This window comes from Cyclopterus lumpus, chromosome 19, assembly GCF_009769545.1.
Source record: "Cyclopterus lumpus isolate fCycLum1 chromosome 19, fCycLum1.pri, whole genome shotgun sequence".
Lineage (NCBI taxonomy): Eukaryota > Metazoa > Chordata > Actinopteri > Perciformes > Cyclopteridae > Cyclopterus > Cyclopterus lumpus.
Genome location: NC_046984.1, coordinates 4,663,792 through 4,766,639, shown reverse-complemented (window position 1 = coordinate 4,766,639; position 102,848 = coordinate 4,663,792). Strand labels below are relative to the sequence as shown.

At 42.0% G+C, this 102,848-nt stretch overlaps 3 protein-coding genes across 5 annotated transcripts; 1 reads left to right on the top strand and 2 right to left on the bottom strand.

Moving 5' to 3' along the window:
- Positions 1–14,843: 14,843 nt before the first annotated feature.
- On the bottom strand, positions 14,844–18,881 carry LOC117748777 (somatostatin receptor type 2). Its single transcript, XM_034558842.1, has one exon. It carries the CDS (start codon positions 18,396–18,398, stop codon positions 17,379–17,381), a length of 1,020 nt encoding a protein of 339 aa, XP_034414733.1. The 5' UTR covers positions 18,399–18,881; the 3' UTR covers positions 14,844–17,378.
- A 4,139-nt stretch (positions 18,882–23,020) lies between these two features.
- Positions 23,021–98,488, top strand: LOC117748903 (zinc transporter ZIP11-like). Of its 2 annotated transcripts, none has more exons than XM_034559033.1 (10): positions 23,021–23,084; positions 24,415–24,533; positions 25,324–25,362; positions 40,295–40,453; positions 67,555–67,696; positions 89,208–89,375; positions 96,465–96,534; positions 97,023–97,121; positions 97,239–97,397; positions 97,537–98,488. In XM_034559033.1, exons 2-10 carry the CDS (start codon positions 24,426–24,428, stop codon positions 97,613–97,615), a joined length of 1,023 nt encoding a protein of 340 aa, XP_034414924.1. In that variant the 5' UTR covers positions 23,021–23,084; positions 24,415–24,425; the 3' UTR covers positions 97,616–98,488. The 2 variants fall into 2 exon arrangements, with proteins under 2 accessions (XP_034414924.1, XP_034414925.1); XM_034559034.1 differs by having other exon boundaries at positions 23,041–23,084; positions 67,555–67,675.
- Positions 98,489–98,763: 275 nt separating this feature from the next.
- On the bottom strand, positions 98,764–101,207 carry LOC117748904 (ankyrin repeat and SOCS box protein 12-like). Of its 2 annotated transcripts, none has more exons than XM_034559036.1 (3): positions 101,132–101,207; positions 99,587–100,354; positions 98,764–99,062 (listed from the first exon to the last, which is right to left on the bottom strand). In XM_034559036.1, the coding sequence occupies exons 2-3, from the start codon at positions 100,347–100,349 to the stop codon at positions 98,902–98,904; spliced, it is 924 nt and encodes a 307-aa protein (XP_034414927.1). In that variant the 5' UTR covers positions 100,350–100,354; positions 101,132–101,207; the 3' UTR covers positions 98,764–98,901. The 2 variants fall into 2 exon arrangements, with proteins under 2 accessions (XP_034414927.1, XP_034414926.1); XM_034559035.1 differs by having other exon boundaries at positions 99,587–100,357; positions 101,132–101,175.
- Between the last annotated feature and the right edge of the window lie 1,641 nt (positions 101,208–102,848).

The following is a 102,848-nucleotide window of genomic DNA, read 5'->3' as shown; positions in this document are numbered from 1 at the left end:
TACCTGAACTTTCACCACGGCTCATGGATCAACGAAAGATGTCGTTTCAGAGGCAGTTTGAGATCGCTGTATTCTTGCAGAGTAAATGCAGAGAGATTTAACAAACACAAAGAGGAAGCCACACAGAATGACACCCAGGCCTTCAGAGTCAGCGGTGGCACGTTCCCGTCAGCCAAAAGCGATTACACACTGGGACCTAAAAGATGGAGCCGACTCAACGGCTCCTTTATTCCTGTCTTTATAGAGGAGGAGTAATGAAGCAAGTGCAGATGGAGGGTATCTTCCACGACCTTTCCATGAGAAAATGTCCTGCCACTCTCAACATAGCAGCACAGAAGTGCTTCTATTATTACGACCAGCTGTTGCCCTATCAAAAGATGAATGGCTCTACTATGTACTAAATGAGGGGTAAACAAGGCTTCGTGGCATCGTCAGTCACTCTTTGCAGAAATCCCCATCTTTGTAAACCAGTGGGAAGTCAGCAGGGTTCAGATGTGTGTTCGCCGGGTGGGAGTTTGAGGTCAACGAGCTCTCTGGGCGAGTTCGTTGCGTTGTGTGTCACTGAGGACTCCATCTGACCCGCGAGCGGTTTGAGTCATTTTAAAATGATCAGCGAGGCCGGAGTGGTTAAAGGAGCATTTTAGCACGATCAAAGGGGTTGGTTTGACATTGTGCTGTTTCTGGTCAGCTCCGGCCGGTTGCTGCAGTCTCCTGCTCTTGACAGCAACACGATCACTTTCAACATTAATTTCATACGTTTCTAAGAGTGAAACTCATTTTTGCAATGCCTAAACCAGCTTCACGTCACACAAATGAAGCCAATTAGTCCGTTTGCTGTACACGGTATCAGCAAAGCAGAACTCAAGTCAACAGAATGTCATGTTACTACATCGCTCTGGACGTCATCAGTCAACAGCTCTCTTGCCCCTCAACTCTGACACCAGTCTAAGTCAACAAGAAACCTAGTTTGAAGGGTAAAGGTCCACTAAAGATAAGGCTTAAAGGATCAAAAACCGGCTTATATTATTATTCGTACTCCTTCCCTGCGCAGAGCGAGCGATACATAACCACAGACATGCTTCCATTGTAACTACAGACAACACGGACCGGACTTCTCTTTCTCTCGACTTGGTGATCAAGTGCTTGATTTGTGAACTTTGGACCCGGGAGGTCCGGCAAATCCGTTTGAACAGGTCCAGGACAGCCAGTGGCGGGAGGACTGCGGCTGTCAATGTCGTGCCGCCGACGTATCGCTTCTGCCGTGTGGACAGGGTGTTACTGGAAGGAGTGAAACCGCTAGAGAAAAGTGTCAAGCCATATTTGCCCCCCCCCCCCTTCCGCAGCCCAACGCCTGTGATGCCGCCATGTGTTATTCTTTAGCCGTCTTCACCGCCGGCTTCCACATGTCATGGCCGCTGGCGCCACTGAGCACACAAACACCATCTCCAAAGGGTGACTGATGCGATGCCGTTGCAAGACGCGGAACCTTGGCGTCGTGCTTGTTGTGAAAGTATTCACGGTGACATGATTTATCTCCTGTTTATCACCTTGACTGCTGGTGACGGCATGAACATGAAGTGGATCACGCGGCGTGGACAAATGGCTGGTCCTCAAGGTCATGGAGCTTTGAATATTTCTTTAAATATATTTCTTACTGAGTTCCCCCCCCCACACCCACACCTGTAACAGCCACACCACCACCAATTAAGAACTTTCTGGACATTGTTTTCTGCCTCGCATGAAAGTTGACATAATTCCATTTTAGGGCACACTAGGTAGAGACAGGCCAGGCCTCTGACACGATGGGCCCCCGGGGCAACGACATGTAAAAGACAACAACTGTGGCATCTGTAGTTGTTTTTTAATCTCCATAATCAGATATCCTCATGTGATTTATTCGGTTTTCCGTTTGTATTATGGTGTATATATTGTATTGACCAATCACGTTTGAGCGGGCTTTGGGTGGGCGCAGGTAAACCTTCCATGTGGAGCGCAAAGGTAGGTGGAAGGAATTAGTTTTTGATTCTTTTATTCATCCCCATTCATAAGAACGGAGACAATCTAATCGTAGACAACTTCGATCTTGTGTCTCAAGTTGCTATTCGTTAACAATGGCCGGTGCACGGAAGAGGACGTCTTGGCCTGGATATCGTTATCAGGATATTTGTTTTTAGGATTTTAATTCACTTCGAACTTGCCGACCACTGATAACTTTGTCAATGAAAACTTTGACTAAAAGTTTAAAATAATTTCCTGTTTTTACAACAAAAAGCAGACTAAATCTACAGCAGGCTCGTATTCGTATTTGGAGACCATATTAATTATTTTGGCTCTATATATCACCACGATGATTTGAAATTAAACGATGTGCATGTGCTTTCAGTGCAGACATTATGCTTTAATTTAAGAGGCATTGACATCAACTAATACCCACATTTTACAAAAACTGTTATACATTTTCATCAATAGACTAAAACTAATCAAAATTAGGTGCCACAATACATTGCCAACATGTGTGCATATTTATGTTCATCTTTATAGTCTCATCATATAGTATTTTGCATTATTAATTCTGGATGATGGTGCTCATACAGATCGTACTTAAATGCTTACAATGATTATTCTAGTTCTATTTGTACAACGCCTGCATTTATTGTGTGTGTGTGTGTGTGTATACGTGTGTGTGTGTCTGTGTGTGTGTGTGTCTGTGTCTGTGTGTGTGTGTGTGTGTGTGTGTGTTAAATTTAAAAGTGAATGTCATGTCACAATGCAAGCTTTAAAAAATATTTGCAATAAGTGCATATTCAGCTATATTGTCCAAGTCCCACTTAAAAAAAGAAGAAAAAATAGGTAAAATGTCACTGAAAACAACAAAGCAGAGAGACTCTTGACTAGACGTTCAGACACTGGAATTACTGGCAGAAAAATAGCTGAATTCTTCAATTTTTTATTTTGCGCAATGCTGCTCAGACAGTATTTTGCTAGTTATTTTTCTTTTCTCTAGCATTGGTGTGTCTGGAAATGTGTTTTTTCAGCCCGTGGCGGCTGATTGAAAGTGACTCTACTGTCTTGTTTTCAGTTCCACCCGAAACGCAGAAGAGCCTTGATCAAGCTCAGTGACCACAGGGACTTCAGAGAGGAGGGCCGGTCAATCCACTGCGGACAGACGGGGGTCGGGTTTGATCATGGCTTTGGAAGCAGGAGCAGCTGTCTTCACTGTTATAATAATGAAACAATAACAATAGAGCACATTGGTAATATTCATTAAATCATCTGCAATAAAAAAAAATCCTGATATTAAATCTGTCTCCAGCTTAATCTGTGTCCATCATGGTGAGACACCAGTGAGATGACACATGATGAGCTGGTAGAGTAATACAACATTTAAAAAAACAACTTCATTATATAGCAAAAAAACTATTTACATATCAATTGGCAGTGGGCCAGCTGCCGGAATCCAACCAATCTGCACTCCATAGGCAAAATTGTGAGCTTACATAAGAAATCTCCACTCACCCAGACAACATATTATGATACCATAACCACTGAAAAATGTTTTGGGCTCAAACCTCCGAGGCTGAGGATGTGAATCATCCTGAGAGGACATCTTCCCGTCTTATCCCTTTGGTCATAATTGCGGGCTGAAGGTGTCAGCTGACGCATGTTTGCGATGGTATGGTTAAATGCTCAGTGTATTGATGTGAAGCATCACTTAGCTAAATAATAGGCATATGCCACGGCTCTGGCGGAGCACTTTAATGACCCCAAACCAGAATCCATAGAAGGTTGTCACGAAGCACAATAGTACTCTGTGTTATTGGCTGTGAATAGAAGATCAATAGAAGGCTTGTTGGAGCTTTTAAATCATGTACGACTTCATGTTAATAACGGTGACAATCTGTGAGAACGTTAGTCATATTCTGCCAGTGGGTGTTATGGTAATGTGCTTTTATTTTCTTCTTTATTTCAATTAATTCTCAGCAAGGCAGTGCATCAATGTGGCATTGTAGACTAAGGGGCCCAGTGGCAAGACAAACAATGTCCTCCTCCTCTGTCATCAATATGACCGGAACCGTTATGGGGCCGTGGCTCATACTGCTTTCAGCTTGCGTCATGTTGTTGTATTCTCATTTTGCAGATGTGACAACATTCAAATTGATACGTTGACTTTACACATGAGATATTTCTTTTCTAATGGACTCGAGTCTGGTTCAACAAAATGAACTGCATTACCAAGTGGGCACCATGCAACGCTCACCTCGTCCTCAGTTGCCTTTCAGTGTCAAGCAACGTTACATTGACCTTGAAGTAATATGTACCAAAAGAGAACCTCAACAGAGACAGAAGATGACACAACAGAGCTCCAAAAGTTACTTACGTTACTAAATGCAGGACGGGAGCAGCAAGCTAATGCTAGCGCCACTCCTGGCTGGTTATTTTGCGTTTGATGAAATAATGAGAAAAAGATTGGGCCGTACAAATTCAATTCAATTCAATTCAGTTTATTTTGTATAGCCCAAAATCACAAATTACAAATTTGCCTCAGAGGGCTTTACAATGTGTACACATACGACATCTCTGTCCCAGGACCTCACATCGGATCAGGAAAAACTCCCCAAAAATAACCTTTGACAGGGAAAAAAGGGAAGAAACCTTCAGGAGAGCAACAGAGGAGGATCCCTCTGCCCGGATGGACAGATGCAATAGATGTCATGTGTACAGAATGAACAGCATTTACAAAGTTACATAAACACATTACATGAAAATGACAATGAACTACTTCACACACAAAGAAAACACGCAAGAAAAAAAGATGATGGAAAGGCTTTTTTGATCACACCACAAGGCAAATTGATTGCTTTGTCGGGCTTTATAGTTGCCTTCAGCTATATCCATTTTCTATTGGTCTTCAATGTGTAGCGCACACGAAAAAAGAACATATGTACTAAGATGTTATACAGAGACCTGTTCTGTGCAGCTCAGCTGGGTCTCAAACCAGAGTGTTCACTTCTTCTTTTTCTTATTAAGTTATTAATGTTCTTCATTAAGTTGTACAGCCACAATGCAAGAGTAATGCAAGACTGAGCAACACAAATAATGAGGACGGCCCCATTATACTTTATTTGGTACTCATGAATGTATTCATGTGTAATTTCAATTTGTATGTGCATACCTGCAGTACCAACGCAGAAGAAAGTAAGACAAAGAGACTCAGTGTGTCCATACTTGCGTCGGTAAATTATTCAACAGTAACGCACCGATGTTGGGAAAACATTTTCTATGCTACTCATGAAGATAGAAGTAAGCAACAAAACATCTAAACTGGAACTTCTTTCCAGTGTAAACTTCAGCTTATTTAAAACCAGAGGCGCTAGCTTCCCAAAACGTTCAACCCCAGAGTTTGTGTAGTAGTCAGGAGATAGCTCAGGTCAGAGCTGACAATTGGGTGATTGAAAGTTTTCAATGCCGATAGGGAATGACTCTTCATAGATGTTGAGATCTTTCACCACTTGAACGTCTCCCCCAAATCTGGTTATCTTTTGCAGATGACTCTTCGTCATGAATCTAATGACTTTAGACTTGACGAAATCTAAAAATGTGACTTGTAACTTTTTTAAATAATTTGAAGGATGTCGAATGACCTTAAAGCACAAGTTTAAGACTTTGACTTGACTTGAGACTTGTGGGTGTTGACTTGAGACTTGTTGGTCTCGACTAGGGACTTGCCTTTAGACTTATTGGAACTGACTTAGGAATTAACTTGGGACTTGCCGGTCTTGAGTTAAATTGTTGGTTTTAACTTGGAACTTGATAGACTTGACTTGTGCCTGATTTGAACCACACAATTGAAATATGACGTTATTGCTAACCAGGGCACCCTCTAATTGTGGCTTTAGTTGACCTTTTCCAGAAGGATCCACATGATAATACGTGTAATACCTCCGGAGGGTTCTAGGAACGTGACATGACGTGTCTTTTGTTCAGCAAGAGATAAAGAGGATAAAAGATGAAGAAAAGAGAACAGTAACTAATAGAGCAAGAGTTAAAAAAAAAGATGGTTTGTAAGACAGACCTTCACCTGTAAACTTATTAGGACAACTAAATTAATGAGAGATAATTTAATTAAATAAATTCACACTATTAAGTGCACTATTAGACGTCAAATCCAACCCAAACATGGCAGTGTCTTTGCGGTAATTCTTTAACAGTTCAATCAATAGCTGAGATCTTTCCCATGCCCTCTAAAAGCACCCAGCAAATATGTAGATGTTGAAATGATGTTGAAATGTTGGCCCGAACCAAAGTGCACTTCACTTGCAGATACCGTGCCACGAACAAAGCTGAGACTATCGATGCCTTCGAGGCCTGGAAAGAGGCGATCAGAAAAGATTTAGAATAATCTGGATTTTATTGATCTTGTATGTTGTGTTTAGCTGGTCAGAACATTCAATTCAATTCAATTTCAATTCAGTTTATTTTGTATAGCCCAATATCACAAATTACAAATTTGCCTCAGAGGGCTTTACAATCTGTACACATACGACATCCCTGTCCCAGGACCTCACATCATATCAGGAAAAACTCCCCAAAAATAACCTTTCACAGGGAAAAAAGGGAAGAAACCTTCAGGAGAGCAACATGACACTTTGATGCTTACACTGTGAGGATCAATAATTTACGCCGCGGGGGCTGACATGTAATTTATATCACCTTTCAGATCTACTCAGTCAGGTTGAAAGAAAATGAGACGGTCCTTGTAATAATTGTTTTTGCGTCTCAGCGTGCCCGGCCTGGAGGAAACGCCATCGAGTCAAGACAAAGTTAAAAACACACTTTCAAGCTGGTAGTCCTGTTGTAAGGGAGATACTGCCGTCCAGTCGAGTCCAGCCAAGCCAGCACACACGTTTGGGAAAGACCTACAAGGAAAATGGCGTTTAGCGAGCCAACATCCAGTGTTTAGTAGCTTTGTTTGGGAGGGAAGAAATCTCTCCTTTCACAGGAAGTGATGAGATGTGTTTCCAGCTAGCTTTGACTAAACAGCCACTCTGAGATCAAATATCATGAACAGAAAGACCCCCAGGAAGCGTAGTGCATAAACAACACGGAGTGACAACAACAGAGAGAAGAGAGATACAATACAATGGAGGATCTAACCACTATATTTACCATGTTTTCTGCACAGGGTCTGCAACGTTTTCAGGGTGCAGCAGCAGGTCATCTGCAGCAAGAATAAATGGGTTTTCTGCAGCTGTTTCTGTATTTAGCAAGAACTGAAGAGCCTATGGAGTCAAGTTAGACAACACTCGTACCGTATCACCGTGAGAGTCAGCCCATTGTCGAATCCCCATAGCGGCTAAAAACAGCTCATTGACGAACCTCCTTTCGTCCCGTGTACTGCCCTTTGCCAATCTCCGGTGGGAATCTAGATTGTGTTGTTTATTTCCTGAGAAGCACGTTAATTGAGATGGATGGTTTAAGATGCAGAATGAAGTGGAAATATATGTTTTTAGATTATGAAAAAACGAATACAAAAACATTCACATAGAGTCCTTGGGCAAGGCACTTAGCCGGTCTCATCTGTATTGAGTGCTGTGACAGAAACGCAACGCGTTTCAATTAACAACCAAATCTCCTCCACCCGAATGACCTTGTTGAAACATAATATTTCTTTTCATACGTATCTCTATGCTGCAATAATAGCATTGCCTGGGTCCCATTTTCAATTTGATATCAAAGAATATTTCTGCAGCTGGAAGTTCAGAAATGACTCACTTTGCCACCCAGTGTGAACATAACCTGTTAGAAGGAACACTGTTTGTTAATTCTTTGTAAAACTGACCCAAATATTAGTTTTTGCCACGATGTGTCTGTCGTATTATGAACATGTTAAAAGCACAGGGCAGACCAGCATCCTACTCGTATGCACAAAATAATCTTGTTTGTGGCTCTGCATATATAAGATGTACTTGTGTGCGAAATGTATTAATATTGTACGCGCAAATTGTTTTGAACATATGCAATTCAAATCTACGGGATTGCTTTTAGATAGTAATCAGTTCCTTAAGATGAGGATGCAGTATGGCTTGGAGAAGGGATACTTGAAATAAAATGTGCCCTTCATTACAAACTTCAAACACAAATCCTGTACTTCAGCATTAAGGTTGATCAACTAACTAAGTTTTACATTTCTCTGATCATTTCTCTCTTCATGATCTACCATCATCTTTGTTCTCTTTGATACTCATCTTAGACAAGGTTATATATTTATATATATATATATATATATATATATATATATATATATATATATATATATATATATATACATGTATATGTGTTGCAAATGTCTAATTTAATGAACATTGTATTACTTATTCCTGATTTTAAATATACATAGCTAATGGTAACTTTTAGCTTTTATGTTTAAAAAACAATTAATGAAAAGAAAAAGCAACCCAAAAAAACGGGCAGCAAATGTGCATATAAGCTTAGATTTCTTTTCTTCTTTCAAACAGTACATATTTGTAACGGTTCTCGGGGCAGAGCAGAGACTCAAGAGCAGAGATAGAAACTGGAGACGAGGTGAGGAGGCAAGGTCTTTTACTAAGCACAAAGGTCATACACAGGGGGCCCGCCCATAAAGGAAAACGAGTCCGACAGGGAGCAGGCAAAAAATCAAGAAAACGAGAGTGAAGCAGAGTCATAAACCATATAAGATAACACGGGATAATACTGCTGAAAGAGATTAAATACACAAGGGAGAACAAAGACAATCTGGCACCGGAAAGCAGAGCAGTATAAATGTGTGGGGTTGGCAGAGGGAAAAAGCAGGGGCAGGTGATTGAACGCAGGTGTAGGGAAATACTAATCAGGAGACACTCAGGAGACACACATGGGACTAACAGGATGTTACAATATTAAAGCACCCGTTACAATGTTTTCAGCCCGTTTTATTGCCGTCATCACTGCGATTATAAGGCTTCAGATGGGGCAAACAGGTGCTTAACGTTAACGAATTTAAACAACACTATTCGGTTAGGTTGAGAAAAAGATTAATATTTTGGGTAAGTTGTAAGTTGAGCACATCAAAATAAATCAACGTGTTGTCATATATTCTGTCAACTGAACAATTTTAAAGGGGTGATCCAGCTTACCAATAGATGACAACAGCCTCCTGAGCCATGCCACCTAGCATCTATGATTCTGATGACAACAGATAACAGCTATTTAATGGGTTGATAATATTCGAAGCGGAGCATTACCGGAAACATAAAGAAATCATGTCAAAAACACAACTCATATGTATCACATGTCAGGTCATTCGAAAGGCATAATTATTTTATCTTCTGTTGTATGTTCTTCCATTTACCAAATCTTGAGCCTCAGAAGCAGCAGATGACCATTAATATTAATCATTCACTGAGTCGCCTTCTATTGCATTTGTCCTGCAGATAATACTATTATTAATAAATCATTGAATTTAATCAACGTGTTGTCATATATTACGTCAGCTGAACAATGTTAAACATTTCTGGGGTGATCCAGCTAACCAATAGATGATAACGGCCTACTGAGCCATACCACCTTACATCTATCATTCAGATGACAACAGATAACAGCCATTTAGTGGTCTGATCAAATTCGAAACGGAGCAATAACTGAAAAAAATTAAGTCAAAAACACAAGTCTATATGTATCACGTCAGGTAATTAAAAGGCATAGTTTTTGAAGAAAAGTGGTATGCTCTTCCCTTTACCGAATCTGAGCCTGAGCCAGAAACAGCCTCTGCAGATGACCATCAATATTCACTGAGTCGCCTCCAATTGCATTAGTACTGCAGATAATATTATTAGTACTAAATAAATGATCTACATCAGTGAATCATGAACATGGATTATAATACAAGACTTCGGTGTTTCTCAGCAGACTACTTACCAGATGCACAAAGCTTCCTTCATCCTAATACAGTTTCTCGGAAAAAGTGAAAGGTTATGTCGCTTCGTAAGTACAAAATAAACTGAACGTCCTCGCTAACGAATTGCTTGTATAGGTCATCTGTGCAATAAGATTATTACAAACTAGATTAATGTTTATTATTGGGCAGTGACTTATAGTGGTCATAGTAATTATGACGGGAACAAAGGAAGAAGTCAGGTGGCGTAGTTTAAAGAGCAACAAAGTTGTGGAGGGAGACGGTCGAGTGGAGCGATGGGTCAAAAAAGATACAGGACTTTGAGCTGGGAGTGTGTATCCCCTGTGTGAAGGCAAAGGTCAAATGTTGACTTACGTAACATATTTAACTTACATCAGGTACATAACATTTAACTTACGTACATAACCCTAACCCTGAGAGCACAACAAATAAGTTATGGAACAAACACACTTATTTAAACACAAACCATCATCTGTTCCTGAACCTAACCAACTAGTTGTGTTGCCTAGACCTAACCAAGTAGTTGTGTTGCCTAGACCTAACCAAGTAGTTGTGTTGCCTAGACCTAACCACGTAGTTGTGTTGCCTAGACCTAACCAAGTAGTTGTGTTGCCTAGACCTAACCAAGTAGTTGTGTTGCCTAGACCTAACCAAGTAGTTGTGTTGCCTAGACCTAACCAAGTAGTTGTGTTGCCTAGACCTAACCACGTAGTTGTGTTGCCTAGACCTAACCAAGTAGTTGTGTTGCCTAGACCTAACCACATAGTTGTGTTGCCTAGACCTAACCAAGTAGTTGTGTTGCCTAGACCTAACCAGGTAGTTGTGTTGCCTAGACCTAACCACGTAGTTGTGTTGCCTAGACCTAACCACATAGTTGTGTTGCCTAGACCTAACCAAGTAGTTGTGTTGCCTAGACCTAACCACATAGTTGTGTTGCCTAGACCTAACCAAGTAGTTGTGTTGCCTCAACCTAACCAAGTAGCTGTGTTGCCTCAACCTAACCAAGTAGCTGTGTTGCCTAGACCTAACCAAGTAGTTGTGTTGCCTAGACCTAACCAAGTAGTTGTGTTGCCTAGACCTAACCAAATAGTTGTGTTGCTTAGACCTAACCAGGTAGTTGTGTTTCCTATACCTAACCAAATAGTTGTGTTGCCTAGACCTAACCAGGTAGTTGTGTTGCCTAGACCTAACCAAGTAGTTGTGTTACCTAGACCTAACCAAATAGTTGTGTTGCCTAGACCTAACCAGGTAGTTGTGTTGCCTAGACCTAACCAAATAGTTGTGTTGCCTAGACCTAACCAAATAGTTGTGTTGCCAAGACCTAACCAAGTAGTTGTGTTGCCTAGACTTAACCAAATAGTTGTGTTGCCTAGACCTAACCAAATAGTTGTGTTGCCAAGACCTAACCAAATAGTTGTGTTGCCTAGACCTAACCAAATAGTTGTGTTGCCTAGACCTAACCAAGTAGCTGTGTTGCCTCAACCTAACCAAGTAGTTGTGTTGCCTAGACCTAACCAAATAATTGTGTTGCCTATACCTAACCAAGTAGTTGTGTTGCCTCAACCTAACTTAGTAGCTGTGTTGCCTAGACCTAACCAAGTAGTTGTGTTGCCTAGACCTAACCAAGTAGTTGTGTTGCCTAGACCTAACCAAATAGTTGTGGTGCCTAGACCTAACCAATTAGTTGTGTTGCCTAGACCTAACCAAATAGTTGTGTTGCCTAGACCTAACCAGGTAGTTGTGTTGCCTAAATCTAACCAAATAGTTGTGTTGCCTAAACCTAACCAACTAGTTGTGTTGCCTAGTACTAACCAAGTAGTTGTGTTGCCTAGACCTAACCAACTAGTTGTGTTGCCTAGACCTAACCAAGTAGTTGTGTTGCCTAGACCTAACCAGGTAGTTGTGTTGCCTAGACCTAACCAAGTAGTTGTGTTGCCTAGACCTAACCAAGTAGTTGTGTTGCCTAGACCTAACCAAATAGTTGTGTTGCCTAGACCTAACCAAGTAGTTCTGTTGCCTAGACCTAACTAAGTAGTTGTGTTGCCTAGACCTAACCAGCCGGTGTGTTGCCTAAACCTAACTAAGTAGTTGTGTTGCCTAAACCTAACTAAGTAGTTGTGTTGCCTAGACCTAACTAAGTAGTTGTGTTGCCTAAACCTAACTAAGTAGTTGTGTTGCCTAGACCTAACCAGCCGGTGTGTTGCCTAGACCTAACTAAGTAGTTGTGTTGCCTAGACCTAACCAGCCGGTGTGTTGCCTAAACCTAACTAAGTAGTTTTCCTCAACCTAACTAAGTAGCGTTGTTGCCTAAACCTTACCCAGAAGTGTTGTTAAATTCACAAAGTTAACCATGTGTTGGAAACTGTAACTGTTTCATAATGTGTGCCTGTTGATGGTCCTCTCTAAAGGTCATGTATGTGGTTTTGGATGTCATTGGTAAACAGCCAAAGGCATAGTAAACTGTTCCTGAACTTCAACCATAAACTGTTGTTTAGGTATGAGGATGTGTTGCATAAAACCAACCTGTTTGTGTAGGCTTCATGTGCTAGGCAAAACTTTGACAGGAGATTAAACCCTTTCCTCTGGGCAAATGTCAAAGTCATTAAAACATTTGCAAAACACTTTGAACTTAGTTTATATTTCACATGTGTGTGCCTTCCAAGAACCCAGCAAATTGATAGCAATTTGTGTCTGTTTCTGTTTGCTGTATGTCCCCTGCAATACAACCCTGGCTCAGCACTGTCTTGTTCTTTTTCATAAACATGTCAATGTTGGCAAATGTTCAGCCCTGTTGCACAATTAGCACAAAATGGGCCTTGAGAATTAAAGAGATACATCCATTGTTGAACAATGAGATGAGGGAATGACAGGAATGGAGGAGGAGGAAGAGAAACCAACAAAAAGAGATACAGGAAAAATAAAGGAAGAAATGCCTGAAAGCGAGTGGACTATGTAAATGTACTAATTGACCTTTATTGATCTGTTCCTCTAATCATGTCGTGGACACACACACACACACACACACACACACACACACACACACACGCACACTCTCTCTCAGGGGTCCCATCAATATTCCTAGCTGAGACACCTCTCAAGCAGTTTGCATCTGGTCTTAGTCACGTAGAGGATGAAGGTAGGATCAGTCAGACGTACAAACACCATTGGAAATAACTGCTGTCTGCCAGTGCATTAATTAAGACCAACACACACATGAAGGAAACACACACAAACACACACACTTTCAGACCATTTCATTAGTGTGACCTTTTGGACTGTGGCGTAACACTACATTGTAAATCTTGTATCGTTCAGCTCAATCGATCTGACGATCCACCACGTGTTGTGGTTCTGGCTGGCATTTCCTGCTTGAGTCACCACCGCTGGTTGTTTTTATGGTAATGAAAAGCTTTTGTATCGTCTTATGTCAGCCATGCAAACAGCTTGCGATAGTTACATAGCCACACCGGATGCCCAAGTGTATTACCCTGCTACAATACAATGATTAATGAATGCTATTATACATTTTATCAGCTATACATCCAGTTTGTTCAAACTCCCGGGACTCCCCCCAGATTTCATTGCTTTTTCAAATATAAAAAAAGATCTCTGTACTTACTTGATGTTGAGTATTTACTGAGCACCAATAGTGCTCTGCAGTATGCCCAACTAATCAGCATTACGTTAAATATTGAATCAATATTCACTGTCAATCAATTGCTTACCATCTTGCATGAGTCCAGAGTTGTAACTAAACCTTGACTGAGAGAACAGATAACCATTGCCTTGTTTTAAAACTATGTGTGCCTACGAGGAGTCCCATCAAACCCCATACATTGTCTGGACTGGTCCCCACACATTTTGCTGCATGGAAAATGTGACTTTCATTTTTTAATATATGATCGCAGTTATCTTTTAGGTTTATAAGCACACTTTCTCTGGCCCTATGTGGACTTGGTCCCTCTTCCTATTACGTCACCTGACTTACGAAGCAACTGATATTGCTGCGGACGTGCGTACATTGGAGTTGCTTGAAAGTCAGCTGCGTCTCATACGGGCACTAAATGGTTAAAGCTTTGTGCATCGCTATCAGACACCAACGGTTGTGTGAAGGATCGCTACACTAAATGAGCCATCAATAAGCCCACTCAAATCAGTCCTCATTGCTTTAAATTAACCTTGCTATATTCTAAAGCAATGGATTTAGATGAGAAGATTAATAACCATCTCTTATCTCCTTCAAATATAACTCAACAGCGAGCTGCCGGCTAGCTCAGCTTAGCATTGAGACTGGAAACAGAAGGAAACAACTAGCCTACTAGCACCTCTGAACCTCATTGGTTCTTAATGTTTAGCAGCCAAAAAACGTTCAACATACCGATGACCAAGTCTGATGTAGGTCCACGAAGACGTATAGACTACAGGACATCGTTTTTTATTTATTAATCTGAAAAACTTCCGCTTTTCCTCCTAATGTGTCACGAGGTTTATAATTTAAAAAACTGGTCAGTTGAAAAATGAAACCTTGTTCTTTGCTATTGAAAAAAAAAAAAACTCCTTATTGGAAAACATCAAGACCAAGACTCATAGACAGAAAGCCAGCACCTAGTGGCCGTCACAAAGACTGCGACTTTTTGTTTGGGTTAAAAATTCTGTTTTGGTGCAGCCAATGGAATTATGAGCGTGTACGGTCCCCATGACCTAGAATCTCCCCTTCCTGAACTCTACCACCTCACCCCCACCTCCACCTACCTCAATGTTCCCAGAAAAATAGCATGACCAACAACTCAATGACACCCTATGATAAACCTGAACACCACTCAGTCAAGCACAGCCTTTTTGAGGCGGCAGCTACCAGCTGGAAAAAGATAGAAAAGCACACAAACCAATTGGGATTTATTTTAGGGCACTTTTCACTTTATTTCATGCTTAACAAAGAGGTCAGATTTAAATCCAGATTCTAGTTTCTCAGGCAAATTAGAACATGTACATGGTTACAGTGATTTCATATGCATATTCTTTATAAAAGAAGAGTCACAAATAGTAGTGAAATAATCACTTAAAACCAGAGTGTTGGTCGTTTGTTGGCAAATATCAGCAAACATTTAGATTCTAAGATGTTGTGAACCCCCGTAAGAATATTGAAATGTGAGAGGGCACTATAAGTAACTAATGAGTCCCTATGATGTCATGTCAAAACTATTTTAATATGATACATACTTTAGCCATGCAATAAAAAAAACATTTGTGTGTTTTTGGGCTTTTGGGCTGACCCTGAGCTTGGTTTCCCCCTCACTGTCCGTCAAATTCTTCCACGAGCGTCTTTAAACTTGCAGGAGATGTGGCAGGGGTTTATTAGCTCTTTAAAAAAAAAAAGAAAAACAAGCCCGGAAGACACGAGTGGGTCTCAGCAAGCGGGCTTGACATTTACAGTCTTTCCAGTTCACAGAATGCCCACCGGGGAGAGTATGCAAGCAGACGTTTGCTTTTTCGTCCCGTACAGAAGGAAGAATGCCCGTCATTTAACAACATGCTTCTTTTTATTGATTTTTTTTTATTGAGCTTCCATAAAGTGGTGGGAGACAAAAACACAACAATGTGAATATATTCAGTGAAAGTAAAAGTCCTATATTTCCCTCTGCAATGTAGTGGAATGGAACACAACAGATCACAAAATAGAAATACTTAAGTGAATTACTTCATAGTTGTAATAAAGTGTCGTACTCGACTGGCTGCTATGACTCAATAGTGACATAGTTGTCATAGTGTTCATTTTTCCATCTTTTCATAACATTTCCCATCATCTGCACAAGTAAACCGAGTTTCATCACTTTGTAACGGCAATATGGCAACAGAAACGAATAAAAGACAAGCAAGTTTATTTACAATCAATACGGTAATAGCATCTGAGAAACGCTCATATATATATATATACGTATATGTGGTGACTATATGATCAATATAAGTGAAGTCCCAGTCCCGTGTCCTGATCACCAGCCTCATTAAAACTCAGGATTTACAAAGTTTGTGTTTCGTGTTCAGACGTGGTGTGAATGGATTACAGTGAGTCGTTAAAATGAGGCATGCTTATCTTTTGTACACTAACACATTTATTATGTTTGTCAACAAACCACAGACACATCATTTTCTCATTTATGCATATTTACATCGCTGAAAATTAACAGCCAATGTGTGTTTCTACAAATGCACTTTTAACAAGTGTGTTTGTGTATTATTCTGTTTACTCTTCCTTTGCATCTGTGTGCAAAAGAACGTGTTTCTGTTTATGTAACTCCTGCTGTTGATCGGCTGAAAATGCTGCGATTGGATATATTTTGGGTCTGTTGACTCCTGGTTTGTATGCGTTTTTGATCGCTGTCAGTTAAATCACCCGTGATGCATGCTGATTGGAGAAATGAGTGTTAAAGCTGTACATGATAAACCATAACCTACCGGATGCCATGCCTCTGCGTGACTTTATGAAAGCATTGGGTTTCGTCCCAATTCATTTTCATCAAGCTGCTTTTTTAGATTTCTAAACTGGGGACATTTTTTCGGTTGTTTTTTAAGCTAACAGTAATGGAATGAAAAAGAAAATGTGTTGCTGAATATGTTCACCTGTCCGTGTCCTTAAAAGTATCTTTTGGGAATCCTCAGGCTTAAGCAGAACACCGCAGTACGCCTGTAGCACACGAGGTTCTCAACATGCGCGCATGTAGGTGCACAAACACGGCCACCCAGGCAGGCACGCACACACACACACACACACACACATACACACACACACATCTGATCTGATAGTCTCCCACAACAGGACGTAATCCAGCTGTGGGAGTCGAGGAGCTGTCTGTGTGTCTTCGTGCCGGTGTTTGGCCACAGGCATGTGACCCGCATTATTCTGTTTACACTCCACCTGTCCACACTTCATCCCTCTCGTGCCTCATTTCACTCGTCCTGTTGAGATGCAGCGGAGCAGAGTTACTAAATTCGTAGGCGGGCTCCTACTCTGTCGAGACAGAGGATTTGTGTTCCGGGAAGTCAAACTGAATTATGCTCTTTGCATTTTCTTTCTTCCTGTCCTTCTACTTTGACTAATGTGTGGTAAGAACTCGGAGAAATGAGAAAGTATGAAAGCGACGGGAGAAGAGGGTGAACTTCAAGATTCACAGAGATGATCAACACAGGTGCGTCGATCATCTCTCGACCGACACCCGACCATAGACTCAAATTCAGCAAATCGAATCGCCCAGGGCAAGAAAATATATACAATTGATACATTCCAAGTAAAGTGTAAATATTAAAAAGAAACCCCCGAAAAAAACGAAATGATCACTTATCTCCAAAACATTAAATAAGTAACCATGTTTAAAGAAGGTGGAATGCATCATGCAGTGCATCGTGACAAGATATTGAGAGAAACGCCGAGTCAGTTTTTCATCGTCTTTTACGCCAGAATGGTCACGTCCCGCACACCTGTGTCATTCAAGTCGTACCGTTCAGTGTTGCACTGCATGCTGGGAGAGGACTTGGCGGCAGGGCAGAGGAGTGTGCGGAAGTGCCTCCTGAAGGTGTCGGAGAGGCAGGCGTAGAGGATGGGGTTAGCGCAGCTCCACGAGTACGACAGCAGCACCACAAACTCAAAAGCTCGAGCGAAGGACAGGACCATGCCGGTTTGATACAGGGAGCAGAAGTTGAAGGTGTAAAACGGCAGCCAGCACACCCCGAACACCACCACCACTGCGACCACCATATTGGTGAGCTGCCGCTCCAGCCGGTGGCTCTCCGGGTTGACCGGCGGCGCTCGGAGCCGCCGGGCCCTCAGGGTGAGCAGCAGCGCCGCGTAAGAGGCCGTCATGACCGTGAACGGCAGAGCGAAGCCCATGACGAAGGTGTAAGACAGGATGCCGAGCCACCAGGCGTCCGAGACCAGGTCCGGTATGCACAGGCCTCGTTCGGCCGAGAAGTGGAGCGCCATGGGGAGGATGGTCAGGAGCGAGAGCAGCCACAGCAATGCCGAGACGATCTTGGCCCAGCGCGGCGTTCTCCAGCGGGCGAAGCGCAGCGGGTCGGCCAGCGCCATGTAGCGATCGATGCTCATCGCCGTCAGACAGAAGATGCTGGTGAACTGGTTGATGCCGTCCAGCACCATGACGACTTTGCACACGGTGTCGCCGAACATCCAGTGGTTCTGGAAGTTTTGGCTCGCGATGAAGGGAAGACCAACCATGAAGAGTCCGTCGGCCACGGCCAGGTTGAAAATGTACACGGTCGTGGAGGATGACATTTTGTCCAATTTCAAAATGGCGACGATGACGAGGGAGTTCCCAGCTAGTCCCAGGATACAAACCACCAAGTAGAGGATGGCCATGGTGATGCCATAGCCGTCTATATTGTCCTCGAAGAAATAATGCTCATCCACATATGTCTGGTTGTAGTCTATATCTGATAGAGATGATGCGTCCATTGTGACTCAGCGCATCCAATCATTAATCAAAAAAAAAGGAGAGAATAAAAAGTCAAAATTACAGTCAGAGGAGTGGCAGCTCAGAGGGACAACATCTCTGCTTCTGTTCAAATTCCTCTGCGAGCAGCTCAAGAGTCACCTCTCGACTCCCCGCTGTGGGAGAGAGGAGTAAACCACACAAACGGAAATCTGACAAATCAAACAGCGTTTTCAGGTTCAAGGGCAGCCGGGCTTCCCCCCCATTCAGTCAATTGTTCCCTCTTTTTACCTCTAAAACAAAAAAAGGAAAAAAAAAGAAAAAGTTGATTCCTTTTGTGGTGGGGCAGTCGGCACGCTTCTCTCTTATCCACATGTGCACACTCACACATGCGCATGCACACACACACACACACACACGCACACACTCTCTCTCTCTCTCTCTCTCTCGCTTAAACGCCCTCTGTGATGCACAGCAGTGTGGAAATGAGCAGGACGGCCACTCGCTTGCCTGACCACTCTTTCTCCCTGGGAGCCCTTTTATATGTCTTCCCCCCACAGTGTGCGAGGAGTGTGTCGCCCCCCACCTCCCCACCCCTCCCACCCACACACACTCACTTACTCACACACCCTACGACCTCCCCCCTCACCCCCTGTTCATCAGTCTCCAGAGATAAACTCCAGCTTGGCTCACGCCCCTCCTCAGCACTCCCCCAGTTCCTCTGCTGTAATGCTGTTTCCAAGGTAAACCCTGGCCCCATCTGCTGCAATACTTTTGTTTTCATTACTTTTTTCCCCGTTCTTCTCTCCCCTCTGCTTCTGTTTACTTCACCCCACCTCCCCACCATCCATTTTGTCTCACCACAGTTCACTGGGGGTTCATACAACTAAACCTAAACACACACACACACACACACAGATAATAACACTATCTCGTTGCTCGGGCCACCCACCTTTACAACCCAGACTGAGCAACCTGTTTTTTCAGGGCTTTAGTATTTTGACATTTGACATTTGTTCTTTTGCCTCCTCGACTCCTTCCGTCCTCCTCCAGCCCTTCCACCTTGTTTTTCTCACTCCACCAAAGGAAGGAGGTGAAGGAGGAAAGGCAAAAGGTGAAAAGGAGACGAGACAGCGGAAAGAGACGGGTAGATTGTAAAGAGCGGGGTGGGGTTGGCAAGATTAAAGACTCTGGATGAGCGATGACCCCTGTCCTGTTGCCGCTCTGACACGCATAGCTGGAATAACCCAGGCACCCCCCCCCCAGAAAACCTCCAGTGTGTTCCGCCAGCCACCATCAAAAACTATTCCTTTCTTCCCATCACATCTACCCCTATGCAGTGATTGTATCTCATTTCAAAGACCATATCAGAGCGCTCGCTCATCTGGTGGCACAGTTTCCCTCAGAGATATCTCAAGACATACCTTCACTCCGGCTTTTGACTGGTTCCAATTAACTGGAAAAAATGCCTTTGTAGCCTAAACTCCTGATTAGGTTGCGGCTTAACTTTCCCCCGGAGACTAACACTTCACGCGGCGAGGCCCACCTCCCCGGCCAAACCCCGGCTATCGTAAAAACATCACTGGAATCACTGTTTCATGGTGCTAAATTCGGAGCTGTTTGACAGCTTCGTATTTCACGGGCACTATTTCACTGTGTTGACATGCTGTCATCAATAGCCGAGTGCTGCAGAGCTGTCTACAGCAAAAGCACGAGCCATGTTAATCTTTCATGTTGACAGAATCGAGGATACTTCACAATTTATCAGAAAAGAAGCTTTTAAGGAGTACTCTGTTCAAAGACTCCCCTTTCTCTTCTTCCCCTCACAAGGTTTTTACTTCCACTGTTCCAACGCGTGAACACCGGAAACCACATTTTATTTAAGAAGGAGATGCTTACTCTTGTCTTGCAGAGGCCATCTACATCCATGCTAGCAGCTCAGTGTACAGTAGGTACTCTGGTGCATTGAGCTATATGTTAACATCAGCATGCTGACATGCTGACATGATGGCGTGCAGCAGGAATAATGCTTACCATGTTCATGGTCTTAGTTTTGCGTGTTAGCGTGCACACAAAGTAATGCTGAAGCTATTTACTGTATGAATAATATAATAACCCGAGGATGGTGCTAGATTACAAATCTGGAAATCTAATACTTATTAGCGAGAGATGTCATTCAAAGTAAAACATATCCACCTCATCGTGGTGCAAGGTGGGCTCACCAAAGTCATTAGGATACATCCTCTCGACACCATAGATGTCAATCAGAATTTTGTGCAAATCCATCCGTAAAAGAGGATAACTCAGGATTCATCCTTGAGGGACCATGCACATCTGTAGCAAATTTCACTGTAATCCATCCCATTCCTGTCAGGACATTTCACCCAAAAACAAATGCCAGCCACATGAAAAGTTGGGGGATCAAGAAAGTCTGTAAGATTCACCCTCTGGGGACCATGAATGTCTGTAAAAATGATGCGCAAGTCTATCAAATAGGTGTCAAGCATTTTCACCGAATAATAATTTTGACCTGCTGGTGTTTTCTCAAGTAAAAGTCACAGAATCGACAAAGTCATTGGGATTTATCCTCAAGGGACCTTGGATATTTGTCAAAATGATTAAATCTGAACCGCTAATGTCAAACATACTACAGGTTACGTCAAGGGACCATCGACGTCTACAGTGCTCATCCTTTGAGGACCATCGGTACCCAATTTCATGGCAATCCATCCAATAGCTTTTGAGATATTTCACTCTTGACCAAAGTGGTTGAGCTAACAGGCGGACATTTCCATCTAAGTCTTAAAAGTCGCTAATGAAACACAGAGACCATCTGCAGCTTACATGCAATCATTTAATTCCAGAAAAATATAAATCAGACAGAAACATTGCGTATTTGGAAGTGAAAGGAAGCCACTAAAGGAATCTGGAAACTCCACATGTCTTATTGTCTTGTTTATTGTTTCTGGGTATCAGCTTGTTTTCATCTTTTTGTTTCCCAGCAGCAGTGCCTATAAACCCAGAGTACTAGTGAGTAATACAAATTGGGATTCCTGCAATTGCGACAGAGAAATGTCAAATGTCAAACGTCAAGTAACAACTGCACTGTAACATCTTTGTTCCATCAAAAGTAGAAAAACTGTCATGGCATAATCTAAACGCATTAGTTAATGGATTTATTGTATCCAAGGTGGCATATTAATTTGTTCCCTAATGGTTGGTGTTATCAGAAAGTATTTTTAAGACATCTAATGGAAAACATATACTTACAAAGGTATAAACACCGTAGAAATAAAGTTGTGGCACAAATCTTTTCTTTGGCGGTGTATTGCTGCTATTATGATGCAAAAAAATCAAGAAAAGCAGCGTGATGTCATGTTTGAATATTTCCAATGCAGGAGTTTTGATATCGTATTAACATAAATCAGCGGGGATCTAACACATCAGACAGTAAACTTCAGTCAGTTTCTCGGAAGAGTAATTGCTTCCTTCTTGAGTCCTCATTATGCACATCTGTTTAATAATCCTGCAACCACAGGAATCCATCGAAGAAAAGGCAGAAAGACCAGCTCTAAAAATGTAATACAAATAAATAAATGATCAGTCAACTTGCTTCCGGACAAAATAGATAAAAAGATACAATATCTTCTAACCTGCCTTAATTAATTGGCTGCTGTACTAGAAATACTCACAATAAAGTATTGGATGTCTTTGAATTGGTGGTTATGATGAAAATAGCCTTTTTAATTCATATAGCCAGTCAGTGTTACAGCATTATTGCTGCAGTGCTTTCCAGGAAACGTTAAGGTTCTGATTATGGAACGCATTTTGAAATATCGGAAACAGGAAGCTGAGTGCTTGAATCAGTTACTGATGATCGGTCCGCGAGTCAAAGGTCAACATGCCTAGGAATTACCACTGAACGGTAAATGAGAGCAGCAATCCCGGAAACTTCCACTGGGAAGAGGAAATTCCCCAGCACAATCTGTTTCTTGTCAGCCAGCAGAAAGTCCACACCTACACCACACGTATGCACCACACGTGCATGCGCCACACGTGCATGCACAACACACCCACATGCACCGCACGCGCATGCACCACACATTTATATTCCATACTGTGGGTGAGTTTTATCTACAATACTGATCACGTGGAATCTTAATTTGTAAAGCTTTTGGATGGATGTAGTGGATTAAATAGAACAATGTTTCACTCTGAATTGTGGCAGCAAATGAAGACTCCATATAATACATGACAATACATTTGTATTTAAGCACAGTGATTCCACTACTGTCCAAACCAGGCATACACATGCACCACTCTCCCCAGAGACCTGTACATTATAATATGACACTGCTTTTTGCATTATGATGAGTTGGTTTTCAACAACTCTGATATGTTTAATATCTATATATATATATATATTTAATCTCTCATAAGACAGTGAAATGTTCTCGCCTCATGTTTCTTAAATGTAAAAATAAAATAAAAATAGAACTGAACGTACTCAGTTTCAAACTTCTCTGTGGCGTTTTCACATAATATTTAAATGATTTAATAAGGTCGCTCTCACGACAGTTGCTTCTGCTTCTTCTGTCAAAGTGATTGACCAATAGGCTGCGAGGAGAGGCGGGGCTGTGCCTGTCATAGACACGTGTTCTGGGAAGTAGGAAGTAAATACAGAGGAGGCGAGGTGCCACTGGAAAGAAGTGAGTAGACCTAAAACAAATGCCAAAAAGGACCCATAACGTAAAACATAGGTCAAAAATAAACGTTGCCGAATTAATGCGCGTAGTCTAATAAAACCTGTAGCGTTTGAGTGAAATGTAACAGCGTTACTTTATAGTAGCACGCGAGCAGGCATTTAAAGTTAGCCGGTCGGCTCTCATTGCCATGCAGACGTGATATACTGTGTCCGTGTGTGTGACTCCGTTACCCGAAGACGCCACATTAAAGCCGTTTATGCAACACTATACTTTGGCAGCAATAAAACAACAACAACAACAACAACAACAACAACAACAACAGCACACATACACGTATACTGCACGCGCACCAAAAAAACAACAACCCACATGTAACTTCTCATTCAAACGTTCATGCGGCATTTCTGAGATTGCATATCAATAAGTCATATGTACCGTATGGAGTTGTTAGTCGTCAATACATTTAATATAAAAGCAGCTCTCTTTGCTGCCGTGTGGTTACATGTTAGAGCTCGTGAACATGTCATTTGATGATTAAATGAAAGCTTGATGACTACTTTGCTGAATTAATGTGTGTAGTGTAATAAAACCACAAATAGCGTTTGAGTGACATGCAACAGCCATTGTTACACTATGTCTTAATATTTTAATAGTACCCAGTAGTAGTCAGTTGTGAGCACGGCGGGCGCTCTGTCTACATTAATGTAACCACTGAATTGATCATTCATAGTTGGACAATAATAATATCGATTTGGTGTTTTGCTGTATAACTGACACTCCTAGTGTTCACAGCACCCCCACCGTATGTTGCATTTATTAATCATCAGCAGATTTTAGGGTGCACAGGGTCATCTTCAATGGTCAACAGGTTGGGTGTGCAGATGCCAAATGAACTTCCAGGATACTAAGAGTCCTGATCAAGCAGGATTTGACTCTCTCGTCCGTTGAGTGTGTGTGCGCTGAAACAACAAACAGCGGGCAGGCACACATTTAATGATGAGTCAGCCGAAGCACGTTCAGCCCTTCTATGGGGATCCATTGTTTGTTTGTTCTCTTTGTCATTCTTGTCCACACTTCAGCCGTTGAAGGTGTACACTTCCTAAAAGTTGTGTTTCTTTGTGATTGGTGCCTCCCGAGACGGGGGACAATATTGACTCGACTCTCGTAGGAGGAGGCTAATATAGAGGCTGGGCAGTTACTGGAGGATTTCAATACAGATATTGTTGCCAACCTCCAGCCCTCAAAGTCTTTCCTGGAAAAAAAGATAAGGGCGAGTTGTTGTCTTCCAACGGAACGTGGGATTAGTTTGACTTCACGTGTGTTGCATGTCCAGGTTCTGGCACCATGCTGGAAGGCTACAGCCCTGTGACCCAGGCCCTGCTGGGTACTCTGTTCACCTGGGGCCTGACCGCCGCCGGAGCAGCCCTGGTCTTTGTCTTCTCCAGCCGACAGGTATCGTATGAACCAAGGACACGCAGACACGCAGAGCTCGAGTAAATACTTTACACATCGTTTCAGTTGGCCACTGTCTTTGAAAGAGTTCAATGAGAAGATGCCCCTCCCACATCCGTACAGAAAGTTTGTAGCTGGAGCCAGCGGCCGGTTAGCTGAGCTCAGCATAAAAGACTGGAGACGGCATGCGTTTTTTTTAAAGACAAAATGTTTCCAAATGTTCAAAGTCATTTAGCTGCTGTTGCCACAAGCTAAGGACTTCCAATATAACTACTAACATCCCATGAAAGCCCTCTATTGTTTTTGCTCGTAGATTGTGTGTGTTTTTTACAAATATCGTGGCCTCTCGAGACATGTAGCATTTTTGTCGGTTAAATGGACCTGTACTTGTAAAGCGCTTTTCTAGTCTTCCGATCACTCAAAGCGCTTTAACACTACATGACATCATTCACCCATTCACACACTGATGGGAGGGGCTAAGGTTCCACCTGCACATTAGCAGTAACTAACATTCACACACTTTCATACACATTCACACACAATCCATGAATAGGGGACAGCTAACGGGAGCAATTTTGGGGTTAAGTGTCTTGCCTAAGGACACATTGACATGGGCTAGCGGAGCCGGGGATCGAACCGTCGATCCTCTGATTGAAGGACGACCCTGCTCATCACTCAGTCACAGTCGCCCCACAGTCAGTTTAGTAAACAGTAAGAGGTCAACTGAAGGGTTTGAGGGTATTGGTTTGAGTGACTCGCACAATCTCTCTTCTTGTCTGCCCTTTTGCAGAAGCGCATCTTGGATGGAAGTCTAGGCTTTGCAGCTGGGGTGAGTTAGAGACACACACACACACACACACACACACACAAACACACACACACACACACACACACACACACACACACACACACACAGTGCAAGTGGGAAGATGCCGGGATGTGATGGTTTTTTTGAACGTTTTCACTGTGGCAGGCAGATAATTAATAAGTGTTTAGGATAATTATTACCCCGAAGGAATTCCTGGCCTTATCATGTGTAAAGAGGTATTATGCGGCAATAAAAAAAATATACAGCCCCCTAAAGCTCACTATCTGACTCACGCAATTACAATTCTCGATTTCCTGAGGGAGAAGCAGTTCAAGGGAGATATTTATCAAGTGTCTCAGTGCAGAGAATCGGGAGCATATCTGAACGGCACTGAGCGCGGCAAAGTCTCAGTGATGCCTTTAACAATAATACAATTACTTTATAAGCTTTCCAAGCCAAAGCTGTCTTGTACTATAGATCTGCTGGGATTCAGGAAGGCTGCGTAGCTGATTTTAACGTATTACAGGTTCTAAAAAGAGGGAAATGATAGGAAAAACACATTTCTCGGACCCAGAGAGATGAATGGTTCATTCTACGGTAACGCAAACACAGCAATTCTTCATTTATGGTGACTATGCACAAATGTAAAAAAACATAGTTATGGATATTATATTCAAGTTCTGCTCATAGAGTCCATGCAATGCTACACACTGGCCCTTTAATTCACTGTTCTAGTATTAAAAAAAAAGGTGTACGGTACCGTGCTTGATCAAACTGGTCCAAAGATCCTGAAGAAGTGTAATGTCTACTTAGTTTGCAATATACCCGCCATCATTTCCCTACACCATATATCAAGATAAAGCTTTCTTCGAGCTGGCCACTTTGAACATTCATTTCCATGGAGACAGCCGTCATATACCCATATATAATTGTTTTAGGTTGTAATCCTGTTGAAGCTTTAATTGCGATTCCTTATAGGTGCTGTAATATTGTTGATAATTACAGGCCTAGCCACATCAGTGAGGTGATGAGACCAAAACCAAATGAGGAGAGATTCCTTGAGCAAGAGAGTGGCCGAAAACTATCAATCTAACCTTAATCAGTCACAGTTATCTGTACGTCAATCTAAACAGCTTTTCAATTACCTCCCGGGCTGCGCTGATGCTCTTATGCGGTCCAGTGGAATAAGATAAGGCAGAATGGAGCTGGGGGGGATTTCTTTCAAACATTCGCTGAATGTCTCTCCAACTTTGTGAGTAGCATATCTTTCTGAACTATGCTTTTAAAGAATTTAGCCACTCAACAGGAACAGTGTGAAATATATATACCGGTATGCATATATATATTTATATATGTATATATTTGCTTTACTGTGTACCTGGGAGAAAGAAAAAGCTGTTGCAGGATATATGGATGGAGAGAGACTTAAGTGCTGCTGCAGCTGAAGGGAGACAACTTACGCAATCTTGTGCTTTTTGAATGCGGGCGGTAAACGGCGGTCCTCCCCACTCATTAATATTGTGCCCCTGAGATGTGGCTGTGACAAGATTGCTGCTCCATTTTGACTTTTATATTTGATAAATTCAACTATTCAGCTCTATCGGGTCTGAGGGGGAAACATTTCCGAAGGAAATGGATCGGCTCTCCCTTCATGCCATGTTCAAAGAAGAATGTCCTGTGAGGCCTTGGGATTGCTTTTGGTTGCAGACGGAGACTGAAAGAAGGTCAGACAGATAGTAAAGAGACAGTTTAAAAAGGGCAGATAGTGATTTTTTTCTTTCTTTGTGCCAAGCATCTTTATTATTCGCACGCAATGCCACTGACGATCAGACAAGCTCCGTTAGCTCCGGCTATGCATGGTAGCCCCCATCAGTTCAATCAGGAGACTAATATTTAGAGTTTAACAATAATTTATTACAATTGCATATTGAAATAGTGCAAAGTCTTTGGCGATTGGACTCCATCCTGAATTAGGACCAGCAAGGGGTAGAGATGCTGATATCTGCCAAGGCAGAATCCCCCCATGGAGTCCAGACACTGGTGGTGGTGAAGAAGAAGAGTTGCTGGAGGAGGGTCGCATCGGTTTGAGCTGAAACGACAACTGACAGCAGCGGAGAGGAGAACATATTTAAAAGATTGCCAGCGACTCTGTGATTGGCTTATAGAGCTACGCTGCCTCCGATCGGTCCAGTCATTATGCACGGCCCCAATCAGCTGATGGAGTAATCGCTGCAAGACTAAGACTGCTTATGAAAGAACCAGAGTGTAAAGAGTGTCTTCCTGAACTTTTGCTTGAGCTACGTTTGTTTGAATGGGCGAAGGGCATGTAGTGTTAAAGCGCCTTGAGTTGGCTGAAGATGAGAAAGGCGCTATACGAGATTGAGTCTTTTTACCATTCACCATTTCGCAAACTTCAGAGTGACGATGAGCAAGAAACCGGCAGAAAATTCATTCAATTGAAGGAAGGCTCCTAAATACGACGCTGTCCTACGGGAGCTGCTCTATTTCGTTGAATTTTTCTCCGTACACTATATTGTACAAAAAACACACACACGGCTCAGTTCAAAGATAGCAAACACAATAAAAGCCTTGAAACATATATGCTGCCTCACCGTTTACCAGCGGGAACTTAAATTCACTCATGTTGCATCCGCAACACTTATATTATTATATTAGCTCTGCTGCCGGTATGAATTGCAGCTAAGTACAATGAAAACGGTTATAACTTACTAGGTCCGTACAGCACGCAAATTCATCCATTTGATTTTGGTTACCAATCATCTCCATATTGATTTAAGCTCCATGGATTTACTGATTCTTTTGACTCGGCGTCAGACCTCTGCTTTATTTCAAATCTGGATTTGCTCATTTCCTACATTCTTTTTGGCTAAGCTCTGATAAGCACTTATCTTATATTAAATCCTTATTGGTGCAACCCAATCTAACGTGACACAAATGAATGTTGTGTCGGCGTGCATGCGTATGGGGCTTGGTGGGTGTCTCATGACCTGCATGTGTCATTCTTTTTGCATGTCATGTAATTTTGATGCATCCTGTTCCCCATGCTTTGCATCTGCCGCCACACAAACTCACACCCCCTCCAAAATCCAACGCACGCACGCACGCACGCACGCACGCACGCACACACACACACACACACCTACACACACAAGCATGCCATACGGTCTTTGTCACGGCAGAAAATCCGGTCATTCTTTCCCAGAACCCAGCATCTCTCAGCTGCAATGGTTGGCAAGGAATATATGACAATTTCATTATTTCTATACATCGCTTTGTATCTTTTCTTCCTGTCCTTTCAAGTCCCAAAGCTCATGTTTGCATGTTTTAGGTAATGGCACTCTTTATTCTTGGAAAGACGTGTTACAGGAAAGCAATTACAGCTAATGACGTTAATGTGCGACATTTAAGCCCAGTCTTCTGATTTAGTTTAGTTTAGTTTTTAGTTTAGTTAGTTGTTTTTCGAGTCAAGGCTCAGTTGATATAATGCAACAGTAATTACTGTAACAGGGACGGTTTATGAATGCACGAATTACAATAATTTACAAATAATTGTCCTTGTCTGATACTAATATCAGCCAATAGTAATGTTGAATTACTGTGGGTGTTTTCTGTACTGGTGATTGTGAGAAATAGCAATGCAGCTTATTTGATATATTTAGAGATTTGTGAAATGGACCAGAAACCCCCCCCCAGAAAAGTAAAATGTAAGAAATGTAAGTTCCAAAAGATCTTGGAGTAATACGTGGATCTCAACTTGAGGACAGGAGTTCTGTCTGTCTCCAGGATACACACACTATAACTTCACCCAGAAAACCTCTGGACAGAAAGAGTTCTTATAATTCATGTTTAATATGCATCAAGGCCATATAATGGTGATGAGACCGGTGTGTTTATTTCCCCTCAAAGCTCTTATACCACACATATTCAATCATCTCCGTGCCACACGATAAAACAAAAGAGCCGTTTCTTTGTTATTGTCATGAGCAGCTACATTAATAAATGCATTGGTCCCCGCGTACAGTAGATGAAAACTCTATATTATATCATGGAGTGGTCACGAGTCAGCGGAAGACTAAGTGCTCGGTTCATTCACTCAAATAAAAGTAGCAATACCACAGTGTTGATATACTCTGTTACATGTCCTGCATTCAAAAATGTACTCAATTAAAAATAATTTGCATCATAATGTACTTTAAGTTTCAAAAGTGAAAGTATACTCCTCATACAAAATAGTCCATACATTGATTGAACAATGCCACTGTCAATGTACCACTAAAAAGCTCCGATTATTATTATAAGTGTCTTACAACACTATGCCTACGGAGAAAGGTTTTAGTTTTTTATTACCTCATCTTTGATCCGGGTCAGTTATTTGTTGACATGTGACTTTTAGTGATAGTTGGGGAGAGGAGTGCCAGCGTTGGCAGAGCTTGTTGTGTTGGCAGCGAGCATGAATAGTGTTATCTAAAAGATTTTTAAAGTCATGGCTGAATATTTAGCTGATGTTGAGAAGGTGGATGTGACTTCTGGAACAAGACCAGGCTAAACAAGAAAGAGGTTTTATTCCTCTATCGGGCCCTTTCAATAATGATGTCAGACACTTACAATGGCAATATTAGTCTGTCTGTGCAAAAACAACTGGTCATACAGTTGGTATATACATGGTTGTCAAAATTGGTAAACTAAAGAGTTTGGTGTTAGAGGAAACAGCTACCCCACCCCACCTCAGCAAACTCTACTCCTCTGCTTGCATTAGGCGGAGCTTATATAGACAAGCTTCACCCCTGGCACCTCCCCCCCAAAAAATAAAAAAAATAAAAACTTCTTAACAGTTCTACAGTAAAGTACTCCACCTTTTTATTTACAAGAACAAGAGCTAAGAAGAAATGCAAAGTGCACACTAAAGAGTCAAAACAAATGACAACTGAGCAAACAATAATAACAAACAATAAAAGAATATATGCAAGTTTGCTTTCAATTAAATTGATATATTGTAAAATATGTGACACGTATTAAATAATCAAAATAGAATATGCAAAAAAAACCATTTACATTCAATTCCCTAGCATCACACTTCAAGGGTTACAGTGCAATCCTTCTGGCCTTCCTCGCTGAAAAATGTCATCAACCACATCATCGTCTGAAATATGACCACCGACCTCCTGGTTGACTGCTGAGGCGTTCTTGAGCCATGGTTGACCTCGTTTTAATTTAGGAAAAACTCCTCTTGGCTGAAGCTACTATTACTGGTAGCGTTGCACTGATCCACAGAGCAATGCACACGCTGGGATATGTTAATGTGAGCTGCTTTGGATGTGTGAAAGGGTTGTCATCCTCTTTGATGGCCACTAAGGTACATCTTCTAACTCCTGGGCCAGCTTATTTAGTTATTAAGCATGTTGGTGTATTTTAGACATTTGCGAAATCTAGCTTCCGTACAAAGTAGTCAATTCTGAACCATTTAAAATAGTTTTGGTCACCGTTAGTCACTTAGACATAACAATGTGGGAACATAGGGTCCATGTTGAAAAATACCAAAGATACCTATTAACTTTAACTAGGAACATTGATGTGTGGAAAAATGGATGAGGACTCTGAATATGGAAGCCAATCCAAGGTAAGTTAAAAAAGTCATTAAAAAAAAAGACGTTAACAGAAGATGTTCTTCTGTTTACTATTAAACGCAAATCATGTTATTCTCTGGCTCCACCTGGTTAATGGGTGATGTTGAGATTTTGACAAATGCAAGTCATGTGCTGAAACAAAACACATGGCATGTGCAATGCACAAATGCTCACAATCCAGTGTGAAGGATAGGCCAATAAACAGCATTTTATGCAATTATACCATTTGTTTTTTTGTCTGAGGGTGTTCAGCTGCACGGAGGTTGAACACGAGCGTGAAGAATCTGTAACCAGGTCCGGGCACTCGTCCATATGGGGATTAGTTCTATTGCCATGAAGGTGCCAGACGAGTGTTGTGTGTCATGAGCATCCTGAGGGGTAAACAGTATCTGTCAGGATTACTTTGTAAGAGTGGGGCATGTCTGTTATAAAGACATGCACACAGAATATACAAATATTTGAGTGCATTTGGAATGGAATGACGAATAGGGACTTTCTTCCCTTTTAGTTATTTTTGGTTTGAAAAGCAGTCTGAAGCCTTGGTGTGATCAGTCCCAAAGGTTCCCTCAAGAAGGACTGGAATGAATTGAGTCTAACAAGAGCTTATTTATTCATCAAGATGCTGCTCATCCTCGCCGGGTACAGGTCGAGACATTTTTTTTTTCCATGGCGCCCGTCGACCTCTCCATCACAAGTGTCTCTCACTGCATCGAAGTGATCCAATCCCCCATTCAGATGTGAGTGGCCAAGAGGACGTAGAAGTATATATATATATATATATATATATATATATATATATATATATATATATATATATATATATATATCCTTATAGGATATACTTGGCAAGTGTGATTGTGTGAAACTTTAGGAACGTGACTGGGCAATGCTTGGAACATGAAGCATAACTCCTGTGGGGAATTGCAGCCATCCTGCAGCATGTTGCCGTGTCACTCTGTTGGTGAGGCATGTCTCAACCACTATTGGATGGATTGCCTTGAAATTGGATACCGATTTTAACGATTCCCTCAGGATGAATTGTAATTATCTATTACCATCATGAGGTCAACAATTACATTTTTCGTTTGGTTTGTGATCAAATACTGACATTCCCATCCGCCTCAGGTGAATTGTGTGTTTAGTGCTAATTAGCAGATGTTAGCATGCTAACACGCTCAATTTAAATTACTACAAGGAACTTTTAACTGGTTATAAAAGTTTTTCAATTAAATATGGAAGCCTCTATTTGACCTACATGAGCAAACCAGACTATCAGTGTGAATGTTTCTTTGTAGTTATTCTTTAAAAGAAAAGAAAAAGTAGCTTCCATGTATGTGCATCTTCTCAGTTTATATTTCCTTTGTAATGTGTTTCTCAGCACTCTCATTTCCGTCTGTTTTATTTGGTAACACTCAAGGGCCATTGGATTAGTTTGTAACATCACTTGTCTCCGACAAAATTGCGTTACCTTACAACTAAATTAAATTCTCAATTAGTATTCAGTGAAGCTGCTCAGCCGGATGCTTGAAATACAAATGCAAGTACTTTTTGTGACCTTTTCGGGGTTTGACATTTTGCAATGCCCATTGGGAATTCTAACGATGGAAACACAAAACATGCACTGTGTTTTCTCACTGGGGGCAAGTAAGGGCATATCACTACTATTTTGGAATGAGAGAGGCAGATGAAGCCTTGTTCTCCATGATAAAAAAAAAAGAAGAAATTAGCAGAATTTTATTCAAAATATTGTAATTCTCCCAGTGTTTGATTGACATTGGCTGCTTCAATTCTGTCTAGCCATGCTACTGTGCTTGGTAGAAAACCACTGTCTGTTGGAATACTGGATGTCTTATTGGCTGCTCATTGCTTAGTACCATACTGTATATAAGTAGTGGACGTAGTCAACGTGATGTCACCCATTGTTTTGTGAACTGCCTTTTTTGAAGCCTTGAGTTTGGCGTTGTATCCGTTGCCGTCTTGCCCCCGCCCTAAAGCATACTCCGCTTCATGGTTTATTTGACCCTAAATTGGACGAGAACTACGCACTGAACATCCTACTGTTTTGACGAAGACTTGAAACTAACAATTGAGACCATAAACACATGTTTACAATGTTTACTGAGGGAATACATCAAGAAAAAGGTAAGGTAATTGTCTCAGACTTACATACAATCTGACTTATTTTTGCAACCAGAGGAGTCGCCCTCTTATGGCAAGTAGAAAGGTCTGACCCAGAAAGATAGTCTTTATACAGTCAGAATTATTGATTATCCCCCCTCCCCCTCTTGCTCCTTCCACCAACCGTCCTGCAGACATGTTCTGTCTGCTTGACAGATATTGTTTGGCCCTGAAAGGTGACGGAGATAGAGACAACTAGACAATAATAAGATTGGTTATTGTCCCTCTTCGCTGCTGCCGTTGAGACAAGGTCACGTTGAGCTGAACAGAGTTGCACAGTTACATTTAGAAGAACACTATGATACATTTCCACCACACTCTGCATTGTTTGTAATATAGGTTTTAACTGTAGTGAAGGCCGAGTCTTGATGTGTTTTTCCAGCATTATTTGCACTGTTGTACTACGATGACATATGTAAACGAGCTGCAGTGCATTACATTTGCATAATCTGTAAATGAATATACGATTTTCAGATCATGTTGTAATTTTCTTTTTCTGCTGCTTAACTTTAAAAAGAATAAACGTGTTATCGCGAGAGGAAGGGGAAATTACACGTGCCATCAGCTAACCAACAACTCTGTAGAGAATACTAAAACGAAGAGCAGTATCAATACAGGCAGATTTACTTTATTATTAAAAGTAGGTTTGGCAATTCTCCCAGTATTTATTTTTCTACTCCCTGCCCCCGCCTACTTACACACTTCAAAGACGACACAGCATAGATTACCGGTTGCCTGCCCTGTAGCTGCGCCCCGCAAAGACAGTCTGTTCCCAATTGACTGGTAAAATATATTGTTATGGAATATCTCATTATTTATTTGAATTTGACCCTATGTCTATGACATCATCTAAAAGTGATATAGAAGTTTTTAATTAGATTTTTTTCACCTCAAAAATCTAATTAAAAACATATTTAATTTGAAAATGGGCTCAGATTGTGATCTTAAAATCGAAAGTCAAATGGAATCGTGGATTTGAAGAATCATGAGCATCAACACGGGATGGGATAGCTGGGACGTTGCACTCAGTTCTCCCTATATAATGCTTTGGTTAACCATGCTGCCTTCGTAGCAATATATTTACAAATGGCCAATATTTCATATGAAGCTATTGGATGTTTTATATTACTGGTACAGCTAAAACAAATAATGTGCCAGAAACAAAATGTATCGAGGAAAATGGCCGACACTTTGCAACCCTAATCATAACCAGCAACGTGGAACTTGTCCATGACGACTGAGGGAGACACGACAGAGAAACAAAAAAATGTAGGACCGCTGATGACCGTAAATGAAACGATGGTTGAGTTGCCGCAGGAGACGGATCGAGTGAAAGCGAGTGACAGTCGGACGCAGGAACCAGAGAATGAGATCTATTAAGCTTGGAAGAAAGAGATTAAGTGGGAGAGATTGGACAGCTTCGAACCTTATTAGTTCTCGAGATAGACAGCGGCAAGATGAATGGTAGGGAAGAGATGTCGGGAAGGAAGATGTATTGATCGGAGAGGGAAAGTTAATGGAGGCATCTTCTTCTCACTGAGAGATTTTTTGCATTAACCACGGGGAGAGGGGGGAGGGGGGGGACAGGCCATTCAAAAAAAAAGATGCTCAGAAATTGACACATGTCGAGTGGAAAATCCAGGCAATTTAGTCTAATCTCTATCTGGAAAGCGTGTGAGGTATGGACAGAGAAACGGTATAGTCAGTGTGACGAAAACGTGCACAATATAGGCTTGTCTTGCTCCCCGTAATGAAGCCTCACCAGCCAAGTACTTCGGTGGGCCAGTCAACGCTCATCTTTCGTGCGGGGCACCGATCGAGTTGTTTTAATGCCCGCCTTTATCTTCATCAAAAACGATCTTCATCCATCTCATCTCTCAATTTGCCGCGAGGCTGCGATTAGCCGATCGAGCCACTAAAGTAACCTAAAAGTACTGAAGCATTCAAAAGGCAATGCATCTCCCTGAGGAAACACAGCGACGGCGGCAGAACTCATCAGCACCATTCTCAAGCTCATTTTCAATTTTTGCCATAAGTAAGGGATTTCATTTACTTAATTTACAGTTTGAGACTGTTGGTCCAAGATAAGAATGAAATACATGCTAAACAAATAGACCAGAGCTTAATAGACTAAAGAAGAACATGCAGCATTTGGTGTGATTTATTAGGCTTTTTAGATGCTCTATATAATCTGCAAGTTTGGCACATTTTCTGTAAAAAAGTAGTTAATTTTCTCATTTCAAAAGATACTAGCAAGCTTGTAGGCTATATGGTAGGTCTTCAAGAGAACTTGAATATTACGCACCGAAAATATACTTTGTTTATTACATCAATTTTAATGGCGGGTACTATACACAGGTTTCCAACAGTTATATAGTATGAATTATCCAAGAACAGGGACAATGTCCATCACATACTATACTTATGAAGCTATTAAATGATTCACTGCCAGCTTCTCATATTGATGTCCATTGCTCTCACTGAACCTCCGAACTCATTGATCGCAGGATTGATTACACTGCGACGGTTGCCCTCCAGCGTTGTACGATCAGAGCACCCATGACGAGAGTCCTTAATGATGAAAGCTTATTGAGATTCTGTCGAGAGCAGTTTGATGGAGCTACAACTTTGTCTTCCTGTCTATCTTGGACGAGGATAGTAATAATTACAAAAAAAAGGAGCACTTGTTATTTCAGGAATATATTGGACAAATTATTCATGAACAATAGAGAGTATTTGGCCACGCTTTAAATATTTTAGTTTTGACCAAAAATAGAGGACCTGTTGCACCACCAACAGTTGTGTGGCAAAAACTAAAAAGTTCAAGGTTATTCCACCATAACTTTTGTCTCATTCCCATCATGGGTTTTTGCAAAAGAACAGTTCGACACAAATCCTGTGTTTTGCTGTGTGTGCTGTCTTAGATATAATCTGTGGCTTGAGCTATCCATGCAAATGCCCACCAACACATTTGCCAAAGCTCAATAGACTCAACAGACTCAACAGACGCAGTTATTGTCTTTGACAACAAGGTCAGATGTTGAAATGAAGTAGACGTAGCAACACGGAAGAAAACAAAGCTTGTTTTCCGATGTATAGCTTTTGCACAAGCCTTTCCTTCCTTAGCTAAGCATGCTAAGGCGTGCACTGGGGCACGATGCGCCGTATCGCCAACTAAAACTATCAGCAAAAGGCTCTGAGTGAGATAGCAAAGCAGTCATCGGGTGCTGGCACTGAGGATCTTGTAGTGACACTACAGCTTGTGAAATGGACCTGGGGTTTCGGTCGTGGCAGATGCAAATGAGAGAGGAACAAAAGAACAAAAGTAATTTACTAATAGTGGAAGGTAAAAAGAGGAAGAAAGAATATTGGTATTAGATTCACAGGAAAAGTAGTGCGATTAAAACAAATTTACTTTTGCACTATTCGGGTGTATTTTTATTTGATATTCTTAATTCTTGCACTGTGTTGATTGTTGTTATTGTCTATTGTTGCACCACCCGCCATGACAAATTCCTTGCATGTGAAAACATACTTGGCAATAAAAGGTTCTGATTCTGATTAAGTTCTGATTTATTCATTGACCTTGACATCCTCAGATTGATAGATCTGATATCCGCATCGATATCCATCCTTACAAAATTGTCTTTTTTGGTAAACAGCCGGAGGAGGCTGTGTTCACAGGAAGCTGGCCTCAGACAAATGAGATTCTTTGTCTCTCGTTGCCCTCTTGTAACACAGATCAGCATCATTGATATGAGTGTTGCTTTGTGGGGTTAAGGGAAGTCATGTTGTTACAGCATTTCTGGGTATTGAAGTTTCATATTTCAAACTGTCTTCCAATTAGAGCTGGCAGCATGGGGAATTGCCTGCTGCCACCTTGGACACTACCTGTTTATTAGAGACACACATATTTGTGTGATGAAACATATTGTTATTCCATTCTTTTTGTCCTTGGAGCAAAACGAAAAGCCAAATGCCTGACAAGAAAGACTCAGTCTTTTATTGATTTCCTTCGCTGTTTGGTTTTTTACTGACATGAACCAGTTACACAAAAGCAAAACCAATTGACTCTTATTATTTGCAACCACCATTTTCTTGAAAAACGATTAATTAGATTTCTTTGTCTAGGGCAGGGTTTTCATTCAGATGGGGAATGTTCTATTACTATTGTACCAGTAGCTTACAATCATCGTGTTTTGAGGCAAATTGTAGTCAGTGAGTCATAACCACAAGAACAAATGTTTAAATGTGTTTATTTTCCAAAACACCTATTTACAACAATTATTTGACACCATCAAAATCGACCTACATTGTTTTTGTGCATGGACTACTAAAATTCAATTATAACACAGCATAACTGAAAGCCTCCTCATATTAATTTCTTCAGTTAGTTTTTTTCCGCAGCTTAAACTAGCTAAAGAAAATGTTTAAATTAATGAGCTTTCATGGTGATGTGAGGCAGATTTTTATTTTGAACCTTCAGAAAGAACCACGTTGTTTCCCCCTGTTCCCAGTCATTACGCTAAGTACAGACATTAGAGTGGCATTGATCTTTTAACGCAAGAAGGAACATGTGTGTTATTACTTCAAAGTGAACACACCAATGTTTTTATTAATGATGATTTTGGGATTGAATTGGTTAATCAATTCGTTAAAGAGACCAAACACATGTATTCCCAAACAGAGCACGCATACAATGTTATGTTCATGCATTTCCATGTTGTGCATCTTTGAGGCCTGGCAGCTGCATCAGCAGTGTGTCAAGCTGCTCACCGTATGTGCGTTTTGGAATGTTTGCTAATTAACATGGAGACAGCTCCTCACCTTGAATCAATTGACAATGAAACTACATTGTGTTCTCCGGATTGCAGCGTCGCACCCTTGATTGGTAGACAATAGAACATGAAGCCGCTATTGACGATTAAAACCCCCCCCAATAATCCTTTCAAGAGTGTTCTTTTCCGTGTTTATGGGTTATGTGGCTAGGCATGAGAAAAGTCTCTCACAAGTCTGCTTGTTAGTTCAAAGGCATGTGCGCACAGCTCCAGAGTTACACCAATTTGGTTGTATATGTGACGACACTGGACATTTAATAACACAAGATAACATAGCATAACTCTTACCAAAATAATATGTAAATGTAGATTGTTCTAAACCTTGCCATGAACATTTTCACGATCGTAGTTTTGTGAGCATCTTGGCTTGGCGTGACCATTTTTACGTTGTTTTCTTCTTCTACTATTGTTTTAAATAAAATAAAAAATGGAAGTCCGCAACTGTACGCGGTACAATAAGCAAAGTGCAGACGCTCTGCTAGTGTCGCGTTGAACATGATGTCCCGATTCTTTTATGTGGCCTTGCGTCCCATGCAGTGGAAGTGAGGCATAAGTAAAGTGGAAAAGTAAAAGATGGAAGCTTCTACTAAGCATAAAAAGGCCTCATCATAACTAGGCCTTCTTTATTATATAAAACATTTTTCTTCAATTATTTTATCTATTTCAATTTGCTAGGATATGTATGTATGTATGTATGTATGTATGGTTACTTACAGGGGTGGGCCATACCATAAAGTTTATAAACATTTTTATTGGGTTAAAAACATTATGTTGATATATTCTCCCAGGCCACTTTATTTGGTACATGAACGCGACATCTCAGTACTGCCTCAATGGAATCTTTTCAAGCCTGGTCACTGTGATCTCACGCAACGTGTTTTTGGTAATAACTCAAGAATTCCTATGCTAATTCCGACAATTTCAAATACATTTCTAGTATTGACGAGTGACGACATTTTTAACAGATTTCTACGTAAACTGCAACTTGTCGCAAGGTAGTAATTCTAGTAGATCATTAAATGAAAGTAAAAGGAAAGAGTCGCTGTGGGAAATTAATAAGAAACTCCGTTTGGGAACGTCAAGACAGGTCATACTGAAGATTAAAAAAAAAAACAGGATGGGGTCGTTCTGTCCTCTGCAATTATGGCGTCAACATGAATAAGACTGGAATGCAACTCTTGGGTTTTCCATAATTTACAAGCCTTGCTCGCAGAGCCAAACCAAAATGCGTGCCCAATCAAACTTTGCCCTTTTTGTACTCTCTCTGACTGACAAAGCAGACTAGAATTGATGCTAGCCGTACATTTCCTTTGAATGCTGGAGCCGCCTGCCGTCTAATGATATGCCCCAATTACTTTTGATTGGCAGGGCTGTGTTTTGCTTTTCCACTGCTGATACCGGTCAGGAGGCGGCTATGAGAGGAGCTGTAAGATTGGCATGTATTTGTGATCAACAACAGAAGCTGCACATACTTTGTGTTTGTACATAAAGCTTGAAAAGACAAACTAGTGTGTTCAGACATACAGGACCCCGCCCCCTCTCTAATTGGACTTTGACAGCTGACAGACACAAATAACAGCTGTCAGGGTTAGTAGCATGTTATTATTTCCTGAAAAAAATGATTGCTTCATGCCGCTTGAAAGAGTTCCAGCATGAAGTGTTACTGCACGTCGAAAGATATAACCCACAATCGGACGTGATTTAAATAATGCCTTATAGCGGTGTTTTATTAATAGTCACAAGGTAGAGCTATTGGTGCCATGCTTCAATATGTCATGAACATATTCATGGAGAAGCAGTGTACCAAGTTTTATCTTATTAAAGACAACAGAAATGTAATGAATCATGTTCTATTGTAACTGAAGCCCCCCCCCCCCGTTTGTACAACATTTCCAAATTTGATTGTTTTGTCCCATTAAGTGTATGTAAACTTGGTCGTGACACTCATGAACATGGACAATAGATTAGAATGGCCTACTAAATGATTAAACACTGTAACTGGTTTGAGGATTGTTTTTAACTAAATTATGTAAGGAGCCATCCCAAAATATGTTCTCATAATGAATAATGAATGCTAAAAAAATTTTATTTAAGTTATTTACTTTTAATGGGTTGATTTCAGTATCACATTCATTCAAACTATCTGTACAAGACAGGCATACATTTAGTTTATACCCAAGAGAAAATTCTAAATAGATGAAACATGGACATAAATCGCTTATACACTTAAGAATCTTGTTTACAATCAACATTTTTTATTTACCCTCTTCTCCTTCTCCTCGCATCTCTCAGGTGATGCTTGCTGCTTCCTATTGGTCATTGCTGGCACCGGCGATCGGCATGGCGGAGGATTCTGGGAAGTACGGCTCGTTCGCTTTCGTGCCTGTGGCGGTGGGATTCACACTCGGGGCGGCCTTTGTTTACTTCGCTGACCTGGCCATGCCCCTGCTGGTAGGAACAAAGTCTATTTTGTATGGAAAACGGTGTTTGCGTCCTGTTCTCTTTGCATCTATGCCCCTTTTACATCGACAACACTTTTATTTTGACTCAATTGATAGTTTTATTTGATCTTTTTGAAGGTGAGGTTAAAATAAAAATTCACTTCTGATGTAAATTCAATAACTATTTTTATTTTATGACGAACAGATTCACATACAGATAGTAGCTTCTTTAACGGCAAGTCTATACAAAGTGTGCATGTGCTATGTTATGCAAATATCCAGTGATGTTTGGGCGGTTGCAGCTGTGTGAGCTTTCCTGTTCTTGTCAGTTGTAATGAAATGGTCCAACTGGTCCATTTGAGGTGTTCTTAACTGGTGAGTGCTGACACAATAAAGGTATGTTTGCCACAAAAAAAAGATCATAATGAAAACTGTAGACCAACAAAAGAGGCACAGATCCACTGCAAGATTGGATTTTTTTTTACAGGTAGTCATCAAGATATAATCCAGTCATCTCCCGCCTCTCCTCTCAACTCGACAGGGGTTAATTGGGCGGCTGACCTCCGTGGCCTAAAACCACCCAAGCAGTTCAGTAACAGCACCCTATTGGTAGCCTGAGGCCGACGGGATGCCCTGAAAAGAGATCCGTATCAGTACTGATGGACATTCTAGAAGCACTCAGGCTTTCCGGACAATTATGTAAAATGGGTTTCATTACTCAAGCCTCAAAGCCTTCAGTAGGAGCACATGCTGGTCAAAAGGATTTATAGCAGGCAAGCTATTTATGCGCATTAGCAGGGTGAATTAGTACTTAGAAGCCATTGGTATATACCAAGAAAAAAGGGCATAATTGACCAAAGGAGAATATTAACTCACTGCAGTGAAATGAAGATGTTGAAGCCAGTGTCTGATATAGTGTCGCAATATGTATATACAGTCCTTTTGTTGTTCCAAGTTATACTCACCAAACTGTTTCAGCCTGATGAACATCGACTGTCAGTGGGTAGGTAATGGCATCCTTTTAAGACACCTCAAACGCCTTTTCCTCTCCATTTTAGGCAGTCAGTTGAACAATTACCCAATGAAATGAATACAGCTGCCGTCATACAAGAACTTGATGGATGACAGGCAGTCTGAACCTCTCCGGAAATTGGCAAACCACGTTATCAGAGTTTGTCAACAGAATAGTCATTTTGCATTAACTGTACTTTAGGTTCTGGTCACATATTAGAACATACTTAAGAAAGATTCTGATTCTGAATTCAAACAAGTGCTTTTTCCTCCTATGTGAAGAAAGCTAGACCGTATGGGGATGTGACTTGTCCCCAAGTGGAAATTGGTGACCACCACAAGTTGTCCAAACGACATACCCAACAGCCGAAGAGGCGTTGCGCTCCCTCGTATGTTCATCTAACCTGATGAAAAATGTTAAAAAAAAAAGAAAATAGCAATGTGGTTTGATTTTTTTTTTTTTGTATTTTCAACTATCCCACGTTCTTGGCGCATGTCTCGAAGCTTCCGTATCATGCGTAACATATGTGGCATCAGCCTACAACAGTTATAAACTGTCCGAAACTAAAGTTAGACAAGGGTATATCTCTCCCTCCAATCTCTGCCCTTGGATCCCAAATGTCATGATGTACTTTACTAGTGCTTTCCCATAGGATTTCGTGAGGCCGTGATTAGTCGACCTCTGACACTCTGTACGCACCTCTGTACGTAAATGTTGCATTGTCTCAAATGCATCAATCTGGTGCACTTTGACAGAAAAATGAAGGGGCTAGATCTATAAAGATGTTCATGCTCGAGTAAGAAAAGCAATTATAAAGCCACTGGTTGTATGGATAGGAATGATGATGATGGGAGCAAGGGGCCCCCGTCCTTTTCCGCTGGGAGAGAGACGGGGCGCAGCGCGCACAAAGTCTACGGCCCGAATGTTCGGCAGCGAAGTCCCAGTGATGGGTGCTGTAAAGCTCGTGGCCAAAGCTGCCAGCCACCTTCACCCCGGACCCTTCAAACCAAACCGAAAGAGCCGGTCACCAGCCAGCGCTGGAGGGAGGACCCGCGAGGGGCTCCTCACATGCGGCGCGACCATCCCTGACCTGCCGAGTTGTATCCCCAGGCTAGACTGCGGGTCAATTCTAGACCGGCCGCTACGGTCCAGGTAATTAATAGGAAATACTGTTAAACCTTACTTTGCCGTGACTTGATGCTGTTTTTGGCACTTTTTTAGCACCCTAGACTCCCAGCAGTGTTGTACATATACACACAAAGAAGTACAGGGTCTCTGCAGTTCTGCACCAGGTGTGAAAGTGCTTTTCGGTCTTGAGCTCACTGACTCTTTTTTTTTTTCCAGTGTCATTTTTACATCAATCATCCACTTTCATCTCTGCTTCATTCCCTTATCTTGTCGCTGTTCCCAAGCCCTGCTTTCTTTTCATTTCCCCACATGGTCCACCTCCGTCTTCCTAATTCTTCTTCTTCCTCCTCTGCCCTTTCATGCCTTGGTGCCATGGTGACAGTAGTGGACAACGTTTGGCTGTGAGCCTGTGATAAAAATGAGCACAAAATCAACTGGGAACATGGGGGGGGGGGGTTCTTCCACACACAGCGGGGGGCCATCAGTGTTTGGACAGCTGCTAGTGCCACTTTTACTGGCTCCTCAGCAAACACCGGGACTGAATGAGAAGAACGACTGAGGAAGGGCAAGATCGACAGAGAGGGAGAGCAGGGGTTGACAGGGAGAGAAGGATTGGAGCGATAAGGTAACGGACAGAGGAGAGGACAAGAGAGGGAGAGAGGTCGGCAGGGAGCTCGAAGGAGCTAAGAAAGCTTTCCGGCTTGGTGATGAAAACCAGGTAACCATGACATTGTGCAATGATTTCAATAAGACATTTTATCACCACTCCTATTTTCGCCGTTTCTTCCCACACATCTCATGACTTTCTAGCACTCGCGCTAACGAAATCTTATAATGTCATAAATACAGTAAATTACATTGTTGTTGTTTTTGGGGACCATGTAATGCAGACTCAGTTGTTAATTCTAAACGGCAGCAAACATTAACACAATATGAGCTGGAGTATTGAAAGCCATGCATCGACACCTGGCTCAGTAATTCTTGAGCAATTGGTTTTAGTATCAGATGAGATGGAGTACACCAAACAATTTGCCCTCGGCATATCTGCTTTTATGGATTCACAGAAAACATCAAATTTCCCCTGGCTATAAATGTACCATTTGTAGTGTAGAATGACAGTAATTTAACATGACAATCATAGCGTGCAGCACAGGGCACCAGATTAAGAGTGCCTCGGCAAAGCGTGCCACTTGTACTCGGTTAATATCCGAGGGGCATGTTTTTCATTACACTCTCAACCATTCTCTTTGGTTTCTTAGATGTCAACAGCGCTTCCAATCGCAGGGGCGCGCACTTCAATGGCTCACTTGGTGGAAGGGTAAAGTTCAGACCGGCTTCTCAGAGTGCGAACATAATAAAGTATCGGAGAAGTAAGCAGCAAATGCGCAAAACCGCAAATACATTCCTACTGACGCTGCGTATCCCCTGTGAAACACAATTTTCATCAAAATAGCAGCAACCTAAACTACCCAAATCAGAAATAGTAGCCAGATGCAGCCCCAAAACTTTACAGATGTGTAGGTGAGAAGATGGTAGTTGTCAGAGCAAAGGGCCCCGGAAGTTGTGCGTGTGTCAATTACTGCTACTTCTCTCTACTTGTAAATACAGCGTAGCACCTATTACATGTGTCTCCTGGAAGAGTTGTCTCTCCTTCGGGCTGTTGGAGTTGTTCCCATCCGAATCAAACGGGGCTTTTCACTCTGAGAGCTCAAACGGTACTCTGACGGGAGACAATTTTTCTGTTAAGAAGAACGGTGGTAGAAGTCCTTCAAGTTCTGTAACGCTACTCTCTTGTCCCAACGGACTTGGCAGCAAATATCAGGCCGAGGACACCCGTTTGGAAAGTAAGGAGCCAAGCTGTTACAGGTTTAAGTGGTTTTAGGAAGCAGGAAATATATATATATATATATATATATATATATATATATAGATAGATAGATAGATAGATAGATAGATAGAGGTAGATGGATAGGGATGTTAATAGAAAGTAATGAAAGACAGGAGCTAAAGGATTGGGAATACTCTAATGTCTCTCTCATCTTTTAAAACTATCACGTCTCGCCTCTTGGATAATATTCGTGAAGATGCAGACTCTCACTTGAGTGAAACATAATGCTATTTTCTCAACCGATTATCTCCTGTGTCCCACCCGACTAGCCATCACCATAACAACAAATAGTCATCGGGGGGGCAAAGGCAGTGTTGGCAGCCCAGTGTGGGAGCATTGCATCTTTTATACAGTATATCACCAGGTCTGGGTTTCCTGTAACAGCATACAGGAGGCACTTCGCCAAAGTGGACAGCAGTAACAATGACCAGAGCACAGCAAACGCATGACATCTTTACTGTTTACCTTGTCTGGGGAATGGCGGTCTTACTGGAGCGATTGGCTGGCGATGGTTACCCAGGGGGAATGTCTCAACAGTCGGGTACTCTGTAACTGGGACAGGCCAACTGTAAAATAATGCCATGCTTGTTTTGAGAAGCTTCTTTAAACTCTGCGACATTTACCCCCATCAGTTTGCTTTCACTGCGCAGGTGAAGACAATGACATTTATACAAATAACGCGCTAGATGTATGCGACAAGAATTCTATTTACGGTTTGGGAATAGGGAGAACTTCGCACGGACGTCCAGCTTGACCCAAGGATCAACTGGTTTGATTTTGGTGGTTAAAGGTCAAGGTCACTGTGACCTCTGACGGGAAAAATATGTGTTACTTTGTGGACTGGTTCAAGGGCAGAGCAACAGGGACGATGGGGAGAAGGAAAGATGGCCGTATGTCTTATCGAAATCAACACACTCTGTTCTTTGTTCTTCTGTATTCTTATCCAAGACATTCACATTCTTTCTTTCTTTCCCGTCATTAGTGGGCCATGGAGGAGGGTGCATATGCTGTATAAATCACGATGTAACACAATGTATTAACGGAAGAACCTCAGCTCACCGAGTGTGGCTGTTGAACGTTCTCCCAGCTTGCAAGCTTATTAAACGGAAAGACAATTTTGATACCTTTGAAGACTCTTGTTTGTTACAGTTGAATATTTGAACCACAACTCTCCTCCTGATCAAACATAGAAATCTTCCACCACACCTCACAAAACACATTTCTAGCCACAACTTAAGAATTGATATGCTATTCATCGAAACATGTCTAAAAGGATAGAATGATGAAGGGAATTTAGTTTCATCTTATAGTTCGAGCTTTTCTGTGATTCCTATTGCAGACAATCTGCTCAAAATTGCGTGACGCAGTGGGATCACGTTGGTTAACGTTGTGTGCATGGAGTCATGCACACAAGGCTTAGCTCTCTTGAAGCGCCGCCGTCTGGGAAACCATCTTTGATGAACACACACACACCCACACAAGCTGTGTCTCTGTTTGTGTCACTCTGTCACACACACACTTGGGAAGAGGAGAGTGCTGAACAGACATGGCCTACTTCCCTTTCCTTGTTGATTCCCCCTCCCACGTCTGCGGGTTACCTATATCTCCCATATAGATCCCGGTCCTACTGGTGTTCTGATGGCGCCCTGCTCCTTTTTACACCTCCACACCGAACGGCTTCGTTGACTTTATTACATTACTTTGCATCCATAATGGCATATAATGGAATTCAGCCTTTCTGCCTCTTCACTGCTCTGTTGTGTCGCTGCATAATGAAGGAACAATGGTTAATAATTCATGTCCCGTTTTTTTCTTTCTTTTTGTTACACTACTCTCTTTGATTGGCACACTGATTTCATCAAGTCTTGATTTTCGTTCTTGAAGTTTCTTTCTTCTCTTCGGCTGCGTTTATTGCTCATTCTGTCTTTCTTTACCCTTGCTTGTCTTCTTTCTTCGGAGAGACCTCACACCGTCTTCGGTATTTGAATGCCACACAGAACCTGATTAAATACTCAACCAGACAATAGTTTTATTGTAAGAGTCTGATATTAAAGGATTTGCAAAGAAATGTCAAAGAAACTTCAGCCGTATTATATTTTTTACAATAATTACACAACTTCATATTGGCGGATGCATTGATGAGAACCAGGTTAAACTGTGGAAACGGGATGCTGGATACGCCTCCTTCTCGCGTTATTCAAATATATTTACAGTTCGCTCTCAGTTTCGGTATCCGGATGCGCTAGTATACTCCAGCACCGCGATGGGGATGCCAACTGCGTCATGGCAGGTGTATCGCTCGAGGCCCAGGGAAGAGCAGCGTCGAGTGTGAAGTTGTTCGGATGTCGGCGATTCTCGAGAACGCCACAAGCAATCGGCCAAACTGGTACTGCACGAGTAATACACATTTAAAATGAGGAAAAATTATGCAAGAATAACAATAGTACTATTTAAAAGCACAAGGATGTCATTTAGTAATGTTGGCTTGCTGAGTCAATCATGAACTCCATAAGCCAAGACTGTCTATGAGTCCTGTATAAGACAGTTGACAGTGTTAACATACATGTGGTGTCAACACCGTCAACCAATGGGCACTCTGTCTGCCACCATGCAGACTCTGGTACGGCTCCCTTGCTTGTTTTGATAGAAGACATGTGACGTCAGCACGTTTGGTCCGTATGAGCGATGGACATAGTCACGCTAACAATGCTCTAACCGCGGTAACATGTACATTGAAACTGCAGTGTGTTGTGATGCTAAATAGTCTTTCTATTTCTTCATGCGCTCTCTGTGACACTATAAATATATATATATATTATATTCAATCTGAACACACTTACTGGGGGTAGAATATGTCATATGACTGATGAAATAACACTGCTCTGTGTCTCTTTTCTCCTTTTTCCACTTTGAAATATAGAAGATTGGTGCAACCATTATTAAAACCAAACAAAAAAAGGTTGTCCAAGTAGCGTCAAGAAAAACGTATATAGGCAATATTTTAACTTGAGAAGTTACTCCAAAGAAGTCTGACAACCCTGTGACCTGCAGGGAGTAAACTGTGACCGCACCCGTGATTTGTAGCATACTTGTTCTCTCCCTTTTTGAAAAGCTGCATTGAGCCCTCCTGACTCCCATTAGAGAGCCGAAATCGCTGACAGCGGGAGTCTCACACTACAGATAAAGTGTTCTCGGAGACGACTGCGGCTGGCTGAACGAAAGATTTTGTCTGACTTATTTCAACCAATCTGGGCTCTGACAATGCGGCACATGCAATCTGATGAGCTCTGTTCCATCGAGAGTGCATGCTTATTAAAACACAAGTGCCGCCACTGGGAGGTAAACTTGTAAACCCTGCAGCATGAGCGCCGCCTTTGACACACCTAACTCATACACCTGTCTAATGTGTGTGTGTGTGTGTGTGTTTGTGTGTGAGAGAGAGAGATTTAGACAGCCAAAGTTACACAGCTGAAGAGATTTTAATGCAATTAGGGAGAAGAATTGAAAAATTGGACACAGCTACATTGTCCTACATTTTGTAGATGTTGGTGGCCTGGTTTGGCTGTAAAAAGCATATAAAGTTGATTCAGCTGAAAACGGAATCAAAGGGGACTTGACTCAATAATTAATTGTGCTAGTTTCTGGTTTGTAAGCGTTTTTTTTAAAAGTTATTTGTTGGCACAGATACATATGATGCTAAGTAGCACTGCGGAATTGACACAATCTATTCAGCGAAACTACTGTGAGCTCTCTAGTTGGTTAATATGGTACTGTAAGCTCTCTAGTGGGGTAATATGGTACTGTAAGCTCTCTAGTGGGGTAATATGGTACTATAAGCTCTCTAGTTGGGTAATATGGTACTGTAAGCTCTCTAGTGGGGTAATATGGTACTGTAAGCTCTCTAGTTGGGTAATATGGTACTGTAAGCTCTCTAGTGGGGTAATATGGTACTGTAAGCTCTCTAGTTGGGTAATATGGTACTGGGGTAAGATGGTACTGTAAGCTCTCTAGTGGGGTAAGATGGTACTATAAACTCTCTAGTGGGGTAATATGGTACTATAAGCTCTCTAGTGGGGTAAGATGGTACTGTAAGCTCTCTAGTCGGGTAATATGGTACTATGAGCTCTCTAGTTGGGTAAGATGGTACTGTAAGCTCTCTGTCTCTAGTTGGGTAATATGGTACTATAAGCTCTGTAGTTGGAAGATGGTACTGGAAGCTCTCTGTCTCTAGTTGGGTAATATGGTACTGTAAGCTCTCTAGTGGGGTAAGATGGTACTATAAGCTCTCTAGTGGGGTAATACGATACTAGAACATCTCTAATAGAGTAATATGGTACTGTAAGCTCTCTAGTGGAGTAATATGGTACTGTAAGCTATGTAGTGGAGTAATATGGTACTATAAGCTCTCTAGTGGGGTAACATAGAACTATAAGCTCTCTAGTGAAGTAATATGGTACTATAAGCTCTCTAGTGGAGTAATATGGTACTATGAACTCTCTAGTGGGGTAACATAGAACTATAAGCTCTCTAGTGGAGTAATATGGTACTATGAACTCTAGTGGGGTAACATGGTACTATAAGCTCTCTATTGGAGTAATATGGTACTATGAGCTCTCTAGTGGAGTAATATGGTACTGTAAGCTCTCTAGTGGGGTAATATGGTACTGTAAGCTCTCTAGTTGGGTAATATGGTACTGTAAGCTCTCTAGTGGGGTAATATGGTACTGTAAGCTCTCTAGTTGGGTAATATGGTACTGGGGTAAGATGGTACTGTAAGCTCTAGTGGGGTAAGATGGTACTATAAACTCTCTAGTGGGGTAATATGGTACTATAAGCTCTCTAGTGGGGTAAGATGGTACTGTAAGCTCTCTAGTCGGGTAATATGGTACTATGAGCTCTCTAGTTGGGTAAGATGGTACTGTAAGCTCTCTGTCTCTAGTTGGGTAATATGGTACTATAAGCTCTGTAGTTGGAAGATGGTACTGGAAGCTCTCTGTCTCTAGTTGGGTAATATGGTACTATAAGCTCTCTAGTGGGGTAAGATGGTACTATAAGCTCTCTAGTGGGGTAATACGATACTAGAACATCTCTAATAGAGTAATATGGTACTGTAAGCTCTCTAGTGGAGTAATATGGTACTGTAAGCTATGTAGTGGAGTAATATGGTACTATAAGCTCTCTAGTGGGGTAACATAGAACTATAAGCTCTCTAGTGAAGTAATATGGTACTATAAGCTCTCTAGTGGAGTAATATGGTACTATGAACTTTCTAGTGGGGTAACATAGAACTATAAGCTCTCTAGTGGAGTAATATGGTACTATGAACTCTAGTGGGATAACATGGTACTATAAGCTCTCTATTGGAGTAATATGGTACTATGAGCTCTCTAGTGGAGTAATATGGTACTGTAAGCTCTCTAGTGGGGTAAGATGGTACTAGAACCTCTCTAGTGGGGTAACATAGAACTATAAGCTCTCTAGTGGAGTAATATGGTACTATAAGCTCTCTATTGGAGTAATATGGTACTATAAGCTCTCTATTGGAGTAATATGGTACTATGAGCTCTCTAGTGGGGTAACATGGTACTATAAGCTCCCTATTGGAGTAATATGGTACTATAAGCTCTCTATTGGAGTAATATGGTACTATAAGCTCTCTATTGGGGTAACATGGTACTATAAGCTCTCTATTGGAGTAATATGGTACTATAAACTCTCTAGTGGAGTAATATGGTACTATGAACTCTAGTGGGGTAACATGGTACGATAAGCTCTCTATTGGGGTAATATAGTACTATACACTCTCTAGTTGGGTAATATGGTACTATGACATGACTACACACATACCTACATACATAGATAAACACACATTTACATACAAACATTTACATAATCCCATTAGTCAAATAAATCCATGCGGACAGTTTCTAACCAAGAATAATGGCACCAGCAGAAAACCTCTTAGCGCACCTGTCACAAACCTGTTAGCACTAATATTCCAATTAATCATTCCGTGTTCAAAGCTTTTACAAAGCCAGCGTGCATACGCACCAGCATGGAGCTACCTTTTAAGGCTTCTCTGGGCCCCGTGCTCATTTGGGGCTCAAGCGCAGTTCAATTAATAAATAAATACAAAATCTATTTACATTCTTTCGTCAGCCACATATTACTGATTGGCCGTGGAGGCTTTCATCTTTCTTCCGTTCCTCCATGTCGTTCCATTGCAGCTGCATTTTTTTTTGAGAGTGAGGCCACCATAATTGCTTCTCCGAGCCATCATTACGTTCCCCTGCCCCCTTTAGTACGTCACCAGTGTCCCGACTTCCGGCGTCGCGCAAACTGGAGTACACCGGGCGTTAAATGAGTACACGTCGCCTCTCGCTGCTCTGTCGAGTGGGTTTGTTATCTCCCCGGTGTTACGGAGATTTATGTTGGCCCGTGAACAAGAGATGTCTTCCTTATCTGAGAGGCGTCGGGCCGCGCCGTGTAGCGCCTCTCTGTGTGCGTATGTTTAATGAATGATGCTGTTGAAACACTGATACGCTATCTCCAACACTGAGTGCTGAATGTTCCTCGGACACATAACATCAGGGAACACTGAAGGAGGTTTGAAGGAGTACCATTTTGGCTACATGTCCATCGAGGGGGGGGGGGGAATTGCTTTTCGCTGATTGTTTTTCATTTCTCAATAGAAGAAATGTGTTGCCGTGTGTCATCGCAGTCCTCTGGGCAGAATGTGTTGTTGCTACTCAGGTAAAAATGTAGAAAAAAATATTTTTATATATGTTTTATCTAAGCGTATATTTGAAGCAAAATAGCCCCAAATCTTAACATTGATCAGTGCAGGAGAAATAAAGTTTTTTCATGGGGTGTCTGACATTTAAGGCTCCATCACAGGCGGTGCCAGGCATAGATTCTTCTGTTGCTGGCAGCTTTGGCCAGGCAGGCAGAGAACCTCTTTCACTGTTTTGCAAAGTCCCTGCCTCCTCCTCTTCACACATGTCGAAGGGGTACCCCGGTCAAGACACTGAACCGGGCCTTGCATGTAAGCCCCGTGGGTGAGTGAATGAATGAGAGGCAAATTGTGAAGCGATTTGGATAAAAGTGTTATAAATAGTCCGCGGCTATTTTGTAGTGTTTACATTAATAAGAAAGTTCAAACACGGACGTGTGACATTTGAAAGTGCAAGCATCAAATGTGTGCTGCAAGCATTTCTTAAGATTCCAATCTACTTCCCACTTAAAAAACCATAACTGTTGGGGGTTTGTAAGTATATATTATATCGGATCCAGCTGCTCTCCGCGGAACCAGAACCAGGGAGTGACGAGAGACGGCCTGATTGAGAAAGCCCCTCGAGCGTTGTACAGTCAGGCATCGACTACCTGCCTAGTCATGGTTGAGCTAACTCATTTATTATGCGCGCGACTCTGACTGAGTGTCTGTGCGCCCCGCCGCTATTCCCCCGTTGCCGTGTCTCCATCGATCACGCAGGCCACCTCTCGCGTTTCTATTTTGGTCTGGTCTTTCCACACTTCCTCATGTCTTCCCCTCCCCCCGACCCAGTCCGCACAACGAGGTGTAGCAAGCACGGTTTTAACACAAGTACCCGTTATAATAAATATGAGTGATGATGTCATCCAGAGTGAGTACTGCATCGGATGTCTGTAGGTCAATCCTTTGGTCAATAACATAATATGATCATGTCAATGTTGTTGACAAAATGTAAAGTGGCAGTGGTTTGAATGTGCTTGTGTGACAAGGAAAATAATGTGTCGCATCCCCTTGATGAAATAAATCCGACTTCAGTTCACGCAGCTCCCTCTGGGGCCGCAGTAGTACGCCCCATTCCCGAAGTCTGTTTCGTTTTCTTTTACTCGTTCAGAAATTGGAAATTGAACATTGTTTTTGTAGAAACTTTTATCTTTTTGCGTCATTTCCCTCCACATGATTATGTGTGGGTGTGTGCGCGTCACATTAGATCATAAACTGAATATTCTGGGGTTTTGGGCTGTTCATATATATATATTATATATATTATATATCTGTATATTTTTACAGATGTTTGTCATATCTTCGAGAGAAGATGAATCGATACAAATAATGTCCTTATATTCATATTTCCATTTCCATGCACATCTGATTTGTGTCGTCCATCCCCGAATGCACTGCCGATGTAATGGCAGAAGATGGCTTGAATTGCACTTCCAGCAGGTGCCTTCGCACTCGTCGGCGTGTAGAATGCGTCCGGAAGGAGGCGCGGAGCTCTCCGTGGGGTTCGTCCTGCCGCCGTCGGGGTGAGAGGGTCCTTCAGCAGAGGAGGGTGAGGCTTGTCAATGCATTAGTTATAGCCCTTTGCCTCACATCAAGACCGCCTCTCTGTGCGCTCACGTCATCAGGCAGCGGCTCGTTTACCTCCTGTGTGTGTGTGTGTGTGTGTGTGTGTGTGTGTGTGTGTGTGTGTGTGTGTGATGGAGGCAAAACAAAATAGGGTGAGTGCTGCCACTGATTTGCTACTTTTCGCTCCTCAGTTTCGTTGGCCAGCTTGAAGCCCAATCCGTAGCAATCGGATCAGTTTTAAATTTCTGTTGACACCATCTTTTATTATGTTAATTGGGGTTGAAATGTCATAAAATACCTCCTCAGTGGCTCACTGAAAAGTCAGTACAATAAGTTTCTTGGGCTCATACTCCACAATAAAGAAACATTCCTCCCTGTAATTGAGATCATTGCTTCTCAATGTGATAATGTATCATTAGGAAAAAATAGAAACCATTGGAGCTGTATTGAAGGATCACATGCTGTGCCATTGCCTGCGTATAAGAAACCACAGGAAGCTGCCGCCTGCAGTGGGAAGTAATTATGTGAACATGAATCTCATTCAATTTGTCTGATGTATGAGATAATAATATCTCTGGTGATTTTCTCTGGTGTCAAAGCTTGGCCAGCTATATATCTGGGGTGGCCACATTGTCTGCTGATGTACAGAACAATATCATAATATAAGGAGTTGCAGACCATTCTAAGATAGTTTTTCACAAACATCTGGGGTTTAAAAAATATAAAATAACTCAAATCAATGTACACACAGTGCAATTTGTTAGAAAAGTGCTCAAGGTATATTCAACATTTGTATTATTTTATATATATATATATATATTCGAGTCGTAGTTCGGCGCACATGGGAAACGTTTGCCTTCAGGGCTTATTGACATTGTGCCCCTTTCTGACAGAAATTCCCTTAAATTAAGGCAATTACTTGGTTTGGTTTTTAGGAAAATGATCATGGTTTAGGTTCAAATCAATGCTTTTCTGTCAGAAAGCCCTGAAAGCAAACTTCTCCCATGCTAGGGATGAAAAATCAAACCGGTAATAAGGTGCTTCACCTCAATGTGAAAATACACATCTAAATCCATTTGAAAAAAGGACAAATGAGACTCGAGGTACAAGCCCGTGGCTCCGGTACTAAGTTGACAGTTGACCTGGCTGATTTGTTATATCTGTCATTTTAAAAGCCATACATATTTAAAGCCTCCTTTTGCAAGAAAGCAGTCATTCTATGACTAAATCCTTCCGGGTGACATGATAAAAGCTCATGTCAAAAACACGCTGCAACTTGGATTACAGGTTATGTCATGCACTTGTGGTCACAATAAAATGGTATGTTCCAGCTGTGTCTAGGCTAAGATCTTTTTATTTTAAAGCTGATTTAGTATTTTTTTTTCATGATCTATTGCTCTTTAACATGGAAACACCTAAAGCTTTCGAATAGAGGAGAGGTAATGCAAATGGAGCGATATAGCGTTCAGTGATTTTGATGTGATGCGGACGAGTTCTGTTGTGTAATGTTTAATGATGATCGTTTGGAATGACACAACGACTTGAAAGCAGAACAGCTGTTGGAGCATGGTCAAGACATTGGGACAGTTTTGGCGTTATTCTTTTGTGTTAGTGGCTCAGGCTTTAAAAAAACATACATAAAAATGCGCTAAGAATTACTAGTTAGGCGACACGCGGTTGTGACTGCTCCGTAGTGTGAGTCGGAGGAAAAGAGTCGTGAACGTGTTCATCAATACACACATTGAACAGTCTCCGGTTCATCACTCATTACTTCAGTGTCACTGCGTGCAATTGAGCAGATGTGTCGGCTATCAATAGCGCTTCTTAAGCCTTGCAACATAAGGCAACCTTCACTGGGTTTTACAGGGATGTGGATGATTTGCTCCCTGTGTGTGTGTGTGTGTGTGTGTGTGTGTGTGTGTGTGTGTGTGTGTGTGTGTGTGTGTGTGTGTGTGTGTGTGTGTGTGTGTGTGTGTGTGTGTGTGTGTGTGTGTGTGTGTGTGTGTGTGTGTGTGTGTGTGTGTGTGTGTGTGTGTGTGTGTGTGTGTGTGTGTGTGTGTGTGTGTGTGTGGTGTTTTCCCAGCGGTTCGAGGCTGACAGGCTTTGTAGGTAACAACGGAGCCCTATGATTCATGCAGCCAACAGCGGTTCTCCACCTCATTTATTCACCACATGGACACACAGCTCATTCTCCATGCTGAATATCTCATGACAAGAGGCACGCTAACCACTGTGTGTGTGTGTGTGTGTGTGTTTGTTTTTCCTACTGCGCTGGCTGCTGTCCGGCTTACCTTCTGAATAATCATTCCCCTTTGAAATGTCACCTTCCAAACTCAGTGGCCCCCAAGCGGATCTCTGTGGAGGGGCGACTGTGTGTGTGTGTGTGTGTGTGTGTAAGAGCAAATGAGAGCGAGAGAGAGCAAGACCTTAACTGTAATAAGGATAGAGAAACCTCGGGCCTGGCTGAAAACACTTGAGACGGAGATCCAAAAATGAAACAAGCTCCTTAAGGGTGTGTGTGTGTGGAAAAACCAGGCGATAGCATCTCCTTAAGCCTTATTACAAACTCTCTGTATTGTCCCTCACGTCTCTGAAGGGGACCACGTCTCCATGGAAACGTCATTTAAAATCCATAGTCTTCTCTGTGATGCTGCGTTATTGGTGCAGAAAGTTATCCCTCTAATTCAAGCAGCAATAAAAGTATACAGTCAGTGCTATTAAGCGCTGTACGCTACAAACTGCGTGGGATGTCCAAAGCTCTGGTGTCATGTCGTAATCGCTCCTATCCAGAAAACAAACAGGCACATACTTAAGCGCAAGAGGTGAGATTTTGTCTCACAAAAATACCCAATTATTTTAGCAGTATTTTCTGCAGTAAAAGTGAAACTTGCAGTTCATTTCTCAAAAGTTTTCTTCAGCTTGTTATTGTTCCACCAAGTGTGATGAAATCACAAACTCCTGTGAATCCTGAGTCTGAGCCCAGTGCAACCCAGACAGGAGGCGACACCGCGTGTGACTCGCTGGCAGCATTGTCCATCCACTCCCTTGAAACTTACATCTTTAATTCAAACATCACACAAAATGACATACATGGAAGTTGACCTCCGGATTTTCTAAACACTGGGATGGAAGTGAATAAGAAGAAAATAAATAAATACAGCATCATACAAAAAAAAAGAGTTTTTCCATGAAATGAATAGACCCACCCAGGACCGCTGGCAACACACCTTAATATTTCATTTTTTTCCACCCATTGCTCTTATTATAGGGCGCACCTGCTCAGTTCCGATATGGATATTGAGAAGGAAAATTGAGTGATGAAAATATATAGCATGGTTGAAAATTAAATACATTTTTACATTTTAATACCATTTATTTATGGGACTCTTTGTAGCGACCTGGGAATTGAATTTGCTGAATATTTCATTTGTGATGTGGAGTCTATGAAACAATCTTTAGCTCCATCACTTGTCTATCCTCTGTCTCTTTTCCAAAATGATACTGTCAATATCTTATTGTAGCAATTGAAACTATTTCAGAGCCGTTTAAAGTATACAAAATGTATAATTCCACACAGCTAAATTGCATTCTTAATTATTCTTTTCGAGGGAAACATACTTTTTCTCCCAGATTGCCGTCACAGTTCGAAACATGTAAATTGTAAATTGAAACAAAGCATTACAAAACAGCTTTTTTAGGTTTAGGCAAAGTAACACATTTAGGTTCAGTATAAAAACATCCTTGGCTTGTTTGGCTTTAATTGACTACAGAATTGAAACAAACAGACGTCTCCTGGGTGGTTGTGACCCATCCACCACTCGACCTCCTAACATGGACTTCCATCGACTCAATTGATTTTTGTTGTTGTTGTTGTTGTTGTTGCAGTAAATCAAAATCAATCCACTACAAAATACGTTTCCCTCAAAATGTAATTCACAATGCAGGAACCACAGATGTAGAAGACTAACTTAAATAGAGATACAATCTCTTAGTGTTCTGCAAGGACAATCTCAGGTGTGTTTTTTGTTTGTTGCTGTTCTGATGATGACCCTTAAAGTCAAAACCCTTGACAGCCCTCTCGCTTCAGGTTAACACTGAGCACCATTAAATGCTTCACATTAATTTTCGAGCTGTTGGCAATCTTGACAGTAAATATTGCGCCCCGGCACCACTGCTGTCAATCCAGGACTTTGTTTATGCAAAACAGTTTTGCCTCCGAGACAGACGGGAGATTAAAGCGCAGTGACGTCCGGACAGGATTGTTTCTTTCGCCCCGGAGCGAGCAGCTACTTAGCTTTAGATGTGTTTTTTTTTTTTTTTGCATCGTAAAGTAGCTCGCAGTATTGGTGCGACTCAACAGCTCTCTAAGCCAGTTTGCTTTTTGAGACTAGTCCACAGGGCACCGCAGGCCAGAGGTGACCCGTAAGTGGATGGGCGATGGTCTCTGGCCAGGGAAGGGCGGCGTTCAGCCCACACACAGACGCTCTGACTCGATGCACTTGGCAGTGCTTTGATGGTTACGGTATTGTCAGATCAAAGCTGTCCTCGAGGCCTCTCTCCGCTCAGGGAATACTTGGCCCGCGCTCTCTTCCGGAACGCTTGTTATCTTTGATCAGGCAAAGTGGACAGCGGAGCTGAGCGGCTCGGTCAAGCCGCCAAAGCCCTTCGCTGAGGGCTCAGTGCGGGGGACGACAGACGCCACGCGCCAGGGGCGGGATCGAGTAGGCGGGATCGAGTAGGCGGCATGCTCGCGCTCTTTTCTCTGGCCGCGATGTGCGACGTCGCTGCCCGTCAACGTTTGCGATTCCGTGACTTTGTCAGAATTAGAATACGACGATACAACTACTGCCTCCATTGCAATCGTTGCTCTCTTCATCCATCACTCACCTGCCATATTTGAAAATGATCCGCTCGTTTTGTAGACACATTTTTAATGAATGACGGAGAGAGAGAGAGACATTCGATCCACTGCTTCAACCATAATTCACTGGACTACACCCGATGCGTTAAAATCATGAAAAACACCGATTGCCGAAATGCCACTAAGAAAAGCAGTAGGAAATTGCGTGAAAAAGATTAGGCTGTGATATTTAATCTCAAATTATTCCCAGACACGGAAATATCTAAATCACGTGTCAGTAGTGACCCTTTTAAAATACAGAATGGTACTTGCTGAAAGCCCTTCTTCTGGCCCCTCCCACTTGTCTTCAGAACACGTCATCCACGACCGTAATCCCTGAGAAGACGGGACAGGAGTATCGTATCTTTTCATCGACCTGCATATTGATCCTCGCGATGACCCGTTTATCATAAACATCATAAATAGATGCAATGAGAGAAAATGCATCAAGGAGCAGAGGGGAGCGCCTCTGTTGGACAACGACATGGACGAAGAAGACAACGAGGGGCAAACATCAACGTGTGCCGATGACACGAGTAGACTGCAGTGTTTCTTTTCTGTCTGGAAAGAGCACAGAGAGTGACCTGACATGAGCGGCGTCTGAAGTCTCCGGCTTCTGAAGTCGCGCCTCCTCGTTCCCCCTCGTGAAATCCAATCTTGTTTTGTCGTTGTTTGGCCTCCCGCGGTGCAGTCGCGTTTGCAAGGCTTGTATAATTCTTCCGAGTTTTCCGACTTTGCCAGTCGAGATCACTTCAAGATCAAGCAAAGCGAATCGGCAGACGCAATGATGCAACACGGTCAAATACAAGGAATACAAGACAAAGGACTTTTATTTCTCAGAATAAGTGGTCGATTTAGCCGAGCATATGATATTCTCTCAAAGTATGAACGTACTAAGCTGTAGCGTCTATTGCCGTATCATCATTGTCGGGATTTTTAGGCCACATAGAGCTAAATTTAGTTCGCTCACATGTTTTGGTGAAACTCTTTTGTTCAATTATTCCTTGTAATTGATACCGGGGGGGGGGGCATTGTAATATTTATGATGACAGTAAAGGGAAATGAACCGAGGGCTCTGACAGAATGGGATCAACTTTAGAAAACTAATTATTTGGAGTCGAGATCTGGGGCAAAATAAGCATCCATTTTTACCCAGCGTGTGGTTGATGAGGAGTGCCAGTTATACAACAATTTCAAGGTAGTTTATTGGAATACCGAGTGTATTAAGGAAATCAACAACCTTCTTTCAGCATCGTCGGCGTGGTATTTGCGGGCCACTAATGAGTCGTATTAAATCAGAAAGAAGGCGCTCTCGAGTGTATTTTTGTACTTTATTCCTCCTGAATGCAGCAAAGAAAAATATGACCCATTTTACGTCTTTACGAAAATTCAAATGACCTTTCTCTCACTCGTCTCAGAGTTGTGAATTCTCTCTATTATACATGCTGGCTGTCTCATTGTAAAAAGCAATGACAGCCTTTGGCTCGCACAATAAATTGTTTTCATGCATGACAAAAAGGGAACCAGCCGGTACTCATGATGTGAAATAACAATCTATTGAAAAAAAAAAGCGGGTAAAAATATGACTGATTTGATATTTTGTCAAACGGTCTATTTATTTCACAGAGTTGCTCGCATTGTCACCCAGCCAGGCTTGTCGTACGGATGTTTTTCTGTCTATTCAAATATCCGTTGGAAGCCGCGTGCTTTTCCATCACAACACGGGGGGGCGATTATGGTGACAAATTGACTGCGAGCTGGAGGTTCATATGCAGGGCAGAAAGCTGTGATTGGGAAATGATCGGACAAAAAGCTGCTAGTAATTTGCATGAAGCTCAGCGAGCTCGCTGCTTATTACACCCTCGAGGCTTTTTTTCCACTGCTAACTGTCCTAACAAAAAAAAAAAAGACAAAAGTCAGAGTCCAGGGCTTCAGCTGAAGCTCGTGATCCTTCTGATCTTAATTTCTCTCTCTCTCTCTCCATCTGCCCCACTCCGGCTAACCTTTTTTCAAGCAGCACACTGAGAACCATTTCACGAAAGCCAAAAACCGACCCGTGTACTCCTTTCGGGCTCCCCTCTAACTTAGTTTCTTGATCTCTCTCTTTGGCCTTTTTTAAGAGGATTGCATCACCGTGACTCCCCTGGGGCCGCAGGCACCTTCCCGTCCAACTTAACTATGATCATGTGGTTTAGGGCCTGGTCAACTTAAATTAATCAAATTAATACCCTTATGCTCTTCGTCGATTTTTTTTTTTTTTTTTTAAGAATAGCTCCTAACAAAGCTATGCTAATTTGGTGATGAACACATTTTTATGTGAATTCTTCACAAAATCTTGAAGGAATACTCCACTGAAAGTCTGTCTTTTGAGTATAACACACACACAGACACACGCACACACACACAGACCCCCACACACACAGACAGACAGACACACACACACACGCACACACACACACACAGACATGTGTGCCTTTCATCAAGTCTTTGCTTTGCAGGATGTCACTTTGACATCATCATCATTAGCACCATCCCTCAGATGTCAACAGGATTCACACCTCATTACACACACGTGGATGTGTGTGTGTGTGCGTGTGTGTGTGTGTTGGTTGTTAATGTTAAACGATACTTTACCAGCAGTTTAATAATTCATTAATTAAGAGCTGAATGCCAGACCAGGAGACCTCATTCTTTCTGGCAGGATGTCAGCTCACATGGGCGCGCACACACACACACACACACACACACGCCGTCATCAGTGTTGATCAATAATGACACGTCTACTTTTTCAGAAAGTTTGTGTGTGTGTGTGTGTGTGTGTGTGTGTGTGTGTGTGTGTGTGTGTGTGATGCTGTACGCTCACATTAATTGTAGAAAACGAAAAGAGTTGTGGCGTCGTCCTAATGCGAGTCTATTCATTATGAAAACATTATAATTCCTTGTGTCCCTGTGTGTTGAGGACAATAACACTGCACTTGATTAACGTTGATTAACCTTTCATGTGGCAGTAATTATCATATTGGTAATGAATGCAGATTTGCTACGAGTGGGCGTTTTTGCGAGTTATTATATTGCGCTGGTCCAAAGGTCAACGCGGTAACACTTTTTGCTTCGTGCGATGTTGAGAAAACGTGTCACGTGCTTGTTTGTTGCATCTTTACATGCAATGTAACCTGAACCCTGAACATGGCAGAGAACCATTATCGTGATGTAGTTCTGATTCTAAACGTTAACATCATTACTAATAATAACTACTTTTAATTACTTTGATGAGACAGTAGAGTTAGATGGTAATGGTTTCACTGTTCGCTTACAGAAAATGACAACAATTTGTCATTAGCAGCTCGCCAACAACTTTCAAAGTTGGCATTTCTTTCTCTTGGATACGCGTTCATTACATGTCACTGTCTTGAGGTCGATACCCAGCAACATTATAAGATACAGGTAGAGAGGGCAGGAGTTTTTAAAGTAGCCTTCTAAAAAACACTCCTAAACTACGGAAAATGCAGTAATTGTAAACAACTGCTACAATGGCAAATAGAGATCAAGAAGTATGTGTGTGTGTGTGTGTCTGTGTGTGTGTGTGTGTGAATACCATTGGGGATAACACCTCCAGCATGAAGACAAATTAGTTTTAGAATCATTAGAATTAGAGAATCATTACTGTAACACCAACAGCATTGCGCTAATTAACCAAAGCTAATTAACTGCACATTAGTTTTTTTTATTCTCATGTTTTTCAAGATCACATTATTTAAGCAAAGGAGAGAAAGGAAGAAAACACGTATATGCCAGCATACCTAATTGACAAATGTAATATTTTCACGCTACACCTTTTAAGGCATCCGTACTAAGAAGATATTCCGGAAAGATTGGGTAATTTGTCACCCTAAAACATACTGTGAAGCAACTTATACAGTGTCTCACTGGCAACATGTCACCATAGAGAACCAATAAAACCTTCGTACACTACAGAAGCAGTAAGGATTACCCATCCACAGTGCAAAGCTGGTCACAGATGAGCTACATTTCTATGACATTGCAGATTCTAATATAGTAAACCATGACATCCAAGTTTTGAACGAGTAGTTCATGAGGTAGCGACATGACTTTCTCTCTAAATCATTTAATCTCCCTTGATTTGTTTGGAAGCCAAGTTCTACCGAGGTTATTAAAATGTTAGACATGCAATGGCAATTTGTACTTTTTTTGCATTGTTACAAGTTATTGTTGCAGCGCCCGTTTAAAACATCCCTGAATGCTTTGGCCTCCACCATTGCCTCTTGCATCTTTCTCAAGAACTGCTCATTCAAACGACTTCACACTCGACATTCCGCTTCCTTGCTCCATCAGCGATACTCTCGCCGAGTGGGAAGTTTATTCAGATGAGCGGCTGTGGACATCGAAGGACAGACACCTTCTTCATTTAATTGTTTATCCTGGAAACTTCGAGATAGAACTTGGGACGACAGATTGCACATTGGGGGATTGAACACCACTTCATAGATGCAGATGGAATGGATGTTGATCAGCGGAAGATCTGATGTGTGCCGGTCCTGGCCTCTTCCTCAGCATCCCTCTGATCTATCAAGAGAGACGCCAAGTCATTCGGGCATCAAGTCATCTATCCTCCTGGCCTCTGGCCTCTAACTGCTCTGTCCATATCCTAATGATAGTCTAAGCCGCCCCTACACGGCTCACTTCTCCAACTTAAACTTTACTGAATCATTTTGGCCTTTGGAGATGATCGTGTAGGAGTGAAGCTGAATGGGGTAATCCATAACTGACCCCAGATATGTTTAATCTGTTGCAGTTTCCTGAAACCTGTTGCAGGTATTTGCATATTAATGCACAAATCGCTCCCCCAAGGTAAAATGGAATGTCATGTAAAAAAGGCCTGCTGTCTCATTTCTAGCCTTCCCTTGATTATTTCTAAATGTCAGATGTTCAGTTGGAGAAGAAAAGGCCATTGAACCGTTGTGCGCCTATGTCCATCAGCGATGAGGATGACAGCGTGACTAGCAATCTGCTGGGTGACGTTCACCATGTATTCAGATGCAAATTAATTAATTAAAACGGCAAATGAAAGAGGGGAGTGCATTACAGGTCTCTACTCTACTTAATATATCTGTAATGTATTTGTTCTACCGGTTTGTGCAGAGGTGGATTTCTGTGGTGATTACAGTGCTGGGTGCTCTAATAATAGTCCTGGTGACCCCTCTCAGTTCAAAGGTAGAAATTGGATAAGAGGTCCATTTAGATTCAATACGAAAGTCACTTTTGACGCAATGACACATTGTCCCCAAAATGACTGAAAAACAAACCTTTAAAATGTATTAATTCATCAAATAAAATTCCCAGCTATGCAAATTGAAACATCCAGGTTTCCAAATGTTAATACTTAAAAAAAGAATGTACACAGAGTACCTCAGTGGCTATTTTGAAGCCGGATAAAAACGGTGATTACATTGCTAAACATACAACCGGGCAAATTACACATCCTTGGCTGTTTTACTGCCATCATGTTTGTTAGTCTGCACCTGCAAGGAAAGTGGGTCTTCCTTTTCAAAAAAAATCAGCATCCCATCATCCCCCCCCCCCCAACGTGTTTGTTCTGCCATTGGGATCAGCTGGACACTGAAAAGTGACATGTGCAACGACGTGGCTCGTTGATGTTTTTATAGTCGGGGCTTTGGCTGGACCGCCAATACTTTTGAAGTTGCAGTAATTTGCTCGCCTGCAGAGACGTACATGAACATCTTTGTGAAGGGCGCATTGGGTAACCCCAAGTCACATGGGCTGGAAGTGGAGCTTACGCACACAACTCTCCAACGTATGCTGATGAGTCCAAATTGTTCATGCTTGTTTCATGGATGATGTGGTTTGTTGGTGTTTGCCAAACGTGACACTGCTGCCTAGCGGGCCTGTGCGTAATTCCTTTGAATATATGATCCTGGATCAACTCAGAGTCGGGTGGATTTCCGGCTTTGCCAGTCCGGTCAGGTGTCGCGAGCTTAAACCGGTTTGACCAGTTTGCATTTAGCATTATGACACGTTGCTCAGCGTGCTCATCCAACTTATGTTGCAATAGTAATAAGCAATATGTCAACGTCATAAATATAAGATTCCTTTTGTTTGATGGACGGATTAACAGAGCCGCTAGTGTCTGACAGACAGTTTGCAATTTACTGCCGAGGCAGGCGGCATGAAGGGGATCTTGTTTTTAGTAGTTGAAGGGGGACGAGGCCCATGGCGCACTTTGTGTTTGTTTACCGGAACAGGTTTTTTTGGCAAACATTGGCGTACATTACTTAAGTATTTAAGCCTTGTAGAAAGTATTACAAAAATAATGTTCCTATATTATTAACATAGCAGATGTCAACGTGTCAGACGGTCAAACCTATGCAGCTCACCCAGTTGTCCGGATTGAAGGAATGGCCAAAAGTAGTCTTTAATGCCTGATATGTGAGGGTTTGCTTAACTTCACAAAGTTGGTCTCCGTGATTTAATAGATTGAACTCGGCCAAAAGTTTGAAGTGGAGATTGCAGGAGTGTATAAATCAGATCATACAAGTCATTTAGAGATTGTGTGTGTGTGTGCACTGTGTGCACAGTGTGCTTGAGTGCTTTTGATGGATCAGGGGAATTGCCACATTGACTTTTTTCTGCCTCTTTCTCGACTCCTGCCTTCCTCGTCAAACGGTGACAAGTCCTCTGAGACCTCTCTCCTGCTGCAGCTTTCACACAGGATGAATCACACAAACATCAGATAGCTGGAGTACTTTCATATGGAGTCCGGCTGAAGCACATGAAGATCTGTACTATAGGCATCGTTTCTTCAGTCAAGAACGAGTGGGTGGAAACGTAGACCAGTTGGCGAGTGAAATAGTAAACCACACTAAAATGGTGTTACTTGAGTACATTTCAAGCAGTTCTCTGTGTGCTGGTTCATATTGCCAAGATACAAATCAGCACACTGTGTAGAGAGAAACAATTTATTTAGAGAGTTTCCAATAAACATGTATTATTGTTTTGGGCCAGTGAGTCTCCATTACCAACACCAGCTGTGTCCAAAACTGTGATCTGGTAAAAGAAAAAGTTTGTGGTGGCTTTCAGCCAGCTGAAATGCCAGAGAGAGGTTTTTGTGGCATTGTTCATATTAATAAATTGGCAGTTAACTATAAATATCCAACATATATTTAGCATTATAAGCATACACATGTGAACTTTGAGCCGCAGGCAAAGGCAGATGATGACCTTGGTGTTCTGACCCCTAGCAAGGCAGACCGGCTTTAGGATGGAAACAAAGTACTTGAGAGGGGCTGGACTCTAGACATTTCCAGTGCTGCCCAGGGTGAGAGGGGCGAGGCGGGTGTGGGGATCAGCACGAGACCCCGGGCAGTTCATGAGTGTACTTGGGACCAGAACAAGGCCAGAGATTGGTGATTATGGTAGTATCACCAGATCTGCCGCCTGCCTTGGTCATTTAGGTGAAGAAAGAAAGAAGAGCTACGGCAATTGCCAAAAGAAAAAGTGGGAGGGGTTTGGAGACTGGTAAGAGTATGGTGAAGGATTTTTGGTCTCCCCCCCCCCCCCCCCCCCACACACACACACAATCAACTAAATACACACTAACTCAGTCATGCCCACACACATATCAACACACATAGAGATGGCATATTCTTCTCTCAATAATAGGTCATGAAAAAAACTAAAGGTGGAAAGTGATGTATTTACCGATCTTGCAACAGCTCGTAAAATACATGCAAACTGTTTGCCACATTAATTCTTGCGAAATGTTGAACGGGTCTATTTATGCAGAATCCAGTGTTTTCAGCACAACAATCCCCAAATGCCATGCACCGCCTCACTCATTATGGCTCAGCAATCTTCCTCTTAATTATTGTCTCTCCCCGTGCAGCGTTTTAGGCTGCATCTTTCTCATACGCCTAATTGCTGCTGGGTAATAATTGTAGAGCAAGAATGACGAATATTATTTAAAACAACTTCAAATGGAATTCCATTTTGTTCAAATTAATTTAAATAGATATGCTAATGAAATACATAACTATGTCTATCCCTTGACAAACGTAATAACAAATATAAAAATGATTTATTTATTGAACAATATTGACTAACATATATGTTTATATTTACATTTATTTATATATTTATCTGCCTCACTTATTTATGTCACTATTAATTTCATAGGCATATTTATTTATATATACGTTCAGAAAAAATGTATGATTTAAATGAAAATAAATGCTGTTTGTTTTATATTTCATAACCAGTGCAAAAATATGCTCAGATTCTAGAGACTGTTGGAAGAATGGCCAAGAGAGGAAATCTAAGCCTCCGTCCTGAGACCAAAGTCATCATAAACATACTATCCCCATGGGGAAGTGGGGAACTCCTGGGTGAAAACCTGATGCAGTCTGCAGGAAACCTGTGACTGTGAAAGACATTTGCTCTCCAGCACAAAGCCAGAGCTGCACAGGAATCGCCTCAAAGCAATATGATAATGTCCTGAGGGACCTCGTCGAGTCCAGATGTCACTCATATTGAGAGGATGAAGCTCTGATCTTCTCCTCTGCAAAACCTGATCAAGCCCTTCAGGTTGCATCTGAAGGGCTTGATCCGGTTTGTGGGGAGAAGAATGAGAAAATGGCAGCGTCCAGACGTGCAAAGCACATAGAGACTGAGATATCTGCCAATGGTGCATCTAGTAAATACTGTCTTGGAGGCTGTTGATAAACGTTGTCTTTTTAAATCAATTTAGATCACTTTGGAAGTCAATTTGACATTTAAGAGTCATAACTACATCATGTTTTATCAAGTGTTTATCTCAATGCACCCAAATCCTGATATTGGGAGATGGTAACAAACATGAATCTGAATTTTTAAATAATGTAATCCCAAATATCTTTCTTGCAACAACCCCAAATATTTTGCAACTTCTGCAATCGTGAAATTAATAAAGAAAATTATGACTATTTGTCAATGTTCTCCTTGAATCGTTTACACAAAACTTGAGTGTGTTTCCAAGAATACATGGGAGTACATTCTATGTACTCTGACGCACGCGAGCTCTCCCAGCACTTAATCTGTGACCGGACAGGAATGTAGATGTTGCAGCCACGAAGCAGAGGAAATATGGAGTTTTTTTATCCCTTGCCTTTAGACATTATTCAGCTAATGGTTTGCGTATTGAGTGTGTGGGCTCTTTGTTTTCATCAAATCTAATTTATTGCTCGGCCTGCTGTGTATTTGCTGACCTCTGATAGTCGGAAATGAATTCAATTTGTGGGTGTTGAAATTTGATCTTTGTTCTGACTTATTAAGGGTAATTTAATGTTGTTGCGCAGTGCACTGTAACTGATTATCGACCACTTTATTTAATTAAACAAGCTTTTGAAGCGGCTCTTTGTACAAAAAAGTAAAGCTGGTGCTGATTTACTCGCATCTGCATGTCCCCCATGTCAAAATCCAGTTTCAAGGTTTCACTGATGCTGTGCTTACATGGCGCATACATCCATATCAATAGCAATATTTAATAGGAATTTATTTCACAAGTGATTGTCTTTTAATGCGAGTATATTTACATTGTGGTCATGCTAATTTGACCTAAAAGAGCTCAATACTTCTTCCTAAAATGCAAATGGCAGACATTTTGAGGTATTTACTAAGAATATAATATAACATACCAGCTCGTTTTTAGATTAGGAACGTTCTCATACTATAAGCAGGAAACTAGGGGACCCATAAAATGAAGTTGTTCCTGTTTTTCCGGGGATCGTCTGTTCATAAAAATGGAGTCTAACCCCTGCTGTCTCTATCCACAGGGTGTAGGTGCTGACCCACACATAGCCTTGGCTCTTCCCCCCGACTCCAAGCTGGCCAAAGAGAAAGCGGACGAGCCGTCGTTCCAACTCTTGGACTCTGATGAGATGACCATCAGGATAGGTAGAGCTGGACCTCTCTCAGGCAAGCCTCCCTTCATATACCCGCATCAGCTCTTGCAAAATGTGCTGGATTTCAGAAAAACAAAACAGCTGTAGCCTCTGTCGTCCCACTCCGGGCACCTTTTAGGCCCCAGATCACACTGATGCAGATAAAAAAAATGCATGAAGAGAGACTGCATTGGCTACCACGGAAATCTCACCTGGAGCTTCTCTGATGGCTTCTTCCCACTGTCCAGATTTTTCTGTCCTTCCTTTCCTTCCCTCGTCTGTCCATCTGTGACACTAATTGGGTGTTTCAATCTGGATAGCTCGCCAGTGTGTTTTTCTTTGATGACATCACGCCCACTTCGTCACATACGTACGCATACACGTTTGTGAAGTCTAGCTACGTACGGTTTTAGAAAGGCCAAATAAATGCAGGAGAAACTATTAAATGAAAGAGGAAGACATTATAATTCCTCTGTCAGTGTGTTCTCCCAGCTGCGTGCCTGCTGACGGTCTCTCGGTGAGCACAAGGGAACGCGCTCCATGCGAACGGGCTGTAGTTCGGCTCCTTTGGTCCGGACCGAGTATCACCTGAACCAGTTGTTGCTCCACTTTGCCGTATTTTAATGCAGAGATACGCTCCGTTGTGTGCAGATTATTTATTAGTCATGAGGAAGGGATCCAATAATAAATAATCTGCACACATGAGGAGGCGTATCCCGCTCCGTGTACTTCTGCAGGTTCCCATTAATAGTTCACAATAAGCAGAAGCATGTTTAGCGAGTGTAGCTTTTTGAAATGATGCTGCAAACATATCATTTCTACTGTCACAAAATCATGTGGTTGTTCAATTTTTGGTAAGGTTTTCTATGACACCTATGTCTATAATGCATTATAAACAAACTTATTATGTGTTATATTCTGCTTATAACTTTGTAACTGCTTTTCACATCAATTTACAGATTCCTAATACCTTCCTAATGTCTTATAACAATCATAACTCATTATAAAGCTTTTTTTTTTTTTGCTTACAAGGTCATTTATCACTCTTAATTGCTGGTCTTTTTTAAAGGATCATTGTGTATTATAATGTATACTGCTTTTATAATGCATTATTATTACTTTTATGATGCATTATAATGGGACTATCATTTACTCTAATTGGTCATTGTTCGCTTCAAGAAAAGTGAAAAAATCCCCTTTTATTGAAAGCAAACAAGGATTTATTAACATATCTATTTATTAACCTTCTTTTAATGTATTACAACTATGGGAATTAAATCCTTGCTAAAATATAGTCAGTGAGTGACCAGCAATGTTGAAGTAGTCTGATTCTACATCATGAAATGCTTCATAATTAACATTGTTGTACATCATTCTGAATATGAGTGTTTATAACTATACTTATACAGTGCTATAAGCAGTTTGTAACACATTATAAGTATGTTCATAAAGCAGTAGAGACATGGGTGTCATAGAAAGTGTTTCCCAAATTGTTTTACTGTTCAAGAAAAATATTCAGTCCAAATCAAAAAACGACGTCCCCGTTCCAACAAATTGTTCCGAAAAGCCACGCGAGTGAGCCGGCATACACGATAGCGAGGCTCCGAAACCCGCACTCCTAACTGGGATGTCGCCATCCCATCATTAATGGTATAAATACAGCCGGTCGGTTGTGAGAAGGTCCCGTCACGCAGACACAGGTGACAGTTTGATGCACCTGAGCATTGCTCATTAACCATAGCTGGAACACTACACACGTCTGAGTCATTTTAAAAGACTCAACCTTCCTCTTCGTTTCCATTACTATCCTGAGAATAATGGCAGTTTATTCCCATTTCAATCTCAGGGGAGGCCGATGCAGAGGGCCGCTGTCAGTTAGAGCCGCTGAATGTCCCATAGATCTCAGTGAAAGCGCCGCGAGAAGTCGTCAGTTGCCTTGATGTTATTTTTAGGGTAAGCAGCTGGAGGTGCTCAACTGACAAACAAGAAAGGAAGGGAGACAGGAACTGCTTGAAAAACACGTTAAAATTGGAGGAGTCTGAAGACTCGGACAGAAAAAGAAGGTGAAGCAATAATCACGAGCAGACAGAATTGCATCGTTCCGATGAGCTGCAACTCAAACATTGACAGAAACACTTACCTTCGGAGAGTGCGGCCAAGGCGGTGTCCTAAATTCATGGGTCTTGAATCCCAGCTGCCCTCTGTGTTTACGGTGGAGTTAGACATTTCCTGCAGCGCTCAAGTCCACGGTATGAATATATATTTCACACTAGCTTCTACGGATTAGTTACAAATTCACTGCATCCCTGTGGATTTGTCTGAGGGCATACCAAGTGAGTCGGCCACACAGTAAACAGAGAAGAACACACACAAAATATATATGTCAAGTTTTTTTCCTGCAATTCAAACAACATTTTGCAAGCAGGGAGTCATATTTCCTCGGGCCTGTGTAGCTCAGTGCAAGTATGCAGTTTTATACGTCAAACAATGTACATAGAAAAGGCTGAAATGCCACGTTGTGAGGGAGTTGGGAGTTACCTTTTTTCCAAAATCAGAGCAGGTGGTGTCCACTGGTCTGACAACATAATTTTAGCCCACTACCCTGCCATTTAAATATGTCATGTCGAGACAGGAGAGCGAACTGCTGCGCGCTCTTCGACATCACAGCTATTCACTGAGCCTGATTGGCTGGAAAGAGGTCACACAAGAAAAGATACGTAAACACGGACGGAGCATCTATATTAAGCTGTCACAAAATTACTGAAAAAGAGACTAATACCAACTACTATTTGTAAGCGTCACAAAATAGTCAAATGATCATATGCGCAACAAATACAATCATCGTACAGCTTCAACGCTGGCACAGCCTGTTGATGTCAGCACCATTGTTTTTGTCCAGTGAGGCTCAACGGGACTTTACTTTACTTTGAGACAGATTTCGAGTGCGTTGTACAATAGTTGAATGACAGTTCTGTCCTTCACTCAGCCGATGCCCAAAGACTGCTCTCCAAACTTCAGATGCACTTTGCCAGATGACATCTGTCGTTGTGAGGCTTCTCTTACACACTTCAACTCCATTAAATGTTTTTTTTTTGCAATATAACTCCTCTGGAAAGCGATCAAATTAATATTCGTATGGACCACTTAACACTATTTCCTCTCAATCTTTCAACTTCTTCTCGAGATTTGATAATTTTCCATATTTCTGCCTTCAAATGATTGGTGGTTGGTTGCTCTTTCCAATCTGAGGATACTTGATTCATGTTGGGGTTATTTCCTCCTGTCCACCTTTTCAAGCCCCCTCTTGGTTTCCAAGGCTTCTCCATTAAGCAGCAGTCACTGCTTTCTCAGCCATCACAGAAGATAAACATGCTAAAAAGTCCCGTCCTTTTAGACCTTCAGATGTGCGGTATATGAATGTGGATGGTATGTATTGCCTTCTTTTACCTTAAGTTGATCTACTAAGCAGGATGTTTTTTTCTGTTCGAGCTCTTAAAAGTCCTCTTCAGCACAATCAATAACACAAGGGGACTAAAAAAAACACATTATTTTCCATTTAAAAAGCAAAATATGTTGATCACTTGCTGCAGAAATGGAAAAACAAAAAAAATGTCCACTCTGTAATGGTCACGTGTAATTGCAGCTGCTCTGCCACTGTTGGAGATCCACCCGATGTGACACAGTAGGTGCTGGAGCGAGCAGAAGGGTTGAGATGGTCAAAGGGGCTCAACACAAAATTGGGAGCGTTTCTAAAGCCCGGCGGCTGAACGGGCCGCTCACAGTTAATGATGCTACCAGCGTTGGCAAACAATGGCAACAGTACTGAAGGAGATAACAGTGTTTACCTGGGGGGGGGGGGGGGGGGGCACCAGAGGGTGGGCGCTACGCTTCTGTGATGATGATATCTTTACATAGCAAATTGTTGTTTGCAGCTATATTGTGCCTTTTGAATGTTGAGTAGAGAAGCTTTTATTAGCGGCTTTGGAAATAAGGACTCGGGTCCTGGTTCGGTTTGAACTCCCATAAGATCTTTGCAAGGAATGTGTGAATTGAAGAAAGTAGACATTTCAGTAATTATCTTGAAATAAATTATTTCTATATATTATAATATATATATGTTATAATATATTATACACTTTATTTCAAGATAACTACTGAAATGTAGTCTCCAAATCACACATTTATATATGTGTGTATATTTGAAATAATTTAACAATTTCAAATACACAATCATTATCCGATTCAAACAAAAAACAATGTATAGTGTTTGATTGCAGTATATAGAAATATAGAAACACAGTGTTCTCTATGAACAACATTTAAACTAACCTTTCAGACAGAATCTGTTTCTGATATCACTATTTTATGACGGTGAACAATAACAACGCATGTTTAATACATCAGTGCGTCGACTCCTGCTGCTCTCCAGCTATTTGAAGTGGCAAGAAGCGGCTTGCAAGCATGTACACACTCAAAGGAGCATGGATTCAGACATGCACGCTCAAAACCATTCCCGTTCCGTCTCATATTAATGCGTCCTAAATAATTCAGTCAGCATGAGGAGGAATCAAAGTGTTCCTTCAGGAGTTCTGTTTATTTAGGTCTACTGTATAATGACAAATGTGATACTTATGCAGAATATTAATTGCCATACTTTTATTACTCAGTCTGCTACCTAGCGTAATTCAATAATTCATCTTTTTTTTCTTTGGGGCAAGAAATGGCAGCCAACTACATGACCTATCTTTTATAATGAGGAGGAGGGGATGGCATAGTTGTGATCAGAGGGAAGTCTTAATGAGTTTTACCAACCACATCATATGTCTGCACGTGAGGTTTTCTGGAACTATTCTGACAAAATGAAGCGGAAAATGCAAAAGACTTACATTTGTAAATCTGTGAAAATGCTATATAACGAATGAACTAGTCCAGCCTCCCAGAAATGCCAATGGATTTGCTCTCTGAAGTACTGAAAGGAGCAACACAAAAAGAAAAAGAGCTCATGCAGCAAAATCTCAGCATTTAGAAACCAAATAATTGCTAACCTGCTCCGGCTTTGTTTTGACTGACCTGGGCCCCGTTCCTCGTACCTGGCTAACGTAGTTAGCCGGATAATTTTCCGGATAAGATTCCATAAATCAGGCTTTTCGGTTCCACGGAGCAAGTTTAGCAAAATCACCATAGCAACACATCCAAAAACTTGAACCTGCTCCAGTGCAGGCTAAGTTAAGTTAGCTGGATAAGCTGGCAGCTCCCTTCCTCAGAGATCCCATTGATGAAGGAGTGATATTAGTTAGATTAAGGTTTCATAGGGAGAGAGTTCTGATCACGTCCTGATGACTTCCTATATGAGCGCTATCCATTCTGCCCACAAGGCATCTTAGATGATCTGTGACTCCTCCTGCCTCATAACAAATGTTGAGGCCAAATGGCCGGGCTGCATCCACGACTCCAGAATATTGTAGAAAATGATTAAGGTGACTCATGAGAAGAATAGAGAGAATCACACACAATTTATTTTCACTGCTTCAATTGATTGAATTTGTGATTATGAATAATACATACATACATACTGATCCACCCATACACAGATTCGCACGCACATATTCAAACTCCTAGTTCTATATGGTAATCTCCACATACATGTATATACACATATATATGATCTACTTGTTCTGAAAGAGCTGAGATCATTATTTTAGATCTCATTGGATGATGCATGCCATTAAGCCGACTGCCAGAAGGCACATTTAAAGAAATATAATCGGATTGATTGGGGTGATGAGGCACTTAAAATGAGTCAATGCACAGACGAGAATGGATGCGAATAAAGCACATTTTCATCCAGTTATCTAGACGGAGTCGTGAAATTTACCGAGCTGTGTGAGCCTACGGGTGACGTTATGAACCCAGACACGAGGGCGTTTGACGTTTGTGGGATGTCCACAACAAGTATGAATGAGAAATAGTGGTTATTTCTTCCATGGTGGATGGCGGAAATTATAACAAGCCACAGAGATAAGCCACGCCCCTTCTCCAGCGCGAATGAAGTGAATGAATAAACCACAAATAGTCGGGCGAGTAAAGCGTTGTGAATATTGGTGTGAACGCAGCATTACGCATTTAACTTGTCTGCGATATGTTGCCATGCTTCTTGTCTATCCCTCGCAGCGGTGTTAGATGTTCCATGATTATGGTCTGGAATTCCTAGTTCTCTGCTGGAGGGGATTTTCTCTTATGCACACTGATTAGCTGAAATGTTGGGAACACAAAGCTAGAGTAAGATATTTGTTTATCACAGGTTTGATTGAGGCTAATAGCCAGTGTCATAGGGGATGCACCAATCGACCAGTTCATCTCACCAAAGCACGTTGTGTGTATCCCTTTTGGGCTCATGTGTTGAATGCATTTCCTTCCTCAGAAAACATTTGCACCTCATTTGTTAACACCCATTATTTAAGGACGAGCAGTCTCCTTCTTTGCCTTTGTCAACACATGTTATTGCCAAGTTATACCAACTGTCCATTGGTCGATTTATTTTGTATCACACAACCTACTTACACTCGTGCGATACAAAATTTAAAAAACAGGGGCCCGCTCCATAGCACCTCTAGTGGTCAAAAACTGTGTTTAGAAACAGTGTACAGCTCCACTCATTCGATGGAAAGTGTCAACATCCGATTTAACATCAGAGCCACAGCGGGAACCTTGTTGTGCTACAATCATACAGTCAACAAATAAGCCGCTTAATTCCCTCTCACCACACACACACCTTATAAAGGCACGAGTAACCGAGAGCCCATTTTTGACAGTGACGACGACGGCACATAACGGGCCCTCGTGAGGCCAAAAGCTTCACTTCTCCACCATAAGATTGTTTCTGACAGTTAACGCTACAAATCTGCTGCAATTTCTCTTTCACTCAAGGGGCAGAGGCATTTTTTCCCCAGCAGGCAGCGGTTACCGCGATGTGTCGCCTCGTCACAATGCTTCCCAGTAGAGATGTGATATTTAATGTATAATCACAACGTTAACGGCATCCATATTTGGCCATTTTAAATTAGGAGAAATATCTCTTCTATCTATAAATTGCTTTAATTCTTCTCTTTTTTTTTTCTCACAAAATATAAAGTGTAGCAGACTATAGCCATAATGCATATATTGTGCATATTCTTCCATTATAAAATTGTGTTTTCCATTCAAACTAAGAGAGAGCGGTTTCTACCTTCTAAAAGTTACAATAACGTTTAACTTCGACCTTGTAGAGGTATATTTCTGGTTGTTTAATTAAGCAACATAATTGTGCTTTTGAAGGTAAAAACAAAATGCTCCCACATGTTGTCTGTATAGGCTTCCGCGAGTTACCATTCTCCTCTCGAGTGTTGTTGAAAAAGAACTCGGAATTTTTCAGGTGATCTGAGATTCAAACAAACAACTCTCTTTGCCATAAACTCCCTCTAACCTCTGTGCTGCTGTTGAATTTCCTCTCGGTGTGTTTCTACTCCAGCTCATTGCTTTTTGATGAGGGACATTATCTCTTCTCTTCTACCTCAGATGACGGGGGGGCTAGAACTCTCTCTGACTGGGCTTTGTGCTCCGCCAAATGCGCATCTGTCTTTCTCTATTATTTATGTCGCTTGTTCTGTCACTCTTCTGTTTTATTATTGTATTTATTTATTTATTTTAGTCCTCTCTCACTTGGGGTGCCACAGAGATTTGCTCTTGTTTGTGTACTTTAACTCAAACTTGAGAAGTTTGAAGGGAGAGGTAATTAGTCGTGGAAATCTGAAATCTCCCCATGTCTTTACAGTTCCCCAGCTCAGCAGGTTTCTTGGCAGCCACTGAATCAGCAGGTTTTCCAACATAGAATGTATTTCGAGAGGCTAATTGATCTCTACTCTTTCACTTGTTTCCACATATAGCTCGACAAATCAAATGGCCTTCCCCAACGGTGAGAGTTTCGTCAATTTCAGATTATAATTAGCATCGGCATTTCTCATCAAACACAATTGTTTGGACAGCCTCGCTGATGGAAAGCAATCAACGAAAACAGAAAGATGATATCATAAATACCTTTTCCATGAGCCAGGCTTCGATGGATGAAATTGAAATGTGTATTTAAATAAGGGTATAAGGTACAAAGAGTAATAGGTATATACTGTATAACATGTACACATTCTCCGCCCCCCTGCTGCACCTAGATATCCTTTGCATAAAAGTCACAAACAGGACCGGTGATAAAGGGCCCTGGCGAAGGCCAACACCCACCGGGAACGTGTCTGACTTATTACTGAGAATACTGCAGGCGTCCAGAGACTGGATGGCTCATTGCAACAGGTCCGGCACCCCATACTCCCGCAGCATACCCCACAAAAAAAACAGGGAGACCCGGTCAAAAGCCTTCTCCAAGTCCACAAAGCAAATATAGACTGGTTGGGCAAACTCCCAGGACCCCTCCAGTAGTCTTGCGAGGGTAAAGAGCTGGGCCACTGTTCCACAACTGGGACGAAATTCGCACTGCTCCTCTTGAATCTGAGGTTAGACAAATGGTCGCAGCCTCCTTTCCAGCACTCTGGCATAAACTTTCCCCGGGAGGCTGAGTAGTGTGATGCTACGATAGTTCGAGCACACTCTCCGGTCCCACTTTCTGAAGATGGGAACCACCACCCCGGTCTGCCAGTCAATAGGCACTGTTCCTGACACCCATGCAACATTGGAAAGGTGTGTCAGCCAAGACAGTCCAACAATGCCCAGCGCCTTCAGCATCTCAGGGCGGATCTTATCCACCCCCAGCACCTTGCCACCAAGGAGCTTTTTGACTACCTTAGCGGCCTCCGCCAGGGATATGGGTGCACCCACAAGTCTTCAGGCGCTGCCCTCTCTGCAAGGGACACGGTGGCCGGGTTTAGGTGTTCCTCAAAGTGCTCTTTCCACCGCTCTACGATGTCCCCCGTCCGGGTCAGCATAAATTATCTAGATCCGTGTTGTGGTTTTTGTGAATTTTATGAAGCAGCTTATTCCTATTTCTTGGCAAGGAGCAGCATAGATATGTATTCCTAAGGACAGAGATTGTGTTGATATAGGACAGTTTAAGGCTTAATCTGTCTCCCCACTGTAGACGGTGAGATTCTTAAATGTCCTTGTGAGAGGGAAAAGATTAGATACAGAGAGTTGCCGTGAGAGGAGCGTGGCTCTAAACCAAAGGGCCGCCAACTAGAAGTTGTCTTTCGGGACTTTGTTGGCAAATGAGTTTTGTCCTCGTTAACTTGGTCTCAGAGAGTGAAGCCTAAAGCTGCAGCCAGTTCTGAGTGACTGGCTTTGGGTTAGAAGGAAGGTGAGTGACTGCGGCCAAGATGGAAAATTGCTTTCCTACTGTCCATGTTTAAGGATTAGAGAATATTGTCATTCGTTGCGGGGCAAAATATCCTCGTGCAACAGATCTATGATATCTAATGAAAAGTGTTCCTACGAATGTCCAGCAACACAAACGACCAATTCAATTCAGTTTATTTTATATAGCCCAATATCACAAATTACAAATTTGCCTCAGAGGGCTTTACAATCTGTAAACATACGACATCCCTGTCCCTAAACTCCACAAAAATAACCTTTCACAGGGAAAAAAGGGAAGAAACCTTCAGGAGAGCAACAGAGGAGGATCCCCCTCCCCGGATGGACAGATGCAATAGATGTCATGTGTACAGATGAACAGCATTACAAAGTTACATAAACACATTACATGAATATGACAATGTATGAATGGAACTCCAATCCATGAAACAGAAGGAGGTAGAGAGGAGGGGGGGCGGGACGCATCAGCAGGGCCAATGGGAGGCCGGCTCACCAGGCATCAGACACCTCCAGGTCCAATGGACCCTATGAGACGTGAAGTCACAACGACTCTGGGGAGGAAGCAGAGTTAATAAGGTGCAATGGAGAGATGTAAATTCATCCTTAAGTAGAGAGAGAAGAGGAGATAGGTGCTCAGTGTATCCTAAAACATCCCCAAGCAGCCTATCAGCCTATAGCAGCATATCAAGGGGCTCGACCAGGGCAAACCCGATTCAGCCCTAACTATAAACATTATTAAAGAGGAAAGTCTTAAGTCTATTCTTAAATGAGGTGACTGTGTCTGCCTCCCGGACTCAAAGTGGAAGCTGGTTCCATAAAAGAGGAGCTTAATAACTGACCAGTGCGTATAACCTTTGAAGGTGACAAAACTACTTGGTCAGGTTTCTGAAAAGATTGCGGTTTGGGTGGAAAGTGGAATCACTTATGTATGGAAGTTAATAAGTCAACGTTGACGTCTTTCACACAGGACACAAACTGCGGTGAGAGTCCTGTATTTTTAGGCCCACTCACCCAACCCCCACTTTCTTGCTACGCAGGTGTCCTTATACTACGTCACCTGTCCTGGCTCCAGATGACGTACATTATAAGGATTGATTATGTTGATTAACAACTAGGTCATATCTTGACAAGCCCCAGTAGGAATAGTACAAATGTAAATAATTACAGGAATGATGGCTGAATTGCATTTAACTGTGTCAGTTTCACACTGTCACTTGAAATTAAGGGATTCATTATTAATGGTATTATGAACACCTGTGGTGCATCTACAATGACAAGTCAAACTGTCTGTTTGTCCCTGATGAGTGTAGTGCTTCATGTCCAACCTTTTTTTAAATTTTTTTAACTGGCAATTAAACTAAAATGCTCTTAGTCTTCAAAGAGCATGAAAGAGACATCAAAAAGACAACACGTTGCCACATAGTAATTCTGACTGCCAGTCTTTTCCTTTCTTGTCTGTGTTTGTTTTTTTTAACTGGATGAAAACACAGTTAGAGTAGGAGTTAAGGGGGAAAACAGAGTTGATGGCTGCCAGTACGATGCAGCAGATGGACATTTCAGATCCACCAAAGGAAAATAATTCTCCTGTAAAGATATAATAAAATCCAAGACCAAATCTGGTGACTGTTTTTACTATCACGTCCAGGATCCGTGGGCCACAAACCCGGATGACGTCAGGCATTCTGTTGTGCTCGATCAGTACTTCTCTGCTGTTTTTAGTTTATGTACACACATTACTTCAAGATGAGCAATAAGGTTGGATTAGGGTACATGCCAAGACTCTTTAGTAAAAACAAAGGCATGACAAATCAGAAAGTCCATTCAAATAGATTAAAATGTTCAAAATGTAAGCCACACATGGCCATGAATATCTGATCACTACGTACTCTGCTGTGGAGAGGGATAAGTAGACGGATAGATTTACATTATAAATGGGTTGATACAAGGTTAGTAGTTTGAATTATTATTATTTTTATTGTACAACATTTTGACGGATGTAGTTCTGATGGGATTTGTTCAGGCTTAACAGGTAATGAGAGGGACAACATACATAGCCAAAACAACAAAAAAGGAAAGCCAACTGACCAACTAAACACAATGTAAAGGCGACAAATGAACAGTTTTACCTTCTGGTGGAATTATGAGTCAGGAATCACACACTTATTCCAATTCCTGACCATCACTTTCCGTACCAATTTGAATGGCAATCCATTCAGTGGCCAAAGTGATGAAAAAACTGATCGACATTACCGTCTATCTAATAAAAAGCTGCAAGAAAACCTGCTCAGACTTCCACTTTACCTAAAACAATATGAGTACACTCCATGTGTCATAATATGGCTCCAGTTTGTCTCTTATTAGGCTTATAATGCACATAGTTTCTCAAAACTCAAGAATCAAAATTGTGCACTGTCATCTCAGTGTCACAAAACAATTGAGTAATGTGTGTTATTGTAAAAGAAATAAGAATTCATACATACAAAATGAATTGATAATGATGGCAGACATGATATTAAGAGTGTGTGTCCTTTTGAAGCCTTGCTGGATCAATGGTCTCTGCTGCAGGAACTGGGGCCAAATCGTGGAATTTCCCATCGAGGTATATTGGGGAAGAGACGTCTGTAAAACAGAGGATCATTTTTGGAAATAAACTTCCCAGTACGAACACTTGAATATACCTTAAACCACGAGGGCTCACAGTTGTAAAATGCTCTAAATGCCAAGGTGTTTTCTTTCCTCTGTTCATGTTAATGAGGCGGGGGAGGCGGGGGCATTTGATGTGAACGATTCTGCTAGATGTATGCTGGGAAGTCAAACTTCTTTTGCTTCATGTGCCACTGTGCAGCTTTCATAGGAATAAACGTGGCTCCGCCCTTTAACTCTGTATCCAGTTCTCTTTATAAATCTATTGTAACACCTTGTCCCCGCCTGTCTATCTCCCCCTGCTTGATTCGTGCGTGCGTGCGTGCGTTTATCAGAGTCAGACAGTTGCCTGGCAACAATGGCCAACGGAGCCATGGAAGTGTTGCTGTTGACTGGTTCTTCTTCTGTTTCTCTCTCTCTCCCCCATCATGCTCTCTTGCTCTCGCTGGCCGTCTCTTATCGTTCCCGTTCACATACTGTCACTGTCTGTCTCTCACATGCTGCTGGCCTGCCACGCTTCCTCTCTGTTCCTCTTCGGATGGAAATCAGTGGGTGTTACTGGCATCATCACATTGCTAGAAGAAGTACAGCAACTGATTTGTTTTGGATATTCAAATAGTAGCAGTCTTTCACCAAATTCAAGGCATTTGGATAGACTATTTTTGATTCTGTTTTATTACAATAACTTATCCTACATGGTAGGGGTTGCATGTAGTGACAGGCCCACAGAGTCTGTAATGTATGGAGCTTTTTAGCCTCTATAAGCTTCCTATTTGTATTTTAAAGTGGTCTCTCCACTCATCAGCATGCAGCAGTTTTCAGTAAAGACAGACTGATAAACCCCACTTTGGGCTATCTGCCCTGTTTGCAAGGCGCTGGTGAAGGAAAAGCGATGTGTCGCAGCTAAGGACAGTAAAACAGAGACCAAAACCGAGCTCAAAGGGAAGAGAACAATCGTCTTATCCAGAAACATAATATCTCAGGACCTATGTATCTGTCACCCTCTCTTGGAGTTCTTGTTTGCCCCCTAAAGTGTTGCCTCACTATGGCTCGCTGCCGTGTGCGTCTCAAAACAAGATAGAGAGCGTAAAACGACAGGTGTTGTCATTAAGGAAAACAGAAGTCTTGATCTCTGTCCTCCCTCGTGCTCCAGAGCGGTTCATACAAATGTCATGCTGTTTCGGCTGCCTCCAGAGAGGAATCTCCAAATATTTTTGCATTGTTTTTATGGCGTCATTCTACCGTTGTTTACCTTCTGGAAGTTTGCTCTTTGACTTTCTTTAATGACAGGCCAATGACAGGCCAGCAGGTAATGAATACAATGAGTGATGTCTTTCACTCACATTCAAGGCTGTAGCTCACTGTTTAGCTAATTTCCTCATTTTACAGCTAAACAGTGCACTCAAATTGGCACCATTAGAAATATACCGAAATAGCGATTTGTGATTCCTCTTCACAATGTACCCATTAATGTACAGACATTATTATCAATGACTTTTGATACAGAAGATGATTCTTTTTTTTCTCCATGATTTCTAAGCAGATTAATTAATCAGCCGGAATGATATCCTCAGAGAGTGTAAATCAAATGGAATCGAGAAATGTGTATACCAGATGTGTATTCATGACGTCGCCAAACAGCCCTCACATTGTTCAGTGATCAATCTTACAAAATTTGAACAGACAAGTCACAAAAGTGAACATTGCCCTCAAAAGGAAATGTTTCAAGATGTGCATATCCTGGGTCTATTAACGACACCTTGTCTCTCAGAATAGTCACGTTCGTCTGCTCCCTTCCTTCTGAGGCTTTTTACAGCATTTATATTTGTGAAAATCTGTATCCCTCATCCATCATCACAGTAGGAGTACAGGGTGTCCTGTCAGCTGTGTTCACATCTGATCTTCACTCTCACTTCGCTGTCACCGTCGGTGATCATCTGTCCTTTTGGATTGGACATTTTCTCTTATGCTCTCCCTGTCTTTGATTTTTCCTCTCTACAATTTCTCATTATTATGTTATTTCTGTCTCCTTTTTTTATGCTGTTATGGTTCTAATGCTGCACTCCATACATATGTCATATATATATATATATATATATATATATGTATATATATGTATATGTATATATATATATATATATATAATATAATATATGTATCTGTGTAGTTATTTATCTATCTCTCTATCTGTTTATCTGTTTATTATCTTTCCTATTCTATCCATGCATACAAACACAACTCTATCCTTCATTCCGCCAACAACCCACTAAATAGAACTGTTTCCCAAATCCTGCCAAACAGTTGACAAAATAAAACTGTTAACTTAATCCCATCAAACAAGCAACCTAGTCAAACTGAAATACTTATCTCAATAAACAACCAACTGAATAAAACTAACCTTTATCCCACCAATCAGGCGAATTAAACCGTAACCCTAAAATTAATTGTAGCCTGAATCTAAACACAAACCTGTAGCTCTAATTCTACCAAAAAAAACAACAAAAAGAAGCTAGCGCTGATTCTAATCCTACCAACCAAAAGGAATCTCACAAACCATCCATAAACACAACAACCTTAATTATGTTCCATCTCGCTGTGCCAGTAATCCATGTAAATGGGCCTGCATACACTATACCAGGCTCTGGAGCTGGCACACATGAATGTAATGCTGCCATTATCATTGTCACAGGTGATCATGAACGTCATCTAATTAGCCTCATGTGGAAGAGCAGGCTAGCAGAATGTCCTCGCTTTGGAGGATTTAACTCAGGAGGTTCTTTTGTTCCATTTGGTATTGAATGAGATTAGTGCCGACAGGTATTGAGTTGTATTGCATAAATCTGACTTGGTCATGCCCATATTGAGCTGTGCCTTTTACAAAATGAGATCATTCAATTAATTGCAAATTTAGATTGAGATGCTGCATTTTCAAATTCCATGTATTTGCTTGAAAGGCTACGTGATTATTATTGAATTCAATGTTGGGCATTAGCAACACCATACTCTAATGAGATATTTGGGATTTAAGACAGTAGTTGGGAACAGGAGATATCCGCAAGCCACCATTACATCTGCGTTTTTACTTTGGACACCAAGATAGAGAAAATGGAACACTAAAGGCAAGAAAAAAAAAACAACTTCAGTCGGGGACCATAAATGACCCCAAAGTGAACGGCCCTTCAGAAACAGCGTGACCCAAGCTTTGTCCAGTTGCTCTACCCTTCGGTTGATAGATAAAGGAGTGCTTTGTGTTAACAATAATTAGTAGATATTCATACCAGGCTGAAATAATTAGCTGGCACTGGTTTCTGTCATTGGGCAGTTTGTCAATGCAGTCAACGAGTTTCCTTCCCTGGTTTCTTTCTGCACACGACTCTGGAGATCAGTCTGGGGTCACTCGAGTAGTCACAGCGCTGATCCCTTCCTCCTCCTTCAGTATCCTTACTCCCTGATCTCCTACCTCTCACACTCTCCCTTTAATTGCCCTTAGCTTCTCCTGATTGTAACCCGCCGCATAACTCCGTCTTTCTACCTCGCCTTTTCCTCCCCCAAAGTCGCCTTGCTATCCCTCTTCTCTGAAGTTCATTAACCTGTGTGTTCCAATCCATCCGACCCTCTCTGTATGTGGTCATTTTTGACTGGCCATAGAGGATCATTAGCTTCTCTACTGTTGACAGTGTCAGCAATCAGTGGCTTCAACTGGCAGACTAACCACAATAACTGGGTTGTTGTTAAAAAACAGTCCCAGAGGGATTTATTGTCCCTATGTTGTCTAAGCTAGTCTGGGCAGTGTTTGTGTTCAGGTTCTCATTTTGTGTCGTTGCAAGTAAAATGTGAACGCTCCACTGGTCTGAACAACGAGAGGCAGAGGACCCAAAAGAGGAATGACCTTAACCACGACTCTTCAGCCCTAGAGCTGCTCGGTGGCCAGCACTAGAACACCCTGATTAAACCTGGCAGCTCCCAGGTCGCCGGCAACGGGTGATTGGGGTCACTGGCTGAAAGTGAACGCGCAACTGAATGAGGCCAAGTGGGTTTTGTCAATGTTGCCAAGGTTTGGTCTCATCTCCACCGACGCTTGGGGTAAATGTCTGGCCCAAGAGCTGTCTGTCACAAAACACATCCTTTTGGTTGATACTCAATGTGAAAATTATTGATTTAAATGGATCTACTTTATGTTGAGCGAAAGAGCTAGAAAGCGTGAGATTGCTATGTGAACGGTGTAAGTGGATTCACCACTGTCTGTTGTCAGGCACATTGAGTCAGTGAAATGAGATGTGTTAGAGATGAGTGTTAACTTGGCATGTTTGTTAGTGTGGGAGAGCACATACACGCATGTGATGCTATGCATGGTGGCAGATCGACACCCGGTAACCATCATTTTATTTGTCTAATACAGCCAAACGTACTAAAATGCATATAACTGTCCAAATGACTGCTTGATTTCAGAATCAATCTGCTGTGCATTATACACGTCCACAATGTATGCTATTGTCTAAAATATCAATGTATGTTGCAACATTTATATTTCCCTTTATTGGGATTAAGAGGCCCAGCCCAAAAACACAATAGCAGACCAAAAGTAAAGAAATGTATGTGGACGGGATGTTAACAGGTTAGGTGTTCACTATTATATATAATTATATCTGTCAGGAGTTTTTACAATATTAAAACTAGTGTTGGTTTTCTTCTTCTTAAAAAAAACCCCCACAGATTTGATATATTTGTTGACATTCCGAAAGCAAATAATAAAAAGGATGCTCTGACGAAAACAAAATAGTAATAATAATCCGGTACTTGTGGCTGGCTACCTGCGCACACTCTGCACGCATTGAGCATTACTGGAGACTTCCACAAGCTGCTAGCTTGACCGCTGTGAGTACTAATGCTGCGTTCTAGATAACTCAGAGATCAGGACTGTATTTGGGGAAATTTCTAAATTCCGACCGCCAAATATTCCAGGTACACGAAAGGCGAAACGAAAAACTAGCAAATGAAAACACAGTTGAACTCTCAGAAACGCAGCCTTCAGATTTTTCTGGCATTTTTTATATTTTACCAAATTAGTTTTGTGCAAGAACAACTTTCTGAGGTTGTTTACCGTAACCAGCTACCTAATTATGAAGTCAATATACACGCAAAACACGTTCGACCAAGTCAGGCAAATATGTGTTTTGGTGCCTTTTAGTTGATTGTTCACCATTTACAATGTGTGCTTCCACAGACAACTACGTCTTAGTGAAGATAGATGGATACAAGTAGGAACACCAACCATTCTACCTTTTCTTGTAGGAGGTTGGTCCTTTTTGACTTCCGAGTTGTCTTGACCTAAAACGACTATATCGTTTTACGTTGTTTACGTTCATAATCCTAATGTTGAGAGTGGCTTTGGGAGCCGGCCTGTCCACGTTGCCTACTTGAAGACGGTCTCGCTATATTTAGCGACTTTCAGAGACCCTGCTGCTCGCTACTTTGATTGGAAAAGTGTTGAGCTGGATTTTTGGGGTTTGGATAATTTGAAAAAATCTCAATAATACCAACCATAGCTTTAATTAACAGTAGGCCAATATAAACTAATAAATGCTTTAGAACACAATTTATTAGGCCAATTTATTGGTTAATCATGAAATTGTGAACAATAATGACAATAAGTATCACTCATTAGGCTATATAACAAAGTAAAATATGGATAAATTGTAGTCGGAAAGTACATTTATGTTCTTGTCACAGCATGTGTTTTACATGATATAGTTGCAATGATTATATAATCATAAAGTATATACAACAAATGAGTAAGTGTAGCTTATTTATTTGACTCTAATTGAGAAGCTGAGATACCTTTTCATTACGAGATAAAACTGTTGAATCAAAAGATTCTCGCAGGTTAAGCATGACACAGAATAACATGAGGAGGAGGAAGACTAGGAGGGAGGATTATTGAGGAGCAGTGGGTGTGAAAGAAATGATGGATTTGGGGTCAGCAGGCCAGTGCCAAGGAGAGGCGTGAAAGAGTTTTACTTTGGGGGTTCCGGAGGTAGAATTCACAATCAGCACAGCGTGAATGGAGAAGCGGGGAGGATGCAGGTCTGAGTGTGATTGCCGGGCTGTTAGGTAGAGATGAGAGAGTGGGTGGACGGGAAAAGAGAAGTGGATGAAGACGAAGCTAGATGTTTGATTATAAAAATGCTTTCTCCAAAATGTAAAAAAAAAAGAGCAAGTTAAAAAATATTCTGTTCCGATAGTCAAAGAGAACGTATGTGTGTCTATGTGCACTTCGCAAGGTCAGCAAGAGCGGTAGAATACTTCCACTACAGAATGGTAATCATCTCAAGGAATTGTTTCCACCAAACTGTCAATCAGGCTACTCTGTTTGGAGGAGACTGAAACATATACACTAATGAGGTGTGTGTGTGTGTGTGTGTGTGTGTGTGTGTGTGTGTGTGTGTGTGTGTGTGTGTGTGTGTGTGTGTGTGTGTGTGTGTGTGTGTGTGTGTGTGTGTGTGTGTGTGTGTGTGTGTGTGTGTGTGTGTGTGTGTGTGTGTGTGTGTGTGTGTGTGTGTGTGTGTGTGTGTGTGTGTGTGTGTGTGTGTGTGCATATTCATTAAAGTGTGTCAGCATGCCAAGCCAGAAGGGCCAATCAAATCCACTGTAAATCTCAGCTACCAACTGTGAAGCGGAGTTCATTCCAACCTCCTTGTGGTAATTAACTTCCTGAAATTGCAGCTCACATTAATGTGTCAACAGAAGCGGTAGACGCTGCCTGGTTCAGTGACAATCGTGCCGGTGTTCCCTTTTCTCTGCTAGCTCACCCAGCACCACTGAGCACACACACATAGCGCAGCCGAGGAGGAGGCCATTAGCGTTGTTTACATCCCACGGCGTCACGAGCACAAGCCTCTCAACTGTGCACGCTTCCATCTGTGCGGTGCTGCGGTTAGCAGGTGTAGTTTGGTAAAAAGAAAATTGTTCCTCCGTGTTGAGGTTTTCAACAATTATAAAAACCCATTATGTTTGAGAGAAGGGCAGAAATCTGTACAGCTGATGTTTCTCACACTCGGCAACCTTTTGGGGGAGTTTGGGTTGAACTTTCCCTTTTAAGCTAGATTTGCCTGATTTGGATGTCCCTGACAAAGTTGGGAATGAATGGGTTCCAAATTTATAAGAATAAATACATAGATGCAAACCAAAAACCTTCTCCCGGCTAGTTGTAAACTAGCACACACTGCCAGGAAAAACCTTTCAAAGCACCAGTCTTGTCATCAAATTAGCATACAGGCTAGTGGAACTAAACCCCAAGAAAGTGGTCAATAAAAAAGACCCGCAGAGTAAGAGTCAAACAAAGTACTTACTACTCCTCCAAATGTTTAAAAAAATAATCCCCCCAAAAATACACTTCAGGACACTTGTAACAGGCTTCAGTGGCTGTAGTAACATTGACTTGACCCCTAATTCCAAACACTGATATATTGATATTTAAATTCCTGCGAGAATCACTTCACCACAACTAATGTATGTGGCTCCTGTGATTTCTCATTATCATGATTCATTGCATCTCCAGTCTACCTTTTCATTTGTGTTCCTGCACCAGCCGTGACCAGAGGTGCTACGTGTTCAGTTTGCCCTTCTCTCTGAACGTCTGGACCATTCTTGCGAACGCAGTACCTCAGGAACGTTGGCACAAATGTTGACTTTGACTGATTAGAGTTATTAGATTTAGAATTCCAAGTTTATTTCTATTTTAGAAAACTAACAAGTTGTTAAGTAAAAATGTTCACTTTGGTGCGCAACACATATCAGTATGGAGCACAAGCCCTTTGTGATGGTTAAATACTTTGGGAAATTCAATTGGATAGATATGGATTTAGGGCTTTTCGCCTTTGAAAACGTCCACTGGCTGAGGAACCCCCCCGAGCAATAGTCAGGATAATTTGACCTTTTCACGCCAGATAATTCCAATTTACGGCCGCCTACATGGTAAAACGAGACACTTGGAATGCATTAATAGAGGTCAATTGCTTGTGTCTGACGGACACAGCTGCCACCTTCTGCAGGGCACAGGAATGGGAACTGCTGGCCAATCAGAGATGGTGTTCCTTTGTGGGTAGGCTTCATAGCATTTTTAGGAAGATCACTGCCTAAAACATAACAAAGAATATTATAGGCACATGTTTTCAAATTGAATGATAGGAAGGGATAAAGTTAGCAACAAAGTTTAGACTTACATTTATCCTGTGGACAGAAACATGACTCCAAATTATGACTATTCGTATCATATGTTTAAAAATTAAAAGAATGGGGGGGAGACGAGGTCTGGGTATCGGTGCTCAACCAGTACCAAGTAGTATCAGAACTAATCCAGTCAAACACTACCTGCATTCGATCTAGAAGAAAATGACTACTCTGTGGTGTGGTTGAGTGCGGTATAAATAAAGTTTTAATTTGAACACAATGAACAAAACCATTTGCATGGGGAGCAGAGGTGGTGGCATTTTATGCAATCTAGTAGAATAAAAAGATGAAGCAACATTGGTGTCAGTGTCACTATAAGGGTACTGTTGAAAAAAATGATACCTTGGTAACCTTTCATATTGCAAAATACATTTGTCAAATCAGTTTGGCATTGCAGTTTCCTCCTAAAGACAAATTATGCTTGAAAGTGGTCGTGCTTTCTGGTGTATGAGGTTGGTGTTTGATTTGCCAATGGCATGAGAGGAGTATACAAGATTACTGGGTTATCTAAACCCCCCATTTATCTATTTATTTAATGAACACTTTTTTATGTCAAGCAAATGTAATAGTGTTTGTACAACCTCCAGCGGGGGGAGTGTGCTAATTGGATTGTCTTGGTCCATTAACTTTGTTTTCATGACGTTAACTGAGATCACAATGCTGATAATTGGATTAATATAGAGACAAACACAGGGCGTTTTTTTTCTTTTTTTCATTTTAGATGAGAATTGTCCTCAGGCTGCATTTATAGACTTTATAACAGACATCTTAATCAGACCTGAGGCAGAGGCATCAGATTCTATCTATAACAAACCTATTTGTAATATAAGCCCCTCTTTGATCAAATATCTCGTGGATGACTGATTGCTGAGTGCAAAGCTTCACGGGACGTTGTAATTGTGTTACGGCAAGATGTTGGGCAAAGTGATCAGCGCGATTAACCTCTGTGTGACAGCTGTGAATGTTGGCTCTCAGCCTTCCCCTTGAGCCACAGTGGCCACCAACATGGCTAGACTCAAAGGCCGAGCCAAAAACCTGCTGCCCGTCTCGCCGCAAAGATATTTATGGTGTTGCACACAGTTGTGCAAGAAAAAAGACGCAAGAAGGAACCAGTAGAATCTGAAACCTCGCCCGCATTTCCCATCGCTCTGCAAAGTGGCCGTGATTTGGAGCATTGTCTCTTTGGAAGAGTTACAGGGAACCATTGCGGGTTTAATTGCATGTCAAAATGACGTGGGATCCATATACGGCGGTCTGTGTACGAATGTTGAACAATGTCTGCCTCATTTTCTTTTCAACTTCACTCCCCTCTTGCCGCGCAGATAAAATGGATAACGGAGACGTGTACCAGAGGAGGAGAGTTCCCCATTCGGCCGGCTCAGATGAACAGGAAACGCGACGTAAACAACACGAAGCGGTTGGGCAGGCGGCAAGCAGCTGGCGACGAATTGTTCTCCTCATCCTCGCCATCACCATCCACAACATCCCAGGTGAGAGCGAGCCACACGGCTCTCTAAAGCAGCTGCTGAGGCAAAGTTGTCAGAACTTTAGAACTTTAGAGTAAAGCGGTGCAACTTTTTGTTTGCGTCATTCGCGCTAGATTCGCCGGAGAGGGGGCGTGGCTTATCTCCGTTGCTCATCTCCGTGGAAACGGTTACCATTTCTGCCATTCTTACTTGGAAATAACCACTATTTTCACAAACGTCGGAACATCAAACACCCTCGTGACGATTGAGGGCTGTGCCTTAGTACATCCTCACAGTGCCGATAACAAGGCTGTAGAAAGGAAATGTGTATCGTGGGTGAAACAAAACGTTATCCATATTCCAAATGTATCATTTTGGTACTTGTTTTCCCGATATTGCCACCCAGGCGATTATACACACCCCTATTGAATAATCTGTGAGGTAGCAAGTGGTTTAGAAAAGTCTGGCTTCCAAAAAAGGGAGCATGACGGAATCACTGGTTTGTTCTGGCTTTTCTTAACAAAGTTCAGACACCGGGATGACAGCAAAAAAACTCAAGACACTCATGTAAACACATTACGAAAGTAACTGATGAATCCCGTAACCATGCAGGCCGAAACTAACAACGGCCCTTGTAATATTTTGAACTCAAATAGGCCGTTTGAGCGGCGCCGCTCGATACACCTGAGGAGTGAGGCCAGCTCATGAATCGCAAACGCTAAATCAATACAAACAACAACTCATGAAGGCCAAACAATTTCCATGGAAAGACCTACCCGGTGCTGGGCTCCGCAGAAGACCAGCCGAATGCTGCACTAAATCTCGTTGGCCAGGCTGAAATGCTCACTAAACGTCAATACCCCTTTTCTCTTCCTCGCTCCGAACAAGTGGTTTGGATAACTTCCGCGGTGAGTGGGCCGGTCTCCCTTGGATAACGCATTGCATTATTGAACGCTGCACAAGTGTCAGTCGGCACTCTGTCATGTCTAATGAGCTAATTAGACTAACGACGTGTCGATCAGGCATCAAAGGCCACGCCCAGGGAAGAGCGGCGTTCATTATTTAGAGTCTGGTTATGAAACAACAGCTCCAGACTAAACTTGTGAGTCTGGTAGTAAAGATAATGTGATTCATCTTAGACATTCTCTTTTTATTCACCGAATAAACAGCAACAATGATTAAAAGTCAGACATAAATAGATACATGTGTGTTTTTTCAGAGCATGTTCCATTTTGCCCAGGGCTGTAAATATGCAACAATTATATATATATTGTCGTGGAAATGACTGCATCTTTCACCTGAAGGTCTGATTAAATATGAACATATTCAATGTGTCACGAGCAAAGCTTTGAGCTATGACCATTATCGATTTCACACATCGAAGTGTAGCCCTCGGGATTAAAGACAAATTGCAGTTCACTAGTTTGAATGATTTTTACATGTACACGAGACTGATTTCCGTTTGTCTGGAACAGCCACATCATGTTCACAGTGTGGGGGGATCATTTGCTACAGGAAGTGTGGATGAAAAGCAAATTATGGACACATGTTGTGTCTAGTAGGAGAATAAATGGTGGCACTGTGTACAGTATCATTTGAAATTTAAAATCAAAGGCCAATTCATTAATGAATTGAACAGTTTACTGCTCACCGCATACACATAAGTTGCACCTATACAAACACACGCAGACAGACGTCCATGTTTATGAAGGTATGATCAAACATTCACATGCATGCACGCATGTGCACAGACGCACTTTGAGCACATGCAGTGACACATTGTGTTGTGACGGACCAAATGATCCTACAAAACTCAGATGGCAGTTTGATTTAAAGGGCCAGTGCGTCGGGTTTGGCGGCCCTCTAGCGGTCCGCAGATGTATAAACATAAAGGGTGCCCTCGCACTGGAATCCGTGGTTGCAAAACTTCATTTTTTCTGTTTTTATTTTCTGTTTGGCTTCTTTGAAGCTCTTCCTCACCCAGCAGTGATGTCCTTTAACATCAGCTAGAAACTGAGGACCTTGCATTATTCCTCTTAGTGGTGTAGGCTTTAATACTGATCGGAAAGCAGTTTATTGTCGGTGCCGAAATATGATAATATGATAATAATCTCCTATTAAGTGAGTGCTTTTTCCCCCCAGAACGTGTTAAGTGCCCTTCTTTCTTTTTGGCAGCTCGCTGTCCCAGCGTGACTATAAGCCCCTGAGCCTGGCAGTGTTAATGCATCGTTCTTCCTCCTCTTGAACAACACAAACAGCCGTTGCGTAGCAACGTACCGGTCTTAAAAAGAGGCTCTGAACTCCGCGGCGACATAACCGCCTCACCAGTTTGGTGATGGTCCATCCGACTGAGCAGGAGATTGATTGCCATCCTCTCTCCCCACCATTAGGGTTGATCCCCGTTAGTGTGATGGATGGAGCGAGGTCGCTGACAGCGACTGCCAGAAGTTGCTCTGAGCCGAATACGAGAGAAACATTAGTGTCATCATATTACGGGGGATAGAGATTATTCAGAAATGCAAGACGCTGTGCATGTTGAAGGCAGACTCTAATAAGCCTTCTTCTTCTTTTATATTATTGTATCAACGATAACAAAACATGAATAGAAGTGAGGGAGTTGTAGGAATTATCCAGGAAATATCAGTAACGTTCTAGCTCTGGCGGTTTTAAAGGTTATTTTAAATGGATTAATTGAGGAAGTAATCAGCAGCTGATACTTTGAAGCTGCAGCCGTAAACCATTACGAACCAATTCCACGAACACACCTGGAAGAAACGACATTTAATGTTCCACGACGAACAAATAAAGACCGGTTGCTGATGGAGGCCGGGTTAAAAAAAAGACTGTTATAGCTCACGTGATGAATTCCGCATAATGTGCAGTTCCATCGCACTCCCTCAGCGTAGCTACAGTCATATCACACATTAATCTGCCGCTGACTGTCTTCAGTGCTGTGGAAATGTTGTCTCTAATATATGCCTGTTGTAGATGCAACTATGTAGGTACGCCTCTAGTGTCAATATATGCTCTTCAAAATAGACTTTCATCTTCACAGAAGGTTAGGCGCTGAAACCGCTACGTTGCGTGTTTTCTTCTCGTGTTCCTGTGTTGGCCGACTCACACGAAGCACAGAGTGAACGGGCGATAAACATTTGAGTATTTGAAATTGTTAGTGAAAATGGATTTTCCATCAGAATTGAAGCCGAAGTGTAGGATGTTTGGGGTCATGTAGATATCGTATGATCGAGTGAGGAGTTACCACGCATCGGGGCTTCTTTAGATGTTAGATTTATTTTTATGATTTAGGCTATTGTGCATTTCGGAAGAAAAAGAAAGACACCAGGAGGATGAAAAAGCAACGGCACAAAGATGAAAGGAAACTTTGATATGCTTGAAAGAAACATCAGCACCAAACAGATGAGAGAGAGAGAGGAGGCGCAGTAACGGCAGGCGGTGGAAGAAAGGAGTGTGTGAGGAGGCGAGAGTGTGACAAAAGGGCTGAATATACAACACTGAGCTGAAATTTGATAGGATCAGCCACCCTGTAGGCATAAACACACACAGACACACAAACACACGCACAGACACACACACACACAAACATCCACACGCACACACAGACGCACAGAGAAACACACAGACACACACACACAAACGCACACACAAACACAGCAGGTTATGTGTAGCACACTAGCATTTGCTAAACGGTACTAAACGGGGTGAATACAATTCCCCCTGAGGGGAACAGGAGCGCCTGCACCGGATTTGAAAGGCAGTCCATCCAATGCTGTAGTTGCTGAGGGGGCCCACGCAAAAAAAAAATATTCAAACGCAAATGTCAACCTTATGGAAGCACGAGTGAAGGATCAGGAGATCGCCGAAGCAATTCAATCTGGAGGAGCCAGTGGATTTCTTGCACGCCAATCCAGCCGGCGCTAATGAGATGTTTCATTACAAAGTTAACCTCGTGGTGGCGCTGGAGGAGCCAACGTTGGGACCGTGAACGTACGGAAAGCTAATGACAACCCATTCAAAACGATTTACTCCAGGGCCGAACCAGTGTTGGTAAAACCGATATATGAGATATATATATATAATGTGGAGCTCTTCCCCTGTGACTGCCGTGAGATGCGAGGCAAAACACTGAAACACAAGTCTCACAAGGGAAAGTTAACGGGCGGGGGGGGGGTGGGGTCATTGAGTGCTTCTCGACGCTCTGTTTCGGAACAAAACTTCCAGCTCAGTGGACTCGCAAAAACACTCCCGAACCCCCAGCTCACATTTCCAGCTGTGGAGCGGTAGCACAGGTGAGCAGCTGTTGTCGGGGGAAATAAAGTTTATTTGTTGTTCTTACTGTTGCATGACCTTGGTGACCTTTCACTGTCTGTCTGGACCAAAAAGAAAAAACATTGGTCTTTTAATCAGTTAATATATTTTTTAAAAACGCCTCGTCCGCCCCGAGCCTTGTGCCAGCTGTGCCAAAATGGAAACCGCTGACACTCGGCTGGTGTTTTATTCATAGCCCGTTGAAGGCTTCTCAGTGCAGATAGAGTTTCTAGCGGCCCCGTTGCATTACACACAGTTCCAGTCCAGGGGATTGAGATGAATATTGTAAAAGGGGACACGTCGTGTTTTTTTGCCCATAATGGCTCTACAGTGTGTCCGCCTACAACGGCGCCGTTGGATAGGGGATTAGATCCGGTGTGCATTGTTATCGGAGGTAATGGCTGGCGTTAGATTATGAAGAAGTGGCCCCATGGCTCTTAAAGTCCGCGGCTGCAGGGCCATCTGGATGGACTCTTGCCTTTTGGTATTGGCCCTCTACGCTTCTGCTTAGTTCTCAAATGTTCTCTTGACCCCGATCTTTATCTTTGCCTCTTGTGCTCGTTGTTTTAAAGGCGGCGGAGCTTGATGTAGGCGATTAATATTGCAGGAAGGGAAGGATACAGAAAGGTATAATACAGCAAGGATACACATTAATGGAAGGAAGGTGCTGAAAGAGATCACTTGTTCTTGCATAATAGAGAACAGATAGTTAACTCCTACGATGCAATATGCATACTGACTCCAAATTAAAAGAGAAATAGTTTAAGCAAAACTAAAAGCCTGCAGTTACGCAAGACGTTCTATGCGGTTGTAAAAGCCCCCACACGGCTTTATTGGGCTAACCCAATTAAACACTCCTAATGACAAGCAATGTGGCCTTTAATAAAAGGCCAATTTATTTTAAAATGAGTCTAGCTCAGCTCTCAAGCCAAAATATAAGGAACATTGATGGTTGTGTGAAATTGGACTTGCGGCGCTCATGCCGCTGCATAATGACCACGGGGGGCTCTCTGACCACCTCAGTCCAGAGCTGCAGGAATGATTCTAAAAACCATAGGGGACCCAGGTGCATGCTGGTCCTGTACCTGTCTACTCCTACATATAACCACAGGTGCCCACAGTGTTACCCAATTAACTAACAAATGAACAACCAAAAGACTAATATATCTAGACAACAAAGAATTCAACTAAAAACTATCAAAAGAAAAAGCATATTCTAATACATCAAAGAATCTAACCTAAATAAGCAAACCACCAGAATAATTAAACAATACTACTTGTAAATAAAATAACTAAATACTAATATCACAGCTGCTACAGAAAGTACAGGGTGTCTTAAGGCTGCTCGGGGAGGTGCCATGTTCTGATGTAAATCTGCATTTTAATTGGCCGAATTACAACGCTGGAAAATAATCCCTCACTTCATAACGACGTTACCTTAATGGGCCGCTCTCAGCGTGGGTCGCATGTGATTCCAGGGGGCCGGTGATTAAGCCACTCAACGATCTTGTGGGCACAACGCCTTGACGCTCGCTCTCATGTGAGGGGAATTGGCATGTTTTAGCATTTTAATAGCCTACTGTAGACGTACACAGCAGACGTCGCTCAGCCTTTCTGCCGTGAAGTGCAGGGAAACAGGCCCCCCGGGGGTCATCCGGCGGCATGTGCACACATTACGGACTTCTCAAACACAAGATTACACTCATGTGCCCCTTTTCGGTATGTACTTTGAGCATCCATGACGGGCATTTCAAATGAGGCAAATGGGACGTCAGGCGAGACGGGGCGCCGGTCCATGTACAAGAGCGTGCATGGGGGGAACGGAGGTGGTCGGCGTACGGTAGACGTCCCTCATACGGCAGATATTCGGTTGTCGCACTCTGTGCAGTAAAAGTTCAGGTATGGAGCCGTAGTTCGTCAAATATGTTTGTTTCTGCAGTCCACAAGGGCAAAACCCGAGTCAGGACCCCGACCACAGCACAGAAGTAGACATTTAAAAAAACAGCTCATTCCTCTGAGAGATCCAAGCAGACGGTTGCTGGAAGGAGACCACGTGTTCTGTCTGATGGAACAGACCGAAGCCTTCAAGTACACAAGTCCATCATTCCAGGTCCATGGTAGTTTATTTATTTTTTTTATCCTGCAATTTCTCTTAATATCCGGTTTTCCTCCCGTATCCATTCGTTCAGTTATTTTCTTATTTTCACACTTCACCAACATTCTTCCTTCCGCTTTCTTATGCTGCTTTCACACCAAAAGCGTTGTGAATATTCGCTTTATGCTGCGTTCACACCAAAAGTGTTGTGAATATTCGCTTTATTCTGCGTTCACACCAAAAGTGTTGTGAATATTCGCTTTATGCTGCGTTCACACCAAAAGTGTTGTGAATATTCGCTTTATGCTGCGTTCACACCAAAAGCGTTGTGAATATTCGCTTTATGCTGCGTTCACACCAAAAGCGTTGTGAATATTCGCTTTATGCTGCGTTCACACCAAAAGCATTGTGAATATTCGCTTTATGCTGCGTTCACACCAAAAGTAGATCCCATGCAAAGTCAATGCACAGGCGCGAATGACGCACATTTTCGCCGGGCGGCGCAAATGACGCAAATGGTGCGAAGCAAAAAATGTTGCCTCATATGCCAAGGTTTAAATATTTACACTTTTGGTGAATATTCGCAACGCTTTACTCGTGTGAACGCAGCATTACAGTGTGTTGTTTTCCTATATAATAGAGTGCTTCCAAGAAGTCAAAGGATTGTGTTTTTGTTTGTTTTCTGTCTGCAGAGGGTTTGGCTGTGGGGGTTGGATTCGGAGCCATTGGAAAGACTTCTTCGGCTACCTTTGAAAGCGCCAGGTAAGATTGGTTTCAAGGGAAAGAAACACACATACAGGGGAAAAGAAGCATAGCAGCTTGACCCCACCAGGATGATGAGTGTAGCTAGGATTGGTTTTCCACACCTGGAACAGTTGCTGGTCGTAAGATTCATAATTGTGTTTCCGTCTTGAGATAGTTAAGTGTAGGTACAAAGTTAATATGGTTGAGATTAGGTTATGTTTTGGTGTGTTTGAGGCAATGGTAAGAATGTGGTCATGTTTTACACCTGTACATATCTGTGCTGTAGTTTGTTTGTTTGTTTGGTGTGCTGCTGACATCTAATGGCTACATTATAGTACTGCAGAAAACAGTGCATGTGGAGTTCTGGCCCACGCATAAATATGCCTGGTCCAGAGCAACATCTCTGTTGTTTAGTAATGAAACTATCACCAAATCAAGAGGTATGTTGTTGTTATTTGTCATAAAGAGATATGGTCTGACTGCTTTTCTTTTTTTTGTCCCCTCAGAAATTTGGCAATCGGTATTGGCATCCAGAATTTCCCAGAAGGCCTGGCAGTGAGCCTGCCGCTCCGGGGTTCAGGGATGTCAACATGGAGAGCCTTCTGGTAGGGAACAACCTGTGTGCGTGTGTGTGTGTTTGTACACTGTGTCAGAGTACAATAATCAAACGCTTTGCAAAGACAGATGCCTTCCATAACCTGGCTGCTCTTGTTTCCCATCAGGTATGGCCAGCTGAGCGGCATGGTAGAGCCAATCGCTGGGTTGCTAGGCGCCGTCGCCGTCGTCTTGGCAGAACCTCTCTTGCCGTACGCGCTGGCGTTTGCTGCCGGGGCGATGGTTTACGTGGTTGTCGATGACATCATACCTGAGGCTCAACTCAGGTGAGACGGGGAGAAAGGAGGGGGTCGAAAACCATTTTTTTGTACAGCTGGATTAAAGAGTGACCCCTATATGACGGGGTCTTTCAGCATCGGTCTCAAACTAATTGATTGATTTTTCGCCCCATCTTGGCGTCACCAGTGGCAACGGGAAGCTGGCATCCTGGACCTCCATCCTGGGCTTCGTGGTGATGATGTCACTGGACGTTGGGCTGGGCTGAGCTCACCGCGTCAACAGAACACTCGATGGCCGTGATGTCGTCGCTGTGCTGCTGGCATCACTTTTTATTTAAAAGGGGACCAAATGAAGTGTTTTGTCCTGAAACACTATTTATCCATTTTGTTTGAATTGTCGCTGCTTGAAATTCAGCAGTGACGTCAGGAACGCAGCTATTACTTGAAAAGCTCTTTAATGTGTTTTATTTTCATGCCGCAGCTGTCACTTCTTTTCTTTTCTCAAATGGCAGACATCCAATTTAGAAATTAATTTGTGACTATTTAATGAATAAGCTTGTAAATGTGTTGATGAGCATGTGGGTTGTTGAGTTCTTCTTTTAATTTCAGATCAGACATGAGTCACGAGAGTTAAATGATTATGATTTCTTAGTTCACTTCCAGTTTTGTATTTTGTCACGATGGCATAAGTCTGGTTGATTTGGTCATTTATGGGACCGAGGTTGATTCGATTTTCCTTCCTTAAGTTTTCTAAATATGATTATTTAATTTTTTTTGGTGTGTTTGGAGTTTTACGAGGATGACAGTAATTTGTTGACTTGTTCATGTGTCATACACTACACCATCCTCTTCGACAGCAGGTCTCCATTTCGACCAAATGCAGTGCCTTCTTCTTAGAATAGTCTACTGCCATCTACAGGCCAGTCTGAAGAATCGCACGTTGTGGTCCACGTCTAATTAACTAAATGCTGACGTTAACGCCGAGTAACATGTGAAGTATCTACGTAATTAAACAACCAAGTGATTCTCAGTTTCCTCCAGCGTGTGGTATTCAGAGCCAAATCAAACAAACAAGCGGCTGTGCTTCTTCTCTGATTGATGCTTGCAGCTCTGGGCTGTTTATTAAACTTCTAAAACCAGTGCTGAACCAAAAAAGGTGAAACATTTCCTGAAAATGATGCATTTAGAATCAGATGAATGTTGTTGAATGTATATGTTATGAGTATATAAATGACTGAGGAGGCCCCGAGAGGGTTATGCATGCTGACCCTGATCCATTAGTCTCCACAGGACAAACGGCTCTTCTAAAAGAACTAACTCGTGGTGAACATGTGACGGAGAACTGCAGCTCCAGGAAACAGGTCTCCGTGGTAACTACGGGGCTAAGTGCTAATAATAAAACAGAGGCACACGCCACTTTACCCCCCCCGCACATTTAATTTCTTCGTCTGAAACTGAACAGCACACGAACAGACGTAAATCTAAAAACAAAAAGGTTGTTCACAAGAGTTCAATCACAGAGTTAAATAGCCATGAATTTACATCCCCGGGCTCACTGGGCTATAGAACAGTGGGCCGGGACCGGCGTGTGCTGCAAGAAGTTCACGAGACTTGTTGGCATGTCCAGCTGGTCGATGCAGTGGACCCCGCCGATCGTTTTGAGGTATCTTCGGACGGCGAGTCGGCACTGGGAAGTCAAGGCCTTTGGATTTCCTGGAGGGACGACAGAAGGAAAGGAGTTGGAAGGGAAACGTGGCCAAAACACAACAACCACCCAACAAAAAAAAGTTATTACCCCTTTGGTTTAAAGGGAAGGAAAATAGTTCCTTATTTCATTATTGGATCAGGGAAGACAACATTACGCCATTACGTGTCTTGCGGCTCTAATGTGATCATCAAGATCCAGCAACCGATAAACTACCGTGCGGTTTTCCGTTGTAATTTCCAAACGACTTCCCCGATAAGGATAAAGGGTAAGTTAAGTGCCATTTAAACACATTCGGACATTATTCTCTATTTATGCAGATTTGTTTCTTGCCTGTAATCACACCTGCGCTGCACTGACAAACAACGTTGGGATTTAGTTTTTAAATCACAAGTCTACCACTGGACCACTACAAGTAGTACCAAATTATAAGTCGTAACAACATTCAATGAGCCTGGAGATTATGTGCCACTGTTCCGGCCGGTATGCGATGCCCCGCCGTCCCGTTTGAGGCAGAAATAATGTGTCGCACCTCTTTCCTGCAGAAGCAGCTCCACGGCCTCGTTCTGCTTGGTGGACTTCTCGATGATCAGCGTGGGGAGGTAGACGTTAGCGCCGAAGTCGATCAAGAGCTGGATGTACTCCACGCCGCAGCCGTGCCTGAGGCACATCTCCAGCACCGTCTTGGGCTGCTTGATAGAACTCAGCAGCCTCGCATCCGTGCAGTTGTAATCCGGGTCGGCCCCGTAGAGGAGCAGCAGTCTGAAACATTCCATGTGTCCGTACACGGCGGCCAGGTACAGCGGCCCGCTGGACACCCTGGCGCGGGACGTCCAGAGCAGGACCTTGGCGCGGGAGTTGACCTCCGCGCCGCGCCTCAGCAGCTCCCCCAGTATCTCCACGTCACCCTCCCGAGCCGCGGTGAGGACGGGGGAGCAGTTGTTGGACGCGTTGCCATTGGGGTTGGCGCCGGCTCCGAGGAGCGCGAGGACACATTCCAGGTATTTTCCCCGGACGGCCGCGAAGAGAGGGGTCTGAGCCTTGACGTCCACGCAGTCCACCAGGGCGCCGTGGCCTAGCAGAACCTGCAGGCAGCTGAGGTGGCCCTTGGACACGGCCGCGTGCAGAGGCGTGCCGGCGATGCCCCAGCCACCTCGGCAGTTGATGACTTTCTTGTAGACTTCTTGGCAGAGCATCTCATCGAGGAGTCTGTCATTGTTTTGTAACACCGCTTGTCTGAGCTGGGAAATTTCACAGCAGCTGTTCTCTTCTGCAGAGGTCCTTAGTTGGAGCATAGAACCTGCTGGATGAGAGACCAGATGAAAAGGACCTGCACAACAGAACATATACCAGACATATATATGCAGCCGCTTCTTCTTGGAACTTGAATGGCTGCACAGAAATCCGTTGGGATCTTGAACGAGGCAGACGAGTTGCTCGACACTTTTGGTTAATTCCTTTAAAATGTAACACGTGACCATTTACAATTTATTTGAGCAATTTAACATTCGTCCGATGAAAAAGACTCGCGCGGTGCATCAATCAGCTCAACGGAAGCCCACCGGTCCAAACTCATTTCATAACGTGTCACAAATGAATGTTAATGGCTCGTCGAGTGAAAATGACCACCAGTTGGTCACAACATAATCTAGTATATGAATGATTACGGTGTACCGGAAAATTCGGCATGGAAATAATCTAGAAAAATATTTCACAATCAACGTTAAGTATAATACCAATTTCTGAAACGTACGTCTCCTGACACGGTGTCGTGACGTGGGAAATAAAAGGTGTACAACTGCAACTTGTTGTGATGTTATTGAATGAATGCCGAACTACCGACGGGCGGACGGGGCTCCGTGTTTACTTACTCTCCGTTCACGGTACCGTTACCGTCACGGATATGCTAATAGCTCCCCAACTGAAAGGACTTCGCTATTATTCAGCGAAAACAACCACCGATACATCCAGTCGGATAATAAACTGCACGTCTCGCGTCACAAGTCTCGCGTTTCTAAATGAGTGTCGGCGACTCAAAGGAGCCGTTTCTAATGATGTACGTGTAATAACAGCCTACCTAAGATGTGCCACCATCAGCTGCTCTCTTCATCTTCCTGTTTCTTCTTCTTCTTCTTCTTCCTCGTCGTGTTTGTGTTGTGCATCACGTTCAGTTAGAATGTCGCATCGCTGCCCTCTAGTGTCTCACTGCTGTAATAACATGAAGGAGCGTACATAGACAATACAAAGATCTGGAACAATTATTCAGTGTGGCTTGCAGCAGCAGGCTGATGGAGCCACACTGAATGTTCTCCTGCGGGCTTATTAGTTGGAATGCTTCATATATATATATATATATATATATATATATATATATATATATATATATATATATATATATATATATATATATTTATTTTTTCCAAGCAGAAGGTTCCGATCATTGGGCATCGCATGTATAACATCTGCGTTTGTAATAATCCTGTGTTGGCCTTCGCAGGTTAAGAGGTGCACAGTATGTTATTATAATGCACTCCCACCAGAGATATTGTTGTTGCTTCTGTTTGTTTTTACCATGTAAAGTGCTTTGAGTACCTTGTAAAGCGCTATACAAATAAAATGTATTATTATTATCGTTATTACTGCTCTTATCATTGTTATTCTCAGTTGCATTGCTGTTGGTGTTGCCGATACCATTACTGCTTTTATCATCATTTATTTATTTATTATTCTACTATATCCTTTGCTGCTCTTATTTTTGGTAGTTGTAACTTTTACATCATGACTACTCTCATATGAATACTTTCTGTCGAATGGATTGAATGTGTTGAAACTCTGTCATGACATCTACTCTACTTTACTTTACTTTACTTTACTTTACTACTTTACTTTACTTTACTTTACTACTTTACTTTACTACTTTACTTTACTTTACTTTACTTCTTTACTTTACTTCTGTCCATCCTGATGGAGGATCCTCCTCCTGACCCGATGTGAGGTCCTGGAACAGAGGATGTCGAATGTGTACAGATGGTAAAGCCCTCTGAGGATAATTTGCGATTTGTGATTTTGGTCTATACCAAATAATTGGAATTTAATTAAAATTGGTTGTATTATTATCTTAATGATAGCAATCCTAATAGTGAGAATAATAATTATGATGATGATGATGATGATGATGATGATGAAAATAACATTTGAAATAAAATACATTTCCCTTGTTTCTTTTATTAGGTTCCATCTTCCATTAGAACACACATACACACACACACACACACACATATGAAGTTATAGTGTTAATCTAAGTTAATATCATGATCAGTTCAGTGACGCTTAGTAACAATTACAATAAACTCTAACTTTGAATATGATGAAATAGGTTTGTGTAAATTATGAGTCTGAAAACATTTCTTAGAGAGAGAATTTCACTCTCATCCATTTCTATTTAGGTAATGTTTAAAGATTTAAATGAAAATTCACTTTTAATATGTTTGCATTTGTTTCAATAAAGTCTGAGTCATATAGAGCTGTGGTTTCTGTGCATTTATGAGGTTTTATGGTTGTCAGCTCAAAGAGTGATATTCCCTGTTTTCCATTTGACTCGGTATATCTGGAGGGCTCAAAAGGTCAATTATATTGAAAATAAAAATAAATGATTGTGTTGCAGAGATTCTTTTGTACTTTTTCCTTCATATTATTTACTCCAGTATCTAATTTGGGCCCCGGACAGTATTTCCCAAATAATTTAGGGGATGTATGTATATATATATATATTTAAAAAAATAAATATATATATA

Coding starts and splice junctions, on each gene's coding strand:
- LOC117748777 (XM_034558842.1), bottom strand. CDS start 18,398: ATGGACGCATCATCTCTATCAGATATAGACTACAACCAGACATATGTG.
- LOC117748904 (XM_034559036.1), bottom strand. CDS start 100,349: ATGCTCCAACTAAGGACCTCTGCAGAAGAGAACAGCTGCTGTGAAATT. Junction 99,063..99,586: donor GCTGCTTCTGCAGGAAAGAG/GTGCGACACATT, acceptor TCGTCCCTCCAG/GAAATCCAAAGGCCTTGACT.
- LOC117748903 (XM_034559033.1), top strand. CDS start 24,426: ATGCTGGAAGGCTACAGCCCTGTGACCCAGGCCCTGCTGGGTACTCTG. Junction 40,454..67,554: donor ACCTGGCCATGCCCCTGCTG/GTAGGAACAAAG, acceptor CTCTATCCACAG/GGTGTAGGTGCTGACCCACA. Junction 89,376..96,464: donor CACCATCCACAACATCCCAG/GTGAGAGCGAGC, acceptor TTCTGTCTGCAG/AGGGTTTGGCTGTGGGGGTT.